The sequence below is a fragment of the Lynx canadensis genome, chromosome F2, assembly GCF_007474595.2.
Source record: "Lynx canadensis isolate LIC74 chromosome F2, mLynCan4.pri.v2, whole genome shotgun sequence".
In the NCBI taxonomy this organism is placed as follows: domain Eukaryota; kingdom Metazoa; phylum Chordata; class Mammalia; order Carnivora; family Felidae; genus Lynx; species Lynx canadensis.
In genome coordinates, this window is record NC_044320.2 from 49,403,542 (window position 1) to 49,547,720 (window position 144,179).

The 144,179-nt window shown below is 38.4% G+C and overlaps 2 protein-coding genes and 2 non-coding genes across 6 annotated transcripts; 2 read left to right on the top strand and 2 right to left on the bottom strand.

The window, feature by feature from the left end:
- Positions 1-5,252: 5,252 nt before the first annotated feature.
- TRNAK-UUU lies at positions 5,253-5,325 on the top strand. The gene has a single exon. It is a non-coding gene; the product is annotated as a tRNA-Lys (tRNA).
- A 16,469-nt stretch (positions 5,326-21,794) lies between these two features.
- ATP6V0D2 (ATPase H+ transporting V0 subunit d2) lies at positions 21,795-70,009 on the bottom strand. 3 transcript variants are annotated; one of them, XM_030304375.1, is made up of 9 exons: positions 69,673-70,009; positions 57,622-57,793; positions 39,418-39,596; positions 37,901-37,980; positions 36,068-36,145; positions 29,827-30,003; positions 28,595-28,672; positions 26,726-26,924; positions 21,795-22,178 (listed from the first exon to the last, which is right to left on the bottom strand). In XM_030304375.1, the coding sequence occupies exons 1-8, from the start codon at positions 69,800-69,802 to the stop codon at positions 26,763-26,765; spliced, it is 1,056 nt and encodes a 351-aa protein (XP_030160235.1). In that variant the 5' UTR covers positions 69,803-70,009; the 3' UTR covers positions 21,795-22,178; positions 26,726-26,762. The 3 variants fall into 3 exon arrangements, with proteins under 3 accessions (XP_030160235.1, XP_030160236.1, XP_030160233.1); XM_030304376.1 differs by lacking the exon at positions 21,795-22,178 and adding an exon at positions 26,100-26,188; XM_030304373.1 differs by lacking the exon at positions 21,795-22,178 and having other exon boundaries at positions 26,100-26,924.
- Positions 54,286-54,358, bottom strand: TRNAE-CUC. Its single transcript has one exon. It is a non-coding gene; the product is annotated as a tRNA-Glu (tRNA).
- A 26,902-nt stretch (positions 70,010-96,911) lies between the features above and the next one.
- On the top strand, positions 96,912-115,198 carry PSKH2 (protein serine kinase H2). The gene is made up of 3 exons (XM_030303854.1): positions 96,912-97,096; positions 101,429-102,095; positions 114,893-115,198. The coding sequence occupies exons 1-3, from the start codon at positions 96,912-96,914 to the stop codon at positions 115,196-115,198; spliced, it is 1,158 nt and encodes a 385-aa protein (XP_030159714.1).
- The last annotated feature ends 28,981 nt before the right edge of the window (positions 115,199-144,179 follow it).

Genomic DNA, 144,179 nt, shown 5'->3' on the forward strand with positions numbered 1-144,179 from the left:
CTAAATGATAATTCAGGGAGTAACTTGTCCAAACTCATCCTGGGGATTGAGAGCCAAGAATTCTTAATTCTGTGTTAGTTACAAACACAATCTCAATCTATTCAGATCAAAGAGAAAGAGATTTTTGTGAGGATACATAGATTTCATTGAGAAATGAAGATAGGACCTGAGATTGATGGGAATCAGAATTTTTATTGTCATTTTATTATGATTATCATATTATATTTAAGATATGATTAACATTATAAGTTTACCATAGGTCAGACACTGCTCGGTAATTTATACACATCTTTCTTTTGATTCTAACGACAACCCTATGAGAATGATGCTACCATTAGCTCCATTTTATGGATGAGAAAATTGAGCTTTGAAGAAATTAAGTAACTTCTGCAAGGTCACAATAGTTGATATGGAGCCAGAGCTCCAACTTAGTTCTGATTCTGAAACTCACACTCCTGAACATTATACGAGTTAACACTAATCAAGGCAGTTATTCCCTCCATTGACCTTTCTTTCAGGGTCCCACAGTCACTTCTGCTTCTCTCTATAGGAGTGTTCCACTTCTTTTCAACGGATGGCTTCCTCAGTGTCAGCTTGCACATGGCCCAACATAGTCTCAGCCCTGACTCTTTATGAGCTCAGTCTCTATACATCTCAATTCCAAACCATACAAGAGAATCTGATCAGACCAGCTCATTTAGGACATAGAGGGAAGTCAGGTACCCCCTCATGATCCAAACAGCTCTGGTCAGGGATTGAGGTCACAACGACAAGAGGGATTTGGGATAGGGGACTTTTACTTCAAAGGGAGCTATATAGAAACCAGATTGTTGTCTGGGCTACACTCCAATTCTGTCTTTTGTATTTTCAACCTTTCTCTTGGATCTCTTTCCTAAACATATAAACATGTTCTTCTCAGTATTAATTGAACACTTATGATGGTAAATGACAGAAGCCCAGTTAGAATTCACTTAAGCTGAAAGGGGTAATCCTTTTTTTTTTTTTTTTTTTTTTAAGGGGGAATCTTATTATAAGGATCCTAACGATCTCATTGATCTCTAGGGAAAGAATGTTGCTGGATCTCAGGAACAACCAGAAGCAAGGATCTAAATGTTGCTAGGACTCTGATCTTCTTTCCTTTCTTTCTGTCAGTTTTGTACCTTTGGGTTCCTCTCAATCTTGGCTTCATTTGTCTTCTTCATTGCAGTTTGCTTTTCAACACATGATAAAACAAAACAAAACAAAGCAAAAACAAAAAACAAAAACCCACATGACCACAAACTTATTTTAAAGTTTATAGTTTCAATCACTGGAATGAAATTGACTCAATATTTTCTCTGGTACGAAATCTAAAAATCCTATGGTAGAGATACTTTGGCTCATTTAAGTAAATTAACCACTCTTCATTTATTCAACTGGTTCTTGAGGTAGGGTTCTTTGGACCAATTTTATCCTCTACCAATTAATCTTGACCAGAAAATGGGTCATATAAGAATACACCTTCCCCCAAAAAAACAGAAAAACTGGGATAAGGTGGGAAGAGGACTCAGTTTCCAGGAGAAGATTGCGCCATTGTCTTGTTTCTCATGGCTGGCTTCCTGCACTCCAGCTTGCACATAGGCCATCAAAGTCTTAGCCCTGAGTGTCCATCAACTCCATTCTTGAGAGGGCTGGGCTAACTATGATCTTACCTTTTACCTTCCTTTTCACAGACCAGCTTGTTGAAAGAGGAATCTATATTCATCTTCATTTTCCTGATTGTAAAGCCAGGATTCCATCAACTGCAATTTGATAATTTGACTTACATTTTCACCATCTAAGAAACTAATTTTGCCAAGGTTGTCACAATAAACACTTTTCAGCCCTTATCTTATAAGAACTCTCTTCACTTTATGTCATTATTTACAATTCCTTTGTGGCAGAGACTTCCAGTTGCTTCCCAGGGTCTATTCCCCCCTTCTTCCTTAGTAAAACAGAGCCCCATTTTTAGCTGGCCGCATGGTTGCCCAGAATATGATGTATACTTCCCAGGCTCCTTTGAGGTCAGATGTGGCCATGTGGCTAATGGACTGGAAGTAGAAGAGTGTACAAAATGTAGAGTAAACCGCTATCTTAAAAGATTGGTGCTCCCCCCCCATCTTCAATATGTCCTCCTTTGTACCAGGCTGAACCGTGGCCAACAAACTTAGACTTTCAAGATGCTGAGTAGAATATAGAAAGAACTGGATGATAATGGAGCCCCTGCACTAGCACCAGCTGCCTAACTCCACATCTAGTCTGGATGAGAAAGAACTGTAATATGCAGCTAAGTCTAATCCTAACCAATATATACTTTCTTGGAACTCCCCTCCCTTTCCTTTGTTACTTTCTGTGATTTCTGCCCCTTACTGATCTTCTTCCTATTATTCTTGAATTCCAGCTCAGTCTTTTCCTTGATCCATCCTCCTTAATTGTCTCCAAGGTTCCATCCTAAGGCCTGTGCTTATTCTAAATATTCTATATGTGAAACCTCATAAATATCCACACTTTGATAGCTAAATTGTATATTTGAATCAGAAATACAAGTCTCTAGTGTTTCTATATTCTCATAAAGCACTTGACCTCTAAACAGTTGGAACATTTTCTTCAGTAGTGAGCCCACCATCTCCATTAGTGAGCCCACCATCTAGGCTGTTGCCAGAGAAAGAAGACTGAATTCCTATGGACCTCCCTTTCCGCTCTCCTGCAGCAGTCCTCAAGCTGGTATTCTTCTCCTATCGAGACCCTCCTCCACCTTGCTGCTGAAGTAGTTTTTCTAAAACCAACCTTGATCACTTCACCAAACCATAAATCATTTAGACTCTCCATTATCTAAAGCATTTAGTCTATTCACCTTAATGTTTCATAATAGAAACTTCAGGGACTTTCCTCTCTCTTCAGACTTATTTTCAGCAACTTCTCCTTCAGATTTTGAAACTCCAACAATACCAATCTATTCACAGCTCCTAAATGAACCATGATGTCTTTTTCTTCTATCCGTTGTAGGTGTTGCATGTTTTAAAAATGCTCTTTTTCTGTAAGGCATGCCTCTCTTCCCCTGTTACATAGCAAATTCCCACTTATCTTATAAGATGCAACTCAAATAGTCTTTCCTCTAGAAAGATTTCCCTGACATCTTCAGGTGTATGTAGATTGACACTTTCCTTCAAAGCTTCTAGTAACTTCCTAAATATGCACAAGCCTGAATTATATCCATTATAATACAAATTACATTACTTACACATATGCATCTCTCTCTGGAGTACAAGCTTGCCTTTTTATATCCGGAATTTGTCTTCTCCCTGGCATACTATAGGTACTCACTAAAGTGTTGCAATTATTTTTTAATTTTAAAAGATAAAAATATAGGAAAATCAATGTTTGTTCAGTTATAACTACATGAATCTAAAGCCTGACTATAAGCTCACCAATTACAGATGCAAAGTGGGGTTGCTGCTCAGTGCACAATGATTCTCCAAGTGGCCCTGACTGTACTGCCTTCCCTTTCACTTTCTTCCCCTTATCCTTGGCATTGGCTGTTCATCCAAAACTAGAGATGCTAAATCTAGCTGGGCCCATCGGATATTCCCTCTCCAGACATTTGAAAATAAATTGAGATATGTAAAATTTGAAGGTTCTCAGAGCTGAGTCATCTGACGTGAGTATCCCAGAGAGAGGGTTCGTGAACAACCAGTTATGACGATTTCCCTGCATCTGCTCTGATTTCTGTCCTCTTCAAGGTCTATGAATCCTGCCCTTCCTTTGATTTTGAGAGCAAACCTTTTAACCTATTCTCCTGTTTCAGTTGGGTTAGCCAGTCAGTTTCTTTTGCTTGCAAATAAAAAAATCTTAACCAAGCACCAATTAGAAAAGTACTAAAGGGATGCAAACACTATTGGTAGATTCTCTATTCCATGGGTTAATGATTAGGTTCTCATAAACCCACACAGTGAAGCTTTTTGAGCATACGGATTTGATTGCCTTATAAGAGATTAGACTTAGCAGAAGCAAAGGTAGGCAAATACACAATAATCTTTTCTACAAACCATATTAACACAATTTAAATCTTTTTTTTTCCTTTTCAGGTGTCCTTTTTTTTTTTCCTTTTCAGGTGTCCCATTTTCATGTTGTTTATAAAAAGATTATATTTTCCCCCTTCTAGAAACTGAATTTCCACTTCAGATTTAAAGTGCCATGTCAAACTAGAATTTAAATAAAAATTTGGATAAAAAACTTAAAAAAAGATAAAAAACATTTTTAATTGGGCTGAAGAATAGAATAGAATTGAATACAATACAATAAAATATAATAAAATGTCATGTCAAATTAGTAAAGGATTTGGGCTTAAATTGTTCCTAGAGATTAGGTCTACTTTCCCTCAACGCCAATTAAAATGACACGGTCTGACATAATGTAGTATCTGGCGTTTCCATAGCAGCTTGCACTAAGCAGCTTTCCTTGCTAATTAGCCTGACAGTGCCCTGTGAAATACCTTCTACCCAAAGATGATATGGCCCTTTTGTAAACACAACTTCATATGACAGGAAACGAAAAAAGCAAGATGTATCCAGATGAAACAGAAAGGGGAAATGTGTTCAGCCAAAGTGTTAAATCCAAGCTGAGAATTGGCAGAACCCTGGGAAGAAAATATCTTCTCCTGTTTTGTTATCACACACACTCAGTGGAATACTTAATAATCAGAAGGAATTAAAGGCTTGGTTTTGTAATGCAGTTTGGCAATTGGCATCTCCACTACCCACGGTCTTTGCATACGGACACAGACATTATTTAATACTGATTTAGAGGACATATCAGTCCTCTAATTCAGCCCCACCACTTCCTGTCAACAAGAACACTAATATAAAAACTCTTCACGTACCCACTGGTTATTTAACAAAGTAATCTCAGCTCTCAGGAAATAGAAAATAATCCATCAAGTCAAAGGGCTTACTGAGAATTCAAAGCTGTATCACGATTCCAGGTACTAAAGTTTACATTGAGCTCTATTTACTCTTCTTTCAGACTTAACTGAGCTGGTATAAAAGTTTAGTTTTATTGCTTTCAGTTAGTTGAGCAGCAAATCAGATTCAATAGAAAGAAACTAGAGAAGAAGAATAAAAAATAATTTCTATCACACTGACAGTGAGAGGAGGAAAAAGAAAGTTATAGAAAAAGTAATCCCTAAACTGCAAAACATGTTCTTGTCTGGAGTCATTTCAAACAAGGGCAGGGTGGCCTGGCTGGCTCAGTTGGTAGAGCATGTGACTTTTAATCTCAGGGTCCTGAGTTCAAGCCCCATGTTGGGTATGGAGCCTACTTAAAACAAACAAACAAACAAACAAAACAAAACAAAACAAAACAAAAAAAGGGCAAGTGGGCTTATTCAGTTCAGCAGCCCCTCAGGGAACACTGTATTATTATTTTGCCTTTTTAATGCCTTTGTATATTCTGAAATTATAAGGAAAGATATTTAATTTCTAACAGTAGTATTTTTAAATTAAAAATAGAACTACCCTATGACCCAGCAATTACACTACTAGGTATTTATCCAACCAATACGGGTATGCTATTTATAGCAACACTATCAACAATAGCCAAAGTATGGAAAGAGCCCAAATGTCCATTGAGGGATGAATGGATAAAAAAAGATGTTTTATACACACACACACACACACACACACACACACACACACACACAATGGAGTATTACTTGGCAATCAAAAGAATGAAATCTTGCCATTTGCAACTACAAGGATGGAACTAGAGGGTATTATGCTAAACGAAATTAGTCAGAGAAAGACAAATGTCATATGACTTCACTCATATGAGGACTTTAAGAGACAAAAGAGATGAACATAAGGGAAAGGAAACAAAAATGATATAAAAACAGGGAAGGGGACAAAACATAAGAGACTCTTAAATATGGAGAACAAACAGAGGGTTACTGGAGGGGTTGTGGTAGGGGGGATGGGCTAAATGGGCAAGGGGCATTAAGGAATCTACTCCTGAAATCATTGTTGCACCAAATGCTAACTAACTTGGATATAAATAAAAATAAATAAATAAATAAACAAACAAACATTAAAAAAAAAACTTATTTGAGTAAAAATCTATTCCAATTGGGCACATGGGAAGTAGTTAAAAGTGCTCCAGTGCTGGGAGTGAGGAGAAAGACTTATGGAGAAAAGGCTGAAGCAAAGAAAGGAAATTATTCAATTGGCTATGGCTTAAGCAATTGTCTTATTTGGAAAAGCCCATTGGCTATTTATGACGGGTTGTCCTTTTGATTTCTTAACTTCGAGTCATTTACAAGCCTAGATTTGGTTCTGTTTTCCTAGGTTGCTAAGGTATTGGAGCCACTTCAGTCTAATGGCCTGTTTAATAAATTTAACAGAATTTGGAAAGACCAAAACATAACTAGGCTAGAGGACCCATGGATTTCTTTCGGCACAGACATTTTCAGTACTCAGAAGATAGAGAAAGTAAAACAACTAGACTGAGAGACTGCCACAGTCTCACTCCGTGAAAATACGGAAACACGCTGAAAGGTGGGGACCCTGATGGCTCAGCCACGGACACATCTCTGGAGTGCACTGTGATGCCCAGCACATAAGAGGCATACTGCACATATCTGTTGAGTGAATAAACCCATATGTGAGGCAAGTATTGCAGCAGTACCTCACCCTTACAGCAAAAGGGGACATGGGATCTGTTCGAGCACAGCATTTGCTGAGAGAGCGGAGCAGCCAGATTGTCATTCTTGCCTGCAGTCACAGCTGGCATAGCACTCACAGTCAGAAGCCAAGCCAATTTGATCACAGAAATGCCAAGAACTACTTAACTAAATGGAGCCTACTTCCCATGGTCCACAAACACAGGTGTTTACAAAGGACAAACCCAAAGGACAGGGAAATTCACTGAAGTTGCTCCATGGTGTTCTCTGAACACCAAGATAAACCTGGGTAATGATTCTCAGCCCAATTTGCCTGCCTGCTCAAACACTTAACATCTACCTTGAAATTCATAGGAGTCTAAGAATATATAAAGAACTGGTTACTTCCCCTGGTTATGAAGTACATCAAAAGAAAAACAATAGACTGAATTATCAAGCGAGATTTACTCTGCATTGCACTGTTTATTCAACTAATTATGTTATCTTTCTCCTTCAAATGGTTCAAAGCATGTGAATAAAACCAGAAGTACAGAATATTCCACTTTGGTGATGAAAATTAATAGGTATATTATGGGAGTAAAAGGTAAATGATATTTAGAAAAAGAGAGATTGGGGTGCCTGGGTGGCTCAGTTGGTTAAGTGTCCAACTTCATTCAACCTAGGTTATGATCTCGCCATTCCGGAGTTTGAGCCCAATATGGGGCTCTGTGTTGACAGCTCAGTGCCTGAAGCCTGTTTCAGATTCTGTGTCTCCCTCTCTCTGTGTCTCCCATCCCCCACTTGCACTCTGTCTCTCTGTCTCTCTCAAAAATAAACATTTAAAAAAAACTTTTTTAAATAAAGAAAAAGAGAGAGATAGAAATTACTTCAAACATCTGCTAATGGCATTTATCTTTAATTGCAAAGTCCCCAACATTACTTAAACCAGTGTCTGCCTGTCTACCAGGCACCAAGCCATACCCCTTTTGCACTATCAGGAACAGAAAGGCACACAGAGAGGCCACTGTACTTTGAAATAAAGGAATATCAGAGCTATTCTGAAATAATTGTTCTGGAGATTTCATATTTATTACATACTCTTAGTATGATCTCCTGATATTAGGAAGTATTTAGGCATCTGTTCAAAGCAAACAATTTTCTTTACTTAAATGTGGAACCCTTTGGGAGAGAGGGAGAGCTATTCCACAATAAACTCCTTCAGGTGGAGGTTAAGATTAAGTAAACCATGCCCAAACACAGACTAAAAGCCACATAAATTCATGGCATCTTATGAAACCTCTGTAGTTCTACAATTTTTTTCGAGATAAGGAATGCTAAAAATGCACTCACTATGGAATAGCCTTGTATTTCCTTAGTGCCATCCACTCTTCCTAGGCACTTATAATAAATCAAATTGCTAACTGTTTCTCAACTGCATCATTCCAAAAGAAGAGAGCTTCAAAGGAGACACTTCCCAAGTTAGCCATTCAATGGTCCTAAGACTTTAACTGACTTACACTTAGGAAGATGTGAAATATAGACCAAAGTGCAAGAAAGTAATCAAAGATGTAGATATTTTGGACATCCTAGTCTTTATTTCTCTATTTTTCTAACCTGTCTTGTATTTTCTCCAGAACCTGCTTCACAGTCATGGTGAAATATTATGAGACAAGTCTAACTCAAACACTGTTATTTGCTTTGATAGTATGTGGGAGTGGAGAGTTAAAAAATCAAGGAGTAAAATGGTTTCAGAGCTGAGCTTCATTCTCCATATTCACCCGAAAATTTAGGATAATGGCTGAATTACTATTGTTCCACCCCTCCACGACAGAATCTCTTTACTCTGCTGGATAGAACCCAGTAGATGAAAGCCTCAAAAATAAATATTTTAAATCTTGTCAGGTATCAAATAAACACACTTTGACTCTAAGAAATTAATTGGTTAGAGCAGAAAAGCCTTGAGGAATGAGTATGAGTCAGAGGAATTTGAATCTATCTTCCCTACTTTCCAGAACATTGTGTCCCTAGGCAAGTTAACTGAACTTCTAAGATTCAGTTTCCCCATCTGTGAAAGTGAAATAATTATATCTACTTCTTAGGATTGCTATAGGATAGGTAAAATAATTTAGTTAAATGAGTAATATGCAGCCGGGCACAAAGTACAAGCTCAATTGTTTTATTCATACCTTCTTAATGCTTTTTTTTTTTTTTAATTTTTTTTTAACACTTATTTATTTTTGAGACAGAGAGAGACAGAGCATGAACGGGGGAGGGTCAGAGAGAGAGGGAGACACAGAATCTGAAACAGGCTCCAGGCTCTGAGCTGTCAGCACAAAGCCCGATGCGGGGCTTGAACTCACGAACCGCGAGATCATGACCTGAGCCGAAGTCGGACGCTTAACCGACTGAGCCACCCAGGCGCCCCCATTCATACCTTCTTTAGACAGACTTGCATTAGATTGACTGGTGCATGTGACTATCCCAGTCACTCGACTGAAAGCACCTGGAAAGTGAAAACCATCTCTTAATTGTCTTTGAGTTTCTATCCATTCACAACACAGTGTTTGCTTAAAACAAATTATACTTCTTTTTAAACAAAATCAAACATTTGCTATTTGATATTGACAGGTATAGATATATGACTAAAATAATTTTACGTTATTCCCAGATTACATTTGGCTAAAGATTCATTAATTAAAATAAATGAGGACCATCGCCTCCCAGATCAACCTGCACATCACCAGATGGTGCCCTTCGTGCAGTACTCTCTTCTGCTTCCAACCCAAGGCCTCCCTTCCCCAATCTCCTAGAGTGGCTCATGTGCTTGTCTTGCAGCTCCAGTTACTCTGCCCATTTCCTTTCCCATTCCTCCCCAAGTCCTTCATCACACTGTCTGCTGCTACACTGCTGCCCACAGTCATGTCTCCTATTTTGTTTCTAGGAACTCATTCCTCCTTTTTCAGTCTCCTCCCCTCCCCATGCCTCAACTCAGTCATACAGTAAATTCTAATAGAAAGTTAGGTAAATAATGTTCCTACCTGCTTAAATGGAAACCTCCACGCTGGATATAAACCCTTCTTGATGGTTCAAGAAACTTTCCTCTATCACCCTGTTTTATGTTTGTTTTCAGAATTTATATTTTTATGATTTGCCTTTTTAGAGAGTATCTGCAGGGCCACAAAGACGGAGTTAAAGAGAGGTCCTGCTCCTTTAGGACCTAGTCCTCAGGGACATGGGGCACCTCTCAGCACCAGGAGGGATGAAGGTGCCCACAGAGCAGTTAGCACCCTGAATGTGCCCTACTACATAGGTATGCCCTGCTGTGTCCTGAGACTCTTGCTTTACACTTACAGGCGAGTCCCCACACCAGAATTAACCCAAATGCAAACACCATAGCCCTCCTCTTGGGGGCTGCATATATATGTGTTGGTTTTTTTTTTTCAAATGAACAGTATTTAATTCTGTCCAAGAATTAAATTTATTCTCCTATTCTAAAAATACTACTTTTTCTTTTAAAGTATTACATGTTTCCATTTTTATTACCTTCTCTGAGATCAGGTGGGGCTTATCAAGAGAGTATGTGGTAGCCTTGAATCTTTAGATTTGAAGTTACAATTGGGAAGACTTTTTGTTTTAATTTAATTTATTTGTTTTAATTTACATCTAAGCTAGTTAGTATATAGTGCAATAATGATTTCAGGAGTAGACTCCTTAATGCCTCTTACCCATTTAGCCCATCCCCCCTCCCATAACCCCTCCAGTAACCCTCTGTTTGTTCGTCATATTTAAGACTCTCTTATGTTTTATCCCCCTCCCTGTTTTTGTATTATTTTTGTTTCCCTTCCCTTATGTTCATCTGTTTTTCTCTTAAAGTCCTCATATAGGTGAAGTCATATATTTGTCTTTCTCTGACTGACTAATTTCTCTTAGCATAATACCTTCTAGTTCCATCCCTATAGTTGCAAATGGCAAGATTTCATTCTTTTTGATTACCAAGTAATACTCCGTTGTATATATGTATATATATATGTGTGTGTGTGTGTGTGTGTGTGTATACATATATATACATACACATACACCCCACATCTTTTTTATCCATTCATCCATCAATGGACATTTGAGTTCTTTCCATGTTTTGGCTATTGTCTATAGTGCTGCTTATTTATTTATTTTAAGAGAGTGTGCATGTGTGTGCATGCAAAAACGTGACTAGGGAGGGGCAGAGAGGGAGAGAGAGATCCCAAGCAGGCTCTGCACTGTCCAAGAACCATGAGATTATGACCTGAGCTGAAATCAAGAGTCTGATGCTCAACTGACTGAGCCATCTAGGTGCCCCTTAAATAAACTCTTGAAATTTGTAATAGTTTATCTTTTAGCAGTTCTATAATTTGAATCATAGAATTTTACAGGTGGAAGAATTTGCTCATTAATTTATTAAAGAAATTTATATTAAATGCTGCCATGTGTCAGCCTCTGTGCCAAATACTAAGTATACAGTAGTGATAAAAAGATAAATTTCTTAGTCTCATAGAGCATAGTTGGATGGGGAAGACCAATATTACAAAACAAATAAATACATTTATGGTTATAATTGTTGTAAGAATTGTGAGGTGGGAAAAAAAAGGAAAAAAAGGAAATGTGAGGTATCTCATTAAGATTGGAAGACCTCTTTGAGGAGATGAATATGCATTATTATTGTATACTGGTGGTTTGCACAATTCTAAAGTTATGAAAATTGCCCACTGGAGTTGGGCAAGATGGTAACATTAAAACCTGATGGAAAGGAGCCCACCATGTCAAAATCCAGTGAAAAAGTTTTCCGTAGAGAGAACAGGTATGATGACTTAAAAATGGGAACAAGTGCGGGGTATTGGAAATCTGAAAGAAGGCCAGTGAGAGTGTAATAGTTGGACAGAGAGAAGTCAATAGGAAAAAAAAAACAGAAAAGTAGCGAAGACCTGACCATTCTGGGCCTAATGGGTCATAGTAACATTTTGCTTTTATTTCCAAAGCAATGGAAGAGTTTTAAATAAGAGAATGATAAGATCTTAGGTTTTAAAGTGCTCTTGAGAATGAGAGGTAGGGAGCCAAGATGGCAGAACAGCATGGAAGTTTTTTGTGTATCTCATGTCCATGAAATACAGCCAGACCAACACTAAACCATCCTACACACCTAGAAAACTGATCTGAGGATTAACACAACAATCTGCACAACCTGAACCACAGAATTCAGCAGGTACACGGCGCAGAGAGCTGAACTTGGAGAGAGAGAAGCTGCGGAGGACAGGCAGGAGCTTTTGCATGTGGAGAGAGGACGGAGATGGTGGCGAGAATATATGAAAAGCACCCCTCCCCAAAAGCAGCTGGAGAGAAAGTGGAAAATTGGAAACAGCCGCAGGGACTGAACTAAAAGGGAGAAAGGAGAGGGTTTAAATTACATTAAGACTGTAAACAAGGGGAGCGCAAAGTCTGCAACTCCTCAGCTCAGTACCTGGCGGTGCTCTGGTGGGAAGGGCGAATCCCCAGGAGAGTGGGGTCCAGGAGGTTCTCGGGCCACACGGGAAGAAGCGGTTCCACTGCTGGGAGGACATTTCGTAGAGGCTGTGAGGCAACCTGGGCCCAGCAGACCCCAGAGAATGGCCACATTCGCTGGTGCTGGAACAAGGTCCTTAAGGGTGAAGCCTGGTGCTAGAGGTGTGTTGTGATTTTCCATAATCCCTGAAAAGCTGCTACTACACTATGTCGCAAACTTTTTCTGGGGTGGGGTGGCACCTGGCTGCAGCCTCTGGGCAGCAGCAACAGCAGCAGCAGCACAGTAACGCAAACCTTCCTGGGTGCGGCCGGCATTTGGCCATTGCTCCATGAGACTCTCTGTAGAGGGGCGGAACGAGTCAAAGCCACATTCCCTCAGACGTAAAGAGCCGGGGAAAACAGCCGCATCCGAGAGAAAACTCAGGAGAGAGGTACTATGTGGGGCTTGGTCATGGGCAGTGTAAAAGCGGGGAGTGGACGAAAGCTGAAGACAAAGGACAGGTGCATGATTGCTGATTGGGGAGAACATTTTGATACTTGAGACTGGGTAACTGGGTGCCGCCATTTTCACCAATCCCGTGCATGCGCGTACACACCTACAAGTGCCACAACAACCAACCCCAATAGGCTAGCAGCGCCATCTAGTGGAGAACGGAGCTGTTACACTAAGCCCCGCCCAACTGGGCCAACCTCCCTGTTCAAGAAGAGAAGTCTCACCTCCTGCTTAGTTTATGGACTACAAAGCACTTCATAGTCTGACTTCTAGGGGAAAAACAAAGTAATTTCAGTCGTATTTCAGTCTATTAGGTCCATCTATTCAATTTCCTTTCTTTTTTCTTTTTTTCTCTTTTTCATTTCTTTTTCTTGAATACAGAAAAATTCATTTTTATTTTCAATTTTCATTAAAAATATTTTTCTTTAATTTTTTTACTATATTTTTTACTTTTGTGTAAATTTTTTCGAATTCTTTTTTACTTCCATCATTTTATTTTAGTCTACTAAAGTGTATTCATTTTTTTTCAAATTTTCAAACGGTTTCCTTTTTTTTCTTTCCCCTTTTTTCTCTAATCTATCAAGCCACTTTCAACACCCAGACAAAAACACACCTAGGATCTAGCATCATTTATTCAATTTTGTGTGTGTGTGTTTTTAATTTTTTCATTTTCATTTTAATTTTTTCTACCTCATTAATTCCTTTTCTCCCTTCAAAATGATGAAACGAAGGAATTCACCCCAAAAGAAAGAACAGGAAGAAATGACAGCCAAGGACTTAACCAACACAGATACAAGCAAGATGTCTGAACCAGAATTTAGAATCACGATAATAAGAGGGCTAGCTGGAGTTGAAAATAGATTAGAATCCCTTCATGCTGAGATGAAAGAAGTAAAAACTAGTCAGAATAAAATAAAAAATGCTATAACTGAGCTGCAATCATGAATGGATGCCTCTGTGACAGGGAAGGATGAGGCAGAACAGAGAATCAGCAGTACAGAGGACAAACTTATGGAGAATAATGAAGCAGAAAAAAAGAGGGAGATTAAGGCAAAAGGGCACGATTTAAGAATTAGAGAAGTCAGTGACTCATTAAAAAGGAACATCAGAATCATAGGGGTCCCAGAAGAGGAAGAGAGAGAAATAGGGGTAGAAAGGTTATGTGAGCAAATCATAGTGGAAAACTTTCCTAACCTGGGGAAAGACACAGATGTCAAAATTCAGGAAACACAGAGGATTCCCATTAGATTCAACAAAAACCGACCATCAACAAGGCATATCATAGTCAAATTCACAAAATACTCAGGCATGGAGAGAATCATGAAAGCAGCAAGGGAAAAAAAAATCCTTAACTTACAAGGGAAGACAGATCAGGTTTGCAGCAGACCTATCCACAGAAACTTGGCAGGCCAAAAAGGAGTGGCAGGATATAGTCAATGTGCTGAATCAGAAAAATATGCAGCCAAGAATTCTCTACCCAGCAAGGCTGTCATTGAAAATAGAAGGAGAGATAAAATGTTTCCCAAACAAACAAAAATTAAAGGAGTTTGTGACCACTAAACCAGCCCTGTAAGAAATTTTAAGGAGGACTTTTTGAGGGGAGAAAAGATGAAAATATAAATACATACATACATACACACACACATACATACATACCAAAAGTAACAAAGATTAGAAAGGAACAGAGAACACCACCAGAAACTTCAGCTCTACAAGCAACATACTACGAACATACTTCAACTCTACAAGCAACATACTGGCAATATATTCATATCTTTCAGTACCACTCTAAACGGCAATAGACTCAATGCTCCAATCAAACGATATAGGGTAACAGAATCAATAAGAAAACAATATCCATCTATATGCTGTTAATAAGAGACCCACTTTAGACCTAAAGACACCTTCAGATTGAAAGTAAGAGGATGGAGAACCATCTATCATGCTAATGGTCAACAAAAGAAAGCTGGAGTAGCCATACTTATATCAGACAATCTAGACTTTAAAATAAAGACTGTATCAAGGGATGCAGAAGGGCATTATATCATAATCAAGGGGTATATAGACCAAGAACACCTAACAATTGTAAACATTTATGTACCAAATGTGAGAGCACCCAAATATATAAATCAACTAATCACAAACATAAATTCATCAATCATTCCTTAATGCCCCTTACCCATTTAGCCCATCCCTCCTCCCACACCCCCTCCCGTAACCCTCAGTTTGTTCTCCATATTTTTGAGACTCTTCTGTTTTTTCCCCCTTCCTGTTTTTATATTATTTTTGTTTCCCTTCCCTTATGTTCATGTTTTGTCTCTTAAAGTCCTCATATGAGTAAAGTCATATGATATTTGTCTTAGAAAGACAATTCTTAATGAAATCTCTGAAGCTCTGGATCCAGTTCCATGAGCAATTCAAATTCCCAATGACACGAAGCAATATGTTTCCTTTTTGGATTTTAAGGTAGTTTGATAAGATTTCTGCCATTTTTTAAAAGTTTATTTATTTATTTATTTATTTATTTATTTATTTATTTATCCCTACACTCAACCTGGGGCTCAAATATAACTTAAGGAGAAAATAAAAAATGAAACCACCACTAAGAAAGTAGAATGCACACATGTACAAAATACAAGAGTCAGGGCATTTGACATTTTTTTTTTTAAACAAGTAAATTTTGATAACTAAAGATTACAACCTTCTCCCAGCAATGAGTGGTTGCAGCCTTTGAAAGTAAAGGAGGATTAAAAGAGAATACAGAGCAATTTTCTAGCTTCTGTCACAAACACAAGTAGGCAGAAGGATTCAGGTCCCCAAGGCTGTACACACAGACTTTGAAGAAGTACACAAAAGACCACTAAGCCATAGATGGACTGGAAATAGCTGACAAGTTTGGCCTGCATCTAGCAGGGAAATATAGGGTGATAGAGGTGGCTCTGACACCAGAATGGACCACTGTCCTCATTGGACACGGAAGAAAAGATTTATCCCCCCAGTGAACAGTGTGGTTCAGTTCTATTCTTTTACTTGCTCTATCTCATTTCATTGAGCAATGTTCAGAAACTTTTTAAATGGGTTGGTGGGGGAGGGGGTGGTGCAAACCAGGAAAGAGCTATGATGTTAAAAGAGCCATCGGAAAATAGTTGTAGATGGTTACTGGGCTGTGCTGGGTGAGATCTAGTTTTGATTCATCTACTCTTAGCTCTTCTGACTATAGTTCCCTTATTTGAACTAGTGTCCATTCTGGTTCTGAAATTCTGTGCTCTGGGATGCCTGAGTGGCTCAGTTGCTTAAGTGTCCTACTCTTGATCTCAGCTCAGGTATTGATCTCAGGGATATGAGTGCAAGCCTCACATTGGGCTCCACCCTGGGTGTGGAGCCTACTCTAATCAAACAAACAAATAAACAAACAAATAAATGAAATAATTAGAAAAAATTCTTTTTCATGGTACCCATTTTAGTGTTTCAGTACCCAACTTAAATCATCTATCTTGGGGCGCCTGGGTGGCGCAGTCGGTTAAGCGTCCGACTTTAGCCAGGTCACGATCTCGCGGTCCGTGAGTTCGAGCCCCGCGTCGGGCTCTGGGCTGATGGCTCAGAGCCTGGAGCCTGTTTCCGATTCTGTGTCTCCCTCTCTCTCTGTCCCTCCCCCGTTCATGCTCTGTCTCTCTCTGTCCCAAAAATAAATAAACGTTGAAAAAAAAAATTTAAAAAAAAATAAAAAAAATAAAAAAAAATAAAAAAAAATCATCTATCTTATTTCTTGGTGTTTCTCGGATAGATACACCAGTGACAAAATAGAAACGTGTTTCTCAGATGGCCATATTGAATAAGGAAACAAAGGAATATTCAGCCTAATTACTAAAGTTGTCAGATGAAGATATGACCATTAAAGTAAAGAGATTTACTGTAAAAAGTTAATGGATCATCCATATAAGTTAATATTTTTTGGAGACGTGTTGATATTTAGTTTGAATTTGTGCTGTAAGACATAGACTTAGCTGCTGAGAATGTGGAGAATTCTAATCTTTTGGGAACATAGAAACCAAATTGTGCTGATCAGGGGTTCTAAGACCCATAAAGCGTATCATAAAAATATGAAAATGAGCTCTGCTACTCTTGCTTATATCTCTTGGAGGAACCATGAGTTACTCATCTGTTGTCTTGTTTGGTTTCTTTCCACATCCCTTTGTACATATAAAATGATAGCATTTGTTTGGCATCTGAAAGCAAGCAGGAAAGACTGCCAAGGGTCAGAGGAGACTGGGGACCATGGGTACCCCAAGGCTATTGGAATCATCTCTACCCCATCACCCATGCGAGGTATAGCTATGTGCTTTGACATACTGGCTGAGAAACTCTGGTTTAAAAAAAACATATGTAACTTCTATGTCCCCATTATTATTACTTTTCTTTTTTTTAATGTTTATTTGTTTTGAGAGAGAGCAAGAGAGCAGGAAAGGGGCAGAGAGAGAGAAGGATAGAGAGCAAATCTCAAGCAAGCTCCGCGTTGTCAGTGTAGAGCCCCATGAGAGGCCCGATTTCACAAACCATGAGATCATGACCTGAGCTGAAATCAAGAGTGAGACGTTTAACTGACTGAACCACACAGGAGCCCCTATTATTACTTTTCTTAATAAATGTTCCCAAACCTCTTAAATTCTTGCTGTGGGCTTACATCAGGTATGGAATCAAGGATCCCTAAAATAGTTTAATAGGGATATTAGCACTTCACAATCTTGAAAAGAAAGACCCTCAGTTTACATCAGCTTTGTACAAAAATCAGTCTTTTTTATAATGTTTATTTAATAAAAAGAGAGCTTTTCCTTTGTATCTGCAACCACATTCATAGAATGTCAGAGGTTGGGGGTCACTTTCCATGAACTGCTTGCTGATTTTGAGATGAGCCTCTTAACCTGTGTGTAGCTATTAGGTTGGGTCCTTTTGATGCTCAACAAAAGCAGTGGTGCTGCCTTATGTTGGTCTCTGAGAGGTTAAATAAACCCTGTTGTTTCCATAGTGCCTATGAGTTATATTTGAAATTGGCTTTTATTTTTTTTTTGTTCTGAGCCTATTCTTTCCTAATTAATTTACTGCTTTCTAATAGTTATACCCTGCTGGGAAATTACGTAGAGAAAACCTAAAAGGACTAAGGGAGAAAAGGTTAAAGCATTAATTTGACTTAAGAGTATGCTCCTCATTCAACATTCACGACATTTGTTTTTACTTATTTTTCCTCAGGTAAGTTATCTCTCAAAGGAGGCTATTCTTATAGCTTCAATGGAGAGCTAATTTTGAAACAAGTCATTTTCTCTGAACTGAGTGCTGAGGTCTGCTTAGTTTTTACAGAGGCATCCCTTTTCTCCTTGCTGTTGCCCTCCATATTTTACAATTACTCCTGTCTTAAGTCAATTTATGCTTTCCATGTGGCCCAGGAGGGGGTTAGCCCAGGCCCAGCTGTTTTTGATTTACATACAACTCCTCTCTCCAAAGTCTTGCCTGAAAATGGCCTCATCAAGGCAGGATAGCAGAGGCTACTTCCTGAACATAAAGTTGTATGTTTACTTCTAGGAAATATACTGATTTAAATTTCCACCTGCTCTTCCGGGATTTATAATATTTACCAAGGGCTTATGCATCTGTCCTGCCCACTCTTTGCTATTCCACTTGACTTACTTTTATTTGGCTTTAAGCAATAAAAGGTGACTAAGGAGATAGAAATGATTCATTTCTAGGTGCCATGAGGAAATCTGAGAGCACAGTTTTCTTCTATTTCACCAAAGATGAAGCCTTAAAAGTATTTTTTCCCATTTGATCATTCAATCCTGAAGATAAGCTTCAGGAAATATCAGCTGGTCAGAATTTAAGTCTTTTTTTTTTTTTAGAGCAGTTTTAAGTTTACAACAAAATTGAAGAGGAGGTATAGGGATTTCCAACTTACCCCTGCTTCCACTCATGCATAGATGACCTCCCCCATTATCAACATAACTCACCAGAGTGGTACATTTTTTTTCTTTTTAACAAAGGGTGAATCTATACTAACACATCATAATCACCCAAAGCCCATAGTTCACCTTAAAATTTATTCTTTGTGTCGATTATTACAGGGGTTGGGACAAATGAATAAGGACATATATTCACCATTATAATAGCACTGAAAGTTCTGTTTTGCCTGTTCATCTCCTCCTCCACTTCCCTCCACCCCTGGTAACCATAAATTTTTTATTGTCTCCATAGTTTGGCTTCTTTCAGAATGTCATAGAGTTGGAATCAGACAATATGCAGCCTTTTCAGATTATCTTATTCACTTAGCAATATGCATTTAAGGTTTCTCTATGTCTTTTCATGGCTTGATAGCTCATTGCCTTTTAGTGCTGAATAATATTCCTTGTCTACATGTACCACAGTTTATCCATTTACCTACTAAAGGGCATTTAGTTGCTTCCAAGTTTTAGCAGTAATGAATAAAGCTGCTATAAAGATTTATGTGCAGGTTTTTGTGGGCATAAATTTCAACTCCTTTGGGAAAATGCCAAGGGGTGTGATTGCTGGATTATATGGTAAGAGTATGTTTAACTTCTGAGGAAATCACCAAACTGTCTTCCAAAGTAGCTGTACTATTTTGCATTCCCATCAGCAATGAATGAGAGTTCCCGTTGCTCTGTGTCCTGGCCAGCTTTGGGAGTTGCCCATGTTCTGGACTTTGGCCATTCTAATAGGTATGTAATAGAACCTTATGGTTTTTAATTTGTATTTCCCTGATAACATATGACATGGAACATTTTTTTGATACATTTACTTGTTACCTGTATATCTTCATTATTGAGGTGTCTATTAGGGTCTTTGGCTCATTTATTAATCAGGTTGTTTGCTTTCTTATGGATGAGTTTAAAGAGTTTTTAATATATTTTGGGTAACAGCACTTCACCAGATTTGTTTTTTGCAAATATTTTCTCCTAGTTTATAGTTTATCTTGTAATTCTCTTGATATTGTCTTTTGCAGAGCAGAAAATTTTAATTTTAATGAAGTACAGATTATCAATTATTTCTTTCCTGGATGGTGTCTCTGGTGTTGTATTGAAAAAGATATCACCAAACCCAAGATTATATAGGTTTTCTCCTAGTTATCTTCTAGGAGCTTTATAGTTTCCTGTTTTATATTTAGGTCATTATATAGGCCATATATTTAGATCATAATCCATTTGAGTTATTTTTGTGAAGGGTATAAGGTCTGTTTCTAGTGTCTTTTTTTTTCTTTTTGCATATAGATGTTCCAGCACCATTTGTTGAAAGGACTATCTTTGTTCTATTGTATTGCCTTTGTCTTTGTCAAAGATCAGTTGACTATATTTATAGATCAGCATTTATTTTTAACCAGTCCACAAAGTTTTCATCTACTCTTCTTGCAAAAAAAAGTAGCATTGGTTAATGCATTGGATGGATATGAACATCAATAGTTTCAAAAAGTAGAGTTGGATGCTTTGGACTATAACTTTAATTTAGAATGAGAGCAAACTGATTGTGACCTCTGTTCCTCAATCGTCTCCATGATTGACATGACTGACCTTGCTGGCCAGGTGAGGAGCCCTTTCTATCAAAGCATGTTTCTCTATTCTGAACATGCTTGCTCAGCTAAACAGGATGCCCTTCCAAAAGATGGAAGGGTATATGATATTTATATTTTATTTCTCTAAATTAAATTCTTTCCCACCCATTACTTTATAACCTGTTGTTTCCTTTCATTCCTTGGCCTAATCAATGGAGGTTTTTAACCTGGAGTCTATGGAACTCTAGGCTGCACGTGAATAGATTTTAAAGGGTCTGTAGTCTTTTCAAAAACTATGCAAAATTTTGGGTCAATGTGCAGATGTTTATTATTCTGAGGGAAGGTGTCCATAGTGCTCATCAGATTCTTAAAGGGTTATGTGAACCCAAGTGATTCAAGTCACTGTTAACAACTCATGTTAAGTTCTATGGCTCAGATAAGCCCAGTATTTCACAGAATTATATTTAGCACAAGGGACAATTAAACTATGAAGTATTAATTCTTTATAATATGATTTATGTTTATGTATTTGCATGTGTGGATCTTAAATAACTTTCCTCTGATCTTCCTACTGAAAAACCTTGAGGCTTTGAAAGTTTTATCCATGTAAATCACTGTCATCACAAAAGTGAATCCTTTTGCAGTATCACATGATCTGGACACTGGGAGCTGAGAATTATGGCCCTCTTTCTTCCAGGGCTCTGCAAATCTTTTTTTAATTTTTTTAATTTTTTTAGTGTTCATTTATCTCTAAGACAGAGAGAGACAGCACGAACGGGGGAGGGGCAGAGACAGAGGGAGACGCGGAATCTGAAGCAGGCTCAGGCTCTGAGCTGTCAGCACAGAGCCCAACGCGGGGCTCGAACTCACCGACCGTGAGATCATGACCTGAGCCGAACTCGGATGCTTAACTGACTGAGCCACCGGTGCCCAATGGGCTCTGAAAATCTTAAGTAAAATATTATTGAATTAAAAAATCTAATCATGAAGATTATTAAAATCTTAGCCATATGTTTCCTTTTAATTTTCACTTACACGTGGAATCTAAAAAAAGAAAAAAATTAACCCCTAGAAATAATGAGTAGAAAAGTAGTTGCTAGAGGCTGGAATATGGGAAGATATAGAGAGGTTAGTAAAAGGAGACAAACATTCAGTTCTAAAATGAATAAGGTTTGAGGATCTAATGTGTAACATGGTGACTATTGTTGATAACATTGTATTGTATAACTGAAATTTGCTAAGACAGCAGAACTTAAATGTTCTCATGGGGGAAAAAAAGATAACTATGTGAAGAGATGGATGCATAATTAACTCAATGGGGGACTTCTTTCACAATGTACATATATATGGAATCACCACATTGTACCCTTTAAATATCTTACAATTTTATTTGTCAATTATACTTCAACAAAAGCTGAAAAAACAAAATCTTTAATTTTTAAAAATTCCTGATGTTGCAGAAATAAACTGAAATATATTAGTATTCCACTCTTGTATTTAAGTAAAAACAGAAAATTAAAAAGAAATCCCACATTGAAACAAACCAAAAATGAAAAGCTGCAAGCATCTTATACAAAAAAATGTATATCTCAGCACGAATAAGAGAATAGTTCATTTTGAAAACCAACAAAAATAGGATATGAAAATGTATAAATTATTTAAATTCTAGAATTGCTGTTTGTTCAAAAAATGACCAAGGTGATAATGGCTTTTACCTACGGAGAGCTAGATTCAATATCAGTGAATCTGGTGCTGCCAAGTCTTCTTGGAAAACAAGACGGGTACATTGTCAACTGGAGTTGCTTATTCATATCTGGCTCTGGGAATGGCATTTCTGTCTTCAAATGGTATAGTGGTAGTTCTTCCAGGTCCAAGACTCACTTGTAGGTGACATGTCCAGAAACAATGTTTGTCTGGACCACCTGCAGAGATGACTGGAGAGGGAGAGGCTTATATAGGACTTAGAAAGGACTTCAGAGTAGCCAGAAAAACCTGTTGGAGACATCCAATGATGGTCACTAAGCACCATTGTCCTACTTGGTAGTATTGCACAAAAGTACTCTAAATTTAGTGATTTAAAACAACAACCATTTTATTGTGCTCAAGGATTCAAGTCAGAAATTTAGGAAGGACTTGTCTAAGAGGTTTTCAGCTGGGGCCTCTCATATAGTTGTGGTCTGGTGTTAGGCTTGGCCTTTAATTTCGTGTCTGATGATTTTACTGGGACACACTTCCAACATGACTCTCTTCACATGGCTGGTAGTTGATGCTATTGTTGGAGCTCCATTGGGGCTGCCATATTTACTTATATTTGGCTTCATGTGACTTGAGTGTCCACACTTGATTTGGCTTCCTCACAGCATGGGAACCTCAAAAGAGCTGGACTATCTACCTGTAGCTCAGGACTGCAAACTAGCAGGTAAAGGAAACTGCATTGTCTAAGAAGTCATACAGCACCACTTTGTCTGGATTTTGCTGGTTATGAGCAAGTCACTAAAGCCAGCTCAAATTCTAGGAAAAAGGACAAAGGCTCCATCTCTTGGTGAGGGGCATGTCAAAGAATGAACAGACACATGCTAAACCACTGCAATCCTCTCTAGTGATTGGATGCCTATTCCTTGCTAACTGCAATTGAGACCTCATACTTTCTCATTTACATTTTTAAGGTTATTTCCAACTTTGTCAATAAGAGATCCACACCATCTAGCAAATAAAAATAGTCTCAGGGGTTCCAGAAGTCACCATTGTCATAGAGCTACTGATATACTTTTATAGTTTGTCAATGATCCTAACTTAAAAAAATTTTTTTTAATGTTTATTTGTTTTTGAGAGAGAGAGACAGCCAGCCAGCCAGCCAGCCAGCCAGACAGTGTGAGTGGGGAAGGGGCAGAGAGAGGAAGACACAGAATTTGAAACAGGCTCCAGAGCCTGACACAGGGCTCGAACTCACGAACTGCTGAGATCATAACCTGAGCTAAAGTAGGATGCTTAACCGACTGAACCACCCAGGTGCTCCAATGATCTTAACTTTTAAATGGCATTTGTGGATCGGGTCAGAGTCATAATTATTTGGGGACAATTCCTTTCTAATATATTGATTTACACTAGTCTCTACATGCATCTTCTTATTCTCTCTTCTTTCCAAAGATAATCCCAACTTGCCTTCCTGTGCCTAAACAGCCAGGTGTCCATGTTGAGGATGGCTCTGCTGAGTTGGACTCAGTGATCAAGTCTTCAGTCAGTGGAAGCCAAAACCTACAGCATGGGGTAACTGAGGAGAAGGGGAAAGGGGTAGAAAAGTGATCAATGGGGGGCTGGATAGACTAATGAAGATGTAAATGAGAAGAAAGAACATAAGAGGTTGCTTAAGGCAGGTGGTTTGGACTTTATTATAGCTCCTAGATCCTATTTTCATATGTATAAAGCTTATACATTTTATGACAACATAGCAAAATGACACCAAGAATCCTGGCATCAGCTATTTGTGACAAGTCAGATGAAATCACCAAGAATGACATCCTCTGATAATGTCACATATATTCCTCCCAATACTATTCTATACATACATGTATTAATGCTTCCATTTGCTGACATGAAGAGAAAATGACTCAAAGGAGCTGAAATGAGTCAAACAATAAGGAGACTTTTATCTGCTCCTGAAACTAAGACACAACAGTAACTGTAATTGTATCCTTCCCATACCTACATCCTATCTGTGAGATCTGACATTATTAACAGCATTTTTTAAATAGTGGTAAACATAAGAGTTACTACTAATGAAATCCTCAGATCTGATCATCATCAAGTCTTCCTTCACTCTAGTTTTCTTTTATTTCACCTTCTCAGTGTCTTACTACATTGCTGCCATGCTGGGGGGTTGAGATGGAGGTGGAGGTGGACACGTCAGAAGGGTTACATGAATTCCTTCATTGTCCAGCAATAGTTTACTTAGCCTTGGGCCAAACTCTTCCAGATCTAGGAGATCCAGGATGGTCATTTCCATTTGCCCTCAGCCCATGCTCTTTCTTAAGGCATCTGGAACAGATAAAATGACTGCATTTCTTCTTAGATGTTCTCTAAATATCCTGAGAATTGCAACTGCTATTTTGAATCCCATAGAGCACCACAAATTCTCCCAACTGCAAAACCTCGTTAGAGACTTAGTTCCTGTCCACGGGTAGACTGATAAAGAAGGGCATGTGAACTGATACAAAAGGAAACGGGAGCAAGGCTAGAGGGAGGGGTGACACAAAAGGGTAAGGAATGGACAGAAGTCTACACTAGGGTATAGGCTGGACTGCTGTAGACTGCATACAGTTCTGGGTATAGAATTCATTAGAATACAGTGTTCCAAGACCAGCCATGCAGCAGACTATAGAGGTGGAAATCGGAGCAATTGATGAAATACTGCTGGGAAGAATGTGGGAAAGGGATGGTAAGGAGTCTCAATTGCTTAGAAAAAGGCTTTTAGCCGCATTGTTTTCTACACTGCATATATAATTGACTTTTGGCCTCATTTTACATAAGATAAAATGCTTTTCAAAGGTCCATGATCTCCACTGTAGGGCATGACAGTTTCCTAGGGCATGACAGAGAAGTCAGATCCCAGCTCAGACACCTGAAAGCTATTAAAATCCAAGGCAAGTTCTTCATAGTTTTGGTTTTGTTTTGCTTTGTTTCAAGGCAAGTTCTTCATTGCAGCGTGTGTATCTTCCTAATGGGGGCATGTTCTATTTGCCTCACAGGGTTGTAGGGAAGTTCCTGCTCATATAGTCACACAGTGGTTACACTTGACTGGGGAAGGGGCTTGGGGAGTTGGAACCATTCATTTGTGTAGAAGGAAAGGGACTTGCGGCCCTTTGGATAACTTCAGCCTGTTGCATTATGGCCCATTTTAGGGCCCCCCCATACATACCATGCAGAGGTGAGTGGGCAAGGGTTGGGCTGAGAATCCTCTCACAGTAACTTTCTCTAAGCTGCCTCTTTCCTATTATCATCTTTGCTCTCAGCCTGAAACCTTAGACCTTCCCACTGCAGATACCATAGATTAAAATGTAAAATATAGGCGTTTCCTGGTCCAGGAAACTCATGCACGGCCAGGAGCAAGTCAGGGAGGATGCTTCCCAGACCAGAGGCCACATGTGGGAACCAGGCTCTTTGGGGCCAGCTGACAAGTCTGCAGTGGAGCCCTTTACAAGGCACTGGACTTTAGCCACCATGACATGGGTATGAGCTAGGCTTTTTGCACTGGGAAATCTAGGTATTTGACTTTCCTTTCAGGAATCTGAGCCACTGCTTTTCCTTATGCTTAAAAATCTCTATTAATAAAATTACCAAAATATTCTATGAAAAAGTTGGATTTGGCAGAAAAATACATTTACTCCTTGGTCCAGGTGCCTAATTTTAGATACAAGTATATGTGGATTCTCTGTACATACACTCAAAGAGTTTCATATATATATATATATATATATATATATATATATATATATATATATAATTTTTTAATGTTTATTTATTTTTGAGAGAGAGAGAGAGAGAGCGTGCTCAAGTGGGGGAGGGGCAGAGAGAGAGGGAGACACAGAATCTGAAGCAGACTCTAGGCTCTGAGATGTCAGCATAGGGCCTGATCTGGGGCTCAAACCCACAACCTGCAAGATCATGACCTGAGCCAAAGTTGGACACTTAACTGACTGAGCCACCCAGGCGTCCCTATATGTTTATATTTTAAAATATAGTAAATACAGATTTTCTACTTAGGAATCTGTTATTTTTAAAGAAAGAACTTGACCAGTGTTTGTTGATTTTTCCTTTCCTGGGTAGAAATTCTAAAGAAATTCTATAAAAAATCCATATCTTGTAAACTGAATGTGGGATTTATTCTTCTGAATGAATGAAATACAATTAGCAGGGTTACTTTCTTCTCAGGCAAAGCATGAAGGAACTGCAAGAGATTTAAAGGGAATTGTGAGGAAAGTTTAAACAGGAGCCTTAATAACAAATTTAATACTACTTGCATCTAAGGAATATGATTCAGAATTGTGTAGCTTTCCCAAGACAACCAGTAAAAGTGTATTAGGAAAAAAAATACAATATTTTCATCACATGTGGTCCATGTTGGCCTCATATAGCCCTGGATTTTTGTGGACATAGGGGAGGAAAAAGAAAAGCAGACAGTACTTGGGCCTGTGGAGAAGCATAGGAAAGCAAGAGTAAAATACTTTAGTTAGATCTGATTGTTAATACAACCAAACAAGAATAGGAAAAGTACTATAGGTTAATTAGGATTAATGTCTAAGATCTGGTAAAAAGTGAGACATAAATGGGGAAACAAAATTTAAGGCCGCTGGAAAAAAAAAGAAATACTATTTCAGGGCTGATTTACTATGTTTCTAGTGGGTCTGCAATGGTGTGGATTATTTTTATATAACCCAGATAATATAACACAATTATTTTTTTTCCCCTCAGAACCTCTTCTTACTATGTAAGATTTTCCGCATGTGAGGTCCCTCACTGGGTTATAAAATTGGAATGTAACTGTTAATTTTAGTTCGATGTCTTTGTGAAATGCATTCTGCTATCCACACGATATTTCTCATTTCTTGTTCCTTCAGCTTTGTGTATGCGTAAAACACACCATAGTGGAATTGCCTGTTGAATGCCAGCACATTCATTTGTACCTGAGGAAAGAAAAAAAAATACGGACCATCACTTCTTGGGAGCATACTACATTTATGAAGTAACATTAAGCTACAGACTAACTTGTGTTTGTGCGGTGCTTATTTGTATTTAAATACGCAATGTCCAAAATGGGTCAAATAGAAGAAAACAGTAACAACTCATCAAGTTCTAAAGGGAGCATTAATGTCACTCTATAGATGAAGATAGACAATAGTAGTTTTAAAAAGGCAAGTTTATATAAATAAATAAGTAAATATAAATAAATATAAATAAATAAATACAAAGTAGGTTTCTAGAATTGCAAGACGAACTCCAAATCTGAGCAGCACTGCTACCACAAAGATAACGAAAATCTTGGTGTTTGTGTGGAACTTTGTAGTAATATAGTTGGCTTTTAGCCAGAGGCTTGTTTCACTTAGGTAAACTACTTTTCCTTGGCCACAACTTTGAACATTTTAAAAAGGTTTGTAGGCTATCTAACTCTTCTCCATGGCAATGTCACAGGCCCCTGGGATTTGGAATGAGTGACATTATGAGCTTTCTTAAGATGCTCTGCAGCAACAAGACATATGGTTGAATTGTTTTGTTTTGTTTCTGCAGAAGGTAGATCAGTAAAAGAAAATTTTCAAAGAAAATTTGTTTAACTGGGGTGAAGTCTGAAATGGAGTAATTCTTTTATTCTTTTCCATTTTGAAAAAAAGGATGAGAGGTACTGAGTCCCTCGTGCAGCTCTGAAAACCTCAAGCCAAGTATTCAGGAAGTGGACGTCCTTGCTTGCAGGAACAGACACTTATTTTTCCTGCCAAGGGCAGCTTTCTTTGAAGCACTTGTGCAATAGTGTGGAAGTTTAAAAATATCACTAAGATATGGGATAACTTGCATTGTTTTTACTTTTTCTGTGACAGGCACTAGAGAGCTGTTGGAAAATGTGTACAGTAGGACTTACAGGAAGGGTCCCATACTGCTTTGTGGAGCCAGTCTTACCCTAAAATTTGGATAGATTTCAGGGTTCTCTGTCAATCAATTAAAAGGGAAGAGCCAGTGGTTTTAGAGAAATGAATAGAATATACCAGAAAAACTCTCTAAATTTGGGAGACCTTATTATCCCCCTCAAAAAAGGCCTTTTTGTTGAATGGTTTAGTAGCCCAGGAATTGACTATGAATGAATTAAGTGTTCTGCTTTTTAGGAAAGAGAATCATTTAGACTCTCTGGATGGATTTCTATACAAATAATTAGTAAGTGTTGCAATTGTGTTCATAAGCTATATTATAACCGTAGACAAATCCTTCTTGAAGAAGGAATGGATCAGAGAGTAAGATGCACTTAACAGAGTGTACAGCATGAGGATAGTCAATATATGATCATGGGAATGTCCTAGCTCTGATTCTCTGGTGAATTATGGAATTGCTGCTTTCCTTGCAGAGCATCACTATGCACACTATGTGTTTCTGGGTAGGACAATTGCGCAGGAAGCCATCATATGAAAACCACTGGCCTTCCAGGGATGCTAATACCCATTTGGCCATCAAATTGTGAATGTGTTTAATCAAGTGAACTGATCAACTGTAAAAAGACCCGCCACACACAAAAAGAAAATCCGAAGTAAGAAAACATCTAAATCCCAGAGCAAGAGAACATAAACTAATAGCATTTCCATTTATATCATACCTCACGCTCATAAAACACATCCTCCAACGTCTTTCCTCCACTGCCATCACCCACAGCCTCAAACAAAGGCTTATATACCTAAAAAACAAAAAGATTATTTTAAATGAATTCTCATTTCTTATATATGAGGATATTTTCCTGGCTATATAGAAAATGATGTATCTGTCTGTTCTAAAAAATCTATCCAGAAGGGCTGAATGGTTTTTTGTAGGATTTTGGCCTCCTGAAAAAATACCCCAAAAATCCAGATAAAAAAGTATGGATGGAATTCTAGCCATTGGCTTATTCAGGTCTTTAGAAGAAGCAGCAAAAGCAATTGTACTCTCAATGTACATCGGATGAACTATTTTCTACATTCAGTTCTTAGGGCTAGTTGGGCACATTATAGAGGCTAAATGAATGCTTGAGGTTTAACCATCACAGGTTCATGGGTTCTTTGGCATGGCAGTTGATAAACTTCACATGGAATTTCAGGTGTGGAAGGGGTGGAGATTGGGGAAATGTTCAAAATTTAATATTATCCTCAAAAGCTTCTTGCAATGACATGAGATACTACAAAGTTTTATGCAGTTTACTGGCTTCTCTTTTCTGGAAGTCTTCAGAAACCCATAGGAAAAGATAAGAGTGTCATTCCAGTTCTGGAAAAGTTACCTGGAGGAAATCATGTTTCTGTAAATTAGAAAGAATGGGATCTGGGGATGAGGTGTAGAACCTGGATGTGGATTAAGGGCAGGACATAGCAGCCTTCATTCCAGTGCCTATTTCTGGCCACTGAAAAGGTATAAACCAATATGTCCATATTCTCCCTTGTATTTCCGGTAGACATTCTGTACCTGAGCCTGTTTCCCCAATGGGCACTTGAAAGGACTACTGGGTCAGGCTATTTTATATAACTTTGACATGAGCTCACATATCCAGAACACTGCACCAGTCCCTTGGGGAACTTGCTTTCTCAAGCACTTCAAATGAAGTACTCAAATGACTGCTCCTTGGAGATTTAAACAAGTACTTGCTTGGCAGGAACCTCAAAAAAAAAAAAAAAACAAAACACTAGTATGGGTTAGAAACTTCAAGTATTTCTTTGGGAGACACAGTTACAGAATGACTTTGCTTTCTACCTTACAAACATTATAACTGCTCTAGATAAGATGTGTAATTTTGATGTGTGAACTTCTAAAGTACACGTGATGAAATAGCATGAGGCTTTCAGGGTCCCCAGTGTGGTCACGTACTCCATAATGGTCTGCTACTCTCTTCATCTGATCAAAGTCTTCTGCTTGAGCCAACAGGCGCAGCCCCTCAGGGTACAGCTTGCCACAGGTCGGGTAGAGGGTCTCCCGGTCGTCTTTGCTCAGTTCAGTGCCAAAGGAGTTAAGAGTGATGATAAAAGCACGTCTGTCAGCCTCAAACTGAATTTGCAAAGACATAGTATCAGCAAAATCTAACCATGTACTAACTGCTGTAAACAGAACCCTAAGTAGACAAATTTATGTCCAGAGTGATTCTCTCTCTTTTCTGGATTTATGTCTAATTTTAATACAAATATGTGTTATTAATATCCCCTTAGTCTCAATGGAGTAATTTTGCTTCCCAGAAAAGGATCACCTAGTGATAATAGGTTAGGACTCTTGAAACCCCACTAAACTTTAGTTCCCAGGAACTCTGCAATTAGTTACTCATGTGTCTCTGTCACATAGGCCACTAGAGTCTAAAATATCTCTTCCATGAAAATGGGAATAAACCTACTTGTTGGGGTCTGTTCAAAAATAGGACAAGATAATGTAAGTGGAAGTGCCTGGGGGGTGTTTGGAGCAAAAAGTGCACGAAATAAATATTAACATCTCTTTCTGGTTATTGATGTCAGTAGGATTTTTTACATAATGAAACTTTATGCTATATGCCATTTGTTTATACTTTTTAAAAATGTTTTATTTATTTTGAAAGAGAGAGAAAGAGAGAGAGAGAGGGAGAATGTGAGTGGGGGAGGGGCAGAGAGAGGAGGGAGAGAGAATCCCAAGCAGGCTCTGTGCTGTCAGCGCAGAGCCAGATAGGGGCTCGATCTCATACACAGTGAGATCATGACCTGAGCCGAAATCAAGAGTCAGATGCTTAACCGATGAGCCACCCAGGCACCCCACCATTTGTTTGCTCTTTAATAGTTTCGGTTTTCTTCTTTAAAGTCCTAGGTTGGACATCAATAAATCTAACTCAGTAGCTAAGAATTACATGGCCCAGGACAAGTTACCTTTCTCTCTGGCCTCAGTTTCCTCACTTGTAAGATGATAGGGTTTGACCTCATGATCTTTCAGGTGGGTCATGTATGCTCATGGCCTGCCTTTGTGCTCAGCACCACTAGGCAACTGAGCAAACAGCTCCAAGTCAGGCCTATTTCCTGTAACCACTCTGTATTTCTTGAAATTTCTTACTATTCCTTTGGTCTCCATGTTTCTTCTATCTCTTGGTTCTTCTCCTACCTCTTCTGACCATTCCATCTCAGTCTGTCCTTTCTGGGATCCTCCCTGCTTATCATGGGAGTTTATCATAGTGTCCTTGAGCTACAAAACTCTACGTTCCTAAAACACCCTGCACTTGCATTCTTTTAAAATCTGGAAATTCTTTCTCTCCTACTCCACTGTAAAATCTTTGAGGGAAATCATGTCACTCTTTTTATTTTTTATTCTTAATATCCAGTCCCTGGAAGTGCATAAGAAGATCATTGAATCTTCAATGAATCTTCATTGAATCATTGAATCCAACAGGATGGTCTGTGAGTCTCTTATTTTCAAATTTCTATAATATTCTCTACAATGTTGCTACTCAAGGTGTGTTTCATGGTTCAGTAGCTTTGATGTCACTTGGAAGCTTGTTAGAAATGCAGAGTCTCAGGCCATAGTCCAGCCCTCCTGATCCAGGGCTTACATTTTAACAGTATCCCAAGGTTATTTGAACGAACACAATAGCTGAAATAAACTGCTCCGCAATAGCCTTTGATCAGCGTACTTTTGACTAATTAACGAATCTAGACTTGCAACAGATTTTGCTGGAACTCTTCTGTTAGAACAGGTGTTTCCTATCAAGAGGGTGAGCTTTAGTTCCTTCTGATCCTTTTGATTGATCTCATGGAAAGTGTGGGTGACCCAGAAGCAGGGAGTGGCCTCATTTGGAAGCAAAGGCAGCTGCCTCTGGCCTCTGAATGTCACCAGTCCTAGCAGTAAGTTTAGACCTTCCAGGGACAGGAGAAGAAATGTAAGAGGGAGATTTCATGGCAATAAGAAACCTTGAAATAAAAATTAGAGCAGGAGGAGCAACAATAGAGCCAATTGTCCCACATGCCCTTCAAGGTGCTTCCTAGTTCTAAGATGTTGGTTTTTATTCCTGTTTCCCCCACTTTTATTGAGAAATAATTGACATGCATTGCTGTGTAAGATGTTGGGATTTTCCAGAGAGAAGTAGGGTGGGGCAGCAGAACTGCAGACGGCCCGGCAGCAGAGGCCGTTCTGGAGGAGGACGCCGCGTGAAGTTAAAGCATGACATTGTGGAGGAATGGTCATGGCTCAGGCACTGGGAAAGCAGTTGAAGAAGAAGAAGGCTGGACAGGTAGCTAGGAAGAGAACAGGAAAGGCTTCGCGTGCCATGCCAGGAGAGGACTTTGGTTGATACAATTGGTTATCTGAAACACCACACACATTCCAACTTCTTGTTCTTGTAAATACTTCTTCCCTCTGCCTACAATGTGTGTACTTCATTCCAGAACTCTCCATGTTGAAATCTTACCTACATTGAAGGGTCCCATTAAATGGCTTTTATTATTTTTTTTTTATTTTACAAGAAGTCCTTCTATTTCCTTCCCAATTGGGTATGATTTCCTTTGACTCCTTATTATACTTCAGTTTCCCTTTTATTATAACAGTCTGTATATTTACCTCAGCACCCTTTTCTAATCTAGAGGTTCTTTGTGTGTGAGGGTGTGTTTTCTTAGTGAAAAGGACTATAATCTTGAAATTGTAAAAGGGCTATCCTGTGTTTGACCATCCCTAAGCAGACAGTTTGACACAACATCTGATTATGGAAGAGTAAATGGGGTGGTATTAGATTTCACTTAAGCCCTCTCTGTCATTTTTAGAGGGCTGGCATCCTGTGTGGCATAGAGGATGCCAGATGTCCTATGTCCTTTCACCCTTCCTTATGCTCATTCATTTTAAAACCATAACTTATTTTTTGTTGTTGTTGCAAAAACTAAGTGTACTGTTGACTTATTCAAAGTCATTATCACTTGCACATGATGGAGGTGGGCTGATCACACATTTTTGCCGGTTCATCATTCGAGGAAAGGAATACCTTGTGTGGGCAGTGGGTGGAAGAGTCAACGACAATGGAAGAGTGAACTGGAATCAAGCCCGGCCTCATTAGCATGTGTACCAACCAGGGAAGATGAAACAAACTTATTCATCTGTGCTTGTTTTTCACTGTTTCATTAAACATATAGATTGTCAGGAGAGCAAAGACAAATAATAAAAGGCATAAAGGCAAACAGTACATTGCAGTGTATTTCCCTTGACCATAAGTCAATTTCTTTTTTTTTTTTTTTTTCCCCATAGGAACTCACAAGCTTGTAATTAGGTCAAATGTTTGCATGCAAGTCCAGGTTAATGCTCTCTTTCACCATATTAAGTCTTTTTCAGTCTCCTGTCAACCCAGATTAAATAAGAACATAGATGGAAGAATGTGATAACTGAGGTGCTCTAATGTTGCACAAATAAAATGAGAGATAATTACATGATCTGATATATTTATATAAATCTGAAAAATCTCTTCTGATCATATCATTAGACACATTATAATTGCATGCTCTGTGTAACTAATACTTCAGTGTAATGTATAAAGGTAGTTGAGTGGACTTAATTTTTTTATTTTTAATTAAAAAAATTTCTTTAATGTTTATTTTTGAGAGACAGAGAGAGAGAGACAAAGTGTGAGCAGGGGAAAGGCAGAGAGAGAGGGAGACACAGAATCTGAAGCAGACTCTAGGCTCTGAGCTGTCAGCACAGAGCCCAACGTGGGGCTCGAACTCACGAACCGCGAGATCACAACCTGAGCCGAAGTCAGACACTTAACCCACTAAGCCACCCAGGTGGCTCAAGCGGACTTTTATTTTTAACGCAGCTTAAAAAAGAACCTAATCTAATATGGTAGTATCATGGGTATAGGAAAGGGATAATGAGAACACTGGGTATTATATAGTATTTTGATCAAACCCTTCCAGTGACAAGGATTCTTCTACTACTATGCTGTCCTTTCTGCATTACTGAGGATTACAGAGACATAATTCTTATCTATTTTTGATTTTTATACCACAGGCAGTATGATCTTGCTTATGAATTAGTACTTACTTTTATACAAGAATTGTGAATGCTAACTTTAATGTATAAGTAAAATAGTGGATGAACATAGAGGAACCAGAGAGAGGCTGCCTGAGTTCAAATTCTGACATTACCACTTCTTAGGTGTGTGTCATCAGGCAAGTTACTAGCTTCTTTGTGCCTCAGTTTCCCCTTCTGAAAAATAGATGCTAAACTCCCATCTTGTTGTCGTTGTGCTGTTTTGAAGTCCAAATGAATTCATGTACATTAAGCACTTAGGATAGCATCTGGCACATAATACATGTTAACTATTGGTAATGTCATTGTATACCTCTTGAAATGTTCTGAGTTTTGCCATAGCTCTTATTGCACATAGTTTGTGGGTATAAAGCACACAAGCCATTTCTAAACCACAGGAATTATGCCATGTTGAAATTACACTTTTGGGCCATGGATAATGTGGCTTCTTATAGTGTGGCTAGTAGTTAAAAATTTATGACAAGAAAGGGGAGTGCTTCTTAGGGCCAGCAGATTACTTATGTTCAGAATGTCTGAAAGAGACTAGCTCACTTTCTGACATTTAGTATGCCATAAAAAAATGTTATTTATTTATCAGTGCCCATTTCCTGTGTAATATAGATAAAGGCAAAAAAGAATTTTTGGAGTTCTCCAGTGATAAATTTTTACTTCAAGGACTGCTTTTGCTTGAAGAGTTTCAACAGGGGATAGCAAAGTATCTTCAACTGTAAAATTTTAAAGATTAAATGTTTTGAGGGGAACTAATTTTATCATATGCAGTTTCAGAACACTAGGTTAAAATACATGCAGATGAAGTTATTCAAGTTTTTTGTTTTTTCCTTTTTTTGCTATAAGGCAGTTCTTACCAGGCTTTTCTTTCTCTTTCTTTCACTCTTTCTTTCTTTCTTTCTTTCTTTCTTTCTTTCACTCTTTCTTTCTTTCCCTCTTTCTTTCTTTTAATGTTTTTTAAAAAAACTTTAATGCTTATTTTTGAGAAAGAGAGAGAGAGAGACAGAGAGCAGGAGTGGGGGAGGAGCAGAAAAAGAGGAAGACACAGAATTCAAAGCAGGCTCCAGGCTCTGAGCTGTCAGCACAGAGCCCAATGCATGGTTCAAACTGATGAACTGCAAGATCATGACCTGACCCGAAGTTGGACGCCCAACTAACTGAGCCACCCAGGTGCCCCATTACCAGGCTTTTCTTGAAATCAGGTTATTGAACTATTTAATCTACCTACCAACGAAGTCACTGTGACAGATAATCTAATGATTAAGGATATTCTTTAGGCAAAACTTAGTTTCACAGGACAAAGCAAAGGGCTTTTCTAAGTCTAGAATGGTACCTGCCTCCTTCCTCCACCATTTTGTTATTCATGTGAAGCCAGAAAAAGAGATCTATAGGAAACACAGTACAAAATATGCCCAGCATGTTCCCAGATCCTTCTGATCTCTGAGATCAACATGTGTGAACAGGAGGATCTCTGAGCACAGATGAAATCTGTGATGAGAAAGGGAAATTAAGAAGTTTATAGCATCAATTAGAGAGGTAGAAAGCAATGGTGGCATTTGACAGATAATTAAGTGAGCATGCCAACCGTGAATCACCTAACCCCAAAAGTCTTCCTAACCAGAGCTGGAATGCCCGAGGGTTGTTTGAGTTTCCTTTATTTTAGGATTTATATAAGGAACAAGGCCCAGAGTGGACTTTGGTTCCAAGTTGTGAGAATTCCCAGATGCCCAGTGTTCCCTCATTGGAGGGAAGTTGAGTGATTATTACAAGTACTCATATTTCACCAATTGTTAATAGTATACCAAATTTTAACTAATTATAATCTATTCATACCACATAAAAATGAATCATGACCAAATTTTGTAAGCATTTTTCTTTTCTAATTCCAAAATAACTTTTCAATGTAGAAAACTTGCAAAATACCATTCTTAACTGAAAGCATCAAATGATATATATGATAAAATATGTTGTTTATTTTATTTTTATATAAAGGAGCTTCTAAGATAAAGAAAGATAAGTAGGACTATGCAAGTGAAAAGTGTGTAAGCATATTATTTGGCATAAAGAAATTCAAGGACTTTCTTACCTCAAGAATGGGACACATGATTTCTGCTGTGACATCACCATGATTCTTACAGAATTTATAGAATGCCTCGAGGTAAGACTTAAAAAGAAGAAAGATCATAAAACAATAAAATGAAGATATTTTCCTTTGGAAATTTGTAGATCAGCTTTTCATGGCTTATTAAATACTTTAATGGAGGTTGAATTACTTGTCCCATAGGGCGATATTTTATTAAAAATTTGGTACAAACTTTCACAATGAAGTATGTTGCACAGCTTTAAAAAAGAACAAAATTGTACTTATCATACCTTATGATTCCTTAACAAGCACTTTTTTTTGCATGGTTCTTGGGTTTATTTCACATGATTAATGTTTGGCACTCTAATAAGAGTGCCAAACTCTTTTATGAGCTCAACAAATAATTCTAGATTTGGTCCTGTGCCGACATTTAATCTCTCTTGGTGCTCAGGAGACACGTTTGGGATGGCTTTGAACATGGAAGACACGTTGGAAAGGCAGAGTCTGGGCTGTACAGTTAGACTGACTGTGTTTGAATCCCAACTCAATCACTTACCATTTAACTGACTTCTGGCAAGTAAATCTTACCTCTCCATGTCTCAGTTTTCTCATCCAAGGAATGGGGATAGCACATAGTTTTGCTGTGTGGATTAAGTGAATTAATGCCTATAATTTACTTAAAACAGTGCCTTCTGTTAGCTATATCTCAAAGATGGCTGCTCTAAGTCCATAAGTTTCTTTATAAAGAGGAAAATTGCCTGCAACACAATGCTTTTGAAAGGACCTTATGTTTTAGCATAACCAGTTATGTAAATGGCATGACAGTATATATTCCTTCAGTTACTCTGTGAGAGTGTCTGTCCAAAGATGCTATTGTTGTCTGAGTGTAAATGGACAGAGTTTGCTCAGTGCATATGACATAGAGCTACTCAAATGGTGGCAGCATAGGCAGATAGCTGGCCAGATCATGCAAGGTGGTACCTATGTTGTAGTGTCCACGAGTTGGTCATTTTCGTATGCTGTACACTGTCAGTAAATGGACAGGTTAACTGTGAAACTCAAAGACTCTATAATAGGATTAAGGATAGAGATGGATGCTACATGACACAAGGCTCACTGTGTATGCTGGGTTTTGTGTTTTTTTCTTAAAATTTTTTAAAAGATTTTATTTTTTTAAGTTTTTCTTAATCTTTATTTATTTTTGACAGAGAGACAGAGCATGAGTGGGGGTGGGGTACAGAGAGAGGGAGACACAGAATCCAAAGTAGTTTCCAGGCTCAGAGCTGTCAGCACAGAGTCCGACGCGAGGTTTGAACTCACGAACTGTGAGATCATGACCCCGAAGTCGGTCACTTAACTGACCGAGCCACCGAGGCACCCCTAAAGATTTTATTTTTAAGTAGTCTCTACATCCAACACGGGGCTCGAACCTACAACCCTGAGATCAAGAGTTGCATGCTCTATTGACCGAGCCAGCCAGGCACCCCTATATGCTGGTTGTTTTAAAATGGATATGGTTCATCTTGCTCATCTATCCACCCACCTACCATTCACCCATCCAGCTGCTACCTTTTATGCTCTAGGCACACCAGGCAAGGAGCTAGGAATACAGAGAAAGATGGGCGCATTACTTCCTCTCAAGAATCTTGCTGCTTCAGGGGAAGCTGACGTGTACGTATTTAACCAAAAGACCAAGACTGTAAAAGCTGTATTCCAACCATGTATAGCTTCATAATTGCAGAAGTTGGCTAATGGGCAAAGTAACTTTTGATAAAGAACTCTGGTTAAGATGTATAATGTAAAAAAGAAAACCATAATATTTTGGGAGACACTTACCTTGTACAGTTTATTGCGCAGTAATTCAATATTCAGTTCATCTAGGGTATTTTCAGACATGCAGTCTTGAAAGAATGGAGCTGAAAGTGGAAATTATCACACAAAATAAATTCATCAAAAGCATGATTATCAACTATGGAAAGATTTCCTGCACATACCATCCTGTGCTCATTCCTGACCAGGACACTGTGGAGTGGCAATCCACAGACTGGATGAAGCTACCAGTAATGGTGACAGTGAGAGTGATTAGTTATTTAGCATTTACTCTGTGCAAGCTGTTCACTAAACATTGCATGTATTTGATCCTCACAACACCTTGGACCTATTCACTTTATGCCTTACTTTTTGAAGTGCCCCTACCCCTCATCTAATCATAATATTTATCACTTCCAAACTCACTATATGCTAAGGATTGAGCTGTGCTAAAACTGTGTCATATTTAGTTTTCAAAACTCTGTTATACTAAGATACTATTGTTTTTATTTATTTTTTTTAAATTTTTTTTAACGTTTATTTATTTTTGAGACAGAGAGACAGAGCATGAACAGGGGAGGGGCAGAGAGAGAGGAAGACACAGAATCTGAAATGGGCTCCAGGCTCTGAGCTGTCAGCACAGAGCCTGACGCGGGGCTCAAACTCACAAACCGTGAGATCATGACCTGAGCCGAAGTCGGACGCTTAACCGACTGAGCCACCCAGGCGCCCCATTATTGTTTTTAAAATGAGGAAACTGAGATGCACTGAATTGCCCCAAGTCACCATGTTGGGACCAGACAGAGCCTGGAATCAAACATCCATGATTATAGGCTTACCCTCTTTCTTTCACACTCCCTTAGCACCACACATTTAATGACACCATTTTTTTTTCTTTTTAAAATTTCTGTTTTCAACAGCAACTATTTTGACAAATGATCTACAGTGAATTGCTATGAACTGCTACTATCCAGGTTTCCTGACAATAATGTATATAAAATTATCCCATTAGCATTTTGAATGCTAGAACTATTATCAGTGCTACATTATAATGAAATTAGCATTTGTTTCCTCATTGCTTCAGGTCATTTGACAGGCACCCCTGAGCGTCTCAGAAAAATGGCATTCCTAAACTTTCTAAACAAAATGTACACAGCCTTATTTAGACAGAAATTTAAAAGGAAAGGATAAGGAATTAATCATATAGAACCCAGTTAGAAAATTAATTTTTTGAAAAATGACAAGTTCTATCATTTATTTACTATGATCTGGTACAAAGTACAAAGATGTGGAGGTCGAGAGGTAGCCCCAGCTCCTACTGAGCTACAAATGGATCTTATGTGACTCTAGGAAGGTTACTTTCATTTGTTGCCATCTGAAAAATGAGGGAGCTGAACTAGATGATTCCTTAATGTCCCTTCCATGTCTATGAATCTGTATAGTATGATATTATATTCATGGAGAAAACGATGAATTGAATGTGCATTTTTTACTGACTATGATGATGTGCACACGCAGCTATACAACTGCTTATGCATTTGTACCTAATGGTGTTTCAACCAGAACAGCATTGAAGAGGTCCGAAGGTGTCTCAGCAATGTTGACTGCTTCCATTTCTGTGAAACGGCCCAGTGGGTGGCACTTCACCAGAATTTCTTTCACAGATTTTTTTTGCAATGCACCGTTCATCAATAGAATCACATTGTCTATCATGTAACTGCACCTGGTTTAGAAGAAAGAAATCAATTGCATGAGAATAAGAAGCATACCACCAGTAAAAAAATAAAAATATAACAAAAAACAATAATAAATAAATAAACAAAAATATAGTTCAGTCATATACTTTTTCATTAAGGAAATATAGGAGTCTCTTCTTATTTTGAACTTTGGGGTTTGAGAGATGTGAATGGGGTAAAATATCTGACTCTCTGGGATATCATAGTTTGAAAATCAATGTTGTAATAACTAACTAAAGCTAAATAAAACCTAGGCTGGTGGAAATTTGCAGAAAATGACCCCTACATTGTAATTGGTGAACGTGGTATGAGGGTGAGTGTGAAATTGTGTGGTTTCTCAGAGTGGGCTATGGTCTTAAAAAGTTGAGGAACACAGACCTGGAGCATTTCACTCTATCTTAAAAACTGACTATTTAAATCTGTAGTAAAGCCCATCATTGAGGGGTGCCTGGGTGGCTCAGTCAGTTAAGTGGCCAGTGGTCTTGATTTTGGCTCAGGTCATGATATCACAGGCAAGAGACTGAGCCCCACCTTGGGATCCATGTTGGGTGTGGAGCTTGCTTAAGATCCTCTCTTTCTCTCTCTCTCTCTCTCTCTCTCAAAAAAAGTCAATTTCCTGCCTGTTTAAAAAAAAGCCCATCATTGATCCAAAATTAAATTTTTTTATTAAATTTAATATTAAAATGTTTAATGTTTGTTTATTTATTTAAAAATTAAAATATTCTGTATTCTTTTCCTCCTATGAGACCAGGTAGTGAACTTTCTAGCCATTTTCTCCCTAGATCCCCAAGAGCCCATAGGTTCATATTTTATATGGTTACATGGCTAAATATAAGCTCTGCCCAGGATATTCTGGATGCATATGCTTGTTCAATCATGTGCTCAGCACCCAAGATATTCCAAGCAATGAGGTTGAGAAGTAAAAGAAACACAGTCCCTTACTTCACAGAGAATATAGTTGGAGGGAGGAACTGGACAAAGAATCCATTACAGTAAATTGTAACCAAGCACAGATGCCAGGCAAATTATAGTGTAGTGAGGGGATTCAGAGCTGGGCACCAAAACAGCCTGGGATGGGACTTCTAGGGAATGCTATTCAAGCTGAAACTTGCAAAACGAGTAGGAGCTATCCAGGCAACAGTGGCTAGGAATTAAGGAAAAGAGCACTTCAAAGCAGAAGGAAGTGTATGTGAAAAGCCCCAGAGAAGAGAATACAAGGAGTTCTCTGCCTGGAGCTGGGCACTGGAGGTGGGGCTGTGGCTGAACAAGCAAGGTTTTGACAGACAAAATGAAGAATCTGGGTGTGGGGGGCGATGGAAGATACTGAATGCCTTCAAGCAGAAGGGGGTGTTATGATTTATGTAGAATAATGATTAAAACAGAGAAGGATAAACAAACAGATAGTGAGGTGCTTTACAAAAGTTACATCATTTAATCATGATAACAACACTGTCATGATAACAAGGTGTACTGTGATTATCTCCATTTTACAGATGAGGAGCCAGAGGGCCCAAGGAAGGTAAAAATCTCACTCATGATGACACAGCTAACAAATGAAAGAGCTGAGGAACTCAAAAGCAGTCTGCTTCTGGGATCTTTCTCTTAGCCTTTATATTATGCTGTGTTTAGCAGTCAAGGATAGTCAAGAATGACACATAGGTTTCTAGGTTTACAAGATCGTGGAGTCATTTATTGAGATGAGAGCATTGGAGGAAGAGTAGGTTGTTGTGGGAGCAGATGTTTTGGACAGAATGAGTTTAGATGCCCGGGAGATATCCAAGAGGAGATGCTAAGTAAGCTTCAGAAATATGAGTCCTGAAGACAGCTGGGAGCAGACATTTGAGGGGGTTTTGTGGGGGTGGAGGGTAGTTTAACAGTGGAAACATAAGTCTTGGGTATGGTTGGGATCACATCCTAGAGTGCATATAGTGTTCTGCCCTGAGAACCCTGGAGAAACTCAACATTTGAGGACCTCGATGGAATCTCAGAAAGAATGACCAAATAGGAGGGGGAAAACCAGTAAAGAGAATTCTACAAGTCCTAGGAAGAAGTGGTCAGATCATCAAAGGCCACAAGAAAGTCAAGGTAGACATTGAAGTGTCCATAAGATGCAGCAACTAAGTGGTTATCTGGCAACACAGTGAAAAAACTTCCAGTGGAGTTTATTGGTGGAAGGGACACGGGAGAAGGTGGCAGAAATGTGATCACGTGTGTTTAAAGTGAGTGGGAAGTAAAAAGGTTTAAAAAGAAAAGATTTCAAACAACAAATTGACCTTAAAAGGGGAAGACAGTTCAATGGAAACCCAGGGGCCAAGGGGCTTTGGATTTTGGTTTTTGTTTTTTTAAGATGGGAGAGAAAAGAACATGGTCCAGTGGTGAAAGGAAGAAGGGAGCTGAGAGGGTGAGGTTTTGAATCAGGAGAGCGAAGGGGCAGCCAACTTAGGAGCTGAGGTTCTCCAGGTTTGACAGTGATGGGACTAACCCCTGCCACAATTCAGGCTTGAAAAGTAAATGAATAAAAATTAGCCAAGTCTCTTAGAAGCACTGTCCCTGGAACGTGGCTGCAGTGGTCACAAGACTTCCTGTGCAAGAGTGCATTTCCCGCTGGAAGAGAATCTCCTTCATTGTGAAGCTTTGACAGTTTACCCCAATAAAAATTCTATCTGAAGAAGTTTAGAAGCAGGCAATTATCCCTTTATAAAAGGCACATGACTCTAAAGTTTCTTCGCCTCCCAAACAGCAGTACTAAATTTAGACATTATAGAATTTTAGACTCCTTTTTATCTTTTGAAAATGATATTAAAATGGAAGTGCTTATTTAACTGTCCTTTTATGGCTCAAAAACTATTACCTGAGAGGGGAATTGCTAGCACTTAATAACCCTTAGCAGGCTCCAGACATTTAATTGTTCCCCACAGCACCTCTGTAATGTAAAAGCATATGAGCTGCTAACATTCCCAACTTGCAGAGGACTATTAGACCAACGTTGACAGGCAACCAATGTCAGTGCTGTAAGGATTTAGGCGACATGTAACACTCAAGCCTTTGCCTGTGCAGTAGGTGTGCTCATGTGTGTATTGAGTTAAACTTACTTGCTTTTAGGGATGTCTGGTTGGCTTAGTTGGTAGAGCATGACTGTAGTATCAGAGTCATGAATTGGAGCCTCACATTGGGGGTAGAGTTTGCTTAAAAAAAAAATCTAAAAATTTAATTTAATTTTTTTCTTTTTTTTTTTTTGCTAATAGTCTAAGCCCTATATTGCAAAGAGCAGGGCTATAGAGATTGGTTTTATTTCAACTCATTATTTAAATGGTCTTGTTTCTAAGATGGAACAGTAGCACAGTTTTCCTAGTTGTTCAGGAAATGAAGACAGAACACAGGACTTGGTCCATGGCAGGGGACAGAAGGGAGAGGACTTCTTTCCTGTCCCCTCCCTCATCCCCATCACACATATGCTGGTATATAACTATCATTGGCTCTCTGGGGTGGCAGGGGGAATGGCATGCCTAGCAATAGTTTATATTCTCCAGACTCTAATCTTTATAGACCTTCAGGGCCGTGCATACAGTGATATAGTGGTAGGGAATAAAATCCCTGCTGATATTGCTTGAGTAATTTCTGAGCTTAAAGACACTTGGATGTTCACCTAGTTCAATGTTCTCATGTTTTAGATAGTTGTGTTCATAAGTAGTGACAGAGCCAGGATGAGTTGGGTTAACTTTTCTTCTACTAGTAGTCTAGACAAACATCCTCATTTTAGCCCCCTCCTAAATATTTTATTCTATAACTCTGATATTGGCACCTATGAAAACCATGATGTCACCGAAAATTGTGATAGAGTGAACGACTTAATTTCAAAAATTTTAGGTTGTAAAAATTATAATTTTTAAAATACCTGCCCTCTTGGAGGCTTTTACTGTGTGCCAGACGGTGCATGCATGTTCTCACTCAAGCCGCACTAGTCAATGAGTCAATGCTGAAAGGACCATCACTACCACCACTTTATTTAAATATCTTGTCCAAGATCACACTGCTAGAAAGAGGCAGAGTTGGTACCCCAAAACCAAACCTCTGACTCTGTATTAGATTCAGAAAAAACAGCTAAAGGCAAATGATATTTTCACATTTCCTTTTGGTCTTAGTGCTATTTTTTCTCTCTCTCTTTAAAGTTTATCTCTCTCTCTCTCTCTCTCTCTCTCTCTTTTTTTTTTTTTTTTTTTTTTTTTAGTAATCTCTATGCCCGAGGTGGGGCTGGAACTCATGACCCTGAGATCAAGAATTGCATGCTTCTCTGACTGATCCAGCAAAGCACCCTTATTTTTCCTCTTTTTGTTCCCAAACTTATTTAAGGGTCTTGAAGCTAATTAAAATATATTTCTTATATGCTAACTACCAAATTCTGGGCTGTCATAACAGTTGCTGAATGGTCAGATAATGTAGAGCCATAATTTGGCGAGTTAGAGGAATTATTCTTCAGCTCTAGCCAAAACCTCTGCTCAGCCTCAGATCTATATTCTTTCACTTCCTTTTTGTGGCTATGACTGACTGGTCTTCTCATAGACATCACAGTCATATTATCTCAAAACCTGAATGCCCCTAATGTTTCTCTTTCTTCTGTAATTGCTATCAGCAACATCACTACTTTCATTCCTAAAAATCTGTCAATGGCTTCCTTTTGCCTTTAGAATAAAGAACAAATTTCTCATTATTGTACACAAGGCTCTTTATTACTTGGCTTCTGATTACTTCTCCAGCTATGAATGTGAATAATATCATTAAAAAGAAAGTGTGCATTTTAGAAAAGTGAATAGAACAGAACCCCACCCTCCCCCACCCTGCAAAAGAAAACTCTTAAGGGGCAGTAAGAAAACTTTGCAAGGAAGACTGAGGAAGGGCCAAAATGGGAAAAGGAGCACGAAGAGAAAGAATGCAGGGGACATGGACATCAACAACTGAATACCAGGGCAAGTTATGAAAGGCTGAAAATATATCCTACTGGACCTAGCAGCTAGAGTGGTTTGGGTGGCCCTGTGGCATAGACAACAAGACTGAAGTGGTTTGAGTAAACAAGTGAGAAAATAGAGGACTCTAGACTATCCTTTTTAAGAAGCTTAGCATCAAGGTGTGGGAAAGGTAGAATATCACTGTCTTCAAATAGTCACTGTGTAAACTAATCAAATCATCCAATGACATTTTGTCAATCTTAAATTGTCCCAGTAGAAGAGCCGGGGCTTTGAAACAAAGAAACCTAATTCTGAACCTAACTCTGTCACTTAAAAACCAGTTTAACAAGAGCTCCATTTTCTCAGTCTTAAAATGGAAATATTTATTCAACTTTGAATGGTTGGCATTAGTATTAGTAACACAAATGAAAGCACTAGCAGAGTGCCTCAGATAAAGGAAGGCAAAGTCATACACTCTTAGAGGAAGATAATTTCCTATAAACCAGACTTTGGAGGAAGGGAAGCAGAAAATTATAAGCCACATCATCTTTGGTATAAAAATTTGCAATGTTTAAACTCTTTTATGGCCTGAGATTTCTACATTTCTGTAGTTTCACACTGAGTTCTAGCCAATAGAACCTTTTCAAAATTTTCTCAGACGTTATTAACCCCTTTACGGTGTAAAGACAACAACTGAGAGGTAGTCATTTAGAAGACTGGAACATCCACAAGACCATAAATTATGTTATTTGCTGGGATATTTATTAAACATTAAATCTGATTTATACCTGTTTTATAAAACTTGTTACCATCCTGTTCTGCATATTGTAACCCTAGAATGATCCTTGCATGGTCATTATTTCACAATGTTTCCTATAAGATACTGGAACTTCAAACAGTTTAATGTTTATCTCTTTGGGAATGTAATCATTAATCTGAAAACAATTCTGATTAACTAGCTGTCATGAATGACAACTGCTTTTATATATAAAAAGGCCTGAATCCCTTTGTTAGCTGGAGAATCTTCAGGGCTCTGTCTGAACTTCTCCATTTGGGTGCATTTGGATAGTAAGTAACTTAGTGCACGTGGTGATTACAACAGGTTCATTATCTAAAAGCATTGTGACTTGATCGTAAGAGCCACATCCTGATATCAGGACTTGATTGCCATACATTCCTTTCTACCAAGAGGTTGAATCAGTATCTTTCCATCTGCAACACTTGATACAGCATTCTTGATGACAGTTCTGCTTAGGTGACCAGAACTGTGATGTTTGCTAGGTCACACTGGTACCTACAAAGAATACAGGGACAGGGACATGAAATGCATAATCAAGAGTAATTGTCCATAGACAGGATTGGGTGATGTCTGAAATACACTTGGTGTACTGTAAGTTATTTCATTCCTCAGTGCAATTCCTCAATGAAATGTGCTGATCCACTGCTAAGAGGCCTGACAATATTTATTGTGACATGGACAATAGGGCCTTATTGGAAGTATTTTCCAATGTATTAATTTTTTTAAATGTTTATTTATTTTTGAGAGACAGAGAGACAGAGCACGAGCAGGGGAGGGGCAGAGAGAGAGTGGGAGACACAGAATCTGAAGCAGGCTCCAGGCTCTGAGCTGTCAGCACAGAGCCCGACGTGGGGTTGGAACTCACGAACCGTGAGATCATGACCTGAGCCGAAGTCGGACGCTCAACCGACTGAGCCCCCCAGGCGCCCCCCAATGTATTAATTTTCAAATGGAAGTTTTCCTTGATCACATTGGGAAACATCTCTTTTACTCCAGATTCATTTAATCCAGTGCTAACTCCATATCCTCACATAGGGCAGTTCTGCTATTTAGTCTGACTCGCTAAAGAGAATGTTGAGATTTAGAATATCCCCATAAACATCTGCCCCTTCTTGAAATTTGACTTCTTTTGGGTAACATAATCTTACTTCCCCTAAAGTTTCCCTTTTTTAAATAGAAGAAGTGAAAATTAAAATAATTTTAAAAAGCAATTAATTTTGCTGTCACACTAATTTTTCCTTCTAGCAAAATAAAATAGTAAAAAATTGCTCAGAAGTCAGCACTGCCTATAATAGCATATTTTAGAACAAGACTGCTGATCACTACGCGTTTCCCAAACTCTTGGTAGCTCTGGAATCTTTAGAAGACTCTTTTCTCTGGTACTTCTCTACAATCTTGGTCTAACCCATCTGTGAGGATTTAAAAATTCTTCAAACTTATTTGTCCTTTTCTACATCAGTGCCCATGTTCCTATTATTCTCCATTCTCTAGCTATTTTGATTCTGTCTCTAAATGTTTGTATTTATATTTATCTTGGGGTGAAATTAATTTTCAATATATATTGGCAGTATCAATGGTGAACATAAAGAATAGTTAGCTCATTCGTTCACAAATATTTGTTGCATATCTGAGGACATAAGAACTGGATTCCAGTGCTAATTCTGCCCCTATTCAATTGTGTGCTTTTGGATAAGTCATTTTACATATTTATTTCAAATACAGCTATTTACAGATAATTCTTACCAATCTTTATTAGTTATAGGAGTTTGTTCAGTACATTTTTTGTGGCCTCCAAGAAGCCTGAACCATACTTGTACAGAATACAGACACAATGATGATTTTTTTCAATCAATGAATAAGTTTTTCTTTATGTTCATTCAAGTATATTAACTCTGTCAGTCACTGGGTAAACAAAGGTGAAGGACTTAATTGACTACCTGGTATCTTACCCTGAGCTGCCTTTCTAGGGTCATAGCTGCCTATTCCTTGCTTTTTCAATACTTTTCCATTGAGGAGATTTATAATATTAGAGAGATTATTCTATGTCACCCCTTCTTTAGCCATGCATGTAAATACTATGGTAATTCACAGGAAAACACCAGTGGAGTGATTCTTCTTGTCAGTTAGAGAGGTTAAACAAGTTGTATCTATCATAGCCTGTACATTTGGTCAAGAACAGTTAACAGGTGGATCTCATCTTTCTTATATTCAACAAACCAGTCACAGAAGATGTTGGAGCATCTTATATCTTCTGATGAGAAAAGAAAAAAAAAAAAGATCTGAGAGACTAGGAAAGGAACAAAACTTTCATATGCTGTTGGAGTATGAGAGTAATCTACTAATATCTATCAAAATCTAGGACCTGCATATCTATTGAAAAAGTAATTTCACTTCTAGGAATTCATGCTAAAGAAATTCTGGCATGGGAAAGCAAAGATATATGTACAATGATGCCTGGTGAGACATTATTTGAGAAAGCAAAGAAATGAAACAACGTAGATGGATGAAAGGGGAATAGTTAAATAAATAATGGTAGATGTAACACAGTGAGATACAAAATATTTTTTAAATAAGATAGATCTTATGTGCTTATGCAGAAAACTCTCAGGGCACATGAGTGGCTCAGTTGGTCAAGCATCTGAGTCTTGGTTTCACTTCAGGCCATGATCCCAGGGTTGTGGGATCAAGCCCAGTGTTAGAGCTGAGCATGGAGCCTGCATAAGATTCTGTCTCTCTCCCTCTGCCCCTCTACTCCACTCATTCTCTCTCTAAAATAAACTAAAAAATGAAAAAAAGTTTGAAAAAAAGAAAATTCTGACTAGATTATGTAAAAGATAACTTATAGGTAATATATATAATTTCACTGTTCTAAAGCAAACAATAAAACCAACTATGTATATTTATATTTGTTTGCTTACATACAAACATGCATATACATAAAACTTTTTCATAGAGAAGAAATTATGCATCAAACTTATGAAGGTTGGCGTGCCTGGCTGGCTGGCTCAGTTGGTAGAGCATACAACTCTTGATTTTAGGGCTGAAAGTTTGAGCCTCACATTGGGTGTAGAGATTACCTAGAAGTAAAATCTAAAACAAATAATAAATTTTTTTTTAAAAGTAAAAAAAATAAATCAAAACCTCTGGGCTTTGGGAAATATATTCAGAAATATAGTCTCTACTTAATCTTGGTTTCCTTATTTCTAAAACATGGATAATATTAGTGCCACCCATACAGTTGTCATGAGAATTAAATGAATTTAATACATGTAAAGTAATTATAAAAGTGCTGCCTTGTAGTGAGCACTAAATAAAATGTAATAAAAAATTCTTTAAAAAAAATAGGCACAGGCTTCTTTTTCAATTAAAAAAATAAAATAAACACGAAAAAGTAAAATACAAGGACGGCAATGGATATCTGGATCAGTACCAGGGTGGATTTCAGTCTTTCCAGGTTATGAGACAGGCTCAAACCTCTGTTACTCAACAAATGTTGGGGAAAGAGCAAGGCTTTGGAAAGCAGGTTACTGGGATCAGTCATGGCCCCTGGTGGTTGGTTGCTACCCTACCCAGAATGTCGACGAAGAGCGAAGGAAAAAACACGTCTCTTTTGGCCCTGATTTGTTTCCCACTCAAAGAGAAGTGTCGTAGGGATGGCATCCTAAGCTCTTTTACATCCAATATCTTAACATCCTTAAACCTCAGACACTAATTTTGCTGACGTCACTTGCCATCGGCAGCCCAACATTAGTAGTGGTTTCATGTATTGTGTTTCTGCGGCTGCGCTTTGCCTCCTCCCAGCCACATCCGTGTACAAACACGCTCTCGTCCTTCAAGTCTTCAGCTTTGGCATCACCTTCATTATGCAGTCTTTTCTCGCTTTCACCCGTGAATATTACACCCTAATGCAAAAAATTAGCTGCATTTTTTGGGTACGTGTATATGTTTATATTGAATATGTATATATTTTTTCATTCATCCAGTTTCATGGGCGTGGGACCTATATAGTCATACAGGGCCACGCTTGGTTTAATTCTCTGCTGCTGCTCTCTTGAAATTACTAAACATTTTTTTAACAAGGGCCCTGTATTTTCATTTGCACTAGGCCTTGCAAAATACATAGCTGGTCCTATTTTCAAATTACACTCGCAGTTCTATATTGTATGTAATTATTACTATTCTAGATGAGGAAACCAAGTCTTTGAATGAGTAACTTCTTTTCAAGGTTCCATAACTGCTCTATTGTAGACTCAGGTTAGAGTCTACCGACTAGTTACAAGAATTTCTCACCTGCATCAGGGTCACCTGGAGGGCTTATTAAAAGTGCAGATTCACAGACCACATTCCAGGGCCTAATAAAACATAATTTTTATAAGCAGGGTCTTGGAATCTGCACCTTAAGCAACTCTTCCACTGGTTTAGAGAACAAGATTATATTCAATTCATCTCTAATTTTAGAACCTAGCATAGGCCTTCACTCACAGCAGTCACTTAGTACATGTTATGCTGACTAAGTGAGTGTCATTCAGTTATAGACAGATCCAGCATTGCTATTGCAGAATAGCACCAGGGTTTTTCAATTCTCAAAGTGCTTGAGAGTTTAAATGCTGGAAGACTTATCAGCAGCTACAGTTGAGACATTTTTGCCACATACTTGCTTGCCATTGAACATCCACATGGAATCCCTGGATATAAAACCGTTAAGTTGTTGCAGTTCTTAAGATTTCAGAAGGACTTTTCTGGCCAGAGATTCAGAATCACAAATGCATAGTGGTGTCAAAAGGTCAATCTCATGATATTATTGGGAAGGTGATTACTGAAATCAAGATTTAACAAATTAAATACTTTGTGGACTTTGATGTAAGGAAGACACAAAACTCAGCACTTCTAAAATGTTCATGACCAGATGGAAAGCTATTTAGTCATTTAAAAATGCTAAGAAAATTTTTTGACATAGAAAAAAAAATGCTGATACTATACATAGAAAAATTAAGATTCAAAATTATATCTACAGAGTGATTCTAGTTCTTTTAAAATGTATAGAAAAAAGAATATGAAAATAATGCCAAATGATGATGAGATTAAGGGTGTTTTATTTATATAATTTTCTCTAATTTACAGTGGGCTTCCTGTTCTTTTTGATTAAAAGTAAAACCGAAATCCTTTATCTTACTTGCAAATTCTTTTTTCCTTAGCTTAGAATTTCCAGGAATTTCTCTTTCTTATCATGAATCAAGATGCTAAATTCTGTTACGTCTAGCTCCCAAATGTGTTCAACCCCTGTTCCCTCCTCACTATCTCTATTTCCAGCATAAACTTTTAAAATATGTCTCTGTTTTCTCTGTTTCAAGTCCTATCCCTTCAATGCACCTTTCACAATACCAACAGAATCATCTTCCTAAAATATACATCAGATCAGTCCCCTCACTTTTCAGGGCAGTTTAAGAGCTGAAAAGTAAAAACAAACAAACAAAAAAGAGAAAATAACATCTTTGGAATGCTATCGAGAGTGACCTGATTTCATACCTTAGCTTCTGTATTTACTAGCTAGTTACAAGATCCTTTAAGGATGCCCCAGGAAATAGGCATAATAACAGGAGTGTTATTATAACACTACTATAACACTATTATAACAATAATGTTTGCCATTATTGAACAAACACTGCACACACAGTAAGAACAGATACTTTACCATTGGTTAGAGGAGAAACTAAAGCCACGTTACATTGCCTTAGGCAGAGAAGCCATAAGTGTTCAACTGGTCTTCCACATAGCTTCTCAGCAGAATACTCCCCACCTTACAAGGTGGTGACCATTTGGTGAGGGGTACAGTCAGCAGCATGTAGGAAGCATGCCAATAGTGAAACCCTTTCTGAAAAGCCTTCCTTTATTGACTTTTACTCATAGAGACTTAGGGTCAAAGCCCTTAATCTGGCCAGGCTCTTTACTCTCTTTTCCCAGCCCTTATCTAGACTCCAGCCACATCTGAGATGACTAGTTATTTCCACATACAAAATCTTCTAATGCCTCACTAGTTATTTTTTCAACTTAATGCCCCTTTAAAATTTTGTTCAAATTCTATTTTCACTGCAAAATCTTTTAAAATCAAAGTTAGTTATTCCATCCTTTAGCCTCCTCCAGTTGAATGCATAAGCCTCTATTACAGCTGTTGCTTAATTCTGTCTTATTTTTTCACCATTTGTGAACACATCAGCTTGCTCCATTAGAATGTAAAAATGTAGGTGACCCAGAATTATGTTACTGATTTTGTGACTAACGAGTGATGGTGCAACCAATTCATCTGGTTGGCTGAGGACTTTCCTGGTTTTAGCAGTAAGAGATCTGCATCCTGAGAAACCGCTCGGGGCAAACCAAGGTATACAGCCTCCTAATGTATAGTGCAGGGCAAAGCCTGTAAAAGATTTATAATACATCATCAGGATAGTTAAGAACATTGAATTGCCTTTATAAAGAAATCCTTAAAGATTTCATCAGTGTGTGGTCCTTAACTTATAGTTCTTGGCTAATATGAGTCCAAGTACTTAAGACCATATTTCCTTGGTCATCCTATATTCAGAAAATTTATATCCCCTGAGGTGGAATATTTTGAATACTGAAAGATTATTTTTAAGAGATGGCTAATCTCAAAAGGGATGAGAGGTTGAAATGCTGCCAGAAAGCATTGAGTAGGAGGGAAGAAAAATAAAACAATCCAGTCCTATATTAAATAGTCTCTTCATTAAAACGCTATGGATTCATTCTTTTGTTTCACAAAACTGTGTATAATTATAGTATACAAAACCCCCAGATCTTCCTGCTATTAAGTATTTAAAAATATCCATTCCAGATTTTCAAAGTAAGTTTCACATATACAGTAATTATATCACACAAATGTGCCGTGCTTGGATTGTATTTATTAAAACAACTTAAATTTAGACTATCTCTATTAGGGTTGACTTAATATTTCCATAAGGATGGCCTGGACATTTCCTGATAGAATAGGAAGTAATTATCTTATGGAAGTTCATGGGTGCTAGTTAGACACCTGACTTGACAAAACATTCTAGAAGAGAAATAAGAAAAGTAGTTTTAGGACTCTCTCTCTCTCTCTCTTTTTTTTTTAGTACTCTTTTTCATATGTACACCTCTTTTATGGTAACACATCTCTAGATTCTGCACAGAGCAGTTGGATGTTGCCTAGCCTGGCAACTCACATGATGTGGTGGGACGAATCATGGAATGAGATTGAGAAGACACAAGACAGATCAGAGGATGATAAGGCGATAGGAGAGTATTAGAGACTGTGGCTAATTAAAGAATGCAAGCCTCGACTAAATATATTTTTAAAAAGTACTTTAAACACTCACCTGGTCATACAAAAATGTATCTTCAGGCATGACACCTGGTTTTTATCCCTAACATATTGGCCAGGAAATAACCAATATTCAAGTGCTATATAAAATATAAAATATAAAATATAAAATCCTGAGTTGTCTGGAAGTATTTTATAACTCTGTGTAAGGTGCTGCTAAATACGGAATTATATATTGATTCCACAAATATTCAGTGCCCATTACATACTAGGAAGTACAGATAGAGATACTAAAAGAACTAATTTAATGAATTTATAGCCAAGGGGTTCAATCCATTGAGCGTCTGACTCTGGATTTCGGCTCTGGTCATTATCTCGTGATTTGTAGTTTCGAGCCCTGCTTCAGGCTCCACGCGGACAGCCTGCTTGGGATTCTCTCGCTCCTTCTCTCTCTGCCCTTCCCCCACTCTCTCTCTCTCTCTCTCTCCGTATCTCTCTCTCAAAATAAATAAATAAAAACTAAAAAAAAAAAGAACTTATAGCCAAGAGAGTAGATAAATTAAAACATGTCCATTACTAACACCACTAACAATACTGATAGTACCCAAACTACCTCTCCACTTTCAGTTTGCATTAATAGTCTATGCAGGGCTTTGTGACCACCTATATTCTTATATATAGTTTTTAAACATTGTTAATGACTAGAAATACTTGGAATTTTAAGTAATTTTGTTTTAGAAACAGAGTACATTTTAACTAGATCAACATGTTTGTTGTGAAATAAACATGCTTGCTTAATTAACGTTAAGGCCTTGTCTAGGTTTAAGATTCTATAATTAGGAAGCACTAAATCATGGAGTCATCACATAAGAGGAAACATTGACCAAGTGACTCAGAGTCACTCTTAGGGCTAGAGCACTTTCTAATATATTTTGAGCAAGTTTCTGTCACGTGAGCTCTGTCTCTCAACCTGGCAGCTTTCTGACTCCATTAAAATTGGACTGTCCTCTGTCATTATCATGGGTCAGATTTTCTCAATTCATCTAAAATCTGAGCAAAATACGTTTGCAAAGCCTACTGACAACATTTATTTTAAAGTATAACTCCGCCACTTGATCTGTGACCCAGGCAAGCTACTGCACTTAAATTTTAGTTTCCTCATCCTTAAAATGGTGATGATAAGAACTAAGATTTGTCAGGTTTAAAGGAGACAATGTTTATAAAGCATTTAGCAGAGCCCTGGCATATGTAACATTCCATAAATATTGTCTAGTATTTTGACTGCCATTTCTACTTCCACACAGATAGGGCCATCTTGTCTTTGTGCCGAGGAATCTTTGATGGTGTCTCCATAACTACCCTTGCCAGACATTTTTGCAGGAGGCATCACTGCTTGGAAAAAAGCTTCTCTATCAGGCAGCCACTGAAGATTAGATATGAACCTGGACCTGATTCAGTCCAAGCCCATGTACTTTGTACTTCACCTCAACCCTTGCAAGGAGGTAAGAATCCTATGAACAAACTTGGCTTCTTCTTTTGTCTCTTTTATATTTTGATTTTCTGCTTCATATTTTTCTTATTTAAAAAATATTTTATTTTATTTTTTTCTTAAGTAGGCTCCACACCCAACGTGGGTCTCAAACTCACGTCCCCGTGATGGAGAGTCACATGCTCTACCGACTGAGCTAGCCAGGTGCCGCTTCAGATTTTTTTTTTTAAGGAAGAATCTTGCAGTTAAAAGAATACTCTCTTTCAATCTTGCAGATTGAAAAATACTCTCCTCTGCCACTGAAGAGTGTGCATAGTCTGTCTGGAACTTACTTTTCTAACCTCCCTTCCCCATTCTTTCCTCCCCTTTTGGCACAGCCTACTCCTGCCCAAACTGACCTGTGATTCAACATACATGCAGTGCCCCTCCCATCTACATGCTTCAACGCCAGATGTTCAGCCTTCTCCCTCATCCCCAATTCTACCCCATTTCCAGGTTCAGCAGCAATGTCAGACCCCCTGGGAAGGCTTCCGAGAACCCTTCCCAAAGAAAGTGCTTGGGCTTTGCACTGAGTCAAATCCAAGTTCACACCTAATAGTCATCTCTGACTAGCTGTGTGTTTGTGGATCCTTAAAAAAATCAGCATTTGGGGTCTTGCCTATAAATAAAATCCTAACCTACATCAGTGATAGGAAGTCTAATTGCACAAACAAGGTGTATTGGCACTAACCACAAGTCTCAGGTATATCAGCGATTACTTCTTGCCTCAAACCATGCTCATTTCTTCTACTTGCTTATTTATAGACATGGTATAGGAACAGCTGGACAGCTATTGGGTTAAAAACAATTTGAGCTGGATCCCTCGTCTCGTTCCCTACAATAAAGTAAATTCTACATGAACCAAGGTTATTTATTTATTTATTTATTTATTTATTTAATGTTTATTTATTTTTGGAAGAGAAGGAGAGACAGAGTGCAAGCAGGGGAGGAGCAGAGAGAGAAGGAGACACAGAATCTGAAGCAGGCTCCAGGCTCTGAGCTGTCAGCACAGAGCTGGATGTGGGGCTTGAACTCACACACTGCAAGATGATGACCTGAGCTGAAGTCAGATGCTTAACCGACTGAGCCACTCAGGCGCCCCTGAACCAAGGTTTTAAATGTAAAAAAATGAAATATCTAAAAAGAAAAAAAAATAAACATCAACAACAATGAATGAATGAAATGAAAGACAGGTAAATTTACCTATGAATCTGGAGTGGAGAAAGACTTTCTAAGTAGGATACAACAATCAGAAGTCAACAAATCAAAGGATTGATGATTATAGCTAATTAAAAATTTTCAGTATTTCTACAGGGAAGAAAGCTATACAAGTTAAAATTACTTCACCCCGAGAAAATAATTTTGCAACATATATTATGAAGTGCTAACTTTCTTAATTTATAAAGAGCCCTTACATATCAACAAAAACTGCTGGATACGCCAATAAAAAAAATGGACAAAGGATTTGGTCAGGTAGAAAACCCATATGACTAATAAATACAAAATGATCTTCAATTTTGCTAATAAACACAAATTAAAACAAAAACAGAAAATATAATTTGTAACCTATTGGATGGGCAAAAACTGAAAAGATAATATTCAATGTTGGTAATGGTGTCAGTCCACAGGTCTTCTCATGCACTGTTTTGGGAGTGCAAATTGGTGCTACTTTTGTTGAGCACAACTTAGCAAAATTTACCAAAATTTAAAAAAAAGAACATTTCTTTGATTCACTACTTCCACTGCTAAAAATTTAGCTTAAAAATAAATTCCAGGGGCGCCTGGGTGGCGCAGTCGGTTAAGCGTCCGACTTCAGCCAGGTCACGATCTCGCGGTCCGTGAGAGCCCGCGTCGGGCTCTGGGCTGATGGCTCAGAGCCTGGAGCCTGTTTCCGATTCTATGTCTCCCTCTCTTTCTGCCCCTCCCCCTTTCATGCTGTGTCTCTCTCTGTCCCAAAAATAAAATAAACGTTGAAAAAAAAAATTTTTTTAAAAAATAATAAATTCCAGACTGACACAGTAATAAGCTAATCACAAAACTTTTTACAATGGAAAAAAAATTATTCTCTGTTAATAGATGTAAATTGGGTCATGATACATACCAAACGTGAATTTCTAGGCAGTAATTTAAAGAGAATGGTGTTGACAAGGGTATTTCTGAGAAATATTAGGTGGGAAACAAAGTGCAGAAGGAATGTGATTCGTTTGCATAAATTTGAAATGTGGAAGTGGGGTGGGTTGAGTGTGTACCAATAAACATACTCAGATGTAAATATTTTTCTAGAAAATACATAAGAAATAGAGAAGTGTTTACTTTGGGGGAAAGGAACTGAGAAGGGAAGAAGGGGAGATGTGAAATAGAGGAACATTTTTATTTTATACATTTGTAAACCAGTCTAGGGCCCAGTCTAGTATTCACAATTTTGTATATTACAATGAAATTGTATACACATGATAAATAGCTCATCTATTGCGGATGGTTGTTCCCAGCTTGTCAGTTAGAAAAACTGGAGAGGCCCAAAGTTTGGAGCACTGTCTATAATTTATTAACTGGTTAATAAAAGTACAATTTATTATTGTGTGGAAATTCAGACTTTTTTTTAGAATGAAAGGCCTTCACAATGAAAGATTGGAGCTACTGGTGATGGAAAATGATAGAAATAAAATACATATAACTATGATGGGAGCTACTTTTGCTGTTGCAAGGGGAATCAGAAAAGGGTAGATGTGGCCTTAACATCAATTTGTGATATTTCAGCTCCACCCTGACAAGTGATCCAAAAATGTCATATGTATTTACCTTCAGTGCCAGCAGCCACAATCCTTCAACATCAGCACCACTTATCATTTTTTAAAATGAAAACTGAAAACACTGCCTTTTTTTTTTTTTTTAAACTAAGCTTTACACCCAACGTGGGGCTTGAACTCATGACCCTAAGATCAGGAGTCACATGCTCTACTGGCCGAGCCAGGCTGGTGCCCCTGAAAATACTGCTTCATGTGGGGGCCACCACCATCTACATCATCATGTTTATAAATAAATCTGTTTTCTAACAGTGAATATGTGGCTCTGTGAGCTTATCAGTTGCTAAAATTTGAATTTTTTCAAACTTACAAATGAGAAAAGGTTTTAAGCCTCATGCCAGCCTAGTTCCCCACCTATAACTGTTGAGGGTCGTTTGCACAATCACAATGGGGATTAATAGGGCTTCCTGGGGTGCCTGGGTGGCTCAGGTTATGATCTCGCGGTCCGTGAGTTTGAGCCCCACATCAGGCTCTGTGCTGACAGCTCAGAGCCTGGAGCCTGTTTCAGATTCTGTGCCTCCCTCTCTCTCTGACCCTCCCCCGTTCATGCTGTCTCTCCCATCTCAAAAATAAATAAACGTTAAAAAAAAAATAAAAAAAAAATAAGGCTTCCTGCTACCACTTACGTCATGTATGTAAAAAATGTGCTCAGAGGTTCCAGGGAATGATTCCGGAAATATTCAAATTCTCTGCACAGCTTTTTCCTCATCTCCGTGTCAATTTTGGAAACAGTAAGAGGATTTGTTTGATTAGCCAAGAAGTTGCCATAATCAGTGGTCTGGAGATGAATTTTCACATCTGAAATTAAATGAAACCTCAAATCAGATTAAAATTTGAATATGCATATCTAGCTTTTACAATGTTAATCGAGTTTATTGTGACTTTATGATAAATGTATATTAAATTATCTTATTAGACCTTAACATAAGGTATTTATATGAGATAGCCTTGAGTGTTACTCTCTAAAGCAATACAAAATTCAGTGTTAATACAGATATTCTGATACAACAGAAGAATTTCAGTTATCTAAAAAATCTAGAATTATTTAACACAGCTGAAAAGAACATTAACAACCACCTACTTCTAAGTTTACCTTAGCCGGTTGTAGTCATTTGGAAATAGCTGCTCAGAAAACTGTAGAGAAGGATACTAAGACTCCATCTCAGCTTGATGGAAAAGAGAACTTTATTAGTGATGTTTACCATGGCTATGGAAGGTGGAATGGGCAGTCATCAATAATACCCTTTTATTATAGATGAAGAAATTGAGTCTCATTGGGGCTAAATGGTGGAGTCAGATAGTAGTAAGGCTTGAATTAGGAGATGGATCTACTTATCTTAAAATCCAACATCATTTCCAGAAGACCATACTAAGCGTCCTGTAAATGGCCATGTGTTTGAATGCCAGGTGATTGCTGAAGCATTAAGTGGGAGAGGAGAGGTAAGAAATGAAGCCAGAGAAGTAAGCAGGGGATGTCCCAAGAAAGGCTTGAATGGCATCCTTCATCTTGAGGATAAGAGGCAGCCACGGTGGGCTATGAATTGATTGCTCTGGGAGCCGATGAGACGGTGGGTTTGCAATTAGGCACTCAAGTGATTCTTAACATACCTGAGATTCAGAGGGCAGGCACTCTTCCTTAGTATCTGGAGTATATTATGCACTGGAAATATTCTTTACCTGACAGCAGAATTCATTTGCTCAATTACCTATTTAATTAACTTAATTTTTAAAAATTATACCCCCCCCCTTTTTTGCCATGTCTTATTTGGCTTTTATTCTAGCAGTTCAGATTTTTATACAATTTGACAGTTTGTATTCTCAGCACTGAGGAATATTTGCCAACAGAAGAAACACAAATGTTATTTCTTTCAAAACCATGATATTTTGCTCATGTGGCATATGTTTCTTCTAAGCAAAATAACTTCCAAACCTTTCAGCTGCCAGTGAGATCCTGAAATTCAACGTCTCAAGTGTTTCAGACCCCATAGGAATCTTGTAATATTGTGGTCAGTGGAGAGGCAATTGAAATAGAAGGAACCTTTTTTTCCCAGCATGAAAACAATCCAAGGGACACTTGCATTCAGATTCTAAGAAAATCTCAGAATCTGAACCGTTTGCTCTGAGATGATGAATGACTGCCAATAAGGTCAACAATGCGTGTAGTTTTATAGTTTTCAAAATGGGTTCAACATAATTTTTTCTCTGCATTTCCCCAAGTGCTTATTTAAATAGGTTTGTGATAAAAAGGATTTTGTGGTCAAATAAATTTGGAATAAACAGGCTTCTTAGCTGCAGGAACTGAAAGCATTTAACACATTAATTTGAGTGATTTTTGAAAAGAGTATGGTGCCGAACCTCCCAAGCCACTAGAAAACAATGGAACCACCCACAGAGCAGACTGGAAAATTACACTGCTTTTTTATCCAGAGAAGTAATGTGGCAAGTGACATTTCTCTTTTTTATTCAAATGAGGCAATGGAATGTTTTCCAAACTGGGATCACTACCAACTAAATCAGTTTAATAGGTCCCAAACAGCAAAGAATAAAAGGATTCGATTAGGCTGTTGTAACAAATATCAGAGTATATAACACTGAGTAGCATATACATATGTGTGCGTACAGGTTGTAGTGTAAAAATGGGTCTTCTGTGTGTTGCAGTCACTGGGTTCAGGGAATTATCTGAGGTCACTTGGCTACTGAGACAGGATAATGATCTGGGACATTATGATTATCTTCTATTAGCTTGTGAGCAGATCATTTTTAGAGAAGGGTAATTTTTTTTTTCCTGTGCAGTTTCCCATTTGGGGCTCTCTATAAAAGTGAATGTCCAGACCTTTCACACTGCAGGTAGGTTTTATTTATTTATTTATTTATTTATTTATTTATTTATTCATTCATTCATTCATTCATTCTAAAATTGTTTAATGTTTATTTCTATTTATATATTTATATCAGAGAGAGAGAGAGCAAGTGACAGAGGGGCAGAGAGAGAGGGAGACAGAATCCAGGTTCTGAGCTGTCAGCACAAAGCCCAACGCGGGGCTCCAACTCAAGCCGTGAGATCACAACCTGAGCCGAAGTCGGAGGCTTAACCAACTGAGCCACTCAGGCCCCCCCCCCCCCCAGGTAGGTTTTATGCCAAGGAAGCACCTTCAAGAGGTACCTGGAAAAGGTGCTATCCTTGAGCAGTCCCCTGCCTTTTCCCTGCACCCTGCTGAAGCTGAACTTACAAAAGTTATCTGACCTTTTTGAATTGTTTCTTCATCTGCAAAATGGATATAGAATTTGTGCTTTTAGGTTGTTGTGGGGATTAGACAAGATGATGTAGGTGAAGAGCCAGCATATAGGAACTACTACTTAATATTATCTTTTTTCTTCTCACTTTTACCACCTATTTCAAAAATAATTTGATTCATTTTGCTAAAGACTTTGGTTTTTATTCTCTAAATCAGACTATTCTCAGCCAATATATTGGCATCAGCCATCACATCTTATAATTACTCAGATTTTAATTTGTATATATCAGTATCTATAAAACCAGAACTTCTCCCTCCATTTTTGTTAATATACTTCCATTCTCCCGGTGATAAAACTTCAAATCCTCTCTGGTACTTTCTTACTCCAATTCCCCTTTATTGTTCCTTAATGTCCTCTCTGGTTTCCATTCTGTGTGCCCCTGGTTTAGAATGGCCACATGACATCAAGATTACTGTGGTGAGCTCTTAAATTGATTCTCCCAAGTTCATTTCCTCCTTATGTACTCCCTGCCTCAAATTTAATCTTTACTAATAATTATTTTGATTTTGTAATGCTGCTGTATGAATCTTGGAGTCACTGAAAGTTGTAGGGAGATTAAGAATCAAATTTAATCTTTACTAATAATTATTTTGATTTTGTAATGCTCCTGTATGAATCTTGGAGTCACTGAAAGTTGTAGGGAGATTAAGAATGACCTTCATAATATTTGTAGTGTTTTGCCACTGACAGAATGGTTTTAATGGACATCAACTCTCAGCCTTACCAAAATTTCCCATTTCATAGATTAAGAAACTGAGGCTCAGAGAAATAACATGTTCATGTTTTCTATGCTTGCAAGTATTTGACTGAAGATTCAGACATGTCTCTTGTCCTCATTAGTTTTTCTAAAGCTCCATAATCAGACCTCCAAGGTCCTTCAAAATTTTTCCCAGTCTAAATTCTAGCCTTTTCTCTAGGTATTCTAGTATTGCAGCCAAACTGGTTTACTCCTCACCTATATGCTTTTATTAAATACAGGAATCTGTATTTTATTAATTTTCCCTGCTGGAGCCCAGTGCCCAACCATCTCAAAACTGCTTCCCTGCATCTCATTGGCATTTTCCTAGCCTATAGCCATGAAGATCTGTTTTGCTTTTGAGTATATCTGCTATTTATAGGTTTCAACTGTTTTTGTATCTTTAAATTTTAATTGTTTTTACTTATTTATGATATCCTTTCAGCTAGATAGTGTTTAGGGAATGAATAATATCTTATTGTATATCATTTCTCCACATCACCTAATGCAATTTTTATTGCATAGATGAACTTCAAATATTAGTAGATTTAAATTGTGATTAAAAACTTAGGACCATGGGAATTCAGGCTGGTGCAGCCACTCTGGAAAACAGTATGGAGGTTCCTCAAAAAACTAAAAATAGAACTACCCTATGACCCAGCAATTGCACTACTAGGTATTTATCCTAGGGATACAGGTATGCTGTTTCGAAAGGACACATGCACCCCCATGTTTATAGCAGCACTATCAACAATAGCCAAATATGGAAAGAGCCCAAATGTCCATCGAAGGATGAATGGATAAAGAAGATATGGTATGTATATATACAATGGAGTATTACTTGGCAATCAAACAGAATGAAATCTTGCCATTTGCAACTATGTGGATAGAACTGGAGGGTATTATGCTAAGTGAAATTAGTCAGTCAGAGAAAGAAAAATGTCATATTACTTCACTCATATGAGAACTTTAAGAGACAAAACAGATGAACATAAAGGAAGGGAAACAAAAATAATATAAAAACAGGGAGGGGCATAAAACATAAGAGACTCATAAATATGGAGACCAAACAGAGGGTTACTGGAGGGGGTGTGGGAGGGGGGATGGGCTCAATGGGTAAGGGGCACTAAGGAATCTACTCCTGAAATCATTCTTGCACTATATGCTAACTAATTTGGATGTAAATTTAAAAAAAATTAAAAATTAAAAAACAAACAAACTCAGGACCAATATAGCACTTCATTATACAATTCCATGTTACCAAGGTTGAAACTCCACATTTTGAATCTTATTCACCAGAATGAATGTTTCCAAACAAACTGGTGCTCTCTGAAGAACAGAATCAGCTACATAGAACCATATACTAAATACCATTAATCATAACCATGAGATGGGAAGAATTATTTCAGGAATTCAAAAGTCTAGCAAAAGAGGGGAAACTGATTCTTGTTGTGTATACACTACAGTTCAGGGAGGTGCTTATGATTTCCCAGGAATCCTTATGATATGCAGTTTACAAAACATTTTCAGGAATTTCTGATGCTCCTGATGATTTAGGCTTAGGCCAGGGAGATACCATCTAAGTATCAGATAAGAAAACACCATGCTAAAAGTTAAGCAGCTGGCTTAATATCCTAGAACCAGAAAGTGGAAGTGCTAGGACTTGAACCCAAACATGTAGATATTTCTAATGTGAATTTTCAGATTCTTACAAGGTACAAAACACAGCCTTAGGCTAGAGGAACTTGGACAGAAAATTATATAGTTTCTGTCCCTTTTTTTTTTTTTTAAATGGATATTTCTTTTTTAAATTTCAGCTTTATTGAAGTACAATTGACAAATAAAACTGTAAGATATTTATTTTAGAGAGAGAGTGTGTGTAAGCAGGAGAGAGCAGAGAGAGAGAGAGAGAGAGAGAGAGAGAGAGAGAGAGAGAGGGAATTATAAGAAATCTCCACATTCAGGGCTCAATCCCATGACCCTGGGATCATGACCTGAGCTGAAATCAAAAATCGGAAGTTCAACCGACTGAGCCACCCAGGCATCCCGCAAACTTTAAGGTATTTAAAATGTACATTTGATGGGGCACCTGAGTGGCTCAGTCGGTTAAGTGTCCCACTCTTGGTTTCAGCTCAGATCATGATCTCATGGTTTCGTGAGTTTCAGTCCTGTGTGGGGCTCTGCACTGGCAGCATGGAATTCTCCCTCCCTCTCTGCCCCTCCCCCACTCACACTGTCTGTGTCAAAATGAATAAACTTTAAAAAACAATAAAGTGTACATCTGATACACATATACATTGTGAAAGGATCCCCCCCCCACCTATTTAACTGACACCTCAGTGGCCTCACATATTGATAGGCTCTGCCCTTAAGAAGCTTAGAATATAGGAGGAGATGGATTCATTATTCAATTATGAGTTAAGCCCTTAACTGTGGTAATTCAGGGAGCTAGAAGATAGTCAAGTGCGACAAATGTCCTCCCTCAGCATGACGCATCTATGCAAGTGTCACAGAATTAGGACTGTTACAAGGCATAATAGAGTACAAAGTTAAGTCTTGTCAATTGTACTCCAGTAGGGGTACAGGAGGAAAAAATTTACAGAGGAAGTAACTCAGAGTGGAGACTTTAAAGAGGAATAACTATTCTCCAGGCAAACAGGATAGAGAATGGAATCTGTGACTGAAGGAATAGCTTTACAAAAGGTAGAACGATTTTGAGGAAATGCTTACAAGGTAGAGATCAGCAAGACTGCTCCAGTCTTTTGAGCCAAGGGTGAAGTTTATCCTGTATGGTGAAAACCATTGAACTATTTTTGAACAGGAAAGTGAAGGTATTGGATATGCACTTTTAATACAAGGTGAAAAAAGTGCTATAATTAGAGGCACAAATAATATTTAAGGGAGCATGAAGAAAGCCTTTTGAACTAAGTCATATATATATATATATATATATATATATATATGTTTAAAAATAGATAGTAGGTATAAATACAGGTAAAAAGTAAAAGGTCACCCATACTTGTCATCCACCACCCCGCCCACTCATTCCCAGAAACTATTCTTAGTTTCTGTTATATCCTTTCAGTTTCTTTGTATCTAGACCATCATATAGAAAAAATATTTTTAAATTTGTCTGCCTTTTTACTAAAGAGTACTATGCCACACATAATTCTTCCCCTTGCTTTCCTCCCTTAATAGATCTTGGTGATCTTTTTGTATCAGTTCTGTTAAGAGAGTGTCCTCATGCTTTTTTTTTTAATAGCTGCAGAATATTCTGTGATGTGAATGTTACATAATTTGTTTAATTAGTTCCCTGCAGATGGACATTTGATTTGTTTCCATCTTTTGCTATTCTAAACAATGCGATATGAAATCTCAGGCCAAGTGTATATGCACTTGGAATTTTGATAAGTACTTCCCAATGGCCCCCTTAAAGATCTTTTTTTTTCAGTATTTTTATTCACCAGAGTGGAAGCCCTTTTAGGGCAGGGACTGTATCTTATTTAATTTTACTTCCTTGACTCTAGCCAGAAATGTTTAATATGTTGTTGTTAAATTAATTTTTATTGGAAAGGAATGAAGGTCATGTCCTCTAAACGGTGAGGTATAATCAACTTTCCTCATTCCCTTTCAAAAAATTACTTTTCAAAAAAGGAAAAAGTTTAATTCAGAGAGCCAGTGGACACTTTTCACCAAAAATTTTAGAAAATATGAATTACTAAATTCTAGAGATCTAAAATACTAATTTTACCAACTTGTCATTTTTGAAGAGGAAAGAATATATGCAAAAGTCTTACTTGTAATTTAAAAAATTCTAATGAGGGACACCCGGGTGGCTCAGTTGGTTAGGTGTGCAACTTCAGCTCGGGTCATGATCTCACAGCTCCTGAGTTTGAGCTCCACATTGAGCTCTGCAGAGGGGGTGTGGAGCCTGCTTGGGATCTCTCTCTCCCTCTGTCTCTCTGCCCCTCCCCCACTTGCGCTCTCTCAAAACAAATAAAGTTAAAAAATTAAAAAAATAAAAAATTCTGACAAAAATAGCAGTGTTGCCATGATAGGACATGGAGAAAACTTAAATTCATGTTACTAAGTGAAAGAAGCCAATCTGAAAAGGCTACTTACTGTATAATTCTAACTATATCACATTCTGGAAAAGGGAAAACTACAAGAGAGCAAAAAAGATTCGCAGTTGCCAGAAGTGGGATGGGGGAGAGGAATGAACAGGTGGAGCAGAGGATTCTTAGGACAGTGAAAATACTTTGTATACTATAATGATGGATACATGTCAATATATTTGTCCAAACCCATAGAATGTATAACAACAAGAGTGAACCCCGATGCAAACTATGGACTCTCCGTGATTATGATGTGTCATTGTAGGTTCATCAATTATAACAGGCTACGGTAGGGAATGTGGACAACAGATGAAGCTGTGAGTGGATGCAGGCAGGAGGCATATGGGAAATCTTTAAAATTTCCTCTCAATTTTGCTATTAACTTAAAAGCTGCTCTAAAAAAAAGTCTTAATTTTTTAAAAAGTGTTAATTCTTTAAATTTTTTAAAGTGTTTATTTATTTTTGAAAGAGAGACAGAGTGTGAGACAGGGAGGGGCAGAGAGAGAAGGAGACACTGAATGTGAAGCAGGCTCTAGTCCCTTAGCTGTCAGCACAGAGACTGACATGGGGCTCAAACTCATAGACCATGAGATCATGACCTGAGCCGAAGTCAGGAAGGTTAACTGACTGAGCCACCCAGATGCCCCCCCAAAATGTTAATTCTTTAAAAGAACATTTTATGCCACTTTGACTTTATTATTTTGCTGCAAAGTCACTTTTAAAGACTTTAAAGTTTCCACGTAGTACAGCCTTCCAGCACTACCAGTGGGATAGGCCATGTGAACTAGCTTCCCCCTTCTATCTCTGGGAACGGCAGAGTCACAGATTGTCCTAGCAACTGATTCAGGTCACTGTTAGTCAGGGGCAAACCTTGGAACAGATGAGTATTTCTGGTCACACTAGCACAATTATATATGCAGTTAAGCACAATTATGAATTCTAGGACTTTTCAAAGTTTTTCTAGACAATGTTCATTTTCTCTTCTAAATTTACCTGAAACCTTATATTCTTTCTAAGTAAGTGTAAAACAATTTGTTGATGTCAGAACACTCTTGACATCTAGAGGACTTGATAACACTAAAGGCAAATTTAATCTCTGCCAAATTAGCTCTTCTTTTACAGAAAGTGTCTGTGTCAGCACATAGTACCACAATGACAGTTTTATCCACTCTTCTTCCCCTGTATTGGTACAGTGCAGATTTTGTACAAATGTAAACAGAAATCCTTAAGTCCTTAACATTGATCCTGATAAATGCCCTTGATTTTTTTTTCTTCAACTCTTTTTTTTTTTTTTTTTAAGATTTTATTTTTAAGTGATCTCTACATCCATTGCAGGGCTCAAACTTACAACTCCAAGATCAAGAGTTACGTGCTCTACTGACTGAGCCCACCAGGCACCCTTCTCTTCAACTCTTCATCAACTCAGAAGATGGCTCGGTTTCTCTCAGTGTATTTGCAGATACAACAACTGCATTGCTTTTCCCAAGTTATTTATTTCCCAACGTCCTATGAAATAATCAGGTAGGGCAGACCTTATTATTATCCATATCAAAAAGGAGTTGACATCAACATAGGCATAATCATTTATCTTTAATTCGTACTCAGGAGGCACAGACATTTTAGTGGAAAAAGAGTTGTGGATATGTCTATACTCCATCCCTGACAAGAGTGTCAGATTAGACAGAGCCATTCTAAGCCTCAGCATCCTCCACTGTTAACTGCAGACATGAAATCCTTATTTAGATTTATTTTCTCAGCAGCCAGTATAACCCATAGTTTAATGACCCACACTTGACACTCCTGGGGGTCTCCAAACAGATTGGCACACAGATTCAAACATAGTTATGAAATGAGTGGTTGAAAAAAATATATTAGGAGGAAAGAAAGATAGAAACCTGAGGTAAAAGAACAACAAAGTGTTGATGGATGTGACAGGATCTCTTAACCAGGGTGCAAGGATGGCTTTGGGTGGCCCAGGACCCCTGATATTACATGGAAAATTCTGTGTGCCTTTACCTGGGTGTGTTTTTCTAAGAAGAGTCACTCTCTAGATCTTCGAAAGGGTCCGAAACCCATTTTTTCCTCCCAAATTGAAGCTGATGGTAATTTCTTTCTGAATTCTTTAGTGAGCTGGCTAAATCTGGTTTTGTATCATATTTTAGGTATTTTTTGTATTGTTTGTGTTAAAATTTGCATTTTTTAGCTTATTTAAAAGTTGGACTGGGGCATTTGGCTGGCTCAGTCAGAGGAGCGTGTGACTCTTGATCTTGGGGTCATGAGTTTGGGCCCCACTTTGGGTGTAGAGATTACTTAAAATAGGTAAATAAATAATCTTAAAAAAGTAAAAGCTTGACTGAAAACTAAAAAGAATTCATTGAAGTGGCTTCTGTTAGAAACACTCATTCTGCCTTGTGTTCATTCACTTTTTCTACTTCAACTTAAGCACATTTTCTTTTTTTATTCAAGTATAGTTGACATACATTATATTAATTTCAGGTGTACAACACAGTGATTCAACAATTATCGGGGTACCTGGGTGGCTCAGTTGGTTAAGCATCTGACTCTTGATTTCGGCTCAGGTCATGATCTCACAGTTTGTGGGTTCAAGACTCATGTTGGACTCTGCACTGACAGTGTAGAGCCAGCTTGGGATTCTGTCTCTCCCTCTCTCTCTCTGCCCCTGCTCCTGGTCTCTCTCTCTCTCAAAAATAAATAAACTTTAAAAAAACAAAACAAAACAACCCAATGATATACATTACAAAATGCTCACCGCGATAAGTGTATGGTGACTGTCAGTCACTACACAAAATTATCACAATATTTATGCAGAGTTTCTGTACATGATTAACATTCTTCAGTCACCAAACTCCTAATATGCTGAAGTGATTTATGGTTTGGGATTATATTGTAATTATACGTAGCCTACAGAATTATTTATCATCTGAAAGATTTTTCTAGCTGTCTCCATTGCTAATGAAAGGAGTAGGTTAATCTCAACTTAGGCAGCTCCGCCTTAACTCTGGCTTTAACTGGTCAGAATTACAAACAAGTGACGCAGGACCCTCAGACTCAGCAAAGTCACCTTCAGGTTTTTTGTTTTGTTTTTGCTTTCAGTACCCTTCCTAGCAGTTTTGATCCTTATTGCTTTCTTGCTTTTTCTAGAAAAATCTGGAAGTTTTAAAGCACCTTATTATTGACGTGTGTTGATTTTATAAGTACATTTCAAAATGAACTAGTGTAGTTGTTTTTATAATAAAAATAATGTTTTATAGATGAAAATCTTTGGGAAAGTTTTGAAAGTATTGTAGCTTAAAGATAATTTCCAGAGAAAAGGGGAAAATGGGGAGGTATTAGTCAAAGGGTGCAAAGTTTTGGAAACACAAGATAAGTCCTAGAAATCTGTATAGCATAGAGCCTTGTAGTACACACACACATACACACACACACACACACACACACACACATACAAATAATAACAGGCAGGAAGAAAGTTTTGGAGGTAATGGTTGATTTATGGCATAGATTGTGGTGATTTCATGGATGTATACCTACCGCTAATCTCATCAGGTTGTATACATTAAATATGTACAGTTTCTTGCATGTCAATCACACCTCAATAAAGTGCTTAAAACAAGATCATTTTCATTTACCTAGTGCTTCAGTTTCTAACACATTTCTCATGTATTATCTCATTTATTTCTCCAAACAAAGTAGGCAAAGCAGGCTTTACCATCATATTTTACAAATGAGGACACTGAGGCTCAGGTTTTGAGCCTTAGGCCACCTACCTAGCCCCGGGAGGGGTCAAAGTCAGTACTTTTGAATCCAGGGTTAGCCTCACCACTTGCTCATCTCTTGACTTTTTTCTTAAGCTTCAGTTAAAGGTAAAAACCTGAAATAAACTCTCATACCAATTTATACTAATAAACTAGGTATAGAATAAAATTCTCTAAACCAAGTTTCTTAGCATTTTGTTGGGGGGTGGGGAGGGCATTTGTCCCTGGGCAGTTTGCTGAGTCCTTCTCCAAGTATTATTGATAAATATGTAGGATGAAAATACATAAGATTACGAGTGAACAAAAGATGTTAAAATACAGTTATCAAGATGTTTTAAAATGTGTAAAACATACTTACTTACTAAGACATTAAATATCAAGATTAAAGAGTAAGTGTAATACCTAGTATAAGTGCAAAATTGTGAAAATATAAATATTTCAAAGTATCTGCAAGAATTGTATAGGGATATGAAAATATTGACTTTCTATTGGTGACAAAGCACTAACCACTGATAGTTGCCTACATTCATAATGAAAGGAAATGCTAAATTTCACTTACAGAAAATTGGAAATAAAGATGGAGTTGTTTTTTTTTTCCTCCTCCAAGTTCATGGACCCCTGAAATCTGGACCCTGGGAATAAAAACCTATTCTGTACTCTCAGGCCATGGGAACACAGTCGGTTCTTTAAGCTCCCAATGGGAGGTGTCATTCCCTTTTCCCCTTTTTACATGGTGAGAAGAGAAGCTCTTACCTTCCAGGGTCTCGCACTGGACCAGGTTGATGTAGTCCTGCTGGGTCAACAGGCTGGCCTTGCACCCTCGCACCAGGCCTTCCAGGTAGCCATGGTCCACGTTAAAGTAGAACTCGGCACCCTCCAGCATGACCAAAGAGATCAGAGCCAAGTTGGGCTGAAACAGCTCCGGATCCTGGTCAGCTCCTGAAGATTTGCTCTAGTCTGGAAAAAAATGCTCAATTATGAGTTCTCAGGAAGAAATCTGTCAGCTGATAGTCAGGGTTTTCATGACTAGTTTCTTCTGGTTTCTGTGGCTTTCAATAGCCTGCTCAGCCCTGTTTTCACAGCAACAGTGAATCAGCTGGATAACTCCAGTAAACCCTGGAAGCAAACCATGGAGAGTAGGAGACAGGGAGGGTCAGGGCTCTGCTCTATCCCTCCCAAAGGGAGGATCCCCCTCCCAGCTGTGCCACTGGAAGGCCTGAAACACCTGAATGTTTGGTAAACATTCCTCCCTCCCTCGGAGCCTATGAGCTTTCAATTGTAAATTACATTTGTCCTCAATTTCTTGAAGATTATTAATATGAAGAAAGAGAGGGGTTTTTTTCTTGTTTTTCTTCTTTCTTTCTTTCTTTCTTGAGAGAGAGAAAGAAAGAACACGAGTAAGGGGCAGAAAGAGGAGAGGGCTTTTTTTCTCTTTTAAAAATTAAGTTTTGTAAATAGATCAGGTGTGAGCAGGCAGTCTGAAGGATCCTGAGAAGCTAATTCAGCAATGCAGTTGTTTACTGTAAAACAAATGTTTAGTAATGTCTTCGCATAGCAAAGCCTGATAGCTGTTTTCCCCCACCCCACCTCCCCCCCTTCCCCTAGCCCCTTGTCTGGGATCCGAGCCCAGAAAACAATCCTGGAGGCAAATACACAGAGCTGTGATTCTATAATAAGCCACTACCTTTATAAAATTGGACCGTTTATAAGGTGCTCTTTATTTTCTTTTTCCCATTTAAATCTCATGATTACTAGAACATATAAATTAGGCAGATAGTATTATTACCCAAATCACAGATAAGAAACCAGATCTCAGAATCCATGAGGCAGTTCAAAATGTACAGTTCATAATACAGTAAGTAGTTAATTAAGCCAGGACTTAATTATTGAGTTTCATGCTCCAAAAAAGAGTGCTTGTTCTCTCCTATACTTAGCTCAAAAATTGTGTCAAATATCCTGAACACTATTTTACATAGATAGTATTTCACTTTCTATATATTGTGTCAAATTCTTAATTGAATTTAAAGTGCCAGAAATTTCCTGATCTCTGTCTCAGTATGTTCAAACTGGGAGAAGCTAGATAAGATTGAATCACAAGAAATTCCGCTTTAGTTATTGAAAATCAGAGAGCCAAACTTGAGTTAGCACAGTATTTAGTAAATAGAGGTTCTTTTTATCACCGTCATCATTATCCAACCCTCCCCCCAATAATTCCACCATCCCCAAACTACCTGAGTACATTTTAGGTTGAATCATTTGAACTTACAACTTGTGTAGATCAAAAATATATATATGGTTGCATATCAGTAATTTTATACAGTTCAATTCAATACAAACTTACAATTAAATAAATTATAAAACAAACTCATCATTCCCTAGACATATTAGCATATTACTACTATTAATGCACTTGAGGTTATGTCTATTGTATATATGTGGTAGATATTCTGTATAATCGTGTGCTCCCATGCTTATCTTTTCAAGTAAAGGTTTAATGATGTCATAATTGTAGCTTGAATTTGACCATGGTGAGAGTGTTTATACTATGGAAATAGGCAAATGATACAAATCAGGGCTTTATTTATTATTGTTGGTCGTTTGTCCAGACTTGAGAAAATGATGGAGAAAATGTTAACAATGCAAATTAAACTTAAAAGTATGTGGTATCTATAGCCATTACAATGTGAACTGCAAAATTTGAAGAAATAGTTTTTCATTATTCAAAAACTATTATCCAATGTAGCGAAGATGGCACTCACGTAATGAGGAACAAGTGAAGTTCTGATGTACGGTTTTCTTGTTTCATCCTAATCTTTAATGTAAATAAAAATGTCAACCACCATTAATGTTGGAACTACATTTATTTGTCAACTGCAACCAAAGTTTGGCTACAGAGAGTAGAATTGAACAAAGATCAATGAAATCATTTTGTGAAAATCAATGGACTATATGGAATTTACAGTTTGGAGTATTATTTTATTGTTATTTGTAAATTGGGTGGTACATATCCTTAATACTATAAAATTTATAATAAACATATACACACATTTTGGGGGGAAAGCTGTTATTAAACATTCAAAGTATAACTCACAATCCTCAGAGTTTTGCCCAGAGCTAGCCTTGATGTCAACGTGCTCAAAAAAGAATATTGTGTGTGTGAGTGCAAAAAGACTTTTTAATTTGTTATCTTTTATATTTATATGTAGAGCCAAGTTCCAGTGTTTCTTTAATTTTTTTTTTTAACGTTTATTTATTTTTGAGACAGAGACAGAGCATGAACAGGGTAGGGTTAGAGAGAGAGGGAGACACAGAATCTGAAACAGGCTCCAGGCTCTGAGCTGTCAGCACAGAGCCGGACACGGGGCTTGAACTCACTGACCGTGAGATCATGACCTGAGCCGAAGTCGGATACTTAACCGACTGAGCCACCCAGGCACCCCATTTTTTAAAAATTTTTTAATGTTTATTTATTTTTGAGACAGAGAGAGACAGAGCATGAACGGAGGAGGGCCCAGTGTTTCTTTAAAATGATAGATACCAGGGCTCCTGGCTGGCTTAGTCTGTAGAGCTTGGGACTCTTGATCTTGCGGTGGTGAGTTAGCCCCATGTTGGGTATAGAGGTTACTTTTAAAAAATTGTTAAAAGACCACAAAACAATTTAAAAAATGATAGATACCAACTTCTTCTGCGATTACAAAATTCGCAGAATTTTCACATTGTCCTTCAAACTTGGCATAAACAAAAATGTCTCATTCCTGCTCAAGGTGGTCAAAGATGAGATCCAACTCATGAGAGATGAGAGGAAACCCAGTACAGTGACATGTAGTTGGAGCTTCTTTATAAATGCGTCTCTATGGTGCAAACAAAATAAAAATGTTCATTTCAGTGTTTAAACTACCAATGATGTTTAGGAGAGCAGCTTGGAGTATGACAGATTGTGGGTTTAAGTTATTTCCTCTCTAAGTACCAGTGTGTAGAATGAGGACAGTAACACTTACTTCATAGTTTATTGTAAAGATTACAGATATAAAATCCTTAGAATGCTTAACACATGTAGGCATGTGTGCTAAGTATGTAATAAAAGAAACTATTGCAATGGCTTCTCCTCTCTCTCCTATACTACAAACCACTATAATCCTAATCCCTTAACACTAGATCCTTCAGACCAGGAACAGTGTTTCATGCATCTTTCTGTCTCTCAACTGCTTAGCAACACACCGTGAGGGGAGCAGATGTTCAATAGGTGTTTGCTGGAGGAACCAGAATTGGACTTCTAAAATGACCGAGCTTGCTCTGAAAGTCGTTAACTGTGTGTTTCTCTAGGAAAACCTGTATTTGGTAAGTGTATTTGAGGAATGAGTTTATTTTGTGGGTTTTGCAGCATGATACATACATGTGTGTATGCTTATCTATAAGGTATATAGGATTTATTGTGACTTTCTGTCAATTTTAAGAGCCTCCAAGTGTCATTATCTTCATAGCATTGAAAGAGCAACTTGTTTTTCTAAGAAATAGAGATACTTCTTGGAGAGGTACAGTGTCTGTTATCCTGAAAACAAAAAGTTTCTTTCTAGATGTAGTAAGCTCTTCAAAGGATAGTGAGTAAGCAAAGGAGATCCATCCAGGCTGCTTCCCATGGACAGTCTTCTGGATGTTTTGATGAAGCTGACTGAGGCAGGTCAAGGCCTTGTTAAGGCCTCTGAGGTAGTTCTCAAGGTAGACAGCCATACCCACTTCTGAACAGTCCCTGGGAGTGTCTTTAGAGGCAGAGTGTTGGGTAAGATGCGCCCTGGAGTGGAACCAGGATGCCATCCTCAATGATAAAGTCAAAGGCCAAGTCAAAACTTTTTCCTAAAACCAACCACAATATACTGGTTTGTTTGTTTAAATTTTAAAACATTACATGTCCCATAATATGATGTATAACCTCTATGTATCCATCACCCAGTTTCAGTAATAATCCACTTACTTATAGCCAATTTTGATTTAGCTATACCAGTTATCAGAAAGCTTTTGCTGTACAGGGCAAGAAAGTAAATATTTTAGGCATTGAGGGCCAAACTGTTCTGTCACAAATACTCAACTCTGCCATTGTTGCTGAAAAGCAACCATAGACTACACATAAATAAATGAGCATGACTGTATTCTAATAAGACTTCATTTACAGGGGTGCCTGGGTGGCTCAGTCAGTTAAGCATCCAACTTCATTTCAGGTCTTGATCTCACAGTTTGTGAGCCTGAGCCCTGCTTCGGGTTCTGGGTTGACAGCTCAGAGCCTGGAGCCTGCTTCAGCTCCTCTGTCTCCCTCACTCTCTGCCCCTACCCTGCTCACGTGAACACTCTCCCTCTTTCAAAAAAAACGAATAAACATTGAAAAATAGAAGACGATGCACTTTGAATGTTAAAAAACAAAAACAAAAACAAAAAAACAACTTCATTTACAAAAACAAGTGGTGGGCCAGATTTGGCCTCTGGGCTATAATTTATCACTCCTTGATCTATAACCTTGTCCACTTCCTTCTAACCCTGGATTATTTTTAAGTAAACCCCAAATATCATATTATTTTATTCACAAATTTTAGTATCTCTAAAAGATAAGGACCCTTTTACAATATAATTATAGTTCTATTATAATACTGAAGTTATTTTAATATTAAATATCACTGTTAAGGGGCGCCTGGGTGGCGCAGTCGGTTAAGCGTCCGACTTCAGCCAGGTCACGATCTCGCGGTCCGGGAGTTCGAGCCCCACGTCAGGCTCTGGGCTGATGGCTCAGAGCCTGGAGCCTGTTTCCAATTCTGTGTCTCCCTCTCTCTCTGCCCCTCCCCCGTTCATGCTCTGTCTCTCTCTGTCCCAAAAATAAATAAACGTTGAAAAAAAAAATAAAAAAAAATTTATAAAAAAAAAAAATATCACTGTTAAAATTTTCTCAGTATTTTTTTTTTAACATTTGGTTCGTTTGAATGGGAAGACATTACAATTGGTTTATATGTCTCTCAACTTTCTTCTAGATATACCTTCACTCCCACTAGTGCTATTTTGTCTTCAAGAAACTGGGTCATGTGGTGCTCTGGTGGCTCAGTCGGTTAAACATCCGACTTCGGCTCAGGTCATGATCTCATGGTTCATGTGTTGAAGCCCCACATCGGGCTCTGTGGGGCTCAGAGCTGGAGCCTGTTTTGGATTCTGTGTCTCCACCTCTCTCTGCTCCTCCCCCACTGGTGCTCTGTGTCTCTCTTTCTCAAAGAAATGAATAAACATTGAAAAAAAGAAAAAAACAAGAGACTGGGTCGCATGTTTTGTAGAGTTTTCCACAGTTAGGAATTTGGTGATTGCCTCTGAGGTGTCATTTAACTTGTTGCTCTGTCTCCTGTAATTTCTATAAATTGGCAGTTAGATCTGGAAGCTAGATCACTTTTATGTTAGATATTTTTGTAAGAACACTCACAACAATATGGACTATTTCCATCAGGATGCATGTAATGTCTGTCTCTCACTTTTTTTTTTTGAATGCTTACGTATTTTTGAGAGAGAGAGAGAGAGAGAGATAAAGTGCGAGCAGGGGAGGGGCAGAGAGAGAGGCAGACACAGAATCCGAAGCAGGCTCCAGGCTTTGAGCTGTCAGCACAGAGCCCGACGATGGGCTCGAACTCACGGACCATGAGATCATGACCTGAGCCGAAGTCAGAGGCCCAACCGACTGAGCCACCCAGGCACCCCCTGTCTCTCACCTTTTTTTTTTTTAATTTAATCCAGATGCATAAGTTTTATTTTTTTTAAGTTTATTTATTTATTTATTTATTTATTTTATTTTTATTTATTTATTTATTTAATATATGAAATTTATTGTCAAATTGGTTTCCATACAACACCCAGTGCTCATCCCAAAAGGTGCCCTCCTCAATACCCATCACCCACACTCCCCTCCCTCCCACCCCCCATCAACCCTCAGTTTGTTCTCAGTTTTTAACAGTCTCTTATGTTTTGGCTCTCTCCCACTCTAACCTCTTTTTTTTTTTTTTTCCTTCCCCTCCCCCATGGGTTCCTGTTAAGTTTCTCAGGATCCACATAAGAGTGAAACCATATGGTATCTGTCTTTCTCTGTATGGCTTATTTCACTTAGCATCACACTCTCCAGTTCCATCCACGTTGCTACAAAGGGCCATATTTCGTTCTTTCTCATTGCCACGTAGTATTCCATTGTGTATATAAACCACAATTTCTTTATCCATTCATCAGTTGATGGACATTTAGGCTCTTTCCATAATTTGGCTATTGTTGAAAGTACTGCTATAAACATTGGGGTACAAGTACCCCTATGCATCAGTACTCCTGTATCCCTTGGGTAAATTCCTAGCAGTGCTATTGCTGGGTCATAGGGTAGGTCTATTTTTAATTTTCTGAGGAACCTCCACACTGCTTTCCAGAGCAGCTGCACCAATTTGCATTCCCACCAACAGTGCAAGAGGGTTCCCGTTTCTCCACATCCTCTCCAGCATCTATAGTCTCCTGATTTGTTCATTTTGGCCACTCTGACTGGCGTGAGGTGATATCTGAGTGTGGTTTTGATTTGTATTTCCCTGATGAGGAGCGACGTTGAGCATCTTTTCATGTGCCTATTGGCAATCCGGATGTCTTCTTTAGAGAAGTGTCTTTTCATGTTTTCTGCCCATTTCTTCACTGGGTTATTTGTTTTTCGGGTGTGGAGTTTGGTGAGCTCTTTATAGATTTTGGATACTAGCCCTTTGTCCGATATGTCATTTGCAAATATCTTTTCCCATTCCGTTGGTTGCCTTTTACTTTTGTTGGTTGTTTCCTTTGCTGTGCAGAAGCTTTTTATCTTCATAAGGTCCCAGTAATTCACTTTTGCTTTTAATTCCCTTGCCTTTGGGGATGTGTCGAGTAAGAGATTGCTACGGCTGAGGTCAGAGAGGTCTTTTCCTGCTTTCTCCTCTAAGGTTTTGATGGTTTCCTGTCTCACATTCAGGTCCTTTATCCATTTTGAGTTTATTTTTGTGAATGGTGTGAGAAAGTGGTCTAGTTTCAACCTTCTGCATGTTGCTGTCCAGTTCTCCCAGCACCATTTGTTAAAGAGACTGTCTTTTTTCCATTGGATGTTCTTTCCTGCTTTGTCAAAGATGAGTTGGCCATACGTTTGTGGGTCTAGTTCTGGGGTTTCTATTCTATTCCATTGGTCTATGTGTCTGTTTTTGTGCCAATACCATGCTGTCTTGATGATTACAGCTTTGTAGTAGAGGCTAAAGTCTGGGATTGTGATGCCTCCTGCCTTGGTCTTCTTCTTCAAAATTATTTTGGCTATTCGGGGCCTTTTGTGGTTCCATATGAATTTTAGGATTGCTTGTTCTAGTTTCGAGAAGAATGCTGGTGCAATTTTGATTGGGATTGCATTGAATGTGTAGATAGCTTTGGGTAGTATTGACATTTTGACAATATTTATCCTTCCAATCCATGAGCAGGGAATGTCTTTCCATTTCTTTAAATCTTCTTCAATTACCTTCATAAGCTTTCTATAGTTTTCAGCATACAGATCCTTTACATCTTTGGTTAGATTTATTCCTAGGTATTTTATGCTTCTTGTGCAATTGTGAATGGGATCAGTTTCTTTATTTGTCTTTCTGTTGCTTCATTGTTAGTGTATACAAATGCAACTGATTTCTGTACGTTGATTTTGTATCCTGCAACTTTGCTGAATTCATGTATCAGTTGTAGCAGACTTTTGGTGGAGTCTATTGGATTTTCCATGTATAATATCATGTCATCTGCAAAAAGCGAAAGCTTGACTTCATCTTTGCCAATTTTGATGCCTTTGATTTCCTTTTGTTGTCTGATTGCTGATGTTAGAACTTCCAGCACTATGTTAAACAACAGCGGTGAGAGTGGGCATCCCTGTCGTGTTCCTGATCTCAGGGAAAAAGCTCTGTTTTTCCCCGTTGAGGATGATGTTAGCTGTGGGCTTTTCATAAATGGCTTTTATGATCTTTAAGTATGTTCCTTCTATCCCGACTTTCTCAAGGGTTTTTATTAAGAAAGGGTGCTGGATTTTGTCAAAGGCCTTTTCTGCATCGATTGACAGGATCATATGGTTCTTCTCTTTTTTTTTGTTAATGTGATGTATCACGTTGATTGATTTGCGAATGTTCAACCAGCCCTGCATCCCAGGAATGAATCCCACTTGATCATGGTGAATAATTCTTTTTATATGCTGTTGAATTTGATTTGCTAGTATCTTATTGAGAATTTTTGCATCCATATTCATCAGGGATATTGGCCTGTAGTTCTCTTTTTTTACTGGGTCTCTGTCTGGTTTAGGAATCAAAGTAATACTGGCTTCATAGAATGAGTCTGGAAGTTTTCCTTCCCTTTCTATTTCTTGGAATAGCTTGAGAAAGATAGGTATTATCTCTGCTTTAAACGTCTGGTAGAACTCCCCTGGGAAGCCATCTGGTCCTGGACTCTTATTTGTTGGGAGATTTTTGATAACCGATTCAATTTCTTCGCTGGTTATGGGTCTGTTCAAGCTTTCTATTGCCTCCTGATTGAGTTTTGGAAGAGTGTGGGTGTTTAGGAATTTGTCCATTTCTTCCAGGTTGTCCATTTTGTTGGCATATAATTGTTCAAAGTATTCCCTGATAATTGTTTGTATCTCTGAGGGATTGGTTGTAATAATTCCATTTTCATTCATGATTTTATCTATTTGGGTCATCTCCCTTTTCTTTTGGAGAAGCCTGGCTAGAGGTTTGTCAATTTTGTTTATGTTTTCAAAAAACCAACTCTTGGTTTCGTTGATCTGCTCTACAGTTTTTTTAGATTCTATATTGTTTATTTCTGCTCTGATCTTTATTATTTCTCTTCTTCTGCTGGGTTTAGGCTGTCTTTGCTGTTCTGCTTCTATTTCCTTTAGGTGTGCTGTTAGATTTTGTATTTGGGATTTTTCTTGTTTCTTGAGATAGGCCTGGATTGCAATGTATTTTCCTCTCAGGACTGCCTTCGCTGCGTCCCAAAGCATTTGGATTGTTGTATTTTCATTTTCGTTTGTTTCCATATATTTTTTAATTTCTTCTCTAATTGCCTGGTTGACCCACTCATTCGTTAGTAGGGTGTTCTTTAACCTCCATGCTTTTGGAGGTTTTCCAGACTTTTTCCTGTGGTTGATTTCAAGCTTCATAGCATTGTGGTCTGAAAGTATGCATGGTATAATTTCAATTCTTGTAAACTTATGAAGGGCTGTTTTGTGACCCAGTATGTGATCTATCTTGGAGAATGTTCCATGTGCACTCGAGAAGAAAGTATATTCTGTTGCTTTGGGATGCAGAGTTCTAAATATGTCTGTCAAGTCCATCTGATCCAATGTATCATTCAGGGCCCTTGTTTCTTTATTGACCGTGTGTCTAGATGATCTATCCATTTCTGTAAGTGGGGTGTTAAAGTCCCCTGCAATTACCACATTCTTATCAATAAAGTTGCTTATGTTTATGAGTAATTATTTTATATATTTGGGGGCTCCGGTATTCGGCACATAGACATTTATAATTGTTAGCTCTTCCTGATGGATAGACCCTGTAATTATTATATAATGTCCTTCTTCATCTCTTGTTACAGCCTTTAATTTAAAGTCTAGTTTGTCTGATATAAGTATGGCTACTCCAGCTTTCTTTTGGCTTCCAGTAGCATGATAAATAGTTCTCCATCCCCTCACTCTGAATCTAAAGGTGTCCTCAGGTCTAAAATGAGTCTCTTGTAGACAGCAAATAGATGGGTCTTGTTTTTTTATCCATTCTGATACCCTATGTCTTTTGGTTGGCGCATTTAATCCATTTACATTCAGTGTTATTATAGAAAGATACGGGTTTAGAGTCATTGTGATGTCTGTATGTTTTATGCTTGTAGTGATGTCTCTGGTACTTTGTCTCACAGGGTCCCCCTTAGGATCTCTTGTAGGGCTGGTTTAGTGGTGACAAATTCCTTCAGTTTTTGTTTGTTTGGGAAGACCTTTATCTCTCCTTCTATTCTAAATGACAGACTTGCTGGATAAAGGATTCTCGGCTGCATATTTTTCCTGTTTAGCACACTGAAAATATCGTGCCAATCCTTTCTGGCCTGCCAAGTTTCAAAAGAGAGATCAGTCACGAGTCTGATAGGTCTCCCTTTATATGTGAGGGCACGTTTATCCCTTGCTGCTTTCAGAATTTTCTCTTTATCCTTGTATTTTGCCAGTTTCACTATGATAGGTCGTGCAGAAGATCGATTCAAGTTACGTCTGAAGGGAGTTCTCTGTGCCTCTTGGATTTCAATGCCTTTTTCCTGCCCCAGTTCAGGGAAGTTCTCAGCTATAATTTCTTCAAGTACCCCTTCAGCACCTTTCCCTCTCTCTTCCTCCTCTGGGATACCACTTATGCGTATATTATTTCTTTTTAGTGTATCACTTAGTTCTCTAATTTTCCCCTCATACTCCTGGATTTTTTTATCTCTCTTTCTCTCAGCTTCCTCTTTTTCCATAACTTTATCTTCCAGTTCACCTATTATTCTCTCCTCTGCCTCTTCAAGCCGAGCTGTCGTCATTTCCATTTTGTTTTGCATTTCGTTTAAAGTGCTTTTCAGCTCCTCGGGACTGTTCCTTAGTCCCTTGATCTCTGTAGCAAGAGATTCTCTGCTGTCCTCTGTACTGTTTTCAAGCCCAGCGATTAATTTTATGACTATTATTCTAAATTCACTTTCTGTTATATTATTTAAATCCTTTTTGATCAGCTCATTAGCTGTTGTTATTTCCTGGAGATTCTTCTGAGGGGAATTCTTCCGTTTGGTCATTTTGGATAGTCCCTGGTGTGGTGAGGACCTGCAGGGCACTTCCCCTGTGCTGTGGTGTATAACTGGAGTTGGTGGGCGGGGCCGCAGTCAGTCCTGATGTCTGCCCCCAGCCCACCGCTGGGGCCACAGTCAGACTGGTGTGTGCCTTCTCTTCCCCTCTCCTAGGGGCGGAATTCACTGTGGGGTGGTGTGGCCCGTGTGGGCTACTTGCACACTGCCAGGCTTGTGGTGCTGGGGATCTGGCGTATTAGCTGGGGTGGGTAGGCAAGGTGCACGGGGGCAGGAGGGGCAGGCTTAGCTCGCTTCTCCTTAGGTGATCCACTTCAGGAGGGGCCCTGTGGCAGCGGGAGGGAGTCAGATCCACTGCCGGAGGTTTGGCTCCGCAGAAGCACAGAGTTGGGTGTTTGCGCGGAGGGAGCAAGTTCCCTGGCAGGAACTGGTTCCCTTTGGGATTTTGGCTGGGGGATGGGCGGGGGAGATGGCGCTGGCGAGCGCCTTTGTTCCCCACCAAACTGAGCTCTGTCTCCAGGGGCTCAGCAGCTCTCCCTCCCTTTGTCCTCCAGCCTTCCCGCTTTCCGAGCAGAGCTGTTAACTTATGACCTCCCAGACGCTAAGTCGGGCTTGCTGTCGGAACACACTCCAGCCATCCGGCCCCTCCGCTTTTGCCAGTCAGACTCGGGGGCTCTGCTCGGCCGGCGAGCCGCCCCTCCGCCCCGGCTCCCTCCCGCCAGTCCGTGGAGCGCGCACCGCCTCGCCGCCCTTCCTACCCTCTTCCGTGGGCCTCTCGTCTGCGCTTGGCTCCGGAGACTCTGTTCTGCTAATCCTCTGGCGGTTTTCTGGGTTATTTAGGCAGGTGTAGGTGGAATCTAAGTGATCAGCAGGACGCGCGGTGAGCCCAGCGTCCTCCTACGCCGCCATCTTCTTCCAGCCCCCCAGATGCATCTGTCTCTCACCTTTTAAAGAAGTCAGCAGCCGGGGCGCCTGGGTGGCACAGTCGGTTAAGCGTCCGACTTCAGCCAGGTCACGATCTCGCGGTCCGTGAGTTCGAGCCCCGTGTCAGGCTCTGGGCTGATGGCTCAGAGCCTGGAGCCTGTTTCCGATTCTGTGTCTCCCTCTCTCTCTGCCCCTCCCCCGTTCATGCTCTGTCTCTCTCTGTCCCAAAAATAAATAAACGTTGAAAGAAGTCAGCAGCCATTTGTATTACCACCTAGGTCTACTATTTCATTTGGAGTAACAAAATGATTATTTTTTAGTTTATCAATTCCTTCTTCATTTATTAGCTAGAATATGTCTATAAAAAAGGAACTTTTAATATCAACTATTGGTTACCCTAACTTACAGTTCTTACATGGAAAGGCAGGATAAATGCTTAATTACTACTAACAGTTTTCCAAATAATGTGTTTGTTCCCTAGCATCCTTCAAAAGTGACCAGTAAGAGTTTTATTGTTATAAAAAATATTATTATCAATTTATGGATCTAAACATAGCATGTTCTTCTGATATAACTCTGGCAGTCTTTGATAGTTTCCTTGCCTTCTGTAATGACAGGATAGTCCATGCTCATTTTGTACAATTTTTGCCCCGACCTGCAATCAGCCATTTCTCCCAAAAGCTTTGGTTTAACATTGCAGTTCTTAACGTGTGTTCAGAAAAAGGCAAAATTTCTTCAGTGTAGTGGGCAGTGTGGCAGGTGATGTGAAGGCCTCACGCTGTTCACTGGAAGCTAAGGTCAATACCCAGGGGTTGGGGGATTTCTAAGAGCAGATGTGCTCAGTAGAGGCAGTACTTTTGTAGATGGGTTTGCCATTACCTTTCCTTAACATTCCCTTCCAGTACCTCAGCGTTTCTAATTAGAGCCTGTCAAAACAAAACAAACCTGCCATGTCATTCCAAGAAGAACATTATCCTGAAAAAAATGAGTTTTAAAGCCACATGAACTGAACTCCTGTGTATGTTCTTCAAGAATCTCAACTTGATTAGAGTGGATTACATTGAGAAAAAACAGAAAGCATGTGACTGAATTCAGAACAGACAGGCTGCAGGCAAACCAAGATTGCTCCCTTGACATTGATTCAGAACAGCTATCAGGTTACCCAGCCAAAGTACACTTTTGGTTTAACTTGCTTCTTAGAAACAGGAGAATTTGTGAACTGTCATCAGAATCACTGACTTTCTGGGCTACTTCAGCGAGAAGGATCCTTTATGTTTGAGATTAGACGTGAGACTGTCTATACTTTGTTGATTTTGTAGAATTCAAAGTTTCAAGGGTATTTTAATATTTTCTTCTTCCTGGGGAGAAAACCAAAAGTATTTCAGGTGTTGGATGGCTATGAAACCTTTTCTGTCAATGATTTGCAATGTGCTATTTGCCCTAATGGTTCACCTTTTGTACTTTAACAAAATAATATTTTTGCTTTCATATACTAATTTAACCTGGACCTAATATAGTATGTGTCTTCCTTCATAATATCTCATTGTTCTTCAGTGACCATATTTGATTTCTCATCACAAAATCTGTTCTGTGGCAAAAGTTTTTAGCTGGATCAGAAAAGAACAAAAATCAATCATCACTCATAATTCCAGATACAATATTTACATAGGTGTAACTCTGCAAATTAAAAACTTCAAAATCTTGGGATGGCTATTTGTTTCAAAAGCTTAAGGACATTAACTAGTACTTTAATTTAAATTCTATATTCTGAAAAATTACCTGAGAAGGATGATCATTTCCTCTTACATTTTTATATTTTGTTCTTACTGTTTTCTGCTCACCAAAGCAATGCATACTTTTTGCAAAACTTCAACCATTACAGAAATATATGAGATTAAATTGCCCCTAATACTACTCTAAAGAGATAACCACCAATAACAGTTTGGGTGAACAATGAAAAAGGTTATTTAAGCTCCAAAATATTTGCTACTATGGTGCCAGAATTAATTTTGCAAAGGGAGGGTCATTTTGGTTTTGAACCACAAGAGGGCACCATAACATTATAGTAAGCTTCCTTTGATTTGCTTCACCTCGCCTGTAGATTTTTCATTTGAAAAATGTCACATCAAAGCTTAAACAAGTGACTTCCAGTTGCTTATGTTAAAAGATTCCTTTTAGACACCTCCCTAAGTTCAGGGAGTCTTGCCATGATCTATCTTTTACTCCATTCCCTAAACCATCTTTGGGCTTCATAAATGCAAGCCCTTTTCTTCTTTCTAGACTACAAATTACTTTTTTAACCTTTTCATCTGTTATTTCACAAACTGGTTTCATTGTGTTTTCAGCATCCCTGAGAGATGTTCTAGGGGAAGGAGGGGAAGAAAATCTCTGCGTACAAATGGGTTTGAGAAATGCAAGAGATAAGTATATCCCATTTTGGACAAATACATATTTAACATAAAAAGTCTCTGACAGGTACTTTGGTGATTAAAGTTGATTAACTTTATTTTATTTTTTTTTGAAAAATTTTTAATGTATATTTATTTTGAGAGAGAGAGAGAGCATGAGCAGAGAGAGAGAGAGAGGGAGAGGGAGACAGAATCTGAAACTGGCTCCAGGCTCTGTCTGAACTGTCAGCACAGAGTCCGACTTGGGGCTTGAATCCATGAACCGTGAGATCATGACCTGATCCAAAGTCAGACGCTTAACCAACTGAGCCACCCAGGCACCCCAAAGCTGATTAACTTTAAAATAGCATTTTTCAAACAATTGATCGGGCAATGGCTGCATTTCTTTGGGTAATTCATGCTTTTAACAACCTGGAGTAGTAGTATTTGGAACATTTGGGAAATTCTGATTTATAACATTCATTATTTTAAAATGTTATAAAACTTATATTGCACTATTAAATAAATGATTTATCTCTAACTTGAAGAAATTATATATATATTTGAATTCACATGTATTCTAAAATGTAACAACCTTACAATGTTTTCTTCTCTCCTACAAGTACTTCCCATTTTTATTTTTTTCTAACTTGATGGCAGAGATCCCAGGACCTGTCTTGCTACAGCAGTAAGCTTGTATGGTAATTACATGAATTAATGATGGCAAATTCACCACTGGGAATAATAAATGGCATTATTATGACAAGAATACTATTTCTATGAGAAAGTATGAACTAAGAAAAGTAAATTATTATAGATAGAAAGGTGATTATTTTACATTATTTTGAGGCTAGAAAAAAGTCACAGAAGAAAGATTGCAATCAGAAAAGGTTTTATACTAACAAACCTTACAATGTTAGATTAGGATGGGACCTTAGGTGTCACATCAACTGCAGAAAAGGGATGAACTCATGGCTTTTGGAGGCTAATCATTAAATTTTCAGATATTTCCAAGTATAAAAATATCTATTTCTTAGTAAAGAAAAAGATTCTTCCATAGAACTCAAACCCACTAGTTCTATTTCAGCAAGATAGTTTTTTTTATTTTTAAAATTTTATTTATTTTTGAGATAGAGAGACAGAGTGAGTAGGGTAGGGGCAGAGAGAGAGGGAGAGAGAGAATCCTAAGCAGGCTCCACACTGTCAGCATGGAGCCTGATGTGAGGCTTGAACTTACAAGTCATGGGATCATGACTTAAGCTGAATCTAAGAGTCAGATGCTTAACCGATGGAGCCACCCAGGCACCCTAATAGGGGTTTTTTAATTAAATTTTTTAAAAAAATTTTAAATCCAAGTTAGTTAACATACAGTGTAATAATGATTTTAGGAATAGAATTTAGTGATTCATCACTTACATATAACATCCAGTGCTCAACCCATCAAGTGCCCTCTTTAATGTCCATTTAGCCCATTTCCCACCCCCCAACACCCCACCAGCAACCCTCAGTTTATTCTCTGTATTTAAGAATCTCTTATGTTTTGTCCCCCTCCCTGTTTTTATATTAGTTTTGCTTCCCTTTCCATATGTTCATCTGTTTTGTGTCTTAAATTCCTCATATGAGTGAAATCATCTGATATTTGTCTTTCTCTGACTGACTTAGTTCACTTAACATAATACACTCTAGTTCCATCCATGTTGTTGCAAATGGCAAGGTTTCATTCTTTTTGATCACTGAGTGATAGTCCAGTGTGTGTGTGTGTGTGTGTGTGTGTGTGTGTGTGTGTGTGTGTGCGTGTGTGTGTGTGTATACATACCACATCTTCCTTATCCATTCATCCATTGATGGACATTTGGGCTCTTTCCATATTTGGCTATTGTTGATAGTGCTGCTATAAACATTGGGGTGTATGTGCCCCTTTCAATCAGCACCCCTGTATCCTTTGGATAAATATCTAGCAGTGCAATTGCTGAGTTGTAGGGTAGTTCTATTTTTAACTTTTTGAGGAAACTCCCTACTGTTTTCCAGAGTGGCTGCACCAGTTTGCATTCCCAAGATTAAAAAAAAAATACTTGTTTATTTTTGAGAGAGAGAGCATGAGTGGGGGGCAGGGACAATGGATCTGTAGTAAGCTCCGTACTGACAGCAGTGAACCTGATGCAGGGTTCGAACTCAAGAACTATGAGACCATGACCTGACCCAAAGTCGGACGCTTAACCCACTGAGCCACCTAGGTGCCCCTAGGTTTTGTTTGGTTTTGTTTTTAAGATTGTTCAGTTCACCAAATTCTCTTAAAAATTATTACAAAATGGCTTTTAAAAACACTCAAAATGAGTTTTTTTTCTGTAAAAGAAACCTCTTGATGTGAGAGTGCTTCATGGAATAGAATTTTAAAAAAGAGTGAAATGACAGAACTTAGGAACATTAAAAAAAAGCCTTCTTAAAGAAAAGGAAACTCAGCTTCAAAGGGGTTTAGGATTTTTTATTTAAAACAGACATGAAAAATCAAGACTGGCAGAACTGGGGATAAAGCAAAGATATTCTGACTTCAGGTTTATAATTCTTCCCACTATTTTAAAACTAATTTATAAACTTATTCATAATTTTACACAAATGTGAGGTTATTATCCAATTGACCTTAGAGCTATATTCTGAAATTGAGTTATTCTTCTGGGGCAAAATACACTATACTTCTCTATTTACACCACTAGACAGCAGGTGACCAAATAACACACAATATGGGACCTCCTACAGGTCTGGAGTGGTAATTAGGTTCAGTGAAGAGTGGTGAATTGCAAAGTCACAAAAGATAGGAAGTTGTAACTATTCAGGCGAGTGGGATTTACTTAAGAGTGAGGTCATCATTTCCCCTCTTCACTTTACTTCTAAAGCAGTGAGAGTCAATTCTAATGACTCTTGAACTGAGATATAATTTGTTTTGATGATCTCACATCTGTGTGGTGGGTAGAAAATGAGAAGGTGATTAACGAAAAATACTGAGCCTGATTAGTGCATTTGAACATCAGAATATTTCCAAAGTAGAAGGTCTTTCTGAGTGCAATGCAAAAGACAGAAACAATACAGGAAAAAACTGAGAGTCTTCTACACAAATATTTAAAATACCTATGTAATTGGGCACCTGGCTGGCTCAGTCCACAGAGCAGGTGACTCTTGATCTCAGGCTTAGCACTTACTTAAAACAAAACAACAAAACAAACAAAAAAAACCCCAACCTTGTGTGTTGAAGCAGATGATGGTGGCACATTCCAGTGTCTCCACACAGTGGAACTAAATATTCAATAACAAAGGAATGTTTACTTACATTGTGGAGTATGTAGATGATGGAATGCTGGTCAGCTATTTAAAATTATCTCTTAGATAAGTATATTTTTTTTGACATGGGAAAATAAGGATACTGGCAGGCAGAAAAATGTTACATTGCATTACATACACAATGATATTTTTAATAACTAAGAGGATATAAACATGGAAATGAATGGCATTTATATACATCTATAAAGTTTCTTAATAATCAGCATTTTTGTTGTTTTCAAAAATTTTGCACTAAGCGTGTATTACTTCTGAAATTGAAAAACAACAACAGTAAACAGGGGCGTCTGGGTGGCTCAGTTGGTTAAGTGTCCGACTTCAAGCTCAGGTCGTGATCTCTGGGTTTATGGGTTCGAGCCCCACATCAAGCTCTGTGCTGACATCTCAGAGCCTGGAGCCTGCTTCGGATTCTGTGTCTCCCTCTCTGTCTGCCCCTCCCCTGCTCATGCTCTGTGTCTTTCTGTCTCTCAAAAATAAATATTAAAAAAATAATAAAAAACAGCAAAAGTAAACGTAACATGAAAAGATCGGTAAAGCAACTCCTTTGCAGTGATAACTACACGATATTCGTCTGCCTGTCTAAACCTTTCAGAGCTTGCCAGACACAAATCTCTCTCTCTCTTTTTCTCCCTGTGACTACCTCATATTCCTGTTTCCCTGGAAGTGAGGCATTTGGGGTCCATGAATTGGCTGTTTAGGTGGTCAGTTTTGCCATTTATGATTTATAGCACCGAAAATACCTGTGAATCTTTGGTTCACATTTTAATAACTTTTAAATTTGAACGTCTAAAACAGGATTTTCACATTGTGGTTTGTAGACCATTTGCATCGGGTGTTTGTTAAAAATGTAGATTCTTGGGGTGCCTGGGTGGCTCCATAGGTTAAGCAGCTGACTGGATTTTGGCTCAGGTCATGATCTCACAGTTCAGTTTGAGTTTGAGCCCTGCTGTAACACAGAGCCTGCTTGGGATTCTCTTTCTCTCTCTCTCTCTCTCTCTCTCTCTCTCTCACTGTTTCTCTCTGCTCCCCTCCTCTCTCTCTCTCTCTCTCTCTCTGTCTCTTTCAAAATAAATAAACAAACAAACAAAATGCAGATTCTTGGGCTCTTCCTCAGGCTCGGTAAATCTAAAATTTGGCGAATGGTGTTCTGGAATTTGCATTTTAACTAACTCCTTTTGTTATTTTAAGTTTATTTATTTTAAGAGAGAGAGCATGAGCAGAGAGAGAGGGAAAGAGAGAGAATCCCAAGCAAGCTCCGTATGGTGAGTGTGGAGCCCAGCCTGGGACTCAAACATATGAACCCCGAGATCATGACCTGAGCTGAGACCGAGAGTTGGACATTTAACTGACTGAGCCACCCAGGTTCCCACCCCTCCCTGAGTCATTTTTAGGCGTCTTAAAGTTTAAGACTGATTGGTAATGGCTGGGATCAAAGGTGAGAAAAATGAGAATAAAAATATTTGAACTAGTGAATGATTTTAAGCACTGTATTTTATTTATTAGTCTTCTTCTCTGAACTCTTTTTCTGGTAGATGGTTATACTCAACATTTTTAAAGGCACAAACATATCGGGACAAACCAGTGATGTAATTTTAAATAACCTGAGATCTTCCCACTACCCACCCCAGAAATTTACTACTTCATTAAAGTATTGTATTTGGAAGCATATTCCAGCATGTATTTGGAAATTGAAGTGAATAAACCAAGACGCAATGTCTTGAAAAACAAAACCAAACAGTGTTTCAGAAATAAAACATTATGTAATAGAGGAATAAAATCTGGATTTAAACGTTCTCTGCTAGTCCTAAAGCCAAACAGCACCTGACACATTTGGACACCAGAAGAGTTGATAATAGAGTGAAGAAAATTAGTCTTGAAAGCTTTCACAACTGGCTTCAGCTTGACCACGGGCTCCTCTTGGGCAGAAGGGCTTTGTCCTACATTCTGAGACTAATGTTTGGAAGGCAACTGTGACCTCCAATTTCAATCCACAGCAGGTTTCTCCTAAATGTTGGAGCGAGAACATCGGTCACAGACTAACAGTTGGAGAGAAAAGTATTGCCAAGAATGCAGTGGACGGCACTCTAGGAAGAGAAAGCTACTTCTTTGGAGAGAAAGGCTTGTGTGAGAACCATAGGTATATGAGCAGTATCTTGTACAATGTACAGATGCCTTGAAACCACAAGGCAGTCAAGAACCAAGGTCCTTTTCCCGGTTAACCTTTTTTGAAGAGTTTTGTGTGGCTTACATATTGCAGTGAGGAAATCCAGGGCACGTTTCAGTAAATAGTTATAAAATGTTGATTTATTTAAGTCTCTTCATTTAGTCAGTCTCTAAGCCACTGGGGTTTGAAATTTTATGAAAACTTTGCAAAAATTCTTTGAATAAATGTTTTGATTTTTGTTTATTAGAACACTCATTTGAAAACAGATTGTCTAGGGGCGCTTGGGTGGCTCAGTTGATTAGGCATCCTACTCTTGATTTCTGCTCAGGTCATGATCTCATGGGCCATGGGATCAAGCCCACCCCCAGGGCTTTGCAGTGACAGTGCTGAGCCTGCTTGGGACTTTCTGTCTCCCTCTCTCTCTGCCCCTCCCCTGCTCGTGCTCTCTCTCTCTCTCAAAATAAAAATAAACATTAAGAAAAAATTAACTAGTTTGTCTAGCTATTCAAGTATTGCTTTCTTTTCATAATAATTGGGTTGATACTTGGTATCCGTGGCGGCCATGAAAATTGCACCTTGAGAACCCTTACTTCCAGGAACTTGACTGACTGTGGTCCAGCCTCTTTGCTTTGAAATCCACTGCTGCCTTTGCACAGATGCCACCTTCTCCCCATACACCCATACATTGATGTGGTGGGGATTCTAAGGCAGACCTCTTCGTGAGACACCGGACTCATCTCAGATGACTTTGGCTCAAGGATTTCCTGATGACTTTCTGCATGACCCTTTAGGACTCAACCTTTTTTAATGGCTCTTTTAGGTTTTTTGTTTTTTTGTTTTTTGTTTTTTGGCTCCCTCCCCGTTTCCTTTCCCAGAGGCATTTCGCTGAGAGAAATCCTTGCACATTTAGTGCTATCTTGGAATCTGCTTCTTGCAAGGCCTGGAATAACACAGTATCTCTGGTAGTATCTCAGAATTGTGTTCTTTTTTTTTTTTTTAATTTTTTTTTTCAACGTTTATTTATTTTTGGGACAGAGAGAGACAGAGCATGAACGGGGGAGGGGCAGAGAGAGAGGGAGACACAGAATCGGAAACAGGCTCCAGGCTCTGAGCCATCTGCCCAGAGCCCGACGCGGGGCTCGAACTCCCGGACCGCGAGATCGTGACCTGGCTGAAGTCTGACGCTTAACCGACTGCGCCACCCAGGCGCCCCTCTCAGAATTGTGTTCTGATGGGAGGTTAAAGTGGTTGAATTTGAAGTGCAGTAGAGATGCACTTTTTTTTTTTTTTCCAAACAGGAAGAATATGGAGCTAGAATCTAACTGCAGTGGCGGAATATTAGAAAATGTTCTACTCTGCTGAGGTGCCACTGGTACTCATTGATTCCATTTGTATTTCCCTTCTCCTCTTAAATATCTTGGATCCTTTTTGAAATTTTTATTTCTCTACCTCCTAGCAACTGCACATTTTCCCTACAAGAGGTTTTATTTGAAATCACATGAGTTTGTAGTTATCTCAATTTTTAAATTATTTCTGTAGCTATCTTAGACCTTCAAAAAGTTTATAAAATGGAGAAGTCCCTAGAGAAATTCAACAAAAGTAAATACGACGGACTTACTACAGTAAAATCCAAGAATTTAATTACAAAGGGATGGATACAAATATATTTAAAATATACAAACAACAGATAAATTCATATTGATTCAGTCTGATAATTTGATGTCTGTTGGCTACAGACTGAATGAACAAGCATTTATAAAGATCTTCCTTTGTTTTCAAGAGTTGGATGGACACGATGGTCTGGATCCTCAAGAGGCCTACTATCCAGTTATGATTAGACTTGACCACACAAGAGAAGAAGTCCTAGAAGCCCAGGCTTGGAAGAGATTTGAATATTCATCAAGTCCAATCACCTTTGTGCTTGAATGTTCTCTTCCCCAGCAAGGCCAACTGTTTGCAAAACTACTTAACTCCAGTACGAAAAAGAGCCTGCAATTCCATCTCTAGATATCTTTGACTTTTAAAAAAAATATTAAATATAATTTACTGTCAAATTAGTTTACATACAACACCCAGTGCTCATCCCAACAGGTGCCCTCCTCAATGCCCATCACCCACTTTCCCCTCTCCCCCATGGATGTCTTTGACTTTCAAAATTCCTCTTTATAATGAAATTTCACTCTCTGGTCTTAGTTCTACCTCTGAGGAAGCCAGTTTTCAAGATGGCCTCTCAAATCCCTATCTCCTGGTAGTCACAGCCTGGTGTGGTTCCTGCCCACATTGTACCAGAGATGCTGTGTGACCAAGAACAAATGGCAAAGGTGATGGGATGTCACATCTGAGATGAAGCTATAAAAGACTGCTGCTTCTGTTTGGGGTGCTTTCCTACTCATTCACTAGTGCATGCTCATTTGTTCTCCTTACCAGTCATGGGGGAAGCGGTCTGCTGTATAGAGAGGACATTCAGGGAGCCCATGGAGAAGTGCAAGTGATGAGGCTGTCTGACAGCCAGTAGGGAACTGAGACTTGCTATAATTACAGACATAAAACTGGAAGGGCATTCAGTCTCAGTCATGCCTTGAGATGCCTGCAGCCTCATCAGACAGCTTGACTATAACTTCCTGAGACCCTGAGCCAGATGCACCCAGCTAGGATGCACCCCTCCTAGATCTTTGATCTTCAGAACTGGGGAAAAATCAACACTTGTTGTTTGAAAGCTGCTAAATTTGGGGAAAATTTGTTACATAATAATAGATAACTAACACAACTCCTTAAAGTCATTTACTTATGTTATTTTTTAATATAATGTGCAATAATTACATATAATATATAACAATAATGACATTTTTTGAGCATCTATAATCTTTCAAGTATTGTTCTAAGTGCTTACATGTGTTAAGTTATTCACAACAACCCTATGACATTTATATTTTTATTTCAGGTTCTCAGACAAGAAAAGTTTTGGGGGGTGCCCAGAAGTTTAAGTAACCTTCCTAAGGTCACAGAGCTGGTAAATAGTGCTACTGGGACTCGAATGTGGGAGTTCTCCTTTCAGAGCCAAGCTATCGGGAGGTTGCATCAGGCTGTAGGCTGGGGCTGGAGCCATCTCAAGGCTCAGTGGGGGTCGGAGAATCTGTTCCCAAGTTCACTCACATAGTTGTCAGCAGGCCTAATTCCTTACTGTTGATTAGCCAGAGGCTTCCTTCCTCACCACAGGAATTTATCTCATTAGTGAGTTTAAAAATAAGATCACACTATATAGGGCTTTCTTTTTTTCCACACTCCAACATATTGTAAAGATTTTCCCATGTAACTAAACATTTCTAACTATCATTTTCTAAAGGCTTTGGATACAAATTGCCACCTTGACAAGACAGAATTTCTTTAGGTGAATCAGCTAAAAAAGTGAAATACTGTCCCACTTTATCTTTAATTTAGGCACAAAGAGAAACTTCATTCACTGCGATGATTGTCAGCCTCTTCGATTCACCTCTATACAAAAAGTGAAATTTGTGTTTTTACTTGACAACAGAGCTCTTCCCTCGTACTGTATACTAATATTGTCTTCTATTTTGTAATGATAAGATAAAGAATTTTTAAAACTTGAAGTTCTATAAAAGCTAAGTACTCTTAGTGCCAAATCTAGAGATATGCAAGTTAACATGAATAATTCATTACTGAGTGAAGGAAAAACAGTTTCAGTCATTGAAAATTTCTTCCTGCCTTGTCTGGATTATGGTCTTTCTTCTTCTTTCTTTTTTTTGTAAGGTGTCATGAGAGTGAGAAATAGTCTGCCAAGGGAAGCAGGGAAGTTTCTCCCATCTCTGACTTTCACACAAAGGCATCCCACTTAGAGAGTCTTCTTATTTGTTCACGGGAACAAAGCTCAGAGAGCAGCTTTGTGCTGTCGCTTGCATGCAGTCACTTCCCTGTGTATGTGAAATGGGCTTAAAAGAGCCCCATGGGAGTTGTCATTACAAACACAAATCCCACACCTTGGGTAAAAGGAAGTCAGTCAGATGAACACCTTCAAGCTGATGTTTCAGGCGTGAGATCACTTTAGGGAAACTGAATCCCAACAGGGAGGCTTTAAAAAGAAGTAAGACTTGAAAAACCTCCACAACAAAATCACAATTCTAGAGGATCCAATTCTAAATGAAGCAAATTCTTTATGTTATGTGTTAAAAATGTCTTTTGGATATATATATATATATACACACATATATATGTGTGTATACACGTATATACATATATACATACATATATATGTGTTATATGTATATATATATGTATATACGTGTATATATATACACACACATATATACGTATATATATGTGTGTGTGTATATATATATATTGCTTTTAAGATACAGGAGGGCATAAAATTGAAGGCCTTCCCAGTATATCACTCCCTGTGATATCCCTAATTTCTTGTGTTGCTCTCTTTTACTGAAGTGTCCTAAAGATTGACAGTAGACCAGAATACAAAATGTTTATAATTTTTTCATGTTTTCCACCAATATTGTTCATGTAAGAGTTAAATGAATTTTCTCTAAATGATAGTCTAAGTCTTTAATGGGTTTTGATTTGGCATAATTCCTTACGTGCTCTCAGTGGAATACTCTTTAGGGGTTGGATTGTAACATGGGGGAATGCAGCTCTCACAAATCAAGTTACATCAATCTATGAAGTATAAGCCAGAACGTTATTTGAGGAAGTTTCTATGGGTTCAGAATCTCTATTGCCCAGAACAATGTTTAGGATTTATCCTCAATTTTCAGGATTCAACTTCTAACTCTGCTTTTTAAAAACTAGGTGTAGGATAGAACCCGGTGCTGAGGGATTGGAGCAAATATATTGCATATTGTTATGGATGTTATGGCTGACCATTTCATAAGAACTTGTGACTTTTAGGCAATGAGTGGGAGTTGAGAATGACGTAAGGTTTTTTCCTTCAGAAGCTGGAGGGAGGTTCAATTTATTTAATACTCTTCAGAAAATGTCACTGGAGTTAAGTTCAGCCCAGAACCGATGCTAAACACCATTTCCATTTATTCAGCTAGTGTGAGTGTTATAGGAAGCAACTTATGGGCACTAAACACATATTGATGTAAACATAAAAATTCATTTAAAATTGGCTTTTAAGTGTAAAGCTCATTTGAACAATTTTATTACTTCAACTCAGATAAATACATAATTTAACTAACTATAACTAGTTAATTAATGTGTAAATAGTATGTGTCCCAAACAAAGTTTGAGAGGCCTCCCAAATAATGAAGCAATTAATGCACAATAAAGAAAAGTACACATAGGAAACTCTGTGTAGTAAGATGTTATTCTACATGTTACTTTTAGGTATCACCCTTTCTCAAGGGTCACTTAGGCTAAAAGAACATGCTTATGATGTGAGTTTAGCATTGCAACATTTCAAATCTTGATGAAAGCCTTCAAAGTCGAAGTTTTGAATGCATTAAGTAGTTCAATTTTTTCTCCAGGCACAGAATTTATTTGACCAATAATACTTCCAGTTAATAGTTGGTGCTTTCCAAAAAGGAACTAATCAGTAGTTTCCATTACTGTTTCATTTTTCAAGGCTTTCAAATCAGTGACTGTATTAGCCAATTGTCAAGGAATGTGGTTCAGGTTTAGGGAAAGGCTCTTGACAAAGCTCTTCCTGCTGTGCAGCCAGCCATGGCCGGGACACCAGAACTTTCTGCAGTTAGTGCAGCCCGGAGCACCCAGACACACAGAAGGAATTCCTCATAACTGACTGCCTGATGCCTTCACTGCTGCATCTCTTTGTTTCCTAGGATTTGGAGAATTCTGAGGGTTCTTTATCAAGAAAAGTTCATTATTTGGTAGCTAAGCTCTCTCCATAGGATAGGTTCATTTTTCTCTCAACTACCCTCAAGTCATATTTCAAAATTTCCTTCAAAATACAGTTCTTCTGGGCAAATCCATGACTAATTGACTCATCACAGATATTCTGTTAAACCAAACTAAAAATTAAATGAAATTATAAAGGCAACGGCACAAATGAAAGAGCACCTGACTGGAAGTTTGGAGACGAGGCCTCCAGTTCTGGTTCTACAACTTGCTACAGGTGCCTGATATTGACTCCTTGGTCTTGACTGAATTTCACTTCCCACACACCACTTACCTACCACTTACCACATTTAGCAATGTGAATTATATATAATCAATATACTGATATCAAATCCATACATAAAATATCGTTTACCAAAAGAAATATTTGTCAAATATATAAAATATTCATATTCATACATATATGGATAATTATGAATGCAAAGAGCATTCATATATGATTATATATAGCATTCATATATATATAATACATGTTATATATATAATGCTATATATAATATATAATGCTATATATAATGTATATATATAATGCTATATATAATGTATATATTGTATAGCATTCATATATAAGATTATATATAGTATTCATATATATATGTTATGTATATAATGCTATATATAATATATAATGCTATATATAATGCTATATATATTATATATAATGCTATATATAATGTGTATACTATATATAGCATTCATATATAAGATTATATATTGTATAATAATTATAATTAATAATATAATAGTTACATTATATAATTAATATATTAAGATTACACAATGTCTACATAATATATAGAGGGATTATATAATCTTCTTATTTTTATATATTTTATTCTTGTAGTTGCACAGTGAGTTGGACTGGCTTCTAGATACCTGGTTTTGCTCCCAGTCTTTCTATTTCAGATGGATCATCCAGGGGGGAGGCTTTTCCAGCTGTAGGAGAGTTAGTGGCGTACCAGAAACAGACTAGTGTGTTTATTTAATGCATAAAGTACAGTACTATTATATACTTTAAATATTATAAGCTCTTACAGTTTAAAGTACATACACAAAGTATATATATTTAATGTTCATGTCATCTGGATATGAGCTCAGTCTTGGAGACAAAGTCCTTTACAAAGATTATATGTTTCATAGATTTATATAATTTTTTATGTTCACATCTTCACTTTACAGATGAGAAAACTGAAGCCCAGAGAATTAAGGCTGCTGCCTTTTCGTCCGTCCACTTTGCTTTTACCACGTCAAACTCCACGCACAGATAGGTGGTCAGTGACGATGAAGGCGACCTAATGGCAGCGGGACCTTCTGAAAGTAATTTTCCCAACAAAGACCCACAGTGGGGTTTCTTCCCAGGTCGGCTCTGGGGGCGGGTCGCTCTGTCCCGCCGCTGCTCTGCTGGTCTGCGGATAAACGCGCGGTGGCGCCTTGTGCTCCAGGCCCCTCTCGGGAGTGCGGTGGGCATGGGTTGCGGCGTCAGCACGAAGGTGGTCCCGGGGCCGCCCCTGCTGCCCCGGGTCAAGCAGGAGGGTCAAGCCTGCGCTAACTCCAGAGGCGTAGGACCCGGGCCCGAGGCGGCGGCCGAGGCGGCTCGCAGGATGCAGGTGGCCCGATTCCGCGCCAGGTTCGATCCGCGTGTCCTTGCCAGGTAAAGCGGCAGGTTGAGCACCGGCAAAGGGGCTGGCCTGGGGCTGGGTGGAGGAAGGTAGATTAAAGACGGATCAAGATGGCTTTAGACCAGCTGCTTTCTGCTGCTAGGCCCCTGATGTCACTAAATTCTTTCTCTGCCCCTTTGAGATGTAAGTCTTCCACAACCAGGAATGTCTTTCTCAAGGAATGTCATTCCCTTTGAAATGTAATCATGGGGCCACTTTCTCCCAGTCTTTGTGGGAAGGGGGAGCCTAACTTGCCTGAGCCCCAATTAACACGGATGGCCTACTCATGTTGACCACCTTCCCCACCAAGCTAATGTGCCCTACTATCTCTCTACTAGCTCTCTCAGTGCTGAAACTCTCTTGCCTTTTGTTTAAAGAGTTAAAGTCAGTCTCTCTCTCCTACTGCAATAGTTTTGACTTCATTTGTAATAGTCTGGAATAAAGTCTTCTTCATGGTTTTAATAAGAGTCAGGGACAAATTCTCTTTGACACCTCTGAGCAGATTCCAGACTGAAAGTGGAGGAGGAACAGCAGTGAGGAAAGGGAGGGGATCCCGGGCCTCTGAGCCCTGGAAAGCGGAAGGCCTCTCAACCCCTATAGGGCTGATGGATGAGAGCCTTGCCACAGATATGCTGAGGCAGGGTCCAGACAGGCCTGGTTTGCGAAGGATCTTTACCGCATTCTGAAAAAGGATCTTTACCACATTCTACCCTATAATTCACAGGATAGAAACAAGTCTTTGAATCAGCCAGACTCGAGATCCACTCCTGTCTCTTCTTGCATGTCTAATTGAGAATGTTCCTTAGCCTTTCTCCTCCCTCAGTTTTTGCCTCTGTAAAGTGGGAATAATAATAGTATCTACTCCATAGGAGTGTTGTGAGGATAATTAAAATAATATATGGAAATTATGCTGCACAGTGCAGGGCACAAATCTTTATTTAGGTACTGGTGCAGTACTTACTCTCGTCTTCATAAGGCACACATAGGACCTAGCTGACTCTGCAAGAAATGAGCAAGGATCGCGGGTTGGTTGGCCTGAAAAATAACTTCCGCAGTGAGTACCATGTTGGACATGCAGAGAAAGAAAATCGTGAAATCCTCTTCCACTCTGCAGGGCTTGGTGGGACACAGTGGTGGCTGGCTCCATTGGCTTCTCAGGGACACTTCTGGCCCTAGAATTGTGTGCTTACTTCATCACAGTGCTGTGAACAGAGTCTGTGCTGAGCCATTTCCTGGCCTACTTGGCAACTTCAAATACAAAGGTACCTTGTGGATGAGTCCAGTAGCTGCGAAGCTTAGAGACAAAGTTGGCTGATCCAACTGAACTTGAATCAGAATGGACATGGGATCTTATCATGACTAAATTGGCTAGATGGTATCTCTGGTCATCTGTAGCCAGAGAATTGCGGCTTTTCCGCTCTCATAACCTCCATCGGCAGGGTAGTCCCCAGTCCTGTAGGTGTGAAAGGGTCATAGAGGTGGAGGGTCACGACACTCTAAGGGCTGTAGCTGTAAGGGCTCTAGCGACTAACTCAAGGCTCTTCTTTACCTGATGGAGAGTTGAGCCCCAGAAGATTAACTGACTTGTAGAAGTTAGAGGCAGAACTGAGTCTAGAATACAGTTGTCTTTCTTCTCCTTTGTCATTCCACTTAGAACTCTTGCAGAATATAGCTGATAGAATTTAAATCTGAGGATATTCACTTTCTTCTTGGGAGTTCATTACAATTACTTCTATCAAATAGGTTGTGATATTACTATTGTTTCCATGTGTCATTTTTTAAATACATGTTCTAACAGCTGAAGTTACAGGAATAATTTCAATTTCTATAATTTCTAGGCTAATGTACAATTGCACCACCTACAAAATTAACTTTGAGGCTGTTTTGTTGGGTGATGGGTAAGAGTAGAGGAGTGGAAGGGATGGAATGGGCTCATAAATGCCTTCTCCGATGCTTGATTTGATCGTTAATGTTTTCAAAGTATATGTAATAATTTGGAAATAATAGGTATTCAGTGAACGATTCTTTCATTCAACATTTATTGCTGTTCCCTCTGTGCCAGGCACTGCATAAGATCTAGCCACTCGAGTCATAAAAATCGTCACCATCCATGCCATCAAGGGCTCACAAGCAAGGCTGCAGTTACTGGAATTTGTTATGGGACATTGGTTATTCAATCTGCAATCATTTATTTCCACTACTCTACATTTTGGCTTAAAGCCTGTTTCCCTCAGTGCCAAATTACTAGCAGTTTTTCAAATATTTGGGATGAAGGCCCCTTAACAGTATTGAATAAAGCTCCTTTTATTTAAGCAAAAGAGTGTAGTTCCTCAGAGATGGTAATTGGTCTGATAGCTGATGATTAATTCCACGAGCAAATGAATTCGCCTGCAGTTTTGAGGGCATAGTGATAAATTAGTATCTGCAAAGTGCTTTCATCCACATTAGAGGTAAATGTAAAACTTGGTTGGTTTGCAAAGCAATAGAATTTGAAATGCCTGTGATTATCTTCAAAATCAACCTGAAAGTGCATGTGAATATAAAAGCAAAGTTGGAAAGAGAAGAGGTGACAGAATCCGTTTAAGATGAGTAAATTGCTATCTGTTTTGATAAAGTAATTGGCCAGAAAATTAAATGCACTGCATAGAACAAAGCTGTTTTCAGTAAGCTGGTACAGCCAAATGCCATTTTTATTCAGTAAGCACAGGAATATAAGGAACAGATAGGTGGGGGGAAAATTACTGCAAGAATAAACTCAGCAAAAAGAAATAAGGCTATTTAAAGCACAGATTGAGATTTGCATTTGAATCTCTGGTATTGAGTATGCAACTTAAAGAATTACCTTTTCCCTGCATACTCCCAGGGCACATTTCCATTTGCTGGCATCCTTTCCTGGGAGAAGTTCTAATAAAGTGGAAGAGCACCAAATTACGATTCAAGTAAGGCGACCTGGGTTCTCATCCTCACTCTAGAACTTAAACAACCAGTTGGCTAGGCTGATCTTCAATTCTCTCATTTGTAAAATGAGGGGTTGGATTAAATCATTCTCTAATATTCTTTCCAGATGTAAAATCATAATTCTAAGTTCAGCACTTTCTCAACATTTCTTTCTTTTAAAAAAAAATTTTTTTTAATGTTTTATTTTTGAGAGACAGAGCACAGGCAGGGGAGGAGCAGAGAGAGAGGGAGACACAGAATCCAAAGCAGGCTCCAGGCTCTGCGCTGTCAGCACAGAGCCCGATGCAGGGCTCAAACTCACAGACCATGAGATCATGACCTGAGCTGAAGTCAGACACTTAACCAACTGTAACCAACCTTAACCACTCAGGTACCCCATCAACATTTCTTAAATGAGAGTTATAAATTTGATAGAACTCTTAGATGGACATAGACATTTACACAGATAATTCAAGTTCAAGGTCACCAGCCTTTGAAATCCTAGCTGACTTCCTGGCCTTTCTGAGAGATAATTACTTTACACATTAACATATATCCTATGTTAAAATTCTGTTTCCAGTGCAGAAATTGCAAGAGATGAGGGTCAGGTGGGAGGAAACTGTGGTTCTAACACCACCCCCAGCAGACATATTTACCTAATCAGTGGTTATCTATTAAAGCACTACTGTGGACGAGATAGGGCATGTGCCTCGCTCAGACTGAGAGCTCACAGTCAAGTAACCTGAAGAAGACCCTGTCTTGTGATATGATTTCCTCCTTCTTATGAGAAGTTATAAACAGGACTAAGCTTCTTTTTTTATTTTCTCCACTTGGTTTGGTGGTTGTTGTTGCAGAATAATAAAAACAAGGGTTGTGGGGAAGAAAGAAAATGGTAGAAGGCGATCCTAAAGTTCTTCAATGAAATTTTGGTGAAATACATTTGAAGGGGTTAGATTTAATTCCCATCCATTTCAACTACAATCTGTGTGGCCTTGGGAAATTACTTAACTTTGTTTTATTCTTAATTTTCTTACCTATAAAAGGGGGATAGTATCATATTAGTCAATAAGAGTATTGTGAGAAGATTTTTTTAAAATAAATTTTCTTGCACACAATAAATGTATAATAAATGGTAACTGTTGTTATAAAGACTGTTGTTTTAATAGTTCTCTTTCCACCAACTAATTATTTTCATATCACTTACCTACATTCCAAAGAAGAATCTGGAGAGGACTTCAAAAGTAATAAATACAATTAAGCTGTAATGAGCAAGGGAATTGGATGAGGGGATATAAAGATGGATAAAAAGATGATACAAAGCACCAACTTAAATAATTTTAAGAATCATCAATTCAGAGGATAACAGATTTGGCTTTTCTTCCCAATAGATATGACATCAAGGCTCTTATTGGGACAGGCAATTTCAGCAAGGTTCTCAGGGTGGAGCAGAAGACCACCAAGAAACCTTTTGCAATAAAAGTGATGGAAACCAGAGTGAGAGAAGGCCGAGAAGCATGTGAATCAGAGCTCACCATCCTGAGGCGGGTTAGCCACCGTTATATTGTTCAGCTCGTGGAGATCTTTGAGGCTCAGGATCGAGTTTACATGGTGATGGAGTTGGCTACGGGAGGAGAGCTCTTTGACCGACTCATTACTCAGGGATCCTTTACAGAGCAGGACGCTGTCAGAATTCTCCAGATGGTTGCAGATGGCATCCGGTATCTGCATGCATTGCGAATAACCCACAGGGACCTAAAGCCTGAAAATCTCTTATATTATCATCCAGGTGCCGAGTCGAAAATTTTAATCACAGATTTTGGTTTGGCACACTCTGGGAACAAAAGTGGAGACTGGACAATGAGGACACTCTGTGGGACCCCAGAATACATAGCCCCCGAGATTTTGCTAAGGAAACCTTATACTAGTGCCGTGGACATGTGGGCTCTTGGTGTAATCACCTATGTTTTACTTAGTGGAGTCCTGCCTTTCGATGATGAAAACCATACAAGACTTTACAGGAAGATTCTGAAAGGCAAATATAATTATACAGGAGAGGTAAGAAATAATTTTAATTCTTATTAATTTAGCTTAGTGCAATTTCTCAGCCTCAGCACTATTAACATTTAGAGCTGGATGATTCTTTACAGGGGGGTAGCGTAGGGGATGGGAGTGGGGCTTTCTTGTGCATTGCAGAATATTTAGAAGCATCCTTGGCCTTCACTCCACCCTCTACACTACTGGTAGATACTAATATCTAGTAAATACACTAGATTCAACACCTTCCCCAAATTGTGACAACAAAAATTGTCTCCAGACATTGTTAAATGTCCCCTTTGGGGCAAAACCACCTCTGGATGAGAGCCATTGATCTGAAGGTGGCAAGGGCCTCGATTACTGAGTTGTCTGTGGTCAGTACATGACATTAATAATTAAGTAGACAAGTTAGTTTGTGTGTAGTTTTTCTTCCATCAGCTGAGTAGACTAATGTGTACCAGAAGCTCAGCATGATGCTTGGGTGTTTGGTGAGAGATTCTCTGCCTTGAATCTAGATAATCCAAGCCTTTTTTGTGATATAATGTTTCCTCAGTGAAACGTTTAGCCTTACAGCTTATGTAAAATATTTATCCATTGTTTAAACTTGGAGCTCCCAGTGTTCGTGAAAGTGTTCACTTCTTATTGTTTTGAGTAGAGAAGGAAAGTTGTCAATGTTTGTGTGTAGGATGCCTGACAAAAAGGGAAATTCATTTCATGTTCAGCAAGTGACCAAATACATTATCTTTTTAAGTAGGAAAGGGTTCTTTGTCTCATAAAGAAAAATATTGGTAGTTTGATTATATCTACTTAAGGTATAATATCTGTACGTATAACATCTTACACAAAATCAAAAGCTAAAGAAGAAATTTAAATATAATATTTTCTGTACTTTGACAGAGCTTTAATTTCTTACTGTAGATGTATGCATTGTAAAAAAACTCATTGAAATTGGTAATTGAGAACTAAGACTTACATAGAAAGGTAGGAAAGGATGGGGGGAATTCACACACAGTTCAGTACCATTGATTATTAAAAGTTTGAAAAATGTGCACCCTCACTAATATCCCAAAAATGCAAATGAAAACAAAGTCTTTAAAAAAATTTTTTTAAATCAATCAAAGATTAAAAAAAAACCTTCAACTTGATTCATTGCTAAGAGTATTAAGAGATCAACCATCTCATTCGCTGCTGGTGGAGGGAAAATTTTACAGATTTCTTGGAAAGTAGATTGAAAATATGCATCTGGAACTTTTAAAAGTTTATATATTTTGATCTGGTAATTCCACTTCTAACAATCTAAGGAAATAATCCCGGATGCAGCAAAGGTTTCAGTATAAAGATGGTTATCGGAGCTATAGTTACAAAAGTGGATAATTGGAAAAAAAACCCTAAAAGAATGTTTGCATATTATGAGACATCCATATGATAGAGTATGATAGTTTCTAAATTGTGTATGCTTAAAAATTGTACAGATATTTGAAAAATGTGCACAGTATACTACCAAGTGAAAATAAAAATGCAAAATACAAACTATGTATAGAGTATAATCACAATCATGTGGGAAAATGTATGCATAGGAAAAAGGCTTAAAAGAAATACAGTAAAATGTTAACAGAGCTCATTTCCTGGTTTGGGGATTATGGATCATTTTGCTTTTTTTCTTTATAATTTGAATATCTTTGTGTTTCTGTTGTTCTTTTGTTTATAAAGGATATGTCTTTCTGTTTTGGCTATGGCTCCGTGACTCTTCTGTTCTATGTACTGTTGGGTGGAGTTGCTGTCATCGTGGCCTGACTGCGACGTTATATCTATGATGGTTCTTCTAATGTCTGACATCTTGATGGGGATGGCTGGAAATCTGGGGTCATCTAGGTCACTGGAACCCTTATTTCCCTCTCCACTCTCTATGCTTCATAGGGCCTTCTCTTCTTGGGGGCTTCTCCATGGAGTCTCTCCAGCAGAATAGTCAGACTTTTTACAGGTTAGTTTAGGCTTTCCAAAAAGGAGTATTCAAGAGGGAGACCGTGGAAATTGCCTGTCCTCTTGAAGGCTGAGCTTGGAAATGACACTGCATTACTTCTGCCTCATTCTATTGTGAGTTCTGTGGGCCTTAGGCTAACCCAGATTCAATGTGGAGGGAGACTGCACACAGTATGACTATTGGGAGTGTGGTTTATTAAGCCATGTTCGGACTAGATATCACCATTGCTTTTTTAATGTGTGAGAATAATAAGCAAATATTCTTTAAGAAGTCCTTTTATCAGGTTTAATTCAGAGGGTTTCTAGGGTTGGGTTCCCCTAAAGGCCAAGAAACCCGAGAAGAAGATTCAGGTTCAAGTGACTTATTAAGGGTAGACTCCCAGGAGATAGGTAAGGGAGTCTGGAAATCAGGACAAGGAAGGTGAAGAGGCCAAGGCCATAAAGGTCAGCCTCATTTTGCAGGGAAGAATTCTTCAGCATTCTTTCAACCTGAGGTAGGAGAGCTGGGCTTTCACATCTACCCCTCTCTGCTAGTCAATGGGGGTGATGGTGGTGGGGAGCTGGTGGTAAATTTTTATATTCTCTGGGGATCAGAGGCAAGTAGCTCCAAGTGCCCCAGGGTAGTCACTGAAAAAAGCAAGGTATTGGGTTTTAGAAGCAAAGCACTCCAGGGGTACTTGGGTGGCTCAGTCGGTTAAGCATCCGACTTTGGCTCAGGTCATGATCTCACCATTTGTGAGTTCAGGCCCCTCGTTGGGCTCTGTGCTGACAGCTCAGAGCCTGGAGCCTGCTTCAGATTCTGTGACTCCCTCTCTCTCTGCCCTTCCCCCACTCACACTCTTTCTTTTTCTCAAAAATAAATAAACATTAAAAACAAAAGAAGCAAAGCACTCCAAAGGAAGGGGGTGTGGGTACATACAGAAAAGAGGGGCTCAAGCTCCGTTTGGAGCACTGACATTATCTCCATGGTGCACGCTCTATTTCTTGAGGAAATACCTGTTGGTAGCCCCAGATAACATACAACACAGAGTAAGATTGTGGCTGCTTGCAAAATGTTACTGGATTTATATTCCCTTGGTTTTCTTTTCCGTGTTTGTGAGGCACCCATGTCCATCATATTAACATTTTCTTACAATATTACCAACTGTCTTAGTCATCTCAATCTGCTATAACAAAATACCAGACTGGATGGCTTAAACAATAGAAACTTATTTCTCACAGCTCTAGGAGCTGAGAAGTTCAAGACCAAGATTCCAACAAGGTAGGTTTCATTATGAAGCCTCTTCTCTTGGCTTGTAGGCAGCTGCCATCTCATGGTGTACTCACATGACCTCTTCTTTGTGTGTGTGGAGAGAGAGAGATGGGGATAGGGAGAGGGAGGGGGGGCAACTCTGTGGTGTCTCTTCTTAAAAGGCCACTAATCCTATCAGATCAGGGCCCCACCCTTATGACCTCATTTAATTACTTCCTTGGAGACCTCGTCTCTAAATACAGTGATACAAGAGGCTAGGGCTTCAACACATGAATTTTGGAGAAACACAAACATTCAGTCCATGACATCTAGGAAACACATGCTGATAGACGTAGAAAGGCATATCATCACATTTTCTCTGTCATCATATCATTGTATACCTATCACTTACAACAAGCCTAGTAATTTCTAAATGTACCAATTTTATTTAAATACCAGGGTGACCATTGATTCTGGAAGAATAGGTATGGTAGACAGAATTATAGCCCTCCAAAGGTGTCCCTATTCTAATATCCAGAATCTGTAGGTGTATTATCTTACATGGCAAAAGAGAATTTGCAGATGTGACTACATTAAAGATCTTGAGATGGGGATAATTATCCTGGATTATCTCGGTGAACCCAATGTGATCACCAGGGTCCTTACAGTAGGAAGGCAGGATGGTCAAAGATGGAAGAGATTTGATGAAAGGAACATAGATTGGAGTGATGTGCTTTGGAAATTGAGGAAGGGGTCATGAACCAAGGAATATGGACAGTCTCTGGAAACCGAAAAAGGCAAGGAAAGAATTCTCTCCTGAAACCTCTAGAAGGAATGCAGCTTTGCTGACCATTTTAGCTTGTAAAACCCATGTTCACCTGCAGAACTGTAAGATAATAAATGTGTGTTGTTTTTTAAAGTCCCTTTGTCTATAACTAAAATTCCATGTATGACACATAGTGTGAATCATTTCTTTTCTCTAGAAGTCCGGTGGAGAAGTGCAACAAATAGGACAAAACTTCCAAAGATTTAAGTGCTGTATCTCTTATAATGAACAGGAGTGATGTGTTTAATATATATATATATATATATATATATATATATATAGCAAGGTTGCCTACATGGCTCAGTTAGTTAAGTGTCCAACTCTTGATTTTGGCTCAGGTCATGATGTCACAGTTCTTGGGTTCAAGCCTTGCATCAGTCTCTGCACTGATAGTGCTTAGGATTCTCTCTTTCCCTCTGTCTTCCCCCTCTCAAAATAAATAAAATAAAACTTAAAAAATATGTGTATATATATATATATATATAGCAAATATTTTGCTAGATATTTGGCAGATATATACTCTGACTCCACCCATGTATAAGCAAAAAACTAGCTCTGATATTAATGTTTAATTCTTCTTGATTTTGGTGTGAAATATATTCCTTTTCATGAAACTTTGATGACCATTCCACCTGTGTTATTCTTTCCCTTCTCTGAGTAGTGTTTAGGATTATGAGAAATGTCTTTTGTTTTGACATTTAATCTATATGTCATCTTTCCAAGACATTGTTGGCTCTTTGAAGGCTGGGATTCTATCATATTTTCCACTTTATATCCAATAAAATATCATGAAGAGTTAAGTATAGAGAAACATTTAACAAAAAATAATCGTTTTTAAAAATTATAAAGAGATTCTGATTTATAACAACATGAGTAAATGCATCTCAACTGTAACTGCATTGAACATAAAATACAAATTTTAATTTATAGCAAGGTGGATTTTAGATAACTAATACCTTCAGTTGCTGAATTCATTAGATTCATTTTGGAACATTAGTGTGGTTTGGAAGGGTACATTTACTCTACTCACTGGGCTTTGCAGGGTAGGGGTAGTTCTCTTTTCCAGTCACTTCCTGCAATGCTCAAGGAGCAACCAGGTTGGAAAAACACAGCACAGGTCAAAAAGAAAAAACAAACAAACAAACAAAAAAAACTTCTTATCTATTGTGTGAGGGAGGCCTTCACTTACCTACTTTATTACCAGTACCATCATGATGGCTTTCAGCTTGGTGGCAGGGCTCATGCTGGAGATAGTAAGTAAAAGACTCACCCACCATTTCTCCCAGAGATAGTTGGAAAGCATCCTTGTGTGGTCTCCACCCTCCTTGTCAAGCCTTCCTTGGGCCAGGGAATCATGCTCAGCTCTGGGAATACCCATATGAAAATACTCCATGACCCTGCTCTTTGAAATCAGGTGATCTTGTCTGAGAGACCAAGTATTCTTTTGTATCTCTTCAAATTTAAGTGCTCTGATACATGTAGGAGCAAAGGCTCAGAGTCCATGGAAGAAGGGAAGACAGCCTCTTACTACTTAGCATATTTGGGTCAGATTTCACAAAGGAGAGGACATGTGTGCTGTGTCTTAGAGGATGGGTAGGAGTTTCTGAAAGGGAGACTGGTATGTTCCAAGTAGACAGAACAACATATACAAAAGTACATAAAAAGGAATATGTTGTATAGTAAAAAATAAGAATTTTAGAGCATTTGTGTACAGGTGAATGTATATTTATGTGGGTATTTTGTAAAGCAGTGTAGTGTAGTGGTTAAGGACACAATCCAGAACAATCCTGCCTGGTTCTACTCCCAGCTCTGCCATTTACTAAGCATGTAACTTAGGGCATATTTCTTCATTTCTCTGTATCTCAGTTTCTTAATTTGTAAAAACAGTAATAATGATAGTGTTTACCTAACAAGGTGGTTGTGAAGATCAGATGAGCTAAAAGATGTCAAGTGCTTGGAGTAGTTTAACATATTAGTACATAGTGCTATATTTGTGTTAGCTATTTCTGTTACTATTACTATTAATATGGGAAACAAAGGGACTACAAGTTTGAATTTTGCTTAAATAAGCTACTAGTTACATATATATCTTACAGTGCACACTGTACTTACCAAGTACACCATTTCATTTTTTAAATGGAAGATTGAGAAAAGTGTGGTGTTAACATTTTAATGCTAATGGTAAATTACACATTCTTGCCAATGAGTTGGGAATCATATATTATTGTGTAATTATATTATAACTATATCACAGCAGTCTTTTTCGGTGTGAAATAAGTTGATAATAGAATGAGTCTTACAACCATGTTAGTTAGCCATCTGACAAAGATAGACATTGGTATTAAAAACATGTTAAAAAAAAATCCCACATGGATAGTGATAAAAAATGGTCCCCGTATATTTGGATTCACCTATGATTGCCATACTGGTAGGGAAAAAGTTTACTGATGCACTCCCTGAGAGGTAACATATCTGATGGATTTTGGTCACCAGCCATGACCCCAATTTTCTTTCTATATCCTCATCTCCATTTATTTCTCTTATTTTTTCTTTGCTATATTTCTTTTCCATGCAGGTTATTAAGTAGGAAAAAGAGAAAGGAGAGCAAAAGATTTGGCTCTTTAATTCCTTTTCATTCTCTTTCCATCATGACTAGAATTTCAATGATGAAATGAACCACAGTTCAGTTAGGTCATAATTCCTGTAATTTGGTTCCCATTCCTGTGGTTTAGTTCTTAAAAACTTATGTTCACAAAAATGTGTTCAACTTTTTAGATGACATTTTTACTTTAAAAGTAGTTTTATGGAAAATACTTTCAATAGTTGTAAAACCTGTCATAATGTACTTCATTTTCTACTTATCACTTTCTTCATCTCTTCTTTGACTTAAATTGGACAGGTATATATATATTCTTCCCTTAAACTCAATCACAGTGATTGATACCTAGGTGGCTCAGTTGGTTGGGCGTCTGACTTTGGCTCAGGTCATGATCTCAGGGCTCGTGGATTCAAGCCCCATGTCAGGCTCTGTGCTAACAGCTGAGCTTGGAGACTGCTTCAGATTTTGTGTCTCCCTCTCTCTCTGTCCCTCCCCCCACTTGTTATCCCCCTCTCCTTCTCTCTCTCTCTCTCTCAAAAATAAATAAACATTAAAAAAAGAAACTCAATCACAGTGAGTGTTTCTTGGAATCAAAACCATGTGCATTACCTTTTTGACTGTGTAGTTGTTACCTTTGGTATAAGGGATAGTGATTAGAATGGAAAGTAGTTATCTGTTTCTTTGATTATGTTGCACTTCTTGACCTTGATATCATCAGCGGAATTCATTGAGTTGAGGAGAAAATAACTATTTACATAAAGCTTCTGAAACTTAGAAATACTTGGTTTTAATGTTATAGTTATATTGTTTATGTTCTGGTTTATGAGGTTTACAATAGGAACTAGTTCTAAATATATATTATATGTGGAAGAATAAGTCAACCATTGACTCAGAGTTCAAAGGCCAATTCAATTTTTTGTCACTCATGTCCTTGAGTGCTTTGAAATGTGATAAGTGCTCAAACAAATTAAGCTCTATTCAATCCTCTTTAAATTTCAGTGTTTTTCTTATAAGAAGAACCAGAAGCATGACTTGTCTCATGTCAAGAACCCCTTAACTCACAAAAATATTCACTTTATGAGCCTGGTGTAAGATTGATTGGCTCTTTCTCCACTTTTATTTTTTATTAGATGCTTCCTGTAATAAACTTGGGTATATCTTTTGACTTTTTCCAGGGTTTACAAATAGCTAAAGCATTCTGACATAATTAGCTTTGTCTCTGAGCAGTTTTAGTTTTGGCAAAGATAAAACACAATTTAAAGTCTGCTTTGTAGATTGAGAGGAAAAATGTTTTAATTTTAAATATTTATAACATAAGGATGATGTACAAAATCTCCTGCTTGCTGAGCTGAGGAAGAGTGATTTTACCAGTCTACAACTAATAAGGTCATGGAGAGTTCATTGCTACTTTCGGACACATTTACATAAAATTTAATTGCAGAGCTTAAATGAAATCCTACCAAGGCCATACACTAAAGTTCAAAGGAAGAGAATGCTAGTCAGAGAATTGTCATAAGTAGATGTTTCCAATAAAAACTATTTAAAAATTTTTTTTAAAGTTTTTATTTTTTTTTTAGTAATCTCTGTACCCAGTGTAGGACTTGAACTTACAACCCTGAGATGAAAAGTTGCATGTTCTTCTGACTGAGCCAGCCAGGTGCCTCTAAAACCTGCTGCTGTTGAGTGCTCTTAGCTCAAAGATTTGAATGGCAACTTATCTATGTACTTAAAAATATATATTTATAGTTTTCTAAAAACTCTGTAATTAAATCTGTGAATAGTTATTACATTGTTTCAGTAAGCTCTATATTTATCAAATTTTAGCATCAGTTACAATCCTTAAAATTTAAGATGTTGAATCTAGAATTTTAGGAACTGCATATATTATGTGTGTGTTTGTGTGTGTGTGTATGTTTGTAGGGTATAGCTTCTTAATGATGACTTTTACTAGTGATTCTCTATTGGCATTTCTGCAAAGGAACCACATTAGGAGTAATTATTCATCAAGAAATTGGAAAGCACAAAACTAAAATCATTCCTTACTTCTCTGTTTAAAGGTGAAAGAATCAAGACATCAATAGATTATAAGCTACCATCTCTCTAAATTCCCTTTATTCTTCCAAAGTGAGTAAGTAGTGCAATTGTTAGTATTAAATTTTGGTTTTATACCTTCTTTTTGTTAGTGCTGATTTACACAGTTCTGCCAATTTCTATTCAAGAGGACAAATAGGCAAAGAACCAGATAAGGAAAGGAAGAAAGAACAAAGGGGGAAAAAAAGACTGAATTGCTCACAAATTTTACAATTTATTTGTAACTAAGTTAATTGAATGACCTTGGGATAAAACAAAGTGCTACCATTTTCTTTTTGTAGTTTCAAGTTTTTATTTAAATTCTAGTTAGTTAACACATAGGGTAATATTGGTTTCAGGAGTAGAATGTAGTGATTCATCGCCTACATATAACACCCAGTGCTCATCCCAACAAGTGCCCTCCTTAATACCCATCACCTATTTAACCCATCCTCCCACCCCCAGCAACCCTTAGTGTTTCTCTATAGTTAAGAGTCTGTTTTATGGTTTGCCTCTCTCTTTCCCCCCCTGTGTTCATCTGTTTCATTTCTTAAATTCCACATATGAGTAAAATCATATGGTATTTGTCTTTCTTTGATTGACTTATTTCACTTAGCATAATACACTCTAGCTCCATCCATGTCATTGCAAATGGCAAGATTTCATTATTTTTTTTGGTTAAGCTTTATTCCATTGTATGGATATACCACAACTTCTTAACCCATTCATCAGTCGATATACATTTGGGCTGTTTCCATATTTGGCTATTGTTGATAATGCTGCTATAAACATTAGGGTGCATGTATCCCTTTGGATCCGTATTTTTGTATCTTTTGGGTAAGTACCTAGTAGTGCGATTGCTGGATCAGAGGGTAGTTCTACTTTAAACATTTTGGGGAACCTCCATGCTGTTTTCCAGAGTGGCTGCACCAGTTTGCATTCCCACCAACAGTGAAAGAGGGTGCCTCTTTGTATCCTTGCTAATATCTGTTGTTTCCTATGTTGTTCATTTTAGCCATTCTGACAGGTGTGAAGTGATATCTCATTACAGTTTTGATTTGCATTTCCCTGATGATGAGTGATGTTGAGCATCTTTTCATGTGTCTGTTAACCATCTGGATGTCTTGCTACCTTTCTTTGTATTTGGTTCATTACCTCTTAACATAGAGCAGTGTTTTGAGGACACACATTCATCATGATAATAGTAAGTGGAACCGGTATGAGAAGTTTTAGATAATTTTCATCTTCCAGTTCTCTGAATATAGTCAGTGGATGTGTCCACAAAAGAACTGAGGAAGGAGTTACATTGTGGTTTAATAGTAACAAGAACAAGAACAAGAACAACAAATATTTATGACATTTTATATTTTGAAAACCATTTTTCACATATTTGATCTAATTTGGTTCGAATGGCACTCTTATGAAGGAGATATGATGATTCCCATTTTTTTGATGAGAAGACTGAGATCCTTTGTTTAGAGCTATAGAGGGCCGGACAGCCTGTCTAGTCCAGACTCACTTACCTCAATCCCAGGCTTTTTCCATATTGAGATAGGTTAACAGGCTGACTGATGACAGTGTCTCCTTGAGACTGCTGAGAAAAGCCGAACAGAAGAATTTTCAAGGCAAAGAGTGGAAATGGCAAAGTGGCTGTCCAGCCTGGTGAAGGGACCCAATAATGGCATTGAGAGTTCATCCAGGATATGAATGTGGTTCAATGTGTGGTCTCCAAATCTTTATTTTTAAAAAGTCATCTCTATGTCCAGTGTGGGGCTCGAAGGTCAAGAGTTGCTTGCTCTACTGACTGAGCCAGTCAGGTGCCCCTCTAAATCATTTTTGGTCAGATAACACTATTCGTTAAAGAAATGTGAGCATGCACACTCAGTTCTTATTCATTTATAGAATATATATATGTGTGTGTATTTATTTTATACTTTATACAACAGAGACAACAATAAATTTTATATTAAAAAGATGAGAATAAAATAGTTCTGACATTTTTTCTATACCTGTCATTTTCTAATGTGTGATATGTAATTCACTCCTAGGTACTCTCCAGTTGTTCTTTATGGCTCAGGAGTCCTGTAGTTTATAGCCCGTGTTTGAAGAATGCACTTTGGCTGAAGAACTTTTTTTCCATGTTACCTTATTTTCTGCAACTGCATTTTAAGTGTATATTCATTTGAGGTCATCTTAATGAGCTCTCCATAAATCTCACTACCCGTATTTTACATTTTCCAGAAAGATTCAGTTGCTTGTCTTATAATGTTCCATTGGAGACATCTAATTTAACCTTGAGCCTAGATAAATGTGTCTGGATCCAGAGCCAAATAGATGTCTAGCCAAAGCAGAGGATGAGTGTCAGCCCCTGACGTACTTTGTCTAGACATGCAGTGTTTACATTTTATTTTTCCTGTGTTTGAGTGTTTGGCAAATGTATTCATTTATTTCATGCATTTTATTTTGGGCATAAATATCTCTTGCATCTCATTTACCTAACTAAACTGGAGGAAAAAAAAAGAGCAATTCCTTTTTACTGGTTTCTTTTTTTTTTATAATTTTTTTTTAAGGTTTATTCATTTTTCAGAGACAGAGAGACAGAGTGCAAGTGGGAGAGGGGCGGAGAGGGAGATACAGAATCTGAAGCAGGCTTCAGGCTCTGAGCTGTCAGCACAGAGCCTGACGCGGGGGCCGAACTCACTGACATGACCTGAGCTGAAGTCAGACGCTTAACCAACTGAGCCACCCAGGCTCCCCTACTGGTTTCTTTTGATTCAAATTCTAGGTTAATAGAGTGTTAAGAGATTGGAGACTGTGATATCTGATTAGATTCTGATTTTTCCTTACATGAGGACAAAGACAATAGGTTGTAAGGATTTCCTTATCTTTCTTGTGAGATAATTTTTTAAAATTTATTTTGAGAGAGAGAGAGAGAAGAGCGAGCTCGTGCGCATGTGCATGCGCAAGCTGGGGAGGAGCAGAGAGAAAGGAAGAGAGAGAATCCTAAGCAGGCTCTCCACTGTAAGTGCAGAGCCCAGTGCGGGGCTGGATTTCATGAACCGTGAGATCATGACCTGAGCCAAGGTCAAGAGTCAGGCGATTAAGAGTCAGTGAGCCACCGACGCGCCCCAGGAGATACAATTTTTTTAAAAATACATGTCAATCAGAAATTGCTGCTAAAGATACAGCAAATGTACTGGCAATTTTCTCAATGTTTCTCCTTTGTAGATGACAAGGGATACAAAACTATAGTTTTTTCCTAGATATATGCTATGTATTGGTAGGTAATGCAGAAAACACATGTAAAGCAACAGCTCTCTTTACCCTCACAGAAGTCACTATGAATTGCTGCTATTCTATTTAAAGTGTGTGCCAAAGCTGTAATTTTGCCAGAATAAATCCCTGAACCATCAAATAGCTGGTTGTACATACTGCGCCCTGCCATATCTCTGCTACATGCTGGATCCCACTTGGAGCCAGCTGACTGGAACAGTGAGGGCCCTGTGTGTGTTGAGGAAATGCAGTGCAGCCAGAGTCTTCACTGAAGTGCCTTCTTTGTTCTCCTTCTCTCTTGAGGCTGTGGAGATGAAGGCATCCTAAGTCTGGAATAAGTTTTCAAAGGGAGAGAAAAGTTGATGATTTCTCAATCCATCCCACTTCCCACTCTGGCTCATTCTTGGAGTCATGGGGACTCTACGAGATGACCAGAATGTGGTAAATACTAACCCAATACTGGTGTACTTCATGTACAACAGCAGCTCTTCCTTGTCCAGCTTACATAAATGTGATGTGGAAACTCACATTGCTAATTGCAGCACGCTGGACAGATTTCTAGAAAGGAATTCTCGTTCACTGAACAGAAAGTTTGGAACAGAATTTGTGTTTGTTTTTTCCTTTTGCCAAATAGATGTTTTTTTTATTTTGCCTTTCTCAAAAGTGGATTTTCAGGTTCACTATATATTTAACAATATAGTATTTAATTTGCTTATTTGAAAAAGTCTTTTGGATTTGATATGCGTTGATTTATGTCATTAAGAAGATTATTCTCTATGTGTGTTTGTGTGTTTTTATTTTATTTATTTAATTCTATCTTATTTCTTTTTCCTTTCTAGCCTTGGCCAAATATTTCCCACTTGGCGAAGGACTTTATAGACAAACTACTTATTTTGGAGGCTAGTCAGCGCATGTCAGCCGGGCAGGCCCTGGATCACCCCTGGGTGATCACCAGGGCTGCAGGGTGTTCCATGAAGAATCTTCAGAGGGTCATATCCAGGAACCTCATGCGGAAGGCGTCTCCCCACCCTCAGAGTCCTGAGTCTGCACAGTCTTCTAAGTCACAGTCTTATCACAAATCAAAGCAGATGTGGAGCATGAGAAACTTAAAGTTCGAAGAATCATCACTGTCTGCATTTTTGTAAGCAGATAACTTTCAAAACGACTTTAAACAACTTTAAGGCAGATCTATTAACTTCATTAAATGCATTAGGTTAATAGGGACCATTTCATCATGATTAAAGCACCTAAAAATGCTCCACAGGAATGGGAGCAAATGGTTATTGTTGGGTAATGTTGACCTTCGCTTTAAACATTTTTTGGTCTGTAATTTTTTTCTTTGTCTACATTTATTCCCCAAAGTATACTTCTGTAAAAGATAAGTAGTATAATAAATACTAAATGTATTTATATAATTGGAAATAGATGAAGAAGGGAAGCCCAGGTGGCTCATCGGTTGACCATCTGACTCTTGATTTTGGCTCAAGTCATGATCTCACAGTTTGTAAGTTTGAGGCCTCTGTGCTGACAGCATGGAGCCTACTTGGGATTCTCTCTGTCCCTCTCACTCTGACTCTCCCTTGCTCTCTCTCTCTCTCTTTCAAAATAAATAAATAACAACTTAAAAAAAAAGAAATAGGTGAAGAAAATCCCTCAAGCATCAATGGATTAAATACAATGTGAGATAATAGGAATAAGGGATATGTAGGTGAAGAAATGATGAATCAGAGACATAGCAGGCATAGATAGAAATGGGGAATAAGTATATTTATACTGAAATTACTGATTTATATTTAAGACTATTGTATGGTGTTAATAACCATTAGGTAAAACTCAAAACAATTACAAACATCTGGTAAGTTCATATTAATCTGCAAATATTAATGGAAATTGTTAATTTGGGGGCATATAAAGAAACTTGGTTGGCAACAAAACCAAAAACAAAACAGTGAAACTTATCTCAAACTAGAATTCTTCTGCACAGCAAAGGAAACAATTAACAGAACGCAAAGGCAATCTATGCTATGGGAGAAAATATTTGTAAACCACATATCTGATAAGAAGTTAATCTTCAAAATATAAAACAAAACTCCTAAGACTCACTAGTAAAAAAAACCCTAATAACCCAATTTAAAAAATGTACTAAGGACTTGAACAAAAATTTTTCCAAAGAAGAGATCAAATGGCCAACAGGCACAGGAAAAGATGCTCAAAATCACTAAACATCAGGGAAATGCAAATCAAAACCATAATGAGATTTTTTTTTTTGCACGTATCAGGGTGGCTATTATCAAAAAAAACAAGACAACAAATGTTGGCGAGAAGATGGGTAAAAGGGAACACTTGTCCACTGTGAGTGGGAGTACAAAATGGTGCAGCCACTGTGGAAGACAATATGTAGCATATTCAAAAAAACAAAAAATTAAAAATAGGAATACCACATGATCTAGAAATCCCACTTCTGAGTATTTGTCCAAAAGAATTTAAATCATGATTTGGAAGAGATATTGGCAAGGCTATGTTTATGGCAGCACTATTCACAAAAGCCAATATGTGCAAATATGATAACTGTCTACTGACAGATGAATCAAGAATATGTGGCATCTACATGTGACAGAATACTACTCAGCCTTAAAAAATAAGGAAAATTTTCCATATATGACAGCATGGATCAACAGGAGGGTATTATGCTAAGGTTAATAAGCCAGTCACAGAAAGACAAACACCGTGTGATTCTACTTAACATGAGGTATCTAAAATAGTCAAACTCAGAATCAAAGAGTGGAATGGTGGTTTCCAGGGGCTGAGGGAAGAGGAAATGGGGAGTTACTAGTTAACAAGCATAACGTTTTCATCAAGCTCGTTGAATAAGCTCTAAAGATCTGCCATACAACTTTGTACTCAGAGTCAATGATGATGTATTGCACACCTAAGTTTTGTTAGAAGGTAGGTTTCATGACAATAAAAAATTTTTTTAAAAAGACTCTAAAGATACATTTTCTATCCATAAGAGACTCACAGTTTAATTTGGGCATTGTTCACTGGAATATGGGAGTTTTGCAGAATCGGACAGTAGTGATTTTCCTCTAGTGTTAGCATTTATCACCCACCAGAGCTCACAAAGCAGGGTGTGATCATCTTGCTTCATTCTTCTACTGTCAACTCTTTCTGGTTAGCACAGGTTTCTTCCAGAATCATTTTTTAATTTTAAGTAGGCTTCATGTCCAGCCTACGTTGGAGTCCAACGTAGGACTTGAACTCACAACCCTGAGATCAAGACCTGAGCTGAGATAAAAAATTGGACTATTAACCATCTGAGCCACCCAGATGCCCCTCTTTTAGAATCATTTAATTAAATATCTTGATGGCCCTAACTACCATGGAATATTTATAAATAGCATATTAAAAGAATCGAGCTCTAAAACTCAGTTCTCTAAGAAAGGCACATATGGTCTGATCCTTAGTACAGTAAATTTTTGTAAAGTAATACAAAGACTGAAATATTACTTTTAAGTTTATCTGTAGGACACTTGTATGAATGGATATAGTAAATAATGATTCATCGTTTGACATCATTTAATTTGTTTAATGAAGTACAATAATAAAATGCTAGAGTGACATTTCCTTTAATTATAAAATCAGTGTTAGTTTTTTGTTTTATTTTTCTTTTTTAGGTTTCATAAGTGCAGCAATTGAATGTGAGATATAAATATGAATATACAATTAGTGCCAGAAGTATTTTCACTATAAATTGTAATGTTGCATCACATATGGCAAACAATGGATTAGTTCCTTTTCTATAGAAACAATTTACAGAGTCATTAAAAAAATAGGAAAATGGGCAATTATTTTGGCAGGTAGTTTACAAAATTACAAATGGCTAATAAGTATGTGAAAAATGCTCAATTTCACGAATTAAAAAGAAGAAAATTAAAACAACAAAATAATTTTTCATCTATCAGATTAATGCATTTTATTTTATTTTTTTTTTCAACGTTTATTTATTTTTGGGATAGAGAGAGACAGAGCATGAATGGGGGAGGGGCAGAGAGAGAGGGAGCCACAGAATCGGAAACAGGCTCCAGGCTCTGAGCCATCAGCCCAGAGCCCGACGCGGGGCTCGAACTCACGGACCGCGAGATCGTGACCTGGCTGAAGTCGGACGCTTAACGGACTGCACCACCCAGGCGCCCCAGATTAATGCATTTTAAAACCTGGATAATACATTTGGTGAAAGGTGACAGGAAAGCAGATACTGTATGCTCCACTGAGGAGTTCAATCTGGTTCTACCTGGTAAGGGAACAGTGTGGCAGTGACATCTATTCAAATTAAAAATTCATTGATCCTTTGGCCTAATAGCAGCATTTCTTGAAATTTGTCCTACCCATATTCTTACCAAAGTATGCAAAGACGTGTGCAAAAGCATAGAAAACATTGTTATTTATATAAACAGGAATCACAAATAAATGTCCATCAAGAGGGAACGCAAATAAAACATGTTACATTTAAGCAAGGTGCTACTTCACATAAAAAATGACATGGCAGGTCTGTGTCTTTTGTATATGATATGCTATTGTGTTCTAGTATGGTCTTATTTGTGTGAAAAATCTATTCAGAAGCTTGAAGATTTGTAAGAATTTGATAGAGATAGTGATTATCTGAGGGGAAAAAAAAGAATAGGAAGTCCATGGTGGGGGGGAAAGGTTTTTCATTTTATATCTATTTCTACCTTAAAAGTTTTAAAACTGATGTATTTTCTTTGAATCTATAGTTTAAAAAAACAAAGAAACAAACAAACAAAAAAACATGGGCACCTGGGTGCCTCAGTTGGTTAAGCGTCCGACTCTTCAAAAAAATTTTTTTTAATGTTCCTTTATTTTTGAGAGAGAGAGAGAGAGAGACAGAGTGTGAGTGAGGGAGGCATAGAGAGAGAGAGAGGAAGACACAGAATCCAAAGCAGGCTCCAGGCTCTGTCAGCATGCAGCCTGACGTGGGGCTCCAATTCATGAATTGCAACATCATGACCTGAACCAAACTCAGATGCTCAGCTGACTGAGCCACCCAGGCACCCCGAGCACCCGACTCTTGATTTTGGCTCAGGTCATCATCTCAGTGTTTGTGAGATTGAACCCTGTGTTGGGCTCTGTGCTGATAGTGAAGAGCCTGCCTGGGATTCTCTCTCTCTCCCTCTCTCTCTGCCCCTCCCCTGCTCTCTCTCTCTCTCAAAATAAATAAATAAACATTAAAAAAAAAGAAATCCTTAAAAACAATAAATCTATAGTAAAAAGAAAGTCAAGTTAAAAATGCAAGTGGCAGGGGGGAAAGAATAAAAAAGGGAGAAGCCTGAATATGTACCCTAGGGAAATTGGGGACTGACTAATCAGATGTGAAAATTGGTTCTTTATATAATTGGATATTTTATGTATTTTCCACTTGAAACTTTCAGAATAAAAATGCAAGCAATAAAAATTCTAATGCTAATGCTTTCAGATTTCTTAAATAGCTGGAAAATAGCTTTAACATGTAGCAATGTTATTCTCTCCTTACATTTATTGAATACTCATTGTTCCATGTGCTATGCCTAATACCTTTAACATATATTATCTCATTTACTCCTCATGACCAACCTGTGAGGTAAGTATTATTCTTAGTTTGATTTTACAGTTGAGGAAATTTAGGCTCAGAGATGTGTGGTAACTTTTGCATGGTCACACAGCAGGTAAATAGCAGATCTGGAATTAGAAACTCAGAACTCCTCCTTCAGTCTCTATGTTGGAACAATTCCAGGGGATAAGAATTCAAAAAGCAGGTTCTGATGCCTTCAATTCTGTCCATATTGACACAAAGAAATAGTGAGATAAAATATTGTCTGAAGTTATGATGTAAATATTTGTCATTTCCATAGTAATTTACTTTCACGTTCTATGCTTATGCAAGTTACCCTTAGGTGCTTTTCTATCAATGCCAAACTTTAAAAGCCCACCTGCATGCATCCTGTAGTCGAGTCAGGACTAGGTTATTGCAGGCCAACAGAGGATACTGTCTACCAGGTATAGGAGAGGTAGGGCTGGGCTAGGAAGATGCGTTAAGTCTCAGAGATGAGTAAAGGCTGGGAGTTATTCAGGGAGGCTGTCTGGGGCAGCAGGGACCAGACAAGAAAGGTCAGGAATCCAGATAGAAGGTGACAATAAGGACTCAGAGTCCCCAGAGAGGAGCTTGGCACTGAGCCCATGGTTTCTCAGGGTTGGAGTGCTTGTTTCCATGGGAACTGTAAACCAGGAGTGAGAGAGTCTGCAGGATGGAAGGACCAATGGCAGGCAATAGCACTTAACTCTCACATTTTTAAGGTGTCAGGGTCAGGAACCAGACCGTATTTATCTTGGAAATCCCCAGAACCTGGTAGTTTGTACTTAGCAGGAACTCAGTTACTGTTTAAAAATAAAATGTGGACTATTCACTGCCTACACTTGCCCCCAAGTTTTCCCTCACTGAGCAGCTCAAGTTCCTGTTGAAGATCAAAATATCTTGATCTTTTTGTAGAAGTTGGGTGGATGTGATGGGAAGAGTGTAAGATGGTTAGCGAGGTGCACACTAGGAATTTTCATGAGTAGGAAAAAACAGCCTTCTCTTTCTTGCTGGCTACTGCTGGACCCTCCCAATGTGTCCCTAAACACTTTATGATTTTTTTTTACTGTTTATTTTATTTTTGAGAGGGAGAGAGACAGAGTGTGAGTGGGGTAGAACCAGAGAGAGATGGAGACATGGAATCCAAAGCAGGTCCAGGCTCCAAGCTGTCAGCACAGAGTCTGATATGGGGCTCAAACTCACAAACTGTGAGATCATGACCTGAGCTGAAGTTGGATGCTTAACAGACTGAGCCACCCAGGTGCCTCTCTTTATGGGTTTTGAATGGAAGATTGTGGTTGGGTAATAGGTTCCCTTCTCTCCAACTTTTGTAAAGTTCTTACAAGTCAACTCATTTTGTTTTTAACTGTCTCTCTGAAAGATGTTCTTTCACAGACTTAATTTCTTGTTATGCTGATTTGATGTGACAAAGAACTTGTAGGTCACATTTTGATGTCCCAGGGTGGAGTTTTTCCCACCTTTCTCTCCCTACTAACAACCAACAGTATGTATCATCTTCTTAAAATTTTTTTAATTGTAAAAATTTAATTTTTTTAAAAGTAATCTCTACATCCAATCTGGGGCTTGAACTCACAATCCCAAGATCAAGAGTTGCACGCTCCACCGACTGAGCCAGCCAGGTGCCCTGCTAATTTTTGTTTTTGAATAAAAAGGTTTTGATAATTCTACCAGTTAGATATATCAGATGACTTTGTTGTATGAATTCCTGAGAGAAAAATATAAAGTAGCAAAGACTTTTTCATATGTTTTGACCCTATTCTACCATCCTCTGGTGAAATTAGGTACTGCAAACTAATTTCTAAATATTTGGATATTCTTTACTTCACCAAGGTCAATATGAACTGAGTAAATAGAACACCCAGATTTTTTTTTTTGTGAAAACGTACAAGAAATCTCACAAATTTCTTTTTCCTTCTTACAACTTTCATGAAATCATTTCTATTTTTCTTTTTAAGTTTATTTATTTCTGAGAGAGAGAGAACACAAGCACGGAGGAGCAGAGAGAGGGAGAGAGAGAGGATCCCAAGCAGACTACACGCTGCCATCAAGAGCCCTCTAGGGCACTCAGAGTCACAAACTGTGAGATCAAGACCTGAGCCAAAACCAAGAGTCGGATGTTTAACCCACTAAGCTACCCAGGCACCCTTATTTTTTTCTAAAATAGGAAAAACAGATTTTTACTTAACAATAATAATATCTTAAAAAAATTTTTTTGATGTTTTATTTATTTTTGAGAGAGAGAAAGAGACAGAGTGCAAGCGGGGGAGGGGCAGAGAGAGAGGAAGACAGAATCCAAAGCAGGTTCCAGGCTCTGAGTTGTCTAGGCAGAGAGCCTGAGGCAGAGCTCAAACTTGTGAACCATGAGATCATGACCTGAACCGAACTCAGATACTTAACTGACTGAGCCATCCAGGTGCCCCAATAATATCTTTCATCACTGTCTAGTATCCATTTTGATTTTGTCCTGTATTATTATATGTCCTGGGTTTTCTTGTCTTAATAAATTCTCTCTTACCCTTTCTCTCTGTCTCCTGGTAGTTATGTAACAGCTTACTATTTTCTTTGCTTGCATATTTAAAAAATGTTTGTCAAGAAGATCTACGTTCCATGACATAAGCACAAGACTGATAACTATATTTTGAGGAATTTATGTTCGATTGACAAGATGTGCACATATGAGTTGTATTCTTTTCATTCTATTGCATATCTTACCATGTCTATTAAAATATGTTGTATACAAATGTGACGGTGAATGGTCTTTAAGTGTATAAACTTCTGGAAACTTAAAATACTTAGGCTAAAGTTTAAACATCTTCAACTTAATATGACAAATAATTACTGATTTGTATTTGGAATGTTTTTTCCAAATATTTAAGCCTCTACACTTTGAAAAAATTACTTTAACCAAGACTTTAATTCACAGATAATAGGTTCTAAAACCTAGAACATGAATTAGTGTGAATTTGAATCTGGAGACTTAAGATGGTGTATTAGTTTCCAGCGTTATTGTAATAAACTATCATAGTCAGGGTGGCTTAAAAAACAACAGAAATTCATTCTCTCATGGTTCTGGAGGCCAGACATCCAAAGTGGATGTAAGGACAGGTTTGATTCCTTCTGGAGGATGTGAGTGACAATGTGCTTTGTGCCTCTCTTTCAGCTTCTGGTGGTTGCTGGCAATCCTTGGCTTTCCTTAGCTGCTGGCTGCCCTCCAGTCGCTGCTTTCGTCTTCATATGGCTTTCCCCGCTGAGTCTTCTCCTTCCATTTCTACTGGATTTAGGCCCCATGTTAATTTAGGATGATCTCCTTGCTAGATCCTTTCCTTCATTACATTTTAAAAGATGCTTATTTCAAATATTCAGGGAAAAAAACCCAGAAATAAAACAAATAAATCATTGAAGTAGTAATTAGTACAAGTTTATTGTGTAATACACCAAAAAGACAGTTTGCACACCAGAAGCACCCAAACCGAAACATGGAATGATGCTCAGAGGTATATTGTTACAAAGCAGTTGACACAACGCAGAAGCAGTCGCTGTTTTTCTTCACAGTGACTGGTTACAATATTAGAATTTTCTTAAATGGAAGGGACTTGCTTAGTGGTTACTTCAGATCAATTTTGGGGAACAACTTAAGTTTCACTTATGATTTTCACAGGCACAGGCAAGAAGGGACACAGGTCAAGTTAGCCTCGCTGGTTTTGCAACATAAGTGAAATTAAGCTTTGCTTGTATGACTCAACTGGTTTGATCTGCTCAGGGAATTTTCAAGTCTGGTCTCTGCGTTTGATTTGAACAAAAATAAGGTCACATTCTGAGGTTCTGCCTGGACATATCTTTTACGGGTCACTATTCAATCCAGTACAGATAGAAATGAACACGTATGGTTTGGGGCCCCTGGCTGGCTTAGTCGGTAGAGCACGTGACTCTCGATCTTGGGGTCATGAGTTCAAACTTTGTGTTGGGCATAGAGCTTACTTAAAGTATAACAAAATAAATAAATCTTAAAAAAAACCCACATATGGTTTGTGACTCTGGAGGTAACATTGGATGTCTTATCTTAGATCTGGCTTCACAAACCATTGTCTTCCTCTTTCTGTTACATTTGTTCCAGTTTTGGGTCCACTTTCAATCCTTTCTAAGGTGGTGCTTTGAGTATTAACTAGTAGATTTGTTTGCAACAATATTCTATAAATTATTATTCTAACTCTACATTTCTATATTGAATTCTAAAGTTTTTTTAAAGTTTATTTCTTTTGAGAGAGCAAAAGAGAGTGAGTGAATGAGTGCAGGAGAGCGACAGAGCAATAGAGAGAGAGAGAGAGAGAGAGAGAGAGAGAGAGGTGATTCCAAGCAGGCTTTGCCTGTTTAGCATGAAGCCCAGAAGCCAACACTGGGCTCGAACTCACACCATGAGATCATGACTTGAACCAAAATCAAGAGTTGGATGCTTAACCAATTGAGCCACCCAGGCACTCCTCTATAATTGCATTCTATTTCCTGGTATATCAATTCAGGAAAAAAGAGATATTTTATTTGCCTCTAGGAAATAACTAAATCAAAGTCCTGGATATTCCAGTCTTTATTTATTCTTTTCTCTGTTTCAAAGGTTTTTAGTTATCTAATACAAGTAGATATAACTGAGGTAAAAATTAATTTGAATTGATTGCAAGAGAAAAGCAGGAAAAAATTAAAATGAAAGTAGAAGGAATAGGAAAAAACTAGAAGGTAAGATTATTATATTAAATTATAAATAAAATGCAAAAATATTAAAATTTTTATTATTTTATGTTTTACTGTAATAAGTGCACTCTAATCCCCATCACTTAATTCACCCATCACCCCCACCCACCTCCCCTCTGTTTGTTCTCTGTAGTTAAGAGTCTGTTTCTTGGTTTCTCTCTCTTTCTTTTTTCCCTTTGTTCATGTGTTTTGTTTCTTAAATTCCACATATGAGGGAAATCATATGGTATTTTTCCTTCTCTGACTGACTTATTTTGCTTAGCATTATACTCTATAGCTCTATTCGTGTTGTTGCAAATGGCAAGATTTTATTCTTTTTTGTGGCTAAGCAATATTTTAGTATATATATACACCTCTTCTTGATCCATTCATATATCGATGGACACTTGGGCTGCTTCCACAGTTTGGCTATAGTAAATAATGTTGCAATAAACACAGGTCTGCATGTATCCCTTTGAATGAGTATTTTGTATTTTTGGGTAAATATCCAGTAGTGTGATTACTGGAGAATAGAGTAGTTCTATTTTTAATCTTTTGAGGAAACTCCATACTGTTTTCCAGAATGGCTGCACCAGTTTGCATTCCCACCAACAGTGCAAGAAAAGGGTTTCCTTTTCTCCACATCCTTGCCAACACTTGTTTCTTGTGTTTTTGAGTTTAGCCATTCTGACAGATGTGAGGTGATATTTCAGTTTTTTTTAATTGTAGTTTTGATTTATATTTCCCTGATGTTGAGTGATGTTGAGCATGTTTTCATGTGTCTATTGGCCATCTGTATGTCTTCTTTGGAGAAATGACTTTGTGTCTTTTGCCCATTAAATTTTTTTTTAACATTTATTCATTTTTGAGAGACAGAGAGAGACAGAGTGGGAGTAAGGAGGGGCAGAGAGAGAGGGAGACACAGAATTCAAAGCAGGCTCCAAGCTCTGAGTTGTCAGCACAGAGCCCAATGCGGGGCTTGAACTCACGGACCATGAGATCATGACCTGAGCTGAAGTTGGATGCTTAACCATCTGAGCCACCTAGGTGCCCCTCTTCTGCCCATTTTTTAATGGGGTTCATTGCTTTTTGGGTGTTGAGTTGTATCAGCGCTTTAATATATTTTTTATTCTAACCCTTTATCGGATATGCCATTTGCAAATATCTTCTCCCATTCAGGCTTTTAGTTTTGTTGATATTTTCTTCACTGTGCAGAAAATATTAAAAAAATTTAAACCGTATATTGTAGATGATGGTTTGCTAAGGATAAGCTTCAAATTTGACTCTCAGCTTTTCAGCAATGTATTCAAAGAAAGCAGGTAATAGGCTTCAAAGTGACAATAAAATTATAACAAATTAATTTTAATTAGTTATGTAGAGGAAGCATATTCATTCCTGACTCTGAGACTCAAAGTAAAATTTCTTGTGGGATCTCCTGGAGAGGATGTGCAATGTAATTAGCAAGTGCAATGCAATTAGCAAGTTCTTTATGGTAAACACACTGTGAGATTCAACAAGTTTCTTGTTCATAATGTCCCTCAATGGAGGCCAATGAGTAATTTGTGAAAAAAGCTCCAGGGAGCTCAAAAACCATGTGAAGCTTGTTGGTCTGAGTTACCAGAGGGAGGGATTTTTAGAAAATCTAAAGGAATGGGTATACCAAAATATTGTTACCCAACACGGATTTGATTTGTATCACACAGCAGTGATTCCAGGCTGTACTGATGACAAGAGCCTAGGGGGTGGCTGTCCTGTGGTGCCAGCTCTGGGCACAGTCATATGCTCCGGCTGACAGCCTGTGGGGCTGGGCAGACAGGCTATGCTGCACACATGCCAGAGAGGACCTGCCTCCCGCGTGGAGACAGGGTGAAGGCACATCTTTGGAGGCCACCGGGACTTTCTTCAGAGACTGGAGCCTGCTACACTACTCTGAGGACAGGGCCACAAGTCCCCGAAACTCCACCCGAATGGTGTGGGTAATTTTCTATTTAAAAAAAATCTTTTAATGTCTATGGAAAGATATTTACCTCAGATGTAAAAAAAAAAAAGCATGTTTCATAGAACCTTTACTTAGTCTCTCTACTGAGAAGGGACAGTAGAATCACTTCTTAGTGTCCCCTCTTCTGAAATAAAATGGCATCAAGGACTATTTGTAAGGCAACTGAATTAATTAGCATGTTGTATAGAATTAATATCATTATGCTAAAGTTGAGGATCATCTGACAAAAGGGACAGCTTTGGTTTTAAAAGATCACTAGCTTTTTTCCCCCAGCAGGTATCAGTCATTTATCTACTAAAATCATATCTAGTTTGTGACAATAGAGCCTTTTAAGCTACGTTTTAAAAAGTGACTACCTATGACTTTATTTCTTTATTTTTAAGATTTTATTTTTAAGTGATCTCCACACTCAACATGGGGCTCAAACTCACAGCCCTGATATCAAGAGGGTGTGTGGTCCAGCCACTGAGCCAGCCAGGTGCCCCTGATTTTATTCTCTATTGGATGTCTTACCACTTATTAACTCATTTTCTGGCTAAAATAAGCAATTTAACTATAGATAGAAAATAATGCCTCATTGACAAGTGAAAATCCTTGTTTTAGCAAAAGAGCAAGAACCTTTTTCTTGGGATGCTTTATGTCACAGCAGGTGCACAGAAAAGCCAATTCCATTTGCTTGCCATGATGCTCCAAAGGTTTGGGATGGGTGGAAGGATCGTAGACTTTTATGTTGGGTCCTTGACCACACTCATCTTCTGCCCCCTTCAGAACCAGTACCTCTAGCATTAGAAAAAATGGGGCAGAGAGCCTGGGGCTGGGGGGTGCAGATTCTGTTCCATGTTTGCAGAGCTGTCCAGGGATCAATGGAGGGTCCAGTTGGGTATTTCTCCTCTGGATCTAGAGGCAGAGTTCTGTTTGTTCTCATAAACCGTCTAAAGTTAGATTCATGCCCCAGGCAGTTCTCATGGTATGAGCTTTGAGTGGCGGCTCTGGCCACAGTTTTGAGTAACTTCAGAAGAACTCTGCTTCACTCTGTGCCAGAGCTGGCCTCAGTTTAAAAGTGATTAGTGAAGCTCAGTGCTAGACGCCCTGCATTAGCATCCCTGGGGTGCTAAGAACATTCCCTGCCACAATAAATACCACCTACCCACACCTGCCAGTGTGGGTTGGGGACAAGGAGAACAGTGAGAAGGGTGTGGATGGTGTGTGTGAGAGAGTTTCATGGCCTTTTAGGAGAGATTGACGCTCAGAATGGAAACAGAAAGTAAAAGAGGAGGGAGGCAAGGATGGGGTCCCTTCTTAGCATACACTCCAGTGTTGTTAAGGAAACCAAGGGACTCTCCTTCCCTGGCCAGAGTCAAGCTAAAGCAAAGCCTCCCTCCGAAGTGGGGAAACTGTCCTAGAGTGATTTGTGAATTCCGGCTTGGGTTGGAGGTTTTCACTAATCCAGGCTCCTGCCAAGACAAAGGGCCCGGGACTGGCATCTCTCCAGAGGATGGCCCATCTCATTGGTGTTCCCAGACAAAGCAGGAGGCACTAACAGTGGGGGGGCCATGTTCACTGCTTTTTGGCAGGAAAGCCAGGGAAGAAGGTGGCAGTTTGGAAATGTGACTGTGCACAAGTGCCGGCTGTGACGTGCTGTGCACCCAAACACCAGAGACCGTGCAGAGAACAGTCTTCTTAGTGGAAAGTGGGTTGCCCCAGTGGGAGCTTTTTTTTTCACGAGAGACAGTATGATACAACCAACTGCTTTCTATGTTCAAATATGGGTGATTCTGAAACAAGGGCTTTCTTTGAGGTCTTTAAAAACTACTTTGTGGTTGCTGTGTGGAAAAAGAAAGAAAAATAGACAAAAGTTTGTCGAGAACTGAGTCCTCAAAATCTCTACCCATTCAAGCCCTCAAAGAAGGAAGAAACCTATGAACACAGCTTTGTTAACATTTATCAAGAAGAGAACATGGAAAATGGCTATTTTCTTTGCACCATCTAATAAGCTAATCGTTCTCTGCTTAGGAAACAGATTACTTTCTTAAAAATGGGAAAGACCACCTTTAGTTGCAGAGAGGGGGGACAAATTTGTAGATGTTATAAAGATAACATCTACAAACTGAAAGTTTGTACCTTTTGACCACCTACATCCTTTTCACACATCCCCTACCCCCTACTTCTGGCAACTACCAACCTGTGCTCTGAAAGATACTCCAATTCTGAAATTTGTTTCAGCCAATGAACATTTCCACTGTAAACATACAAGAGGAACATGAGAAGTGAGATACAGCCTATAAAAGTTAATGGCCAGAAAATACACACTTTGCTTAGAGGATTGATTGTCCTTTCTATGAGGAGCCAGTGAGGCAGACATATGACCTCTGGCCACTTGTGGCTTATCTGCTGGGTGATGACTACCCAGCACCCCTGTCCTTCAGCTCCCTTCTGTCTGGCCTATCCAGCGTCTGCACCTCAATGGGAGATGATGTGAGGCTCAAAGAAGAGCTGAAAATGTCTGCTTCACACATACATCACTTAACGGTAAAACAGCCCCAGCAGCAGCGACAACAACAAAAGCTATAAATATAAATGTAACAAACTTTTTGTTTTGTCCAGGTCAAAATTTGCTTTTTTAATGAACATACCTATTTCCTATTTTCTAAAATTGTATTTTAAAAAGATCCAGTTTTAAGTTATCTATACTACTGCTCTTCTAACCTTGTGCTTAATGAAGAGGTAGCTGGACCACATGGTACATATATATATATATATAGTAACACATGTGTCTGTAACAAATATGGTAACATATATCATACCATAATGTTACAAACTCCATGTCCTCTAAGGTGCAGAGGGGCTCTTTATTGCTGTAATAAACTAGAAGTGGAGTGGCACATTATCACTTGTTAAAGGAGAAACAGGCTAGGGGTCTGTAGAAAGCTGTCTATTCATATAGACAGTAATACAGACAGTCTTGAGCAAAACATCCACGGTTTGTAGTGATGACACCATCACAGCCACCTTCAAAATGTCTCCTCAGTCACTTCCTCCTTCCATTTGATCACCAAGCCCTGGTCCCTCGACCACCACAATGCCTCTCTAACAGCTTTTGTACTGGTAGCTTTGCCTCTGGCTTCTTTGCTTTCAATTCATCTTCCATCTCTCTCTCTGTCTCTGTCTCTCTCTCTCTCTCTCTCTCTCTCACACACACACACACACACACACACACACACACACTTCTAAAACACAGGTCTTAATTGGGACATCAGCGTGCTTAAGATGCTTGGGAAAAAGTTCTGCCACTAACCTACTGAACATACCCAAACTCTAAAGTCCCTGCACAGCATCTTTCTAGTCTTCCAAGACATTTAACGACCTCTTTCCAGTCTCCTTCCCCTTCCCAGCTGGCACTTCCTCCCACGTGTCGTGGTCGTGCTAAAACTTCCTGGTTATGGAGACACCTGTGTGTGCTGCCATCTTTTTCCAGCCACTCCAGTTGTGAAGTCTCGCTGCAAATGTGTGAGCCCCCTTATTGTCTCAGCATATATCTTATACATGTGCAGAATAGAGTCTTGCTACAGGACCATACTAGTATAATTTATGAAAATAAAATCTGAGGTAGATTCATGTAATCTCATCACATCAATGATGAAAAGCAGTGACACTTGGCTGGCCCCTGTGTTGACTGCTGAGTTGCAGTTACAGAGTCATGATTATTTTGGAGGAACAATGGCTATTTTTGTTTCCTCATTCAGGCTTGTGACTCTATCCAACACATGACTCTTCTTCTTTTGAATTTTTTGTATATAATGTATTGTTTATTTTTGAGGTTAGTGTAGGTAATCATGCTCATTGTGCAAATCTGTAAACCCCAAAGAGAAAAATAAAATTACCCATAACAACACCTAGAGATATCTATTTCTCACATTACCATAGTTTATAAATATGTACACACTGCTTGGTAGTAGGTTTTTTTTTTCCTTCCATTTTTTATATTGTGAATTTTTCTCTCTTCAAATAATCTTCCATATACTTTTTAAATGATTACATGATGCTTAATCATGTGGAAATATCATAAGTTAGTTAACCATTAACCTACTTTTGAGGATTCAGATTATTTCCCAAGCTTTTCTGTTGTGAATAAATGGTATATTAAAAATTCTTGCAGTGTTCTTTCTACATTTGTGTTTGGGGTAAACCCCATAATGGAATTTCTGAGTCAAAGGGCATGCACTTTTTACTCTCTAGAAAGTTTGTATAAATTTGTGCCTCCCACACCCTTGCCAAATATTGGGTATTGGTAGTTTAAAAAGAATCCTACTCAAATAGATGAAAAATAATATCTTGATTTAATTTGGATTCCTTTGCTTTCCAGTTGCAAATGATCTCAAAGATGAATTAGAAGGTAGAGAACAGAACTAAAACATGTATGCAAGGATAGTGTGTTATGTTATTTTGACAAGCTTTTTATCTTTATTTTTTAGAGAGAGAGAGTGCAAGTGGGAGAAAAGGACAGAGAGAGAGAGAGAGAGAGAGAGAGAGAGAGAGAAAATCTTAAACAGGCTCCATGCTCAGCACGGAGCCTGACATGGGACTCAATCCCATGATCCTGGGATCATGATCTGAGCCAAAATCAGAAGTTGGATGCTCAACCAACTGAGCCACCCAGGCTCCCTTTGACAAGCTTTTTAAATTCAACCCCCACCCCTTTTAACCTACCAGGAATAAGACAAATCCAGAGCTGAAACAACTTGTTCTATAATTTACTGACAAATAACATAACATAGTTTATTTTCATGAAGTATTCTTGGTGACCTCCTTGTCCTGCCCACATCAGAGCCTGGAGAGGGCCACAGGAGACACTTTCTAGTCAAGGTTGAGGCCTGTCTAAAGTGAGGCCTGAAGGAACATTAGCAGTGATGGTTTATGACCTTCAGTTTGAGGTAAGGACAGGATTAGACTGTTCATTTCTGTGAGCTGAAAGGAACTTGCCCTTATTGTTACTCTAGAGTGTTTGCAACTCTTCTCACTAAATTTTGTGGCCCTGACATTTTGTTTATGCTTTCAGGTAAGCTCCAGTCAAGGGGCTTTACCCAGTTTGGGGAAATTGTCCATCTCTAACAGGCACTTGCTTATCAAAGAAGTGGAAAATATAAAAACCCTTATTATCAGTAGCTGGCAAGAGGTAAAAATACCAATTTTTTACTCTATTTTGTTGAAATATCTGAGACAGTTCATTTACAGTTAGGAAACCAGTTCCTACCCCTGAAAAACAAACCAGCAAAAACACAGGCAAACAAACAGAATGTGTTTATTCTTCACTGAAGCTGGGGGTGCCATCCCTAAGGATGCAGATCGAGAGAGAGCTGACCCCTGCATGTACTTCTGATTAGGCAAATGCTATCATGGACCTCAGTTCATCCCTTTAGAGTGCCACACAAATGGGAGGCATTTTCTGTGAGCGAGGACCCTTGACAACACAAGCAGGCCATTAAGCTCCAAATGCTGAGTCTCAAAGCAATTTACAGAAGAAATGGTTGTATATAGTTTTACTACAAGAGACTTGCCATTTTTTGTGAAGATACACCTTTTTCTTATAAGGCAATCACTTTGGGCATCAAAATTTTTCCTTTTAAATGACAGTGTAGTTCTACCAAATTGTTGATATTTCTATTCTCATCCATCCAGATTTACTCAGCACCTCGCTTGTTCCAGGTCCTGTGTACAGCATGGCAGTCCCAGACATGAATGGGAATGGATTCCTACATGTCCAGACCGTGGAAATGGGCATGTGTGGAGCAAAAACACACGGACTCCACAAGTAATATGTACAGAACATTATTTTAACAGAGATAAAGAACTGCTAACCTAACACTGCAGGCATTCATGGCCCTTCCAAACAGTGGTTCATGAAATCTTTAGATACCTATGATAGAGATGCTTATTCATAGTAAAGCAGTGTGGATATACAACCCTTGGGCACTAGATGGCGCCATAAGATATTCATATGTTAGTATTTTGGCTCTCCAGAGTGAAACTAATTCCAACTCCAGCTTGAGGTTGCAAACATTTATTAAGGAAAAGGCAGAGTTTATAAAGTCAACCTTTTTTTTTTTTTTTTTACTTTCATAAAGACTTAATATATTCTTCAAAAACTAAATGGATTATAGACATACATGTTAGATAGGCATTTTAGATGTCCCACCAAGGCACTGGGCTGTGGAAAGTATCCTTATGGGATGGGTGCACATTTGCTGTGCAGGTCTGTGCCACCTCTGATCCCACACTCATGCCGGGTGGAGGCTGATTCCTTAGGAGTGAGTCTCCTTCCACCCAAAGTCCTTTCACACATGTCTCTGAGCCCAAAAAAGGTGGGTGGGTCAGTTTCTAGTCTTAGCTCTTGGGACTGGGTGGCTTTGCACGGCTCCTGGATTTCCCGGGTCCAACACACCATCCCCTCCGTACTGAGGAGACCATCATCTCACAGAAACGCAAAGCTTCCATCCTTCCTGGCGCTTTAGCTCAAAGACTCAATGGCCTCTCTGGCTTTGCTTCTGCTCACCTCTCTGGCACCCTCTTCTGGCTTTGATTAAAATGTGCCTGAGGAGTGATGCACACTCTTTGCATTCAGGCACGTGTTCCAAACACTCCATTCTTATACGATATCCAGAATTTTCATATTTTCAGAAGAGTGATTTTTTCCCTCCACTATCTTAGTCTACCATTGAGACTGGAAGTCCATTCTTACCATTTGAAAATGAAACTCCCGGGGCGCCTGGGTGGCGCAGTCGGTTAAGCGTCCGACTTCAGCCAGGTCACGATCTCGCGGTCCGTGGGTTCGAGCCCCGCGTCAGGCTCTGGGCTGATGGCTCAGAGCCTGGAGCCTGTTTCCGATTCTGTGTCTCCCTCTCTCTCTGCCCCTCCTCCGTTCATGCTCTGTCTCTCTCTGTCCCAAAAATAAATAAACGCTGAAAAAAAAATTAAGAAAAAAGAAAATGAAACTCTCCTTTGAGAAAGATAAATGAGAAGGAGGTGGTGTGAACTTTGGTTTCCAGGGCCTCTGCAGCCTGGTCTATCACAATTGGAGTTGTCAGGTGTGAGGGTTGGCTCTGACAGCTACTTTGCAGTTTTGTCTTCTTCCACGTGAAGCAATTACCCTGAAATTCCCACCCTATCTATGGATACACGTTGGTGGAAAATGCAGGATTTGTCTCCCTCAAACATTCTCCTCCTATGATTCTGCCTCCCATCCTTAGTGATATGACCACTTAGTTTAGGCAAAGTCTTATTTGTGAGTCCCCAGAGTGTGTTCTTTGTGGTTGCCAAGCCTGCAAGAGGCTTACAAAGAATGCGTTTGTTTCAGATAATGTCAACATGGTCTCCATTATTGCCACTCACTCAGGGACCCCTGGCAGAAGGGGCCACCTACACCTTCTTTTCAACAGTCTGCTCCCCAACCCCAGTCTCCTCACAGTGCTCTGATTCCCTATAGCCTGATCTCCTGGTCTCCAAAAGTTATGAATCTAAGATAGAAATTGTCTTACAAAGAAAGATAGAGGAAAGGAAACTTTTAGAGGTCATGGTTATGTTTATGGTATTGTTTATGGTGGTGATTTCACAGGTGTATACTTATGCTTCAACTCATCAAGATGTATACATTAAATGTAGACAGCTTCTTTCCCATGTCAATGATAACCTCAATAAAAAAGAGTATATTCTTTGGGAATTTACTAGTAGGAGAATCATTTTAATGAAGGTATCTTTAATTCAATGACATAAATTTGTATTTTAAAACTATCCCTCAGAAATATTCTTCCCCCTCCCAATTCATGTAGAAATTCCACAGGATGCTATAAGCAGTGTCAGATTAACCAAAACAAAGCTTTCATTAAAGCTGCGGAGAGAAGGTACTGGAGATAATTAGTTGTAGAACCATTCTGCTCATATATATGGCATCTGTTTTTGTATTGAACTTGCTTTTTTTTTTAATTGAAGTATAATTGATGTACAATGTAGCAGTTTCAGGTGTACAACACAGTGATTGGAAAACTCTTTACATTATGCTTTGTACTTCCTGCTTTGTGAATATCACCCTGTCCTCTAGTTTTCCAAGCTAGGAACCTCAGAGTCATCTGCAGTATTTTCCTTATTGTCCTGTACATTTTTAAGGGCTCACTAAGGCATGCCACCAACTCCAAAATGCCTCTCGAATGTATCTTCCTGTTGTATTGCTTTTCCTTTGGCTCAGGCTTTATCAGTCTCACTTGGGTTACTTAGTACCCCCTAACTAGTCTCCGTGGTTTCAGCTTTGCCCCCTCAAATCCATTTTCCTTTCTTTCTTTTTTTAAGTTTATTTTTATTTATTTTGAAAGAGAGAGAGCAAGCAGGGGAAGGGCAGAGAGAGGAGACAGAATCCCAAGCAGGCTCTGTGTTGTTGGAGCAGAGTCCAAGCGGGGCTCGAACTCACAAACTGTGAGATCATGACATGAACTGAAACCAAGAGTCGGACGCTCAACCAACTGAGCCACCCAGGTGCCCCAAATCCATTTTTCATGCTTAGTTCCAGACAACTTTCTAAAACACAGATCTGATAGCAGTCTTCCTCTGAAGTGATGGTGGCACCAAACCTAAAGGCTCAAGGCTAACCTGCTTTGCATGTGAGAAGGCCCTTCTAGTCCCATAGCAGCCCATCTGTGCCCTTTCCTAATGGCCAGTTCTGTGGGTCTGACCAGGCATTTTTCCAGGCAGATGGACAGGGCTCAGGTTTCTCATCTCAACTGCAAAGCATGCAGCTGAGGGGCAATTGTTAGAACATCCCCAACAGACTGGGTCAGAGCCACATGGACCAAAGTTGGGTCCTCAGTTTAAACAGACAAGGAGAACAGCCAACATGTAGAGCCAGAGGAAACAGAAAAGATGAGAACTGATAAGTAAGGAGGCTGGGGTGATGGGGGATTGAGTCTGATGGTTCCTCAGGTGGGAAGCTAGGAGTTCTATTTTTATTTCTGTTTTGTGGGGGATTTTTAAAAAAACCTCGGAGGAGCCACTTTCTTTCATATGCCTTCCGTTTTGGTGGCTGTTCCTCTCTGTGCATTGGCTCTTGCTGTTCTCTGCTGAGAGCTCCTGTCTCTCCTTCAACTTCTTGGTTCCCTATCTCCTTGGCTTCACTAACCAGTCTTCTGTATATTTATTAGCCACTGGTATTCTGAGAAACTGAGATTCTGTTTGATTCTGCCAGATTTCATACAGCCAAGACCTGATTAGAATCACTAGTCTTAGTCTGTTGGGAAATGTTGATACAAAATGAATAAAGCTTTCAGAAATTTTCAAAGAAAATGAAAAGGAGTTTTATTTGAGTCCAAGTTAGGACAGCTGCCCAGGATACACAACCTTCACAAAGAAGAGACTGCTCCAGGGAAGGAAGATTTGGTGCAGGATTATATACTTTTTTTTTTTTAATATAAAGGGTTACACATTGTCATAGCAAAGGACATTCCAGAAAGTTATAGACTTTATCTTATGTTTATTATAGTATGTGCAAGGCTGTATCATTTAAATCTTATGGGAGCCAGGGAGGTTTTCTTCTTTTTCTTTTTTTGTGTTTGGAATTCTCCTACTTGGTCATTATTATTATTTTTTTAAAGAAGCAAATGTACAGTATAGGCTCAGGGCAGAAATAGAGCCCAGGCTTTGAGGTTTTGGCAAGTCATTTTGACCTTGGTAAATGGTTAAGTATAACTTCCCTGAGAGCCCAGGAATAGGGCCCACAGACATGAAAAGTTGAAAATTTCCTTTACTTTATCACCTCTGCAGTCACTTTTCTCACATTCCTTTTATGTGTAACTATCTTTTACCTTGAATAATAATCACCTAACCAAGGAGTAATTAAATGTAGCAAACATTTTCTTTAAATAAAAATTTTTTAAAAATGAGTTATGTTCAGTATCTTTGAAATACCTCTTGGCATTTTAGTGGCCGTGTCTATACATAGAGCTAAATATATATGTGAGCCGTGTACAGTTAGCATCTTTGAGCTACTGCTGGCCCCTTATCCTGGGACATTCTTCCACCTTTTGACTGGTTAGCTGCTGCTCACTTTTCCTGTCTCAATTTAAATGTCCTTTTCTGAGAGACACTTGATGAGAATCTCTGCTGTTTTTTTTCAGAGAACCTATATTATTCATTATTGTGCTTCCACAATTGGAAATGTACACTTATTTGAGTGATTGTTTATTAAACATGTCTTTTACTCTAGACTGTAAACTATGAAGCTATTGTTTTCCAGGATCTCACACAGTGCTTGGCACATAGCAAGTACTCTAAACATTTATTATATGAAGGCATTAATGAATCTTGCTCCTTTATTTTTTTTTTTAATTTTTAAAATACTTTTTTTAAAGTAATCTCTACACCAGCATGAAGCTTGAATTCACAACCCCAGGATCAAGAGTTTCATGCTCTACCAACTGAGCCTGCCAGGTGCCCCAGAATCTTACTCCTTTAAAGAAATTGTTCTGCTAGCTAACAGCTGTGGTTATATTAAAAAAGAAATGGTTATTTGGCACCAGGGGAATATTTGAAAATATTTATTTGGCTCCACTGAAACCCACATAGCTCAGGGAAAATTTCCTTATTGGCCAAGAGAATGACTTTCTGAGTTTTTTTTTTTTGCATTGAAAAATTTTTTTTAATTTAATTTTTTATTTTTTTAAATTTACATCCAAATTAGTTAGCATATAGTGCAACAATGATTTCAGGAGTAGATTCCTTAGTGCCCCTTACCCATTTAGCCCATCCCCCATCCCACAGCCCCTCCAGCAACCCTCAGTTTGTTCTCCATATTTATGAGTCTTTTCTGTTTTGCCCCCCTCCCTGTTTTTATATTATTTTTTGTTTCCCTTCCCTTATGTTCATCTGTTTTCTCTCTTAAAGTCGTCATATGAGTGAAGTCATATGATTTTTGTCTTTCTCTGACTGACTAATTTCACTTAGCGTAATACCCTTCAGTTCCATCCATGTAGTTTCAAATGGCAAGATTTCATTCTTTTTGATTGCCGAGTAATACTCCATTGTGTGTGTGTGTTTGTGTATGTATATATATATACACACACCACATCTTATTTATCCATTCATCCATCAATGGACTCTTTCCATACTTTGGGCTCTTTCCATACTTTGGGCTCTTTCCATACTTTGGCTATTATTGACAGTGCTGCTATAAACATGGGGGTGATGTATCCCTTCGAAACAGCACACCTGTATCCTGTGGATAAATGCCTAGTAGTGCACTTGCTGGGTCGTAGGGTACTTCTATTTTTAGTATTTTGAGGAAACTCCATACTATTTTCCAGAGTGGCTGCAAAGCTTGCATTGCCACCAACAATGCAAAAGAGATCCTCTTTCTTCACATCCTCGCCAACATCTGTTGTTGCCTGAGTTGGTAATGTTAGCCATTCTGACAGGTGTAAGGTGGTATCTCATTGTAGTTTTGATTTGTATTTCCCTGATGGTGAGTGATGTTGAGCATTTTTTCATGTGTCGGTTGGCCATCTGGATGTCTTCCTTGGAGAAGTATCTATTCATATCTTTTGCCCATTTCTTCACAGGCTTATTTGTTTTTTGGGTGTTGAGTTTGATAAGTTCTTTATAGATTTTGGATACTAACCCTTTATCTGATATGTCATTTGCAAATAGCTTCTCCCATTCTGTCGGTTGCCTTTTAGTTTTGCTAATTGTTTCCTTCGCTGTGCAGAAGCTTTTTATTTTGATGAGGTCCCAGTAGTTCATTTTTGCTTTTGTTTCTCTTGCCTTCAGAGACGGGTTGAGTAAGAAATTGCTGTGGCCAAGATCAAAGAGGTTTTTGCCTGCTTTCTCCTCAAGGATTTTGATGGCTTCCTGTCTTACATTGAGGTCTTTCATCCATTTTGAGTTTATTTTTGTGTATGGTATAAGAAAGTGGTCCAGGTTCATTCTTCTGCATGTCACTGTCCAGTTTTCCCAGCACCACTTGCTGAAGAGACTGTCTTTATTCCATTGGATATTCTTTCCTGCTTTGTCAAAGATTAGTTGGCCATGTGTTTGTGGGTCCATTTCTGGGTTCTCTATTCTGTTCCATTGATCTGAGTGTCTGTTCTTGTGCCAGTAACATACTGTCTTGATGATTACAGCTTTGTAGTATAGCTTGAAGTCTGGGATTGTGATGCCTCCTGCTTTGGTTTTCTTTTTCAAGATTCCTTTGGCTATTTGGGGTCTTTTCTTGTTCCATACAAATTTTAGGATTATTTGTTCTAGCTCTATGAAGAATGTTGCGGTTATTTTGATAGGTATTGCATTGAATATGTAGATTGCTTTGGGTAGTATCAACATTTTAACAATATTTGTTCTTCCTATCCAGGAGCATGGAATCTTTTTCCATTTTTTTGTGTCTTCTTCAATTTCTTTCATAAGCTTTCTATAGTTTTCAGCATATAGAATTTCCACCTCTTTGGTTAGATTTATTCCTAGGTATTTTATGGTTTTTGGTGCAACTGTAAATGGGATCGATTCCTTGATTTCTCTTTCTGTCGCTTCATTGTTGGTGTATAGGAATACAACTGATTTCTGTGCATTGATTTTATATCCTGCAACTTTGCTGAATTCACGAATCAATTCTAGCATTTTTTTGGTGGAATCTTTTGGGTTTTCCATATAGAGTATCATGTCATCTGCGAAGAGTGAAAGTTTGACCTCCTCCTGGCCGATTTGGATTCTTTTTATTTCTTTGTGTTGTCTGATTGCAGAGGCTAAAACTTCCAATACTATGTTGAATAACAGTGGCAAGAATGGACATCCCTGTCTCATTCCTGACCTTAGGGGGAAAGCTCTCAGTGTTTCCCCATTGAGGATGATATTAGTGTTGGGTCGTTCATATATGGCTTTTATGATCTCGAGGTAAGCTCCTTCTATCCCTACTTTCTTGAAGGTTTTTTATCACGAAAGGATGTTGTATTTTGTCAAATGCTTTCTCTGCATCTATTGAGAGGATCATATGGTTCTTGTCCTTTCTTTTATTGATGTGATGAATCACGTTAATTGTTTTGCAGATATTGAACCAGCCCTGCATCCCAGGTATAAATCCTGTTTGGTTGTGGTGAATACTTTTTTTAATGTATTGTTGGATCCGGTTGGCTAATATCTTGTTGAGGATTTTTGCATCCATGTGCATCAGGGAATTTGGTCTATAGTTCTCCTTTTTAGTGGGGTCTCTGTCTGGTTTTGGAATCAAGGTAATGCTGACCTCATAGAAAGAGTTTGGAAGTTTTCCTTCCGTTTCTCTTTTTTGGAACAGCTTCAAGAGAATAGGTGTTAACTCTTCCTTAAATGTTTGGTAGAATTCCTCTGGAAAGCCATCTGGCCCTGGACTCTTGTTTTTTGGGAGATTTTTGATTACTAATTTGATTTTCTTACTGGTTATGGGTCTGTTCAAATTTTCTATTTCTTCCTGTTTCAGTTTGGTAGTGTGTATGTTTCTAGGAATTTGTCCGTTTCTTCCAGATTACCCATTTTATTGGCATATAATTGCTCATATAATTCTCTTACTATTGTTTTTATTTCTGTTGTGTTGGTTGTGATCTTTCCACTTTCATTCTTGATTTTATTTATTTGGGTCCTTTCCTTTTTCTTTTTGATCAAACTGGCTAGTGGTTTAGCAATTTTTTTAATTCTTTCAAAGAACCAGCTTCTGGTTTCCTTGATCTGCTCTACTGTTTTTTCGGTTTCGATAGCATTAATTTCTGCTCTAATCTTTATTATTTCCTGTCTTTTGCTCGTTTTGGGGTTAATTTGCTGTTCTTTTTCCAGCTCTTTAAGGCGTAAGGTTAGGTTGTGTATCTGAGATCTTTCTTCCTTCTTTAGGAAGGCCTGGATTGCTGTATACTTTCCTCTTATGACTGCCTTTGCTGCATCCCAGAGGTTTTGGGTTGTGGTGTTATCATTTTCATTGACTTCCATATACTTTTTAATTTCCTCTTTAACTGCTTGGTTAGCCCATTCATTCTTTAGTAGGATATTCTTTAGTCTCCAAGTATTTGTTACCTTTCCAAATTTTTTCTTGTGGTTGATTTCGAGTTTCATAGTGTTGTGGTCTGAAGATATGCACGGCATGATCTTGATCTTTTTGTACTTACTTAGGGCTGATTTGTGTCCCAGTATATGGTCTATTCTGGAGAACGTTCCAGGTGCACTGGAGAAGAATGTATACTCGGCTGCTTTAGGATGAAATGTTCTGAATATATCTGTTAAGTCCATCTGGTCCAGTGTGTCAATCAAAGCTATTATTTCCTTGTTGATTTTTTGATTAGATGATCTGTTCATTGCTGTGAGTGGGGTGTTGAAGTCTCCTACTATTATGGTATTACTATCGATGAGTTTCTTTATGTTTGTGATTAACTGATGTATATATTTGGGTGCTCTCACATTTGGCACATAAATGTTTACAGTTGTTAGATGTTCTTGGTCTATAGACCCCTTAATTATGATATAATGCCCTTCTGCATCCCTTGATACAGTCTTTATTTTAAAGTGTAGATTGTCTGATATAAGTATGGCTACTCCGCTTTCTTTTGTTGACCATTAGCATGATTGATGGTTCTCCATCCCATTATTTTCAATCTTTAAGTGTCTTTAGGTCTAAAGTGGGTCTCTTGTAAACAGCATATAGATGGATCTTGTTTCCTTTTCCATTCTGTTACCCTATGTCATTTGATTGGAGCGTTGAGTCCATTGACATTTAGAGTGAGTAGTGAAAGGTATGAATTTATTGTCATTATGATGCTTGTAGAGTTGGAGTTTCTGGTGATGTTCTCTGGTCTTTTCTAATCTTTTGCTGCTTTTGGTATATATATATATATATATATATATATATATATATATATAATTTTTCATCTTGTCTCCCCTCAGACAGTCCCCCTTAAATTTCTTGCAGGGCTGGTTTAGTGGTCACAAACTCCTTTAATTTTTGTTTGTCTGGGAAATTTTTTATCTCTCCTTCTATTTTGAATGACAGCCTTCCTGGATAAAGAATTTTTGGCTGCATATTTTTCTGATTCAGCACACTGAATATATCCCACCACTCCCTTCTGGCCTGCCAAGTTTCTGTGGATAGGTGTGCTGCAAACTTGGTCTGTCTTCCCTTGTATGTTAGGGACTTTTTTTTCCCTTGCTGCTTTCATGATTCTCTCCTTGCCTGAGTATTTTGTGAATTTGACTATGATATGCCTTGTTGATGGTAGGTTTTTGTTGAATCTAATGGGGGTCCTCTGTGTTTCCTGGATTTTGATATGTGTGTCTTTCCCCAGGTTAGGAAAGTTTTCTGCTATGATTTGCTCACATAACCCTTCTACCCCTATTTCTCTCTCTTCCTCTTCTGGGACCCTTATGATTCTGATGCTGTTCCTTTTTAATGAGTCACTGATTTCTCTAATTCTTAAATTGTGCTCTTTTGCCTTAATATCCCTCTTTTTTTCTGCTTCATTATTCTCTATAAGTTTGCCCTCTAAATGGCTGATTGTCTGTTCTGCCTCGTCCATCCTTGCCGCTGCTGCATCCATCTGTGATTGCAGCTCAGTTACAGCATTTTTAATTTCATTCTGGCTATTTTTTACTTCTTTTATCTCTGCATAAATCTCTAACCTATCTCTAATCTATTTTGGACTCCAGCTAGTATTCTTATTATCGTGATTCTAAATTCTGGTTCAGACATCTTACTTGTATCTGTGTTGGCTAAATCCCTGGCTGTCGTTTCTTTGTGCTCTTTCTTTTGGGGTGAATTCCTTCATTTTGTCAGTTTGAAGGGAGGAAAGGAGTTAATGAGCTAGAAAAATTGAAATTAAAAAAAATTAAAATTAAAAACACACACACACAAATCGAATAGATGATGCTAGATCCTAGGTGTGTTTTGGTCTGGGTTTTGAAAGTGGTTTGACAGATTAGAGAAAAAAAAAGTTGGGGGAGAGAAAAAAAAAGGAAATCGTTTGAGAATTTGAAAAAATGAATACCCTGAAGTAGACTAAAATGAGATGATGGGGGTAAAACAGAATTTTAGAAAATATACACAAAAGTAAAGAATATAGTAGAGAAAAATTAAAGTATTTTTAATAGAAATTAGAAATAAGTATGAATTTTTTTATTTTCTGTATTTAAGAAAAAGGAAAAGAAACAAAAAAGAGAAAAAAAGATGAAAAAAAGAAAAGAAAAAAGAAATCATTTGAAAATTTGAAAAAATGAATACACTGTAGTAGACTAAAATAAAATGATGGAAGTAAAATAGAATTTGAAAAAATTTACATAAAAGCCAAAAATATAGTAAAAAAATTAAAGAAAAATATTATTAATAGAAATTGAAAGTAAAAATGAATTTTTCTCTTTCTTCATTCAAGAAAAATAAAAGAAATGAAAAAGAAAAAAGAAGAAAAAGAAAGAAAAGAAAAGGAAATTGTTTGAAAATTTGAAAAGGTGAATACACTGAAGTAGACTAAAATAAAATGATGGAAGCAAAGTAGAATTTGAAAAAATTTACACAAAATTTAAAAATTTAGTAATAAAAATTAAAGAAATATATTTTTAATGAATATTGAAAATAAAATGAATTTTTTCTTTTTCTGTATTCAAGAAAAAGAAAAGAATTGTAAAAGAAAAAAAGGAAAAAGAAAAAAAAGAAAGAAAATTGAATAGATGAACATGCTAACAGATTGACGGAAGACTGAAATTACTTCGTTTCCCCCTAGAAGTCAGTCTATGTAGCTCTTTATAGTCCATAAATTAAGCGGACAGTGAGACTTGTGTTCTTGAAGAGCGAAGTTGGCCCAGTTGGGCAAGGCTCAGTGTAATAGCTCTGCTCTCCAGTAGATGGCGCTGCTAGCCTACTGGGGTGGATTGTTGTGGGGCTCATAGGTGCGTATGCACATGCGCGGGATTGGTGAAAATGGCGCCAGCCAACTACTCAGTTTATTCTTCTGGTTCAGCAATCGTATACCCATCCTCCGTCTTCAGCTCTCATCTGCTCCCTGCTTCTTCACTCTCCGGGACCAGACCCCAGGCAGTACCTCTCTCCCAAGTTTTGTCTCGGATGTGGCTGTTTTCCCCGGCCCCTTACTTCCAAAGGACTGCAGCTTTGACCGGTTCCGTGCCTCTGCAGGAGGGTCTAACCGAGGAATGGCCGAATATCGGCTGCACCCAGGTACACCCGCTGGACTCTGTTGTTGCCGGTGCCCCGAGACTGTGGCCTGGTGCCAGCCCACACCAGAAAAACTTCACGAGAGAGTGTAGCAGCAGCATTTCAGGGATTATGGAAAATCACAACACACATCTGGCACCAGGCTTCACCCTTAACGACCTTGCCCCAGTACCAGCGAATGTGGCCGTTTTCTGGGGTCTGCTGGGACCAGGTGGCTTCAACAGTCTCTACCAAATATCCTTCCAGAAGTGGAACCGCTTTTCCCCGTGTGGCCCGAGAACCTCCTGGATCCCACTCTGTTCCTGGGGATTCACCCTTCCCACCAGAGCACCACCAGGTATCGAGCTGTGGAGTTGCAGACTGCGCTCCCCTTGTTTACAGTCTTAATGGAATTTAAACCCTCTCCTTTCTCCCTTTTTAGTTTAGTCCCTGCGGCTGTTTACAATTTTCCGCTTTCTCTCCAGCTGCTTTTGGGAGGGGTGCTTTTCCCGTATTCTCCCCCCTCTCCCCAGTCTCTGTCCTCTCTCCGCCCTCAAAAGCGGTTCTCTACCTTTCGCG

What these genes read in the sequence shown, in the direction of transcription:
- ATP6V0D2 (XM_030304375.1), bottom strand. Translation starts at nt 69,802, where the DNA reads ATGCTGGAGGGTGCCGAGTTCTACTTTAACGTGGACCATGGCTACCTG. An exon ending in TGCGCAATAAACTGTACAAG is followed by an intron (nt 36,146 to 37,900) that starts GTAAGTGTCTCC and finishes CTTCTTTTTAAG; the next exon opens with TCTTACCTCGAGGCATTCTA. An exon ending in GAGTAGCAGACCATTATGGA is followed by an intron (nt 28,673 to 29,826) that starts GTACGTGACCAC and finishes TTTGTTTTTTAG; the next exon opens with GTATATAAGCCTTTGTTTGA.
- PSKH2 (XM_030303854.1), top strand. Translation starts at nt 96,912, where the DNA reads ATGGGTTGCGGCGTCAGCACGAAGGTGGTCCCGGGGCCGCCCCTGCTG. An exon ending in GATCCGCGTGTCCTTGCCAG is followed by an intron (nt 97,097 to 101,428) that starts GTAAAGCGGCAG and finishes TCTTCCCAATAG; the next exon opens with ATATGACATCAAGGCTCTTA. An exon ending in AATATAATTATACAGGAGAG is followed by an intron (nt 102,096 to 114,892) that starts GTAAGAAATAAT and finishes TTTCCTTTCTAG; the next exon opens with CCTTGGCCAAATATTTCCCA.